Here is a 112,780-nt window from a genome sequence, read left to right as displayed (position 1 = left end):
GTAGCTCCAGCTGGACTGAGCGGGAACTTCAGAGCTTGAAAACTGAAGCTACAACTTGTCACGTAGCAGTGGTAGCTTCAAGACCACTGAAGAGGTTACATTAGCTTCCCTTTTAAAACCGGTTCAATACTATCAAGCTCCAGCCAGAGAACACCAAATTTACTGCAAAATGAAAGAAAAGAGCATTTCTGCAAAGTTTCAAGAAAACTCAAATTATTTTATTCACAAAAGCATAAGTCAATAAAAATATAGATATCCTGATCAGTTTTACAGACCATGTTCATTTCTTCTCTCCTTTACTGACAGGCAAAGCAATGTGGAAAAAAATAGTAACAAGCATTTACATCACAAACCATTATTAACACAGATTCATGTATATGAGCAAAGGTTTTAATTTTTTGCATCTAATTATAAATACAAAAAAAAAATTTACAGATCCAACAAAACAATCCAAGAAAAACAGCGCTCTTTTCTTCCTTTGCTTCTGTGCCGTACTGTTTTCAGTGACAGAAAGAGTCTGTGCTGTCTCATTGGCATTTAACAAATAGCTTTTGGTTTTAACTCAAATTTAGCATGAGCTCGCTGCACTGCTTAAAGTTGTTGGTTTTGTTTTATTGAATTTCAATCTCCTTTGTAGATCAAAGTAGGATGTTTCTGCTAGATTACTCAAGTGATGCCAAACACTACTACTAATAGCATCAGGAAGCTCGTTTTATTTTAATTACGGAGCACCCCCCACAAAAACAAACTGAAGATATTCTTGTTCAAATCAACCTTTTCCCAGCTTAGTGTTCACTCAGGAAGCTAGAGCCAAATCTCTCTTTTGTTGATGTAAGTTCTCCCTAGAAATAAAAAGCAAGTTTTGTGAAATGTACACAGGCATGGCTCCTAGGGCCATGATGGAAAAGGGGATTAACTAACAAGACAAACTATTCCTGTGTTTTTGTTTTGTTTTTAATATCCAGCTAGCAGGACTAAATGAGCATCCAGAAAAATTCTTGATGAGATAAATAAACCAAATGCTAAACTTTTCCATTCTTTTATTCCTCTTCTATGCCTTTTAACTGTGGAGAGACGAAGGACGTGTACTCTTCCGTTATAAATATAAACCTTGACAACAAAAAGTTTTTTAAAAGTTTGCAAATTTCCTTTTCTTTGAAAAAGCAAACAGAAAATGCTGCCTTTTTTCAGAGTACTGATCTAGGAGGACAAAGCGGTGAAGTACGGAAATTGCCCATATGGAAGGGTTGTCTTGCACAGGAAATAACTCCAAGACCATACTGAGTACTGCCATAATTCTGATGATCAGTGATGTTTCAGGTTAGTTGCACGCAAAGTGCTTCCTGTCTCTGCCCACCTAAACTCTGTGAGCATCACAACCGGGAAGGAGTTTGCTCTTGTTTTTAAGAAACAGAAAATGAGTTTCCACGCATAAACAATTCCTGCTCTGTGAGAGCTATGAGAGATCGTTTAGACCACTTAGCTCCTCAGGACACAACCATCTACACCTCTATTATTTCTCATACTCTTGCTCCTTATTAAAATATCCAGCAATAAATCACTGGAAAGCAGGGGCCCATACTTCACCCTGACAATGCAAAAACAGCTGACAGGCAGAACTGAGAACACTTGTTGCCAAAGGAAAGTCCTACCCTCTTCTTCTTGCAGTCTGAATACTGGAAGTGATAGAACGTCGCAGCACAGATTTCCAACTGACTAAATGCAGAATGAAATCTCCAGGCTACAGCTCCACTGACCTGTGTCAGAATTTTGTACTTAATGTACAGAATATACAAAACAAGATCAATGAGTACCAGTTTCTGAAGAAATAAACAGTATTTTCAGTGAACTCAAATTCTCTAATGAAGTTTTCTACCACTGTGTGTGCGATTCTTGCAATTAGATGACTACTGCTACCTGCAAACCACTCTTCCTCCAGCCTACCCTCTGTCTAGAGCTTGTATTCACAGTGACAGACAGGAATAGTGTGCACTGTCTCCTTTTACAAAAGCAGAAAGCATTTCTTACCAGTCATGCATATGTGGCTTGACCCCAGAACAATCTCTGAATATGAGTATTTAATAAATTTTAATTTAATTATACAAAATACAAATACGACACTACCAATATAGCAAAGAATGAAATTGAAAAATAATTTCAAAATATTTAAACCATTAGGTTATAAAATAAATAATGCTTTCTAAGAGAAGTGTCCAGGTTTCCTAATTGAGAGGAGGCAGTTCCACTATTACTGGTCTCATTTTCAACCTCTTTACAAGTTCCATAATTTATGTAGAAAAATATACAAGAAAAGAATTTGGGGATAAAGAATAGGTTGGGTATGTAATATTTAACATAAATAAAAAGCCTAAAGCAAAACCAAAAAGAAAACCAATCATTTTATTTCTGTACATCAAGACTACAAATAGCATTTTAACACTTCATTTATTACCCAAATTAAGAAATTATACATTTATATGGTTACTAGTAAACATCTTAAAATCACTCCGTTTCCCCACATTTAAAGGATATTGCTGGTTACTGCTTCTTAAATATGAAATCCAACAGTTTTCAGTAACAGCACTTTTTTTTTTTTTTTGCATAAGTGATGAATACAAATCTGATTGTAAATGTTGATGATTTAAAATATAAAACTAAAGTTCAGAGGGATGCCGTTATGAACCTTACAGTTTGAACTATAATCCCATATTTGAATTGACTGCAGTTTGTGCATGAATACCCAGCGATGTGCCTACCACTAGGGGATCATTTCCTTCCATACGAAACCACTTTTTTCCCCAGATATCCAATCTTCCAATTCCATTAAGCAGCATATTCCCACCTACTTGTCTTAGCAGAAATTCTGCAGGCAGGTGGATATAAAAGCTGTTTAATCACAAAAAAATAATGAATTTGACTAGTGTCTACAACACAGGTATGGCATTTAGGATGGAAAGAAATGATAGGGAAAAGGAATGTGAATACCACAGGCTTCAAATATAAAAGATAAAGCCTGATAACTTTGGTTCAAATGATTTTAATCGCTGTTACATGTTCCAAAGTGATGACTTTTGCATGTGCTATCTATGCAACAGGAGTCCGATATATTAAAAAAAAAAAATGTGTACAGGCACAAAAGACAGAAATGGAGCAGACAAAACATGGATAGTCAGATCCATTTACGACAGTGTTCAAGTGATAATGATGCAGCCAAAGGTTGAACTTAAAATAAAATAAGCCTGTGCATCTGATTTCTCTGGAAAGCACAAAAAATATCCTAAGCATTTATCTCAGTGCCTACCGTCTTGAGGGAAGGTAGTATGGAACAAAATCAGTCATACCTTAATTGCAACAACTCTGGTTTGTAAACAATTCTATAACGTAAGTCAAGATGATAGGTTACCAGTAATGAGCATTTTTATCCTCTCAGTTGTGGGCTATCTGCAAACATCTGCTTTGCTTTCATTTGAAAGATTAATTACAGGATGTTAGCCCTGTCTCATCCCAATGTGCTGCACGGTACACAACTTTATTGCCAGTTTGGGAAATTATTTATACTTGAACAGCACAAAGCCAAAGCTTCATCTTTGGTTAATTTCACTGAGATGTCACTGTTTCTTCAACGTGCTCCTTCTTTGCATAAACACAGAACAACCACACTGCAAACAGCATTCAGTATTTTGAATCATAAAGCAGTGTCAATGTAATATTAATGAAAGCTAACTAACAAACTGTGTTTAAAAATGAAACCTATTTGAGGGCATTTGATAAGACATAAGAGCTGCAGAAATTCGGACAGAATTCCCTTAAAACTGCTTGGGTATGGGTGCTGCTTATCGAGTAGGCACTGGTTCGTTCCTCTGCAGACCATCCAAGTAAGCACCAGTTTGACTCAGCTTAGTTCAAATCCAGCAGCACATTCAATGGCATAGAGGAGCTTGCTTCGCATAAGATTTTCATCGTAAAACTCGGGAAGCTTCAGCAAGTTCATGCAGGTACTGGCAGTCGGTAGCCGGTCTAGATCAGATCCTCCATTGTGAATGCAAAATGCAGGATATAACTCCTGAAAAACACAAGAGGAAAAAAAGCACATCAAAAAAAAATAAATACAGGCCCAAGTCTAACCCCTAACAGCTGACTTTTTTTTTTCCCCTCTTTTCCTTTCATTCTTCGTGATCCCAAAAGCCCTTTTGAATCAGGTAGAACTTCCCTCTCTATCCCATCCCCATCAAAATCGTCCTTGCAAAATACAAAGCCATTTATGCGGTTCTAAGGAAAAAGAAATAATTTGTTATTATTTGTGCACTCTATCTCCAAATATATGATGCTACAAAAAAGTGAAATACAAAACGCAAAGAGTAGAACTGCAGCATGCAGAAAATCCTAGTTGTATTTGGGAGAAAGAAACAAAGGATTCCCAACTGTAGGCTCTTCTTCCAAAGCCTCCCATATGCACATGGATCCCGTTTCTTCTGTAGGAACAGGAGAATGAGGAGTTCCTGTTACACTGAAGTTTTGTACCAGTGAAGTAGATGCTGAACACAGGGAACTAAGACCACAAGCAGCAATGGAAGAGGATGTTCTGTCATGTTTGAGTACCGTATAACTTTTGTTAGTGTGGAATGACATGATTTCTTCTGAGAATTGTACCGCCCCCCACCAGCAGGGAAGAGACTGTTTCTGTACACACAAAAATCCCAACAAACCGATTTTTGCTCTAGCTAATGAAGTGACGTGCCGTGACAGTTACAACGTTCTTCTAGTGACATTTAAAAGTATTCCAATTTTATGAACGAATACTACATGAGCGTTTACTTGTCCTGTTGGAGTGATATTCTGAGGAGAAGAGGATAACTGACTGACCAGACTGTAAGCAGAAATTTGATGAAGTTACATCACCACGTAAGTTCCTTTCTCTGACATCCAAAAAAAAAAATAAAAAAAAATCCTCAACAAACCATGACCAAACATGCCCTTTCAGTGTTTTCCTTCTAGAGCTTTAGTTTGTTGGCATTCCCCAGATGTATAAGTTCTTCATACAGGTAAGTATCAGGCCTTCCTTTTACTTCACACCTCACTACACACCACAGTATATTATCATTTTCTTTGTTAAATTCAATTGTCTGATACTATCCATGACTCAAGTTAAAGGCTCTTCTTGCCCTAAACAGATTTGTCTAAATTGATCTTTCAAGAAGCCTAAAATTTATAAATTCTAAGGCAAGCACTACTAATGACATCAGTAGATCTGTTTATGCGTTAGATTATGGAAGTATTTACACTAGGGTGGTCTAGAACTCTCAATCAAGAGGTACTTCATGTTCTTTTAATAAAGAACTACCTGTATTTAAAGCAATTCTACTATTTCTTCATAATTATAAAACCATTCAGGTGTCACTGGGATGATTCAGATGTGCACAACGACTCTAATAACAGAATCTTGTCAAACCCTGCTTATTCTCATGATGCGATAACCATGGATCTGAGGAACAGGCTTTTGTCTGTTGTATGTAATTTCATATGTAACATTTTGTTTCAATAAATGGTATTTGTTTTTTTTTTCTGGAAAAGTCCATAGCAAAAAAAAAAAATATATATGTATATATATGTAACTTCTAAGCACTGCTTCTGCTGGCAACGAAGTATTCATTTTATCAAACGCTCGCCTGAGGTAAAGCAGTTCTGATTTCAGAAACTGGAAAAAAAAAATCCCAGCTCCAAAGGCAGAAGGTCAATGAGATTCTAAGTTAAATTATTGTTCAAATGGAGGCCTTAAAAAGTATTTCATGGCTAAAATGCTGCATTTTTAGTGTACCTTTCAAAATGCTAATTGAATTCCTCTACTTTAGCTTTAAAAATGGAAAAATTAAGTTCTGAATTGAAATGTCATGCCAAGGGCACCAGTTGTTGCATAATTAAATACCGTACAGCGGGAAGCTGCAATAGTTTGGAAGTGAAAAGTATCATACATTTATTACCTGACCTGATTGGAGCTTAACAATTTTCAACCGTGCTTTAATGATTTTTTCTGTAATAATCACATTTATTAAACTTATTAAACTTTAATTAGCTTTAGCAAATGTTATTTTGAGTCTGAAACTGGCAGTAAGAGTTCCAAATTTTTAAAGGATGTAAAGCTAGACTGTGCTACCTGTAAGGTAGGAATGTCAAAGACATTCCCTCCTCTGGGCTGTCCAGTCTGGAGAAAAGGAGTCCTAGAGTCCCTAGGCTTCCTAGAGAGGTGGTTGGTGCCCCAAGCCTGTCAGTGATCCAGATGCACCTGGATAATGGCCTTAATAAATCTTTATTAAGCTTTATCTTTTGGTTAGCCCTGAAGAGGCCAGACACTTGGACATGAAGGTATCTGAAGGCCAATTCCAACTGAACCATTCCATTCTGTTTTAAATTAACATGCACTAGATTTAAGAACAGGCAAAGATTCCACAAAGTACAGCATGCAAAACTCCAAAGCTCTCAACATCACATTGTCATAGGCTACCAAGAGATTACTGCTCGTGATGATACCAATTACCTGTTTCCTTTTCAGTCAAATATTGGCCACCATTTCCTGGCAACCCCCTGGTTTATAGGTAAATCCATTTGAATAAAAATACTTCGGTAATCCACATACGCAAATTACAAGATGACCTGCGTGGCAAGCACCGTGGAAGTAATTAACCTAACTCCTGCTCAGTGCTGCCCAGCAAAGCAGCAGTAATGCCTCTTCACTCTGTTTTCTGTTACCAAGACTTGCATGTGGCTATGCTTGCAAGCCCCTTTTACAGTTGCTTAAAAAAAAAAAAAAAAAAATACCAATTTTTCAGCATTATAGCAATAACTATTTCACCTCCATTTTTTCCTAGCCAAATATCTTGAAGCCAGTTTGTCACCTCTCCCACATACAAACTTACAACTTTCCACGCTTTTGTTACATCCAGTTTTCAACGTGTCACTGTCAGCATTAATATTTTTCCTCCTCCATCTCTTCCAACATCATGCTAGCCACCTCAGAGCCTCTCCTGCTCCTCCCTTCCAAGTAGGGTGACAACATTTCTAGACTTGTCTTTACTTTGTTCCCACACAACCGTTTCCCAGTTCTCCCTTCACTACATGATTGCTGTGCTCTGTTCTATCCATCTTGGTCCCATCTCTCAGTTTTCTAATTTTCCTTCCCACTGCCCTGTAGAATCCTGTTTGTTGCTAATGAGACCGTGCAGTGATAAACTCTCCAGGTTCACAGAAGGAAGAGAAATACTTGTAGGATTTTAAATAACCAGTCACACAAATGAACCAACAAATACCCTAGATGCATTGCTTCTGACAAATCACCACCTGAACGCACTCACTCCTCTCCTAGGTGGCTATGAAAGAGCTGAAGAGTGCAGGTGCTGAAGCTGCCTGGCACACTGCCTATCCACGTGCTGGCAGCACTGCGCAGAACTCACTGCAGCAGCCGAAGGGATTAAGTGGAGGCTGAGACTGCACAGCGGGTTACAGGACTGTACCCAAACAAGGCTGAAATGATCACACCACGACGGTGCTGCATACCTGTACCAGCTAGTAAAGACACAGCAAAACAAATGAAAGGCCTGAAGGAGACGAATGTCAAGTGCAATGCACAAAGGGACAGAGGGAAGTCAAGGGCAAAGGGCCTTGCCTCCTTGCCCTATGTGGCACTGAAAACGCCTCCACTTTGAAATCACCCTGCAGCCTAAAACCAGCTGTTTAAGCCACCACAAGTACTCTTTGGTTACCCCTAGCAACTGCTCCACATGCTGCTGTACGATAACACACGGAGGCTTTTATCTATTTCAGATCATTCAAGCAGCAGAGTGTCTGCAATGGAGACCATTGATTTTCAATATTGGAACATCTTGTCTGTTTTCCAGAGGAAAACTGTGCTGATGAAAAAAGATAAATCATCAAGAGTCTGAAAATTCTAGAATGGATTTTGTTTAATTCGGTAAGAGAAAAATGGAGGTACTACAAACATCTCAGATACGTGTTTTGTTTTTCACACCTGACATCTTTTATCACGTGCCATCTCCAGCATAGGAAGGGCCTGATTCACAGATCTGAAAAAATCTTCTGGCAGTTGCCTTTCAAGTATTTTTAAAATTCTGATTTTAAGAGAAGAAAAAATGAGAATGAACTCCAAATACATTCCAAATATATTGTTTGGAATATTCCAAATATATTGTTTACACTTCCAGACTATTGTGCACATCTGAAGTCCTTGTTCCTATATAAAGTGTTAGTATCTGTCTCCCTGAGAAAACATACACACACACCACTGGGTAATAGAGTAAGTGTGGTATTTTACAAAACAGCTTTAGCACTTATACAAAACTTGCATTGGTTTCTTATGGGTTCATCTACTTATTTCACCTAATAAGTGTAGACAATTACCACTATCCACTGCTAATTAAGTATCATATCACAGTACCTTACCACGTGAAAAGTTACTAAGTACATATATTCCAACTTTATTTAGCAACTGTAAGATGGCAGCAAAACAAAACAGCTCAACATATCCTTACTTCGAAACAATTATGTGAAGCAATGTCTGTATTTATGTTCTCAGTAAACCCAGCTTAAAATTAGATTTATTAAATAGTACAACAGTAAATACACTGTTGACCACTGCACTAAAGGTGATGGTACTAAGCAATTTATTCTTTTATTTCCTTTTATTTTTATTTCCTTTTATTTTCTTTACTTGTTTTAATTTCAAAATACATCTTTACTGTGCCTCATCCTCTCTTTAGTTTTATCAGCAATGGACAGGTTTTCTTCACACTTTAGCTTCCCTGTGAACAAAAAACTCTAAAGATAGCAGAAAAATATTTAAATACAAAGGGTAATGAGCCATGATCTTATAAGGAGGTAAATGGTAATTAGAAGGATGCACAATAAATTGCCAGCCTCAAATGCTTAATTTCAGTGGTTGAATTTAATATTTTTTATAACCTAAACCATCTTTTGCCTGATTTTGACAACATTATTCTTAACTCAACCTGTTCCTCGAAACTGGTGGCAATACTGCTCCTGTACAGGAATACGAAATGAGAGAAAGGACCTTCCACAACAAAGAGTAAGAGCTTTAGCCATTGCTTTTTTAGGCCCACTAAATTTTACAGTTAGAATACAAAACAATAAAACAATGCAATGAAATATTTTTATTCATTATATCCAAGTGCAAGCATTTAAACTGTATCTGTAGTCAGGAAGTTACATTATTCTCTAATTTTAAATTCCTACCGAAAAAAGGGGCTTGTATCATAAGCTGTAACATAGACAGAAACTTGCCAAGAAGTCAGGACATACCTTAAACCCCAGCAGAGGTGGCCGAGAGCAGCTTGTTACAAACTTGAGAAGTTTGCGTTTCTCTTCGTCAGTGAAGCTTTCTACAACTCTCCAAAATATTTTAATTACAGGATGGTCTGCTGTGTAGCCACCTGTAATAAAATTAAAATCATTTATAGATTGAACAGTTTTACGCAAGAAATAAACTCCTCAGAAAACCTAGCATACAATTTTGAAAGCTTGGGGAAAATATTGACGCCAAAAGGTTTATATTGCTAACCCCTCTCATTTACAGATCTCTTTGATCACTTTGAGTTTCTCATTTGTTGTATACCCATGGCTATTATGTCTCTCAGCTCCTTAACTGCAGTTTCCTTCACTGAAATCTACTTATTTTTTATTAATTTTTTTTAGTTTAGCATTTCACTAGTAAGTTTGGGTTCCTGTCTTTAACTAAAGTAATTTTCAAAATCTGCAAGATTCAGGATGTTATTTAATGCATCAACTTACCTACCTTACCTTGAAGTAAGCTAGGATGTGGACTCAGGATAACAGTAGCTACTTTTTAGTATTTTTAAAATTTAGCATTTTATGATAAATGCAGAGAAGAATGAAGATACATTGCATGTCTCACAAGGAAAAAGTATGAGTTCAGGCTGCCTTAGAAATGGTCTGGATGTGTTAACAGAGGCAACCATCCCAAAGCCATTTGGGATGGCTTTATAGACAGGGCAACCAGACACAATCACTGACTTACACCCATTTTGTACCAAGATGCTCAGATGTCTGGAGCACCTCTGCTATGGAGACAGGCCAAGGGATTGTTTAGCATGGAGAGGAGAAGGCTCCAGGCAGACCTCACAGCAGCCTGCCAGGGCTGGGGAGGGACTCTGTATCAGGGGTGTAGAGATAGAACAAAGCTTTAAACTAAAATAGGGTAGATTTATATTAGATATCAGGAAGAAATTCTTCATGTTGAGGGCAGTGAGGCCCTGGCCCAGGCTGCCCAGAGGAGCTGTGGCTGCCCCATCCCTGGCAGTGCCCAAGGCCAGGCTGGATGGGGCTGGGGGTAGCCTGGGCTGCTGGGAGGGGGCCCTGCCTGTGGCAGGGGAGGAGGAATTACTTGAGCTTTATTTAAGGTCCCTGCCAACCCAAACTGTTCTACGATTCTATGAGTCAGTAAAGGAATTACATGCCCTCTAATTACCTGGCTTGAAACATAGATATAAGCTTGCAAATAAAATAAACTGCATACCTATGGCTCCCAGTATTCATAAGAACAGATCCTACAACTTATATAAAAAAAAAAAAAAAAAAAGACTGGTGCAGGAATAAATAAATTTTCTTATTATCCTAGCTTTTTAAAATATAATTACAATATACTCACCTGAATAATTTGTGAAAGATTTAAGGTCATCCAAACTAATAGGAACCTGGGCACCAGAAATCAGAACCTAATAGTGAAGGAAATTAAACAAATGTATTAGAGGGGAAAAAATGCTGCTTGAAACAAATGTTTTCTGCAGTTTTAAGCATAAGTACCTGTATTTCCTGTTGATCAAACATTCGAAGCCATTCAAGGTTCACAACGTTGGCCAGTCCCTGACGGAAAGCGAGGCAATGCTGTCGGATTTGTTTGTTCAGTCTGTAGTCTGCCACCAGGTGGATGTACGCTATTCGGTTAGCGCTGGTAACAGGAATATCTTTTCCACCTGGCTTCAGCTCAACCACCTGTAAAGATAACAAGGCTTCATCTTCTTGGAAAACTTTAATTCTGTGTAACTGGAAAAATTGAACTGCAAAACATTCTGGGAAGTTATTTAAATATCTGAAGTTTGCTGGAATATACTCCAGAATATTCACCTGAGAAGTTATTACAAGTTATAAAGGCAGTTATTTTCTCTTTATTTATAAGAGCACATTGTGTGGCATTCAGTTGTCAGACTTAGGTCTGCAGCTGCAATCCAGCCATCCACCAGCTGCACTGATGGCACCAAGGGTCCTGAGCAAGCACAGCACCCGTACACGGCAGCCTCCTTCCATCTGAATTAGGAAAGCTCTGCTTCACCGGCTGGGCTTTTCCATTTAACTTTCGGTGGTAATGAATTCTGCAGAACCACATTATGGCAAAAGCAATGCCCACAAAGCCAAAATAAGAGTTTGATACAAGCCTAATTTACAGAACAGGTAAGAATTCACAGTTCCTACTGCTGAAAAGACAAGTTGTACACGTTCAGTACTTCCAACAAAAAACAACCAACCAACCCCAAACCTTGCTTTTCTGCTGAGAGATCTGAAGATACCTTAGCATGGAAGATTTTTTAAAGAAAAAAGCATAAACATACTGTAATTGCATTAAGATATAAACCAGGATTGATGGTAAATATTCTTAAAATACTAAGACCTTTGCATATTCTACTCTTTACCACAGGAGGATAGTTTTGCTGAATAGCAGCCCAATCTTAATGAACCGGTGAAGGACTAACACGATTAAAAATCTGAAAAGCTGAGATGCAGCCACCTTCTGAATCCTTCAGAAAAAAAAAAAAAAAAACAAAAAAAAAAAACCACAGTTTACTTTTCTACCCTCTAGACACTGGGATTTTTATTTATTTTTACAACTGAGCACTTCAGTCTGGGCTAATAATCTGTCTTTAGAGCACAGTTAAACGCATGAATAGTTTCTTTTGCAATAGGCTACCCAACAACATGAGCTTTTTCAGTAGTAAGAAACATACAAATTGTTAAGATGATAAAAAATGGCTACACTTTTGAGCATGCAGGCTTTTACTGATTCATAGGTTTTTAAGGCCGAAAGAGAACATTAAGATCTGTGAATATGACCTCCCAGCCAACACAGGCCAGTGAATTCTATCCAGAGATTCCTGTATTTAACTCAATAAATCCAGAGATGAGTTACAGCACTTTTTTTTTTTTTTTTTTTTTTTTTTTTTAGAGAAACAGGCAATCCCAGTGTGGAAACTCAGTGTGATGAAGTATTTACCACTCTCCTTGGTAAGCTAGAACAACTGGAATTACAATGGCTATTAAAAAAATATCTTCCTTCCCACCGTAATCCTTCAACGGTAAGCTTTGTGATTTTGTTAAGCCTACAATTAAACAAGCCCTCAACTACACCACACCATTTCTGTGCATGGGTAGTACCAGCCGTGTTTATGTCCTACTCCCTGAAGGGCCAAGTGAAACAAAGGTGTCACTCTGGCTGACACTTTCATGCCCTGGCACCCCACAAGACACACATTACTTTGCTTCCCTTTGAGCAAGGTCCTTCAACAAGAACCACAGCCACCCTAGAGAGTACAGGGCAGGACCCAAAGCCCCTGCCTGACCTGAGGGTGTTTTTCCTGGTGAAGTCCACAAGGAGTATTAATAAATCATGGGACTGAAGCTGTTTGATGAGATGAGACTTCTGTGTTGCTACGCTTTCTCTTCTGCTACTGCAAATAGCCAACCTGTACAGAAATCTGCCATGTCTCACCCTGCAGCTCTACTGTCATAGTTTTTACCACTGTCACTGGAAAATCAGTCAAGATTTCATTCACCTAATCGTTAGAAACTTTCTCATTTCCATTTTGAACCCAGTAGGGTAAAGCTTGCTCATTCTCATTGTTCTGAGTTCAGTATTGCCCTGTAGCTCACGCAGCTCTTCACCTTCCTCAGTCACACCCAGGATGTGTTACCTAAGCGCAGCAACTTCATTGATCTTCCAAGAGTCTTCTTTGCTGAACTGAGGTCAGCCAGGCTCCTGTAATCTCTTATAAAATACCCTTTTATGTACCCTAAATAAGATCAGAAAGTTCTCTCTTCCTGTTTAAATTCCTCTCCTCCTCAGTGTTACAGGATGAGCGCTACCGATGCTATGCCAGACAAAGCTCACACCAACACAAGTGTAACTTGCAACCTTCCTTGCAGGTCAGCAAATAGAGAGAGATCACAGATAAACTTATGCTCATGTTACAATAGCAGCATCTTCACAATGGATTAAGGAAAAGCTGTATTAAACGTCTAAGAAAGCTGCTTTCTCTCCCTACAATGTTCATGCCGGATATCTAAGACAAAGTATGTACTCTTTTTGACCACTGTTTTTAGAAAACAGGATAAAATATAAACACAGAAAAAAAAAAAAGAAAAAAAAAAACTTATTTTAAGCGGCAAACCAACCAACCTTGGTTTCTGATCCAGTAACGCTTCTGTAGCTCCCCTTCCTACCCTCAACCCTGTACTGCCACAATTTGTACTGCAGGATGCAGTTAACCGCATTTCCTGGGGTTTGCCTGGGATCTAACCATTGATTTCCAGAGTCTATCAATGTGAGGTTTATTCTACCACCATACCACTGTTTTGTCAAAGTAACATCATAGTCAAAGACAAAAAGAATTTGTGTAGCTGCAGTAACTACTGTACTATGGCACAAAGCTAAGAAGGGTATTATACAGGGGACAGAAAATGGTAAAGGTAGGGTTAGCAATAAAACTACAGCAAATGAAGATGCAATTCACTTTTCACTCACTTATTATGTCCATAATGGTTTAGAGAGTCTGTGGTAGACTCTCTATGTGGTAGACCATTCAATTTTAAGTCAGGCACATCTGTCATAAGATTTCATGTTCAGAAAGGGCACAACACAACATACTCTGTCTTAAAAGACTGGCTTTTAAGATCAGCTTGCATTTTGCTTTTATACATCCAACTTCTGCCACTAGATGGTGCAAAACAGTAACACAAGTGGTACAGGATGGGAGAGAAACTTCCCAAAGCAGGAATACTTGTGTCATCACCTTATGTTCTCTTCTGTAGAGCTAAGTTAAGAAAAAGAGTAAATGTCATTTTAATTTGGTTCATTATCAAAATCATGTATTTTAAAATGAATTAAGTGATATTTAGATCACGTGTTATTTAGATCAGTATTCAGATCATTCAGACAATACCACAGATTCTATTCCAAACTCACGCAGCATGTCTTAGAATGAAGGAAAAGTATCAACATGAAATACCATTTAAAAAAAAAAAGTCTGCAAGAAAAGAAACATGGATAGAGGAATTGCATCAGATTTCTGACCGAAGCATAGATACACCTCTAAGTACTATCAAACAAAATTCTTAAGCACTTAAAATTTTCTTGGGTACAAATTCAGTTACATGCTCCTGCAAGCACATACTCCTAGCAACTGCACACAGCTTATATAAAGATAATAAAATATATCTCTGGTTTCTGCATGGTCACAGTTTGCATGAATAGTTCAGACAAGTTACATCCACTACTTAGAGCATTAGAATAATACAGAAATAAATAAAAAAAGAGAAAACGGTAGAAAAATGTTACTGAAGACGAATGGTTTCAGGAGATTCATCTTCTGGCTTACTGATAATTCTCTGTTACACAAAATTGCTTTGTAATGTGATCAGAAGCAGAAAATAGCAACTCTCTCCTGGCAGACAAACTTAATGCTTACACAGACCTGGCGGTGACTGGCTTCCCAAGCTAATGAAGAAAAAGGGAACTCTTAGAGGGTGAAGTGGGAAATACTTCAGGAAAGAATAAGGGACCTGTCAGCCAGGCATTCTGGAGTATGAAGTATTTTTGTATCTGAATATTAAGACAAATATCCCTTGCAATTTCAAATAGCATTCTTTTAGGCAAAGTTAACTCTTACAAGCTTGTTTTTTTAGGAGAATGAAATTTCTCTGTTCTTTTTGACTCCAATCTTTTAAGTATCTCCCCTGTATCTTTTCCCCATTCTGAAAATATACAGATGAAGGTTTTCTTTCTTTCTGGCATCTGCCTTCCAGATGTAGGGGCAGGAGTTCCAGGTAGGAGATTGCATTTGAATGCCTACAAATGCATTTGCCGTAAGTGTTATAAATCTGCCTGAGAAGCATCAGCCTCATCTTAAATATTTTGCTTTTGAAAGACCTCCAAAATCACTCACCTAAGCCACTGTTTCTGAGTAATGAAACTTTCAGAATTATTTCAAAAGACATCAAAATTTTATCTCAAGGAAATTAAAAGCCAAAGAGCTCTCCTTTAACTAGTCAATGTATCTTCAGTAACAAATAGAATTTACATCTGTTTTAAAAAAAAAAAAAATGTCCTGACACCTATTTCTGTATTATTTGGATTTCAAAGAAACTGCTGCTTTGTATATTAAGTGTTGCTCTGTACATTTGTATTTAAGCCCTTTATGCATAGGGTCTTCTAATCATATCAAGGCTGTTTTGATCCATGCAACCTCTAGAATCAGTGCCTGAGAAACTTTCTGAAGCACAGAATCTAACGTTTTTGAAGGAAGAGTAACAGATTTGAAACTTCCTCTCTTCCCTTGGACCAACACCAAACTCACCTTCCTCGTTTTAAAAAATGAAAGGGCAGGGGTGGAAGGAGGCCTGAAATAGAGGTATTTTCTTGTTATTAACCTTACTATAAGCATTTTATAACGATTTTATCATTATCTAATCTACAAGATAGAAAGAAAAATTAAAATCAATACACACGGCTACTTGAAGGCAACTCTAACCATCGGCTGAAATTCTTTCTGAGACTTTTTACTAGCTGCCATTTTATGCAGTAGATCTAACAGCTGTAATCTAGGCTGGTATCGTGGCATTTAGATGGTTCTTCATCAAAAGCTAAAGCTATTTGGGTTTGGAAGGTAAGGTTGATGGCAGAGCTCCCCTAATTAGCAGGTCTAATGTGCAAATTATTAAGTACCTTTTTCAACTTCTGGTGAATGCACTTTGACAATAGTTTAATGGGATCTAAAAGCACATTACAGGATTGGAATCAATACGCTGATAATAGAATTTCTACCTCCTACTAGTAACAGAGGCAATCGAGCCCCTTCTGAATGTGTCTTTCATTGCAGATAATGCTTCTGTGCCACAACTGCTCGATGGACACTGTCAGGAGGATAGCTATTTACAATGATAGATTTATGATGCATTTATTGGGCACTAATTTATTAGACACTAAAGTGGTTGTTTAGCTGAAAACTAGAGATAATGTACGCTCACCATAAGGAGTGCAAATTAAGCTCTTTTCCCAAAGTGAATTAGCCTTACCTTGACACAATTAATTAGTACGCAATGGTTACAGGAGCCAAATACCAGATTAACTGTATTTATCCATAGGAGGTTTATTAAGGTATCTAAATTAAATATAAGTTACTTGTTGCATTAACCCACAGAAGACAGTGAAAAGAACCAATTAGCTGCATTGAACTACACTACAATGCAGTCTCATTAAAAGACAGTTTATACTCCAAGAGAACAGTGCTCTCTCTCAAAGTATAAACATCAACATAGCATCAGAATATTTAATTTATCCCACATTTCATTTAGTTACTCAGAAGTTCACAATTATATTTAATCTTCCTTTTAAAGCTAAGCCAAATAATTAAAAATCAAGTCTTCGTAATACATAGCCCTCAGAGAAATTTAACGAACACACCAGACCTCTTGGCACGAACACACTTCTTATGCTTATGTAGCAGCAGGTAGTGCAGGCAACATCTCTGTCTCGGATCTCTTTGCATGTTATTTCTGAGATATTTCTCTTTTCTGTCTGCTTCTGCCTTACTTGCTAAGGATGGTTCTAACTTGCTTGCATGGTTGATTTTTTTGAGTAGACATGTAGAATGGAAACTACAACCTCTCCAGAAAGTATTTACTAATTCTCATTTTTAATTAGAAACTAAATCATATTTGTGTTAACTGTGAGCAACAAGACTTTTCTCTGCCCCAGCAAGTCCTAGTTTATACGGGCAACTGCCATCTCGTGTGCTTTGCAACCCAATAACCAAACGCACCTATAGCACAGAAACCGATTCCAGAGTCAGTCACTTAGAGCACACGCTATGATAAAGCACTGGCTCTGTAACTAAGAATGTACTTTCTGACGCATCCATTTCACATGCCATTGTTTCAAGATTGTTTTTCTAAAAACAGTGCAATTCAGAAGTTTTCATGTAGTGAGTCCAACCCAAGAAAAAAATGGCATATGTTGAACATTTAACGTGAAACATTACTTATATCCAAACTGCTGACTCTCCCCTTCAGAATGATTCAAAAACCCAGAATATGAGGGTAATATAAAATTGCAGTACAACTAAGGCTTTGGATCTTCCAAAATGAAAGGAAATGAGTGACAGAAAAGAAAGTCTGAGCTTCATGCAGTGGAAATAAGTCTTGGACAGCAAACTCGTTCTGATTTAAGTAGCAGAAGAAGAACTCAGGTAACAGTTTGCAGGGCTAGATGCCGCATCTCGGTGGTGCTGCTGGTTCTGTGCAGGTGTGCCTGAGCCAACCCACCCTGGCCAACACACCACCTGAACGGGACTGGATACCCACTGTTAGTCTTGATTTCTTCCACGAGAAATAAGGCCTGAATCAGGATGCTGCTGCATGTCACAGTGTGGTCAGGTGTACTTTTTGACCCAATTATTAATTAAATACCATTAGCACGTACAAGCAGGTCATGAGTACACAATTTTAACTCCTCAAAAATGAAAGATGAAGCCTGACAAAAGACTGAAGACATTATCTCTATTACCACAGAGGCATATTTTTCAAGCGCTGATGACATTAATTTTTTACTATGAGCATAAGTGAGCGTTAGCTTTCACAACAGAGCAAATAAAAGCATTAATCAAACTGCATAATGCAACTGCGCTAAAAACTCATACTTAAGGACCTAAATAACCCATCTTTACAATTACTGAACACCCATTTTTTCCCATCTGACTCATCAGGTGGTTCAGCCCTCAGAAAAAATGAAAATGGGATTATTATTTTATTTTTTTTTTTAACATTTTTAACATTTAACATTTCAGGCCCTCTTATTTGAATAGAGTAGTAACAGCTGAAGGCAACAGCCCTTATCTCACAACAACGGGTCACTATTTTTTTAAAACCATTCAGATTTCTAATTCTGACTCCAAACTCAGGCAGATCTTCTATAGTTTATGCATTATCTCATTTCTGCAATTACTTGAAATGGAATCAAAGAAATAATATGAAATATTTTGTTCAAGAAGTAATCTCAGTCAACATCAATTTTTATGTAGCAATGTTAGAAAATCATCACAACAATGTATTAGTTAAATTACCAGGCCTTTATGACATCTTCAGAAGTAGTTTTTAAATACAAGATTAGTTATTTTTTATTTCAAATAATGAGTCAGAATCCCCATCGATGCCTCACAACACACAGCACTTACAGCAGTTGTTCCTTATCACTTTCAAATTCAAAAATAAAGTAGCAGGGATATTAATGATTTGTCAGCCATACATAAAAGAAAAAAAAAAAGCTGAAGCTGTTCGTACCTGGGCTTCCCCGAGATCATTGTTTACCACAGTGAAATTTAATCCAAGTTCTTCCACATCCCCTTCGTAGCTCTTGAGAAAAAGCAAGTTCTTGTACATTTCTGGATCTAATGAAGCTAAATGATGAATGTCAACATCAGCACTTGTCCCCAGTAACTTAGAGAGGAAAAAACTAGCAAACGGCAACTCCACCAGCATATTTTCATAAAGAGCCTGAAAAACAAAGCAATTAAAAGCACATTAGATTTTACTGTGGTATTTGCAAGAACTCAAAGTTATCATGTATTTCCCAGATTTTTTATAACCACTCCTTTATTTGGTGCCTGAATAGGATCTTCTGGTATGGCAACAGCCCAGATATTGCATTCAAAAAAGCTTCAGCTGAATTTTGGAGTTGGGATACTTTCACGAAATACCAAGCTCCAAAATTTTACAAATTAATCATGTGGTGATTTAAAAGGTAAGGTCACAGCCTGTTGTATCATTAATCTTCTTGTCCAAAGTATCACACCAAACAGGAAGAACATCAAGTATATAAATCATTCACAAGAAAAATAAAGTTTAAAAAAAAAAAAAAACAATTCAATGCATCAAGAATGTCTTAAGAGTTATCATCTCCATTACATTCAACTATTTGGTTCTTCACAAGCAGTTTTTTTTGATTTATGTCAATTGCTACATGTAAAACAAATACAGGCGAACCCTGAAATATAACTACGTAAAACCAGGACAATTTAAATTAATCCAAGCTATTTGTCTTGCATGTTATACAGAATCATTGCCCTGTATTTTGGTGCATGGTACATTACTCTTGTTTACTTCTAAAATTAATCAAAACTAATTAAGTAAATGAAAAAGACAGCTAAATTCTGCTTAGTGGCATCATCAAAAGAACATCCTGATTTCCAAGCCGAGAGCTTATCACTTAGGACTGCATCATACGTCCAATTCTTCCTATGCCTGTCAAATTACTGCTGAAATCAAAAGTGGGCCTGAATTTCCAGTATTCATAAAAGAAAACCGTGTTGTTTTGTTTTGTTTTACTATAAGCTTAAAACTTCCTCAAGAGTTGTCAAAAACGCAGAAACCCCGAGCAATACCACTTTCAGCTGATTTAATGTATGCATTACATTTCAATATAACACAAACAACTTGGCATATTTTTCACATAATCATTAACAACTTCTTGTTGATTAGAAGAAAAAGATATCTAGGAAAGCTTTCAAAGAGGTAGAGATGGAAACTTTAAAGCTAGAGAGAGGAAGCATGACAACATTAGAGAAAGTTAATGTGAATAAAGGAAAAATGAGAGACCTTCCCCTTCAAAAAAATCCCTGAAATATGCTGTCTACTCACAGCCTTTGCTATTGTCCAATCTGTTTGCTGCATCAGCACCTCTGACAATGACAATCAAATCTTCACAGTACCATTAATATCACTGCCAGGCTAATCACAAAAAGCATCATCAACACAACATCGCTGTTTGTTCTCTTTATGAGCTGTTTTGGCATTACTTAATTCCTCCATAATCTGCTGCAAACTCAAAGAAAAAGTGCAACACAATGACCAAAAAAGAAAAAAAAATAAAAAAAAGAATAAACGTAGCTGTAATCACTCAGTGATATTCCAACAAAGGCTTCAAGAAAAATATACACAATTCCTTAAACTTCTGAAAGAACATTTCTATGAGGTGAGTTAGACCTTGCAGAAAGAATTGAGAATAACGAGTTCAAAGCCAAAGGGTGCATTATATTTAGAGCTATATGATTTATTCAAGGTGTAGAAGTCGAAATCCTCATTTGTATAGTTGACTTTAAAAGCAAACTAGAGGGATAAATCATTAATTTGCAATGTATAAGGTCAGTGTTTGCTGTTCCTGCATTAGTAACAATAAAGCTATTGTAATTCCTTAAATATATCAAAGCTACCCGAATTTAAAATGGAATTCCATCTATGACTCATAAAATGTAAATGCAGAGGTGTAATTTTTTACACAAGGCAGGTTTAAGCCTTTAGAGCATTTAATATACAAGGACTAATAAATGATAGCACTAAAAACTATGATCGCATCAGCTAAATGGATTATAAATTAAATTTCCATAATGTATGCAACCGAAATACAAATGTGGACATAAATCAAGGTATTTTCTAAACACAGGTTAATTACACAAATTCAAAACCTGTCTGTTTTTTATGCAAAATAATCCACTTAGCATTTTTCAAACTGGTCTTAAGTCTCAGCCACTTGCAACACTTGATCCTAGAAGCCTATCAATAATCCCTTGTCAGGAAAAAACAGCAATAGGTATATTGAAGAAACTTGTATGTTATTTTTCAAGTGTCTGTCTTTTATGAGTGTTTATTGCTAGAAATTGTGCCAAAATGATTTGAAATAAAAAGGATTAATTATAGTAGAAGCTTTTTAATATAAGTGAGTGCAGCTGCAATGCAATTAATGCAAATTGTGACGCTATCAGGAAAATAAATGCGAACAACATCACTGGCTATTTCTGTTTGCTGCCAAATAACTTCAGTAATTTACTACATTAAGAATCAATAAAAAAATAATGCTTTTCAAATGCATCACTATTAATCTTCAGGTGGTTCCAAAGAGAACATTTATAACTTCATCTAAAAACTATATAAGGCATTTTTAAATAAACTAAATTGGGCAACTTGAAAATATCTTTAATTACTACCACCCCTCTTAGCTAAGGGAGTGCAATATTGGAAACAAATCATTTTTGGAAACAGGACAAAGAGCAGTGTTTTAATTACTATAAAAGTCAGGCTAATCTAATGAAGTTTAATTAAAAAAAAACTCACTAAAACCGTGGTAAATGGAATTATGACAAACTTTTTTTTTTCTCTCCCCAAAGAGGTAACTTACACTATGACAGCCCCAGCACTGCGCAGAGCTGCTGAGATGTGCCCTGTACAACGGAGTGGCTGAATGAACTGAAACATTATCTGTCAGTTGGAATCTAACTTCCCAGCATGAAGTGATCCACCTACTTGCTGCTGCCACAAGATGTGATTCCTCACATTCCTGCCATCAGGAATCAGCTGATTCACCTGGGTTTGACTGCACCTTTCCTGGTCCTTCTGCAAGTGGGCATGATGTGAAGGTTTGCTTCCTGTCAGCTCAGAACTAGATCCAGCTCACAGCAATGGATGAAACCAGACCAAACAGCAGAGCATCTGTTTCGATGGCAGCACGACCACACAGCAGCCAGCTGCCTACGGGCTCTACCACCCTGCTGGGTACTTCTGGCACTGCAGCTAGCCCAATGCCCCTAAAGGGGAGATTGCCCCCTTCTCCTTTAGTGACCTGTTCTGGGGAGCTCTAAGCTACCCAATTGAGTTTCCAACCCATTCAGCTCTCTCAACTGACCCTTCTGCAACATCACCATCCCAGAGGCACGAGCCCAGTGTGAGAGGCAGCTGGGGAAACACGACCACCTCTTATGGAGGTAGCCAGCTGTCGGGCTGACTTAGCTCCAGCATGAAGCTGCGCCCTTATAACATACTTACCCAGCACTGCTCTCCCCACAGAAGCAGTCCTTTTCTTCCCCAGCAGCCAACAAATGACATAGCTGATGGAAGAAACTGGCTTACTCATGGAGGGAGGTGACTTTGTTTGACTGTAAGTTCCTGTTCATACACTGCTTTAAGAGATCAAAGCCAGCAAGTTTAACCAACATCTATTTTTAAGCTAATCTTTTAGCAAATTTCAAGTGCTCTCACCCCTTGAAAAAGTTTCCTTTAACTCTTACAGTCATCACGCATGGGATCAGTGCCATTCTATGATGGATTCTGTGAGTTCTTGTTCCCAGCTTTCCTTTCTAACCAGCCCTTTTTTGATTTTTTTTTTTTTTTATTTTTTTATTTTTTTTAAATCTTGCCGTCCCATAAACTGCAGCTGACTACATAAAGAGAAAAATCCAGACAGGAAGCCATAAAGGGAACAACTGCTGGTCAAATATGACAGCAGATTTTGTTTCTAAGGGCTTGGAATATTCGCATTCCACTTTCATAAAGGTGAAACTCGCACATGGGAGCTTGTGGTAAGAAGCAGAGACAAGGCTGTATTCTGGGCCGCATCAAAAGAAGCGCAAATATCAGGGCAGGGAGGGGACTGTACCCCCTCTGCTCTGCTCCTGTGAGACCCCACCTGGAGCCCTGTGCTCAGCTCTGGGGCCCCCAGCACCAGAAGGACAGGGACCTGTTGGGGTGGGTCCAGAGGAAGCCACAAGGATGCTCAAAGGGCTGGAGCAGCTCTGCTGTGAAGACAGACTGAGAGAGTTGAGGTTGTTCAGCCTAGAGAGGAGAAGGCTCCGGGGAGACCTTACAGAAGCCTTCTGATATCAAAAGGCGGCTACAGGAGAACTGGGGAAGGACTCTGTGTCACGGAGTGTGGTGACAGAACAAGAGGGAATGACTTTAAACTAAAAGAGGGTAGGTTTAAACTAGATATTTGGAAGAAATTCTTTACTGAGGGCAGTGAGGCCCTGGCCCAGGCTGCCCAGAGGAGCTGTGGCTGCCCCATCCCTGGCAGTGCCCAAGGCCAGGCTGGATGGGGCTGGGGGCAGCCTGGGCTGCTGGGAGGGGGCCCTGCCCATGGCAGGGGGTGGGATTAGGCAGGCTTTAAGGTCCCAGCCAACCCCCAACACACTACATGATTCTACGTCCCTAACAAGAGCAATTGCACAAGCAACGCAGTGCTCCTAGGTGACACATTCCCTGCTGCTAAAAGGCAGTGTCTGCTGAAAGGGCCAACCTGGATTTCCCAGCACTCATTTTTATTCACAGAGGCTAGGGATGCTCTTTAGGCAAAGTTATGACATCTCTAGGTAACCATTAAAATAACTTAAAAGCTTCCGAAACAAAAGGTTTTCAAATCTGCCTGTTTTTAGCAACATTTTTATATGATTTTATTTATTTCTTTTATAAAATTCTATAAAACTTTTATTTTATATTTATATACTCTTCACCCCATATTTTCCCCACTTTCTCTAGATGCCTCACTAGTTTTTTTTGTCTGTTTTTGTTTAAACTGAATAGCTTAAAGAAGGTTTCTCCTGGTTAAATGGAAGAAGTAGTTTTTAGTTAAAGGAACTTCACGTGCTCTCTTTCCTCTCTGTGTGGAGTCCAATAGAAGACACCAGATTAAAAACCAAACAAAATAACAAAGCCTCCTGTGGTCAGTAGGTTTTGACTTCATACACAAACCACACATTCTGCAGGCTGTTGGTTCTCTTTTAAATAATAATAGCTCATTACAATAAAGCATCTAAATAGTGCCTCGCTCAATTAAAACTGATTGCAACATGGGCCAGCTACAAAACCCTTGATGCCATTCAGCAACACAGATCAGAACTCAGTAATCTAAACTGAAAAATAACTCCATTCAGATACCTAAACATATCCTGAATGCGTTCATTAACCATCTGCGGTCTGGGGGAACAGGGATGGTTAAGGCAAGCAGCTTTGAGCACACAAACGTGCAGTTAGCAGCTTTATGTTATGGAAGAAAGATCTCAGCTGGAAGGACAGCTGCACGCACTACCTGGTAAGACAGGGAGCAAAATGAAACGTGCAGTCCTTGGGGCAAGTAGGACTTCATCTTGTTTTCAACAGGAATAACATCTGACTGGGACGGTGGCAGCTCCCGCAGTTATGGCCTAAGCACTGCGTGGTCACAAGGTGCTGTTCAGGGATGTCTCAAAGGTTTAAGAAAGGGCTCTTCAAAAGGAAAAGAACTTGCCTCTTGTTTTAGAAGTGGACGAATTTCAACTAGTCATTTCTGACAGATGTGAAGACAAATTCGCATTATACAGCAGAGGTTACACAAGCATTACAAGATGCTTAATAAGGTTGCTATTGTGTAAACAACTTCACAGACGAACCAACTAAACCTTCCCACGTGAGAGGCAGCTTTATTGCCTTTACTTACGCTTTCAGATCTATATTTAGTTCTCTCATTTATTATTTCAACTACATTCTTTCTTAAGAAAACTAATTAGTCATTGTTCCTACCTTCCATTAATCTTTCACAGCTCAGAACCGTATATTAAAACCTAAACAATGCTAAAGTCATATCATTAGAAAGATATAGGGGTAACAGGTTGAGGCAGTAAATGACTGGGCTTAAATTCAGTTATTTCCCTAATCAGCCCCCAAGACCGTAACCCCTTCTATTTCAGTCATTTTCAACAGTTACTATTAAATAATACTTAGCACTTACTGAGTGCAATAGATCTTCAAAGCTATACAGAACCATTAATAAAAATGATAGAAAAATAGCAAAACCATTAGAACTTCCTTCTACCACATTATTTATATTCTAGATATATTTCACCTTACTCAAAAACCCTTTGAGGCCACCAGGGCCTTTTCTACTCTAATGAGAAAGATAAAATGAAAAATATGTTACATGAAAATTAACATACACCTGCAGTTTAGAAGCACTTTCAAAGCCAGCGTATAGTAGTTTGAAGATAAAGTAACGTCTTATGGATAATGTGCTTTAAATTGAGCAAAATCAAATTGATATCTTTCCTAACAGCAATATGGGAAATAAAATTAATTAAATCAAATGCATGTCACAGAGCAGTATGACTACTACAGGGTAGCTTTAAGTCATTTTCTCTGTTCTCTGAGCTCTACAATTGAACCATTTGTATCCTATTAGTAATGGATAATCTGGCACAATATCTCCCCTACATGACTCTGAAAACACACATTGCAGTTCTTACTCAAATACAGGATGCCTTTTCTGTTTTTAAAAAAGTAGAAGACCAAAATTCTACAGCTAGATGCATATAGTTAGGCTTCTGAGAGAGCTCTGTTCACATCCCTTGCAGCAGTGCTAACACCCTCACCTTTTAAAGCATTTTTTCGGAAGCAACTAAAGCCACGTGTAAATTGGTATTACTTTTGATTTCTCACTCGCTGGGAATCTGAAGTTGGGTAAGTCCAAGTCATAGAAGCTCCAGTGATTTGGGGTAACAAAGATTCAGATGCAAGTCAGCCTGTCAAATTTGCTGTAGTCAGTGTAAATATTCAGAATTGATTACAGGCATTAGATAAGCAGACAGCAAACTCATGATTGACTCATGAGCACATTACCATAAAAAAGTAGGGATACATTTCCAAAAACACTACTGGAGTGTATCAAGCATGCTACAATAGACACATATAGAAGTATCAAGCACCCAAATCACAGAATTTCTAGGTTGGAAGAAACCTCAAGATCATCGAGTCCAACCTCTGACCTAACGCTAACAATCCCCACTAAACCATATCCCTAAGCTCTACATCTAAACGTCTTTTGAAGACCTCCAGGGATGGTGACTCCACCACTTCCCTGGGCAGCCTGTTCCAGTGCCTCACAACCCTTTCAATGAAGAAGTTCTTCCTAACATTTAACCTAAAACTCCCCTGGCTCAACTTAAGCCCATTCCCCCTCGTCCTGTCACCAGGCACGTGGGAGAACAGGCCAACCCCCACCTCGCTACAGCCTCCCTTGAGGTACCTATAGAGAGCGATAAGGTCGCCCCTGAGCCTCCTCTTCTCCAGGCTGAACAAGCCCAGCTCCCTCAGCCGCTCCTCGTAGGAGCCTTGGAAATGCTGGTAATGCTTGGAAATGCTGGTACTTGCATAAAACCATAATTGCATCAGACTGTTTTTTACAGGACCAGTTACCTGTATAATTTATACCATGTACACGATACAAACTGCTATCAGTATCATTTGGGAGTTTCTGAGGGGTGCGAGAAGGAAGGGTTATGGTTATAGGTACCTGGGTAACTGACAATTATCATACACTACTGAAGTTCTGTGTCTCAATTTTAAACACAATTTAATAAGAATTGAACATAGGAGGAAGCCAAATCCTCCATATTTAAATTCTAATCTCCTAAAACACTTGCTACTATGCAACTAACCTCTGGATATGCCTCTAGGATAAATCTGTACTGTAACAGCAGCGGAACTCATCATTTTTAAAGAGAGCTCAAATAGAATAATTTCAGTAAGTATTCCAAACCTAATTGATTTAAATGGACATAGGTGTTCCCAACTGTGAAAAAAGATCAGGATACCATTACCACACACTCTAGCTGTTTATTTATTCCCTGTCTAGGAACCTGATTTAGAGGCAATAAAATGCAATCAGTACACAAACCAGAAGCAGGAATCATCTGCTAATGGAACTTTTAATTGAGGAGTGACCACTGACATGAGGTAATTCTTTCCATGCAGAACTCCTTGCAGAGACCTCTATGCACTTTATCACAGTAAACAATCACTAACATATGCATTAAAGAAAATTTAAATACATTATGACCCAATAAATATCACAATCAATCAATACACACTTTTCCTTCCTGAAGATTTAGAGTTAAATACTGCATTTCAGTAGTCTTTTAGCGCTAGACATATATTTACAAGGCTAGTACTAACATAGCTATCTGTAATCAGAAGATAATCGTTATGTTAAATTAACAAGTACACAAAGGAATTGTCAGGCTGACAACAGTGCAGAAAACACACTCAGAATAGCTTAAATCGACATTCGTAAGGAAATAACTTCCAGAATGTATTAACTTTACTCTTGCAATTTTATTTCTGCACTATAAATGCATACTTAAAAGAGCAAGCAGCTTCCCATGGTAAACTCCTGTTTTGAGCATTTGAGATGATTCAGAATTTTTGGAGCCTAATGATCAGCTTGCTTTTAAGCAAAATGCTGAGTCCACAAAATCATTTGCAGGGTGACTGAAATGAATCAAACAAAAAGTTCTGTACAAATTACTTCCTTCTTTATATCATTATCACTAATTCCATACCTACATTCCTCGATACTAGTAGTATAAATTGTGGCTGCAGCACAAATCAATTAGAGTGGACTGATTTAAGCCAAGCCAAAGCAGATCTTAATTAAATGGACAATAAGCAAAGGGAGGCGTAGACTAAAATAAGAAAAAAAAAAAAAAGAACAGGGAAACAAAAACAAAACAGCTAGAGAAAACGAGGAAGAGTAACAGTGCAATGCCTGATGCACCATCCTACCAAGTATTTAAATCTATGATACCCAGTTCTTCTCAGTGTAGTTTTCTTGCTTTTGTTTCTCCACATACTTTTAGTTTGAAAAGGACACAAATATGTTATTGGAAACATTTGCTTGGATGTTTCAGCTCTGTACATAGATTTGAGAGTTTAGGATCTGATCTAGATCTGGCAGTGAAAAGGCTCCCATTGATTCAATCTATTTTAGACAAGGGCTCAGGATGATTAAGAACTACTTTAGTTTTTCTGCAAAATGGATACTGTAGACACCAGTAATCTTCAAATTGTACATTCTATCCAGGAAGAATATTTTGCATAACAAATGAAATAATCACAGATCTATTCAAAGTTGAGAACTGTAACCCCTGGCACACACATACAGAAAAATAATCTAATAAATGATTAACATTCCACATTCAGGTTCTGCCGTTAAATAATTAAATTTGTTTGAACTAATTTTACCCTAAGTTTTTAAGTAATTAATTTTACTAAGATACATTTTATAGCATTTTCAATCGTGTGATTGTAATAACACATAGGTATATGCACAGAACAGTCCATTGTATCTTAAATCAGTATAACAAGTCACAAAAAGTCAGAAATAAACAACTCTACCATTCATCAGTGTAATATCCATCAGGCCACACAACTTACTGACCTTCCATATAACATGCTAAAACTTGAAAACTTTTTTTTTTTTAGTCCCTCATGCTTCTTGTACTATCACAGTTCTTTATTCAGTTCCACAAAGTAAGGACTGTGCTCAACACAACAGCAACAACCTACCACCACATTTTGTTCTTTATGCTACCTTCCCAAACATTTAAGGCAAAGGCTAACTTTTGACAACATAGTTCTAAACCTTGTCAGAAGTCCATTTCAAGGACTACAGATTGTATTGCTTCGGAAAAGAGATTTAATATTATATTTCAAAGGTAGTACATATATTCATCAGCAGCATGAACGCATCACTCACTAGTGCTCTTCAACAGAGAAGAAAACTGGAGATGGCTGGATTCACATAACCGATGGCATCGAGTGTGTTAAACAAAAATCTCTAGTGTCAGAAAGATATTTTCCTAAAGGAGCAAAGACATTCATTGGAGAACATGAACTTGTTGGTTCTTGCAGCCATTATGTCCAGAAGGAAGAAGAGGAAACCATGGAAGTGATCACTCTGATCTTTCTACCGACTTCCTGACTTATTCTGATGTAATGCTATTCCTATGTAATGCTAATACATCATGAAACACAGACAATTCTTACGATGTGAAATGTAAGCTGGGATAGGAGCAAGACAATACTGTATATCAAACTGAGCTTAGGTCTGAACACACTGAAGTTCAGACTGCAATTCTGCATCTGCCACTGTTTTCCTGATCACTGCTTCTATTGAAATGGTTGACCAGTGCTTCCCCCTTTCTGGATTTTCAGCAGATATTCAAAACTCAGCCAGGAGAAAATCCTTCCTTCAGATTCTCAGGTGTTGTTTCCAAACTTCCCTTCTCCGGCCATGCTGCTACAAGCTTGGGCTGCCTGCCAACAAAACTTCAGCCTTCTAGTGAGCCAAGCCCACTGCGCTGCCAGAGCTGCAGCAGCAAAGCCTGCATGAGGAAAGGTTTTTGGTGCTGACATAACTACTGCCTGTGGAAAGGCAGCGAGCCAGGCCAGGTGCTGACCACAGCCCAGTGCTACCTAGGGTACAAACAAAAGAACTGCCATGTCCCATCCACACCCCTGGGACTCTCTACATGGGAGAAGTCCTCGCTTTCCAGAAAGGACAAGCAGAATTTGGGCCCAGAACACCTCTGTCTGAACATCCCTGACTGCCCATGACACCTCTCAGGGTTCATAAAGTCACTCCTGTCCTTTCAGCAAGGGAAACTAAAGTTTCAAACCCCTCCGGTGGAGGAGGACTGCTATGTGAGGTGTGCGTGGTAAGCTGAGCTTTTACATTTAAGAAAGAGGAAATAACTTAAAAGGCACCGATGTTAAAATAATATTTACATTACAGAGCAAAGTCATTCAAAGTTGAGAAATGTAAACTTTGCAATTGTTTGATTAGCTGTTGTTTAAGCAAACTCATTTCTTTCGATTTTTTAAGAATGGCTTCAGACAACAGAGGTGATTACACGATCACGTGGCATTATCTTTACGAGACCTTTTGCTCATTCAGCGATCAGTAAAAGTTGCATGGACAGGCTCGCAGTTTGTAATGTATTCAGTTCCATTTCTTCTCTAATTACAAAAATACAACCTAAGCAGTTAGTAATTCAGCAAGGGTTAAAGTAATTTTTAGATGCACCATTTTCATATGCACAATTTTTAAATATTCCAATGCTGGTCAACTCACGTAGAAGATGCCAAGCTGTTAGAAACTTCCCCATGAGAAGAAATGCCGAATTACCTGCAAGTCTATGGTACTGAAAATTAAATGCACTTGGATATTAGTATGAAGTGGTTACCAAGAGACAGAGAAATTATTGTATTTTAATGTATTTGTTTTCTGGTAACATTGAAACTTCTTGAATTTTTGGTGGCAGCACTCTTTACACACTGGTTTCCACAAATAAGAAATTGCTGCGGATGCCTGATTGCTTCCTTTGCATTCTATCTATTTTGTTTACAAAGGGGCTTTTAATAGCCTATACTGCTCTCAAATAACCCTGTGCAAAGCACAAAATGGGCACATTTTTGAAAACGGGTGAGTGAGTATTCAATAACTTAACCAAGACCACAATACTGACAGGTTTTGAATCGTATGGTCGTGCCTTATCTTTCTGTTTAATTCATCAAGCTTCTACATACACCACTAAAAAGGTGTCTGCGCACCTGGGCAAGGGTAATTATTAAATAACGCTGTCAGTTCTTACCTTATGTAAACATTCTGCAAATACAAAAACAATTTATGCCTTCAAAATGTTAAATAATAGATCCTCTGATTTTAAAATGACAAAACCAAAACTGTACTTGAAGCACTCTACAAGAGATAAAATACATTTTGCAACTTCTGTCTTTATGCTAAGATTTGAAAATCAATTACAGAAGAAAATTGTTACTTTGGCAGAGGAAACTAAAGACTCAGAACTCAGCCCTCCCCTGTTCCTAAATAAACCCCAAACATTTTTGGAGTGATGCAATTTCTCTATGACACCACAGCAGCAGTCACTTCCCTACTCCAAAAACCTATAAATACAGAAAAAAATGAAACCTTGAATATGTAAAATTGATTATAATCACAAACTTCTATTATATTAGTACTGAATACATTTTCCATTAAGAGCAGGAGTATTCTTCAAAGATAAATTTGTAGAAATGACTGATTTGGAATTTTCATTATTTTACAAGACTGGCTGTTGTAACAGAATGCATTAACACGGAATTTGCCTACAAAGTGGCAGTTCAATCTAAATCTGGCAGCCATAAAAAACAGGGATCTGTCTCAGATTTGTCAACATCCTCTTAAACTGCTTCCAGCTAGTTTAAAATAAGGACGTCCGACTGTATGTTAAATCTCTCAGCAAGTCAACAAAACGTTATGTTCCAGAATACGTAATGCAGCTAAATAAGACTATGTTTTAAATATGCTCCATTTTACATAGCTGAATAGCCATCAATACTTTTTTTTTTTTTTTTTTTTCTGAAATGGAACTTGTATTCCAAACTTTGCTTCAAAACTATTAGGTTTAAAAAATAGTTTCAAGGACTTGAGAAGAAACATCCTTAATTCTTAATTGACCATAAACAAACAAACAGAATGTAATAAATGTTTAACAGTTTATTAAAAAAAAAAAATCTAATTCAAGAGGGGACTATTAGTAATTGAATGTCCATAACAGCTAAAGAGCAAGCACTAAAACTTCAGAAAGATGTAATACGTATGAAAAACCAAGCAGAATTAGCGGAGCAATTTTTAAAAGGCTCATAAATATTGTAGATGCTCATAGCAAATTTTAAATGCTGCAAGAACTGTACCTCATACAACAAGAAACTGTTTGGTTCTGTAATCAATTTCAGAGATCACAAATTTTGAAAATCTAACTCTAATCAAACTCCAAAATGTCCCATATTAAAAGCACCATAAACAGAGCAGTGCTATAGGCTTCAAGAAACTTAACTGTAAGTAAGAGGATAAACAGAGACAGACATACACACACTTCACTCAAATGGTAGTTAGGGTATGTCAGTTCCTCTACACTCCAAACTTACTGAAATGAATGAGAAGTTTGGGTAAGATCTAGAAATAATTCAGATCCAACATCTGATGGTTATTTTTCCTCGTCTAGAAAAATCACTATGTATGCCATCTACCCCCATCTAAAAACATTTACTGAATAATTTCAGTAGTATAATAGCTTTATATTATACAACACATTTTTTTTTTTTTTTTTTTTTTTTTTTTTTTACCTTTCCAAGCATTCTTCCAAGAAAGTAGTAATGTCGGGCGTAAGAGTCTCCAACAAGCATCTGTGCAGCAGGGTTGGGATAAAGAAGTCCCTCATTGGTGGTTTTAAAAAATCCCTGGTTAGGGTTAAATCCCGATTTAAGCAGTTCATTCAAAAATTCTCTGAAAATTCCACCACCATCAATACCAGCTTCATCAAGACCATGTGCATTAAGCAAGTGAACACGAATGCGCTTTTTTAGGTCAGGTTCTGCAGAGGAAGGAGAAAGAGAGACTCAAATGTAACTGTCTACTTGAATTTAACTTGGATAAAAGCACATGTAACTATGGACTCAAAACATACCTATGCTAATTGTATATAAAAATATTAAACTAGTAAATAGCACTGTTGGAAAAAATCTATTACTGGCTTGAATTTTGGGATATTCAGCATGTAAAGCTCATTTTGCACAAGGGGTCCTGTTGTGAGAGACCTCAAAGGATACGATTGGAAAGATGCTAGTAGAGGGAAGAAAAATCTTACAAAATATGTTAATAAGCCCAAGATTTATTTGAAAATTCTATTTATAAAACATTAATGCAAGGTTCACCTTTCTTCTGTCTGAAGGACCATCAGTAAGCACTACATTCTCTTAAAGGGGCTGACTGTTGAGCAACACCTTAAATAATTCTCTTTGACATGCAGATAAATATTCAGCCCTTTCTTTGGGTTACTGTCCTGCCTGCTCTCTGAAATAACTGCTTGCCCCTGGAAGGAGCAACGTGAGCACCAACGGCAAGGCTGGGGAGCTCATGGTCCTTAGCCAGCAAGCATCAAGATGTTAGCTCCACTCCTCTTGTGAAAATCTCTTCTTAAATTCCAGCTGCCATCTATAATTTCTCTATTGGAAATACGAAGTTATTTGAGGATGTGGAGGCATCAGCAAGACAGGCAAAAGATGTGTTCTGAGCATTATTTTTTTTTCTCCTAAGTCACTGAAAATTCTCTCAGAATTATTCTCACAGAAGTCCCAGAGCAAGCAATGTTCAGTCCTTGAATTATACACAGACCTGGGAAAATGGTCCTTTTTGCTCACTTCACTGAAGGCTTCCAAAGACCAAAAACACAGCTTTTATCTCAAACCTTCCATTGACTACACTTGCTTCCTGGCAAAGCAACCAATACCGAAGGAGGATCAATAAAGCCTTCTACTGCTTGATTCCACATACAACAAATGCATATGCTATGGATGGACAGCTAATGTCCACGAAAATCTGCAACACCTTGTAGCAACAGCATCTCCCCAGAACCACCTAGTGTCTTGCCTGCACTCTCCCACTAGTGATTGCCTCTGGATCTACCAGGAATTTTCCAGTCTTTCCACAGGTTACAAACTGAGCTGGATTTTAAAAATTACGTATTAGTTCTTTGCTGAAGTGAACTGCTCTGCTGCACAGAAATTCTGCTGGCTGGAAATACAGGATAGCCATTTTTAGATATAGGCATTGCAAAAGGTTCAGAATCTCATCACCATTCACAGCAAGACAACAGAGTATGACTGCACTGGCAAGAGAGAGTCTCAAGTAAACAGGCATTCCCTACCTGGAGACCTATGAGATTAGCCACTGACGTTAAAACTCTTTTATATCAAAGTGTTTTATACATTTAAATATTGTGGGTTTTGGAGCCTGATGAAGAAAATCAATTGTCTGCTCCTCCATGTACTGAGGACCAGATTTATACCAAGAAAATTAGCCCTAAAACAAATTCACGTACCAAAACAGGTGAACAGCTAGAGAAAGACACCCCCCCCCCCCCCAAGTTAGTGCAATCTCGGAACAAAAGATTTTAGTTTTATAACCCATACAGCCACAATGCAACCGAACCATTATCTGTGGTCCACTAGGGGCTATTATGGAATGTCCTGAAAATTCCAGTACAGAAAAGGAAAAAAAAGGAAGAAAGGAAAAAGAAATGCTTGCACATTATTAAGCATATGACAACCAACCAAATGAAAACACAAACCCACAAGAAACAGACCAGTGTATTTCTGCTACTGCAAAATAGTTTTCTTCATGATCTCAGTTAAAGTATTGTGAGGAACAAACTTCGAACAGCTCTTTTCTCAGTGCCAACAGAGAAACTGGATGCCTCTTCGAACAATGTCCTGTGCTCCCTCCTAATCAATTCTAGAACCTCACCTATTGCGTGATCCATCTCCCAGATCGATTTTAATCAACTCGTTCTACATAGTCTTAAAATTGCACCCCTTGCAATTTTCAAGAATTTCTTTTCTGTCTCCCACATGGTGCCTGACCTATTCCAGAACTAATATTATTTGAAAAAATTATAGTCCCAGAACACCAGCTTTTTAAAAGAAGTCTAATGAAAACTTCTAATGAAGTTTTGATTGATACTAAACAGCACTAGGGAATACTATATATAAATGTGTATGTGCATACATACACACATGCACTAATACAGAAGTCTTCAGATTTCAGTGGCAAACTACCACTATGGCTTCTTTGTACCTGTAAACAGTAAAAATACACCCCAGGTACTGGATTCTGGTTTTGTCTTTCCTGAACTCACCAGGTTTCTAGAAGTACTTTTTTTCTGTATTTTTTCAGTCTCTCAAGGGCTGTCTGACCTTCCAGAATTCTGACTATTCTCTCTGACCTACATTACCTGTGACCATGCAATACATCCAAGCATCTAGGCTGTCTGACTGCAGATTAAGTCAGGAAAACATGCATTCTAAAACTGCTTTCATAGTTTAGTAAGACCACATTAAATATGATGATTACTTCATAGAAAACGTGTTTCTCAATTAAAGCTACCTTCTTATAAACAATAGCTTGGCTTGCCTGTCACTTGACCTTGTATCATTCAAAAGCTTCGACTGCAGCTTCTGAATTGTATTTTTATACACTTACTAGGTATGGTGTATAAAAACAGGGATGGTGTGGGACAACATAGCAGAGCAGGCTCGATTTCTTCTGTTTTTAATTACAATTAATCTCTCTGTTTTGAAGAGACCATTTATTGAATCATACTAAACTCATTATGATGAAACTTTTCAGAACCAATAAAGAGACTGAACTGAATGAATTGCACATGTAATTTCCAGATGATTATCCAGTGCCATCTTCCTGATTAGCCTTTAAAATTTTCCAAAACCAGAAGAATTCAATTTAAATTTAATTTAAATCTTTGATAGATTAGTCTAAAAATATCTCTTTTGTGTAGTTATAGCTTTAAACTGAGGTATTTAAATACAAAATTCTCTTTAGAAATAAAATATTATCTTTAACTGTACCAGAACAAAGGAAACTAAGAATAAAACACAATTTTATACAAACCCAGAAAGCCAATTCCTTTTCTTCCTCCTCTCTAAACTATGTAGTTCTCCAGGAGGAACTTATGTGGCATAGCAGGTGAGATTCAGACAGTAAACCTCAAGTATTTGAGGAATAATCTTTCACATGCAAAAATACCATGTAATTAACAATGACTGTATTTTGGATGGCTCTACATACAATGGAATTTTGGCTTCCAGTGTGGCCATTCTCACACAAATTCACACCCAGGTATGATTTAAATCAACATGGTAAAATATATACTGCCACATATTGCTACTATTAAGTGGGCTGCATAGTCCTTGTATCAGCCACAGCATACCTAGCAAATCCTGCGCAGCACAGACGTTTTGCTGACACTGACAAAAAAAAGCGTTATTAGATAATATCTAATTTAACTATATAGATGAATATATAATTTACAGCTGAAGATAAGTGAAAAAGAAAAGCCCCACAAAAGTAGGCCTGAACTAAGGAAAGGTGTCTTAAAGATAACAGGACTGATGGTCAAAAAGATTATAATTACTTTGTGAAAACAAGGAGGTGTTTTTTTGTTTGTTTGTTTTAGCTTCATAAGGACTTTCATACCCAAGAGCTGACATGCTTGTTACATATTTGCTTACTTTCATTGGATGTTAATATACGGTGAGAATGATTAAATGTGTTAAAAGTTCTGATAACTTCAGTTTGAACCTACCATTCTCAGGAGAAAGTTTATCATAAGCATCTTCATAAATATAATTTCTCCTGATGGTGACGTTAATTCCATCCAAAAACGGCCCATCTCCTTGAACCTCTTGTTTATCAGCATAGATCAGTCTTTGAAAAATCTGTTAAAAAGAGCAAAGAGAGAAATCAAGTCACTGTTCAGATGTAAATATTCAATAAAACATGGTTACTGACTACTATTAGTGTCCTTTGAGTTGCTTTTGGGCACTCACTTTAAAGTGATTTTTACGCTTTGTCATTGAGCTCCAGAAACATGACACAGAGCCATGTCCCAGTGGAGGGGAGGAGAGGGGACAGACATGCAAAAACTCGTTCATTCTAGGATACCATTCTTACTTCTTTCTACATAGAGGCCCATCTACAGACATTGTGTCATTCCAGTTTCCTGTCCCTAACTTTCAGAGTTCTGAAACACGAAGTATTCAAAAAAAAAGTCACAAGAGTATTTTGAACACACAGAGGCAATTCTCAGTACTAGCAAGCAATTGTTCATTTTGTATCTCTCAAGAACATTCCCAGTAGTAAGACAGAGGTGTCAGTATAAAATAATATAGCAGGTAGCGCTGCCTGAGCATCACACCAACTAAAGAAAAATAATGCCAGCTGAAGTACAAATTGAATTTCACACTGCCCCTTCGCAAGCCTCACAACAGTAACCTTTTAAGAGCTCACCTGAAGAGTAACTGTAACTGTGTTTCTATACCAAGACGTAGCATGGCTTTTTTCCCCTATAAGTAACAAATGCTCAACACGCCCCCATTATAGTGAGTAAGTGTATGTTTACTATGTCCTCTCTTGCATCTTTCCCATATTCAATAAATACTTTAGTACATTTTCTAAAAGATATTATTTCCCAATAATATAAGAGCCTTCCTAGTTAAGAAACAAATAAATTTAATTTATTAAGATTCTCCACAGATGCTTCTGTGCATACACACACAAATCATGAAAGAGAAAAATCTGACAACAGCAGACAAAGCTAGCGTAGACTAGCATAGAGCCTCCAATCTCTTATTTGCATGGACAACTGTAGCTAGTGGAAAAGATGCTTTCCTAGTAGGAGAGCGACTCCAACCAGAAGGATTAGTGTAGACAATGCCAGACTTCCCTAAGGTGTGCAGCAAAAAGCCAAGAGAAAACAGCCATAAGCTGCAGGAAAAGAAACGCTGAATAGATGCGAAGAAAAAAATAAAATCAGAATGAGAGTGGTTAAGCACCAGAAAAGGTTACACAGACTATGAAATCACGATCTTTGATTCTGAGCGTCCTGATCGACCTTTGAAGCTATTCCTGTCTGAGGATGGAGGTGGACTAGAGCACCTCCACAGGTCCTGACCTAAATTTTTCTACAGTTTTATCACATCAAGACATAACCACTGACACAGTCCTTTTACAAACAAGGCATGAAAATATGCTCACCACCATTCTCTTTCCTGAAGCACGGCTGGATATGGTTTATTAACTACTGCTACGTAATACTAGATGGAAAGCGTTTGGGGGATCTCAGAGCAAAATTTGCCTTGACAGAGTCTGGACTCTTAAATGATCCAGTGTTCATGCATATACAAGTCCTGAAAGTAAGAACCCTGATGCATAACTGAAGCATTCGCAATGCCTTAAGAGTAACAGATGGAAAGTAAGCAATGCTGACTGAAGTACACACCATAACATCATCATTTTCAAGCTGACAACAGGATGGGTTATGGAACTGACAGTGAAGTACACTGAAAACTGTCTGAACAACTGCACCTAAAGGGTTACAATCAGTGGCACAAAGTCCAGCTGGAGGCAAATCCCTAGTGGTATATCCCCATAAGTGGTGTAACCCATGATAAAATTCAAGTTACTGCTTCCCATGCAGAATCAAGATATTTGATGTAGTTTGCATTCATCGCTATATACAGGTAAGGATCCAACTGAGAGCTGCACACCAACGGGCTGAAAGGCCAAAGGGAAAAACATCGCCTGGGGTGAGTAGGGTGGAGAGCCTACCATGACACTGGACCAAGTAATTGCCTTTGAGAGTATCTAATATTTGGCAATTTGAAGTAAAAATCCTACAAAGAAGTTTTTTTTTAAAAAAAAAAAGAAAAAGAAAAGGTCACATGGAGCAACTGACACTGAAACAGCACTGAGCTGCATCACCAGGCCTGTTAGAAGTGATGACAACTGGAAAGAGGGGAATTATCTCCCTCCCTTACTGAAAGTTGTTTTTAAGAGCAGCGTGGGACTCCAAAGCCATGTTGTCTCCCACTACTACACAAGAAGGACCACACTTATTCCAAAAAGCAGTTTAAGATGATCTCGTCTTTGACGTAGACCAGGAATATAAAAGCTCAGTCTGTACCTTTGTTCTTCTCTGCAAACTCTCATCTAGTTTTTATGATTAAAACGATGTTAACCTTCAAAATTAAAAGCCAAGTTTCAGCTTTTGTGATAAAGCAAAACAGGTTTTATGAATTCCAGAAATTTAAAATATGTACATCTTAACACAGCTTTAAGATGCCCAGAGGTTGTAGCCAGTTGATACACAGGCCCCTGCTTCAGGTCACTTCCAATTGTTTCGCTGTAATCCTTGTGCAGTGTTGCCATATGGTGTTAAGATTTTTGTGGGAACAGCTGTTTCACAGTAACCTGAAAAAAACCAGTCCTTTTCTATCAAACCTACCATTGCCTTTTTGACAGATACTGATGTACTTTCCCTACGGAGCTGTTCTTCATTCCCTTGATGGTGTCTTGTAATTTAATGTTTCCAAGACAGTTCACTGAGTGATTTTTAAGTAATACTTTTAACAACAAAAACAGTTCAAAAATGCTATAGGTTTTTAAAAATATATAATGCAAATTGAAATAGCTGATAGAACTAACAATTACATATTCAAAACCTAGAAAATATTCAAAACCAAGTACATACAGTACATGAATCTCAAAAGTTTTAAACTACATACCCCCTTAAGTTCAGCTATGAACATAAAAATTTAATCTCTAGGCATTATTTTCCTAAAATGGACATCCATTACCTCATTCTGAGTAAATTCATCCACTACATAAAAGTCTCCAGTCTTGACCTTGCAATCTGTTTCCTACAGCTAAACCAGTTAGAGCTCGGCTTACCACAAGAGGGAGCAATCACGTAGATCAGTCGGGACTGAAGTTTATTATAAACACAGTACTGCTCTCCTACCTTGGAATTTGTGCTTCTAATTTTAATGAATTTTTTTTAAATGGCAATATAAGTAGGAAAAAACAGGAAAGTAATCTAACTTGACATATTCAGTCACTACACAAACGCTGTAGAAAAACACTATGGTGTATCATATCCTTTTGTAGAGAAACAATCCATTTTCTACTTATTTAAGTGCTCTTAGTACACTTATTGGGGGGAAAAAATGAAAAATACAACTGAACATAAAATTAGAAATTAGGTACCTTTACTCTTTCTTCAAAGGGAACTACAAAAGGTAGCTCTGTCAGAATTGCAAGTTGTCGTTCTTCAGATACAGAAAGAGGTGCTGGTTCCAAACCCACTTAAAATAGAAATGAAAATTTTAAAAATTTTGGAAACAACAACATTTTTTTTTTTTTAAATTCAAGTGACTCAATTTATCTTGTGTAAAAATACAGACATTAAAATAGTTTACTTACTAAACAGTAACCCAAAGCCTTACCTTTCTTTAAATGTTAGTTTCTACACACAACCTGAAATAAGCAGTCTAAACACATTGAAAACAAAATGCGTTTAAAAATAAAGTACTCCTGCATTTTTAAGTTTCTTCAAAAGAAGAAAGTTATTTTCTTATTTGAAAAATTAAAATGTCAGTAATAAGAAAAAATACATCACAGAAGACAATTATGAAGTAAGTCATTATTATTTTCATCACAGGAATACGTAATATTCCCATCTCAGTGATCAAAAAAGTTTAAAAGTACAGCACTTTGAACTACACCGCTTTCAACTAGAGCATCTACTTCTAATCAAACCCCTTTTAAAAATTCAGGATTAAACCAAATGTAGTGAAACCAACAGAAAAACAGCATTTATTTCAATGGGTTTTCTCTCCTAACAGCAAGGCTACAGTAATCATGTTAAGTCCTAGTGACTACTGAAATACTGAAGAGAACATCAAGAAATTCTATAATCTGCTCAAGAAGAAAAGATTAGAAAAGAACTCAAGAAGCCCCAGCTACAGACAGACACAACTGTCACCATGCAGCTACTCTGAACCCCCTTATACACCCATACGCCTTAGAGTGATGCACAGCAGAGGTAACAATCCTGCTCTAACCTCATGGGAAGAACCTCAGTTGCTGAGCACCTGTGAGTGTAAATTAATTGCAGCCCAAAAAATGCTTACCAACTAGATACTGTGATTAACACCTACCTAACTTCAGTCCTACAGAGGGACGGGGGAGGTAACTCTAGCTTGTTTCACTTTCATCTTTAGTAACCATCTCTTTTAAAACTAAAAAAAACCCACAAACTCTCAGAGCCTGGACTATTTACAGACTATATCACAAAACTGAGGTAACTGCTTCCTGTCAGTGCTCTTTTGTATAGGTTATACTCACAGTTTCAGTTTTTCCTTTGGCTCCTATACCTGTGGTGCCCAGCTTCTTGCTGCCCTTCTGCTATTGGGCATTTCACTATTCATTAATTACATGTTTTGTTGGGGGTTTTGTTTGTTGTTTATTCTGCTTGTTTTCTTGTTTGTCTTTTTTTTTTTTTTTTTCTTACACTCCTCAAAGCACTTTAAGCAGGGATATTTTAAGCACCAATTTAACATGACATGACCCAAGCACACCACTATACTTGATGTATATTCATTTGGGGCAGGTTCCAACATTGCAAGCCTTTGGAATCTCTGATAAAATGCTTATCTGTGATTACCCTGAGTTTACTTAGTAAACATTTTTAATTAAAGTCAATGTATTCTGCCTATTAAGCTAAGGGTTAAAAGCATTTTAAATAAAAAGTGCATGTACAGCAAAGGTAAACTACTACATGACTTTGACAGTTCAATTATTCCAGTCAATTAGTCAATTTTATCTGCATTTCTCCATCACAGCTTCTTTCTTTGAAAAGAAATATGGGATGGAGCCATCAACAGAGGGCATTTAGAACTCAGTCTGCCATTTAAGTAAATGAAAAAGCACAAATAAACATGGCCATATGTGATTCAGCAGTACTTTCACGCTAATTGGCTTTAACCCAGATGGAGTCAAGAGGGCTCACACAAGTCACGTGCATGTTGTTACCTGCTTGTTTTCACACATTCATGTTTTTTTTTAGCCTGATTTCTTATCAAAGAAGGTTTATATGAACGTGGTGTCATCTTTTCTCACCATCTTCCTTCCAGCACACCTTCTGAACTAACAGCTGAATTTTTAGTTTGACAGAGGAATAGAGGATTCAAAAATATTCCCTTTTGCAGTAGTTTGCAACTGGGTGGAGAATAGAAATTCCTTTAGTGACCAGATTACAGAAACAGCAAGGAAAGATCAGTTTTTAATCATCTCTGCTCAATATGTCAATTTGTCTGCTTGACAGCCAGGAAAATTGGCATACGTAGCTCCACATAAAGCCACAGCCCACGTGCTCCTCATCCACCAACCGCCCAAACCAATAATGGAATGGAGGGAACTGATGCTATTATGGGAAGGGAGATGAGGGAGAGGCTTGGGGTACTGTATGTTTGAAGGGAAGGAGACAAGCAGACTAATAGCATGGACAGACTCTGGGAGCAATAAACGTGGAACAGGTCTGACACGGGGGAGCTGCAGACGGAGGATGCCAAGAGTAGAGCTGTTCAGAGGCATGTAGGTCAATGGAAGAAGCTGGTGTTACTGCTATAGGTTCTGCATGAGATAGAGGATACAAGCCTATAGAAGCTAGGCAATACTTTAAAAGAAAGTACAGGTTTCCAGAACTTTTTTCTAAAACACTTGCTTTTAAAATTTTAGATTTTCAGTCGTTTACAACAGGATATTTCCAAAGAGAGAAACTAAGCTGAAAAATCTTGACAAACCCATTGTTACCATATTAGTCTAGTTACTGGATTATCAAAATAAACTTAAGCCTTTCTAACTATTCACATAACATTTATCATTAACAAAAGTCACTGGGTTTCAGCCTTGGACAAAGCTGTTAACAATCCTGCAGAGCTCTACAGCAGCACTCAAAGGCTACAGTCTTCTGTAAATGATCCACCATATCTAGCTGCAATACTCAGGCAGATGACATCATCTTGAAGCACAGTATGTACGGACTCTCACAGACGAACCATTTTGCTGCTTTAAGGCCCCATTTTTAACTCTTTCTAAAATCTTCACAAGTATTAGTGATTTAATGGTTTACCTGAGTATAGCAAGGTAAAATTCTAAAATAGTGAAGATACAATGGTCTGAAAAGCAGAAACAGGCCATCCACACGAGAACACACACTGATGCAGTTAAACCAGTCTATGTTTTCCCTTATAGCTAAGTTGGTCCAGCTCTCTCGTGTTTCTTTAGAAGTTCCATAGTCTAGGTATTTTGAGTTATTCAAGGGAATAATTTTCTGCCTTATCCAGTTAGAGGCAATGCTTATAAACAGTAATTAATGTCCTTAATACTTATGGTACCAGTCTGTTTGTTATAGCTCAATAAACAAGTTTCTTCATAGTTTACAAGAAAAACAAACATTTTATGTATTACACAACCTTATGCATTTTGTATCTTACGCAACTGCCTTTTATACATATTCATACATATATTTTTAATCACCTATCATTTGCACACCTTACTAATATATGCACAAATGCAAGCAAAAAACAGTGGAAACTCCAGGAAAGCTGTTATACAATAAAAATTCTAAAGACACAAATATATACAAATAAAGTTATGAAAGATTGCTTTGCTTCTGGCTAACACTTTAATACAAAACGTTCAGCTGAACTCTATCAAAGGTAGATTTTCTTTGCGTAAGACAAGCTTATTTTAACTTAGCGAAGCAAACAGACTGGTAGCATCTTACCATCCAAAGTCGATTGCAATGGTCCTATTCTTCCCATTCTTCTGACTCTCCATACATGTCTAGCAGATGGCACATAGAGCTGCGTAACCTAATAGTAACATTATTTTACAGTTAAACATTATCTAATTACATTTTAAGTATATACATGAATTGTCACGTCCAAGAGTGTATCTGAATCCTTAAGTATCTTCAATTCTAATCCTTCCTCCTTATACATGTACCTTAAAGCTGAGCTGTAAAATTAATGACAACCTAATGTAACATCCATGTATCATTTAAAAATACCATCAAATGTCACTTGAAATTCTGCTAGTTAAGATACTACAGAAACCAAGTTTCACATCTTGATATTTGAAATAAATTCTCTTTACTTTAAACTGAGAATCAGAATAGCATTGCTGTTTCCTAACCCTAAAAGCTACAAAGAACTGTCACACAGAGAAACAGCAATCTTGAACACAAGGCAAGAAAATAAGCTGTCATCAACATGGAACAGAAGAGTCTATTGCTAACTGTTCCAGTGCAAAACTTCTAACAGTTAAGACATCTAATATTTCATGGTAGTTTACCTGAGGTAAAACCATCTTAAGATACAAGTTTTCAGTGATTCAAAGTGGGTCCTTACACCCTTACACGTTCACATGAGCATTTTCTTTCGCATGCATAAGAACCTCTTTTTTTTTTTTTTTTTTTAAATAAAAAAGGTCAAACAATGCCATTTTGTTCAAAAACTTTTAGGAACATGAAGTAATTTCTATGTGAATTAAGTACAACAATGCTATTGAATTTTATTTTAGAAGACAATTCTGAGGTATGCTTTCCTCTAGAAAATAATTATTTTATTCCTACTTTGAGAAATGCTTAAAATAACTGGAAAATAAAATGAATCTAGATGCTACATTATTTTCAATTCTCCTTTGTTATAAATGGAGATTAATTACAATGATGCACTGTAGAGCATGTTCTATTTCATGGAATAACAACGTGATTTAATGTAGAAGTTGCGTAACAGATTCGAGACTTCTGCATTCCAGACAAATGCAGCATTACCCCATGTTTGAAACCACATGAAATCTGTGCAACTTCAATGCCACTGATATTGTTAGGAATCAAGAGCTTTACCATTTAAACTTCAGCACCAGTAACGCTACGTGAAAAACAGTATTAATACACTTACCTTATCTGCTTTGATGTTTTCTTGCTCTGAGAGCCAGTGATTTGGTGGACAGAAATTTCGCCTTGTATCTCTAGCTTTCAACATTTTCACCAAGTTTGTGATGACCTAGGTGTAAGAAACACACGCATCCAATAAACATTTAGTGAATGAAATTCTATAAATCAGAAACTAACCAAAAATCTTTCAGTGATGTATGAAATCAATACTTATCCTTCACTAAGTTGTAAGAGCTTCCTTTTATACTTAAATACTTCAGAATACCTTAGAATATGAGTAAGTAATTGTGGTTCACTAGTAAGCCATCCAAAAAAAATGGCTCTTTAAAGTCTCATCATAAATTTTAAGACCTAGGACTTGGTAATCCTAGGACTACCCTTCAAAATTATATGCCATTGCCATTTTAGGGAAGTTTAACACATCATTATCAACGTTAAATTCCATCTTTAAAGGAAGTAGCATGAGACCAAGTTATTTAACACTTTTTTTTTTTTTTTTTTTGCATATATAGATTTTTGTTTCGGAAACTTAAACGCATGAATAAATGTACGTTTAGAAGACACAGGTATGTACCTATTCTTTACTATATCTCATTCCAAAACATATTCTGCAAAGTATGACAAATTTGTAAGTTTTATTTGTCCACACGGAAAAGGATTCTTGTATTTCTGTGCACCATTTTTCAAGGAAAATGATCCACAGAAGAACAGAACTTCTGCTTACCATCTCAAGACAACAAAGATCATATACCACGAGACAAAGATGAACCACACCACACAAGACAAATCTTACAGATCAACTAATAAACAACGGTAGGTACCCTTTAGACATGCAAGGTGATTCTGCCTATAGTTAATAAACTTAAATAACTAGCCAGCAAACAAATGCTGATGGTTTTAAAGGCAAGGCTCTACGTTGTTGAATCCTTTGTACTGACCCCATTTTCAAGCTGAGTAAAGGAAAGATCATCTCATCTTGAAGGAGACACCAATTTATCAAGTAAAGCATCCCTTCAAGATTGTCTCAATTAGAACAGCTCCTAGCTTGACTAGCTCAGCTGTTTATACCGTACAGATCTGTATTCAGCTAAACCCTACCCTAAGATTCTTTAGGGATCCAATCTTAAGGGATCCAATGTACCAGATTCATAATTAAAGATGCTCCTGAGAAGCACCTATGCCAAGCCTGCTGGAGAACAGATTACAAAATGACCACTTCCAGAAAAAAAAAAAAAAAAAAAGTAGATATTCTTCCAGTAGTCAGCATAAGAACCATAAAAAGTTTCTACAGTGTTAAAAATAGACGTGGTGTGGCTGGTTGTAATTTTCATTTAATGTATATACTGTGTTATAAGTAAAGCCCTTTATGGTGTTGAAGTCAGTAAAAGCCCCTTTCCAACAGCAAGTTTAAGCGTTTACCCAAAAGCCATCTACTGAAGGGGTTTAACAAATTTTTGCTTATCAGCATAGTATATGATGTTTACACCCTTGTACCACCCAACCACAAACAAGTACATTAGCTTAAGCCACTATTAAACCACTAAGTTTAAGTCATTTTTTATTCACGAGGAGCTCTAATGATGAAAGAATTCTGTCATTATAATAATCAAAGTCAGAAAATGAGAAAACAATAGGAATTTAGCTTATATACATCTGCATAACGAAATTAAGCTACAGGGAAAGTGCTTATCATGGCCACTGGGGTGACTTGGCAATCTTAGTATTTTTCTTGGTAATTACCTCCAATCCAGAAAAGAAAAAAAAAAAATCAAACTAACAACTACTCCATCACAAACACAACTGTCACACTTGGTTGCGTGCTTTCTCCCCGAAACAGGTTCAATATATATTCAATACAGAATCAACTTAGTCAAACAGTAAATAAAACAAAATTAAGTGGGATCAATACAACTTTAAATCAACAGCCTTAAAGAAATTATCTCTGTTACGAAGAACAGCAATCTGTTTACTAACTTAGAGTTAGAGCACTTGAAAAATGAATAGAAGCAAAGCCTACTCTGTAGTAACCTTGCTAAAAACCAGCCTTAATAGGCAGGTGTCAAGAGTAACAAAGAGTTTAATGGGCTTTCTGAAGGAATCTGTCTAGATACTACACAAAACACCTTTTAAGAACCAGTTAGTTGTGAATAAAAGAACACAGAAGAATGCTATTAAGAGAGCTGTCTGATTACACAGGAATTTTCATCACCTTGCCCATATAAAATCCAATGCAGGTGAGATGAGTCACTGAAACTCTATGGTCCTATTGCAACTATACTAGTAAAAAGAAGGGGGTGGGGAGGTGGAATTATCTGGATGAAGAGCCTGCTAACAAAGTGTTTTTACAAGCAGAGAAAGAAACCTTAATGAAGATGAATCAAATTAGGTGAGATTGCGAGTGTTCTGAGTGCACATTTATTCTGTAGATGTAACTCCGATCTAAACTCGGAATTTGTTTGCAGAATTTTAAAAGTATATATGTAAAAAAAACACACTTAAGTAAGTAACATTACAATAGTAATTTCTCTCAAATAAAGCCCCAAGTGCAATTAGCCCCCAAAATTGTAGTTCCAAGAAAAAATGACAACTTAATTTAATAGGATTAATACAAGATTCTGATATAAATCTTCTTTGACAAAACCTGTTTTCATGTTCTCAGAAATTGAGTCCTTCTGCAGAATTTGTGACAGTTGACTACAAGTCATATTACACCAGCCATTCTGCTGAACACTCTTCATATGTAAATCCTACCATTTCAAAGACAGCCAAGCTGTGAGCAAATAGCATGTAACTGTCAGCAGTCACTCTTCTCAGGTTTGCCCTTACACTACGGCAGGAATGCATTTCATTAGACTCAGGAGCATGGAAAACATGCAAAACAAGTGTGAGAAATTAAAGCACAGATGATAGAGAAGGAATGTGCTTTTTTTTTTTTTTTTACTCTGTAGGCATTTTGCAAAAGCTTTGGGAAGGACATCTCAAACACCTGATGTAATGTAAGAAAAAAATATTTCCTACTTCAACAACTTAAATTTATGATGAACTACTACAGTTTTGTTTTTATTTTTTTTTTTTTTTTTTTTTTTTTTAAGAAGATATTGCTGCCTGCTCCCTGACAAGAAGCTATTTGGAAGTTGCCCTCCAGAGCAGAAGTCTTCAAGATGAAGTAAACTTTCGTTGTATTGAACTTGTATTTGAAATGATACCTTTCTGAAGAAGTAAAGAGAAGCGTTATTACTTGGAAATATGTGTAGTGGAAATGTAAGAATATAATATAAAAATTACTTGGAAACTTGTGTAGTCCAAGTTTAGATGAGTTTAATACCTGCTAAAGTGGGCCAGAATAACTTGGGATTTTACAGCTTGCTGAAAGAGCAATATGATCAAATTCATGGGAAATATAAGAAGCTAATAAAAGGATTAAATAAGACAAACTATGTAGAATAAATAGAAGATGGCATGTTATAAATTGAATACATAGAAACCCCCCTAGTATGCTGTTCTTCTCACAGAAATAGACATATTGGGGTTTTCACTTGTGACCTTTAAATTGAAAGTTTATTTGGCAATTTAAAGACAAGTAATTAAATTAAATCGTGCAAACATATATTAGATCAATCTGTGCAAATTACAGATTCAGTGGTGCATTAGGACTGTATTCAATGCAATCAAAACATTATCAGTTACTCTCACTGCTATTAATGCTTATGCTCATAAGTGAAATGTGTTGTAAAATCAGACAGAATAGGCTGGATAGAGGCTATCTTAGACTTGTAGAATGAATAAGCATTCCTTAATTAGCCCATCAGGTTAAGTGCAAGCCTTAATGGGCCTTTCCTAAAGTCTAGCATGACATCTTTCTCCAAACATGGCCAAGAAGAAAGTTCCATTAGCAATATTAATACAAGCTTAGTTGATCATTTTCATTCAATTAACTTCTTTCAATTAAATAGATAGCTTGACAAAAGCAGTGATAAAAGACCTGAAGGGACAGCTGATGACTCGAACTGAACATTAGTGTGCGAGAGGTCGCCAGTATTAAACGGACTGTAAATCTACCATTCAATTTGGAAAATGCATTTCTTCTGCTCCCACTTCTTTAATGAGCAATTTTAGCTGACTAGATATGTTTGCTGCAGAATTTTCATGACAAGTCAAGCACTCCTTTTTTTCGGCAACAGTTATATTAGGTCTTTTTCCTGCCAACATTTTCAGCTTCTCTTAACTCATGTCTTAGGATGCCACGGACAAACTAGCAGAAACACATTGGTAGATATCCAGAAATGATGTACATTAAGTTTCAATTTGCTAAGCCAAATTCGCTGTCTCCTTAGTGTTCCAGCAAGCTCAAAAGGAGTACCACCACCGTATTCTATTAAAACCAACAAAACCAGTGCAGGCTAGTAACAATTTCATGAAGCCTCTAACACTGAAGTACCAGAGTCATCATATAATTCAACTAGAATTGCACACCTATGTAGTGTTTTATAGGCACATACTTAAGGATCTTGCTGAACAGGATTTGAAGTTTAAATATATTCTATATAGTAACTTTTTTTTTTTAAATAAACACATTGAACAGGAAAATTAAATTAAGACATTAAAAATTTAAATAATTTGTTACAGTTATCAGAATTACTCAAAGTTTAGCGTATACGCTAAAAATCAACCTTCCCAAATCCACATTCCTGATAGCAACTGTCATAAGAGTGTAATCAGGAAAACTGAACTGTACCCAGTCTCATATATACAGCGTAAATCTGAAAATTTCATCTGTTTTGAAAATTGACTCAACTTACCTTGAATAACTGAATCCATCTTTTTTGTTCCGTCTGTATACATTGCTGCATTTCTGTATTTTTTGTTACTCCAACACTTCTAAATGCTGCAATATATTCCTCGCGAACTTCTGGTTTTGTTTCTGGATAAGCCAACTTTATGATTCCTAAGCACGCATCTCGAAGGCAGCGTGATAATATTACAAGCTCTTCTAGTGTAAAAGGCATCATTGATGATTGTCTTTGACCTACAACTACATAAAGTACAAATTTAAGTCTCCTTCAATGACTAATTCTTAATTTTGTTATTAAAAAAAGACTGATTTCACTGGAACTCATATTCACACAAAATCTACAGCAGAGGAAAAACATCACACAGAACAAGCACACATTTATAAAGGCAATCAAGCCTTGTAACTGTTTACAGACATAGTGATTTTATTGACAATATTTTCTTACTCTCTTTTGTGACTCCTGCTATGTTAAATGTTTGAATTAGTCTACATATTCAGCCCACAAGATCTTCATTCTTCACTATCTCATTAAAAGTGATCATGATTAAGAACTTCCATATCAGACCCTGCAAAGCTATGGTTCCCATGGTGCAGACCATTTTTTCACTTTTTTTCCTAAAAGCAATCATCATGAAAGAACCAGATGACAGCTGAGTGCTCAGGGGACTATCAGCAAGTCAGCCCAGAAAAGCCTTCCCCACAGATGTCAGCAAATCATTGCCCAGGGAACCCTAAAGCTGTAAATTCCAGATGCTAAGCAGTTCCCAGCAAATTGATATGGCAGCAGCACATTTGTTCTAGAATTGCCATGTTACTGGCACATGGTGAACCTCTATCTTGTATGAAAAGCAGAAGTGGACAGCCTCGCTTCTTAGCAGAGGATCACCCAGAACAAACTGGATTGCATGGATTTAGTTCTCGAAGTCTGATAGTTCCTCATTTTAAATAACCTTACACACACACAGTAAAAAACATTTCACAAAGCACTGCTATCTAGTATGCTTGAAACTCTTACCTTCTATAGGATCACCAAAAAATTCATTATCATGAATAGAAATTAGTGAATGACTAAATAAAGAACTAAAAAGGTAGAAGAGAGGGATAATTCGACTAGAGTCTTCTAAAGACATTGGAGAGCCTCTTGAAATCACCTGAAGTAGTGGCACCATAGACCTTAAAATATAAAATGCAAAATTAAGAGACTGTTAATTTAACACTTAAAAAATACACATTAGCTTCAGCATTCTAGTAAAAATATTCACTAACAGTTCCTAAAACAAAGTAAGGGCTGCTGTCTCAGTTTAATAATTACTATAGACCTTTCCTGCAAAATAAGGCTCATGTCACTATAGTATTTCAGTGTCTTGAAATACATCAAGTTTAGTGTTAACATAGACTGCAGATACTTTCTGGTTTAGAACAGAAACAAAGCAAAACCAGGTTAAGTAACCTACATCCTCACATGGAAGAAATCTGTAGGTTTAATTCCTCAGTTCATGGGAACATGACTCTGCCACCATCACTTTCTGGACTAGTTAAGTATATGTGATAAAACTGACATACTTGGGAGCTAAGCATTTATTATACTGACTGATGCTAGTAAGCACTCCAAGATCTACAAAATATCCGTCTTAATTTAAATCAAGATTTATTTACCTTTAGTTTTTTTTACAACCATCCAATTCCTAAGATTTTGCTTAGTTTTACAAAATCATAGAACCTCTGAGGTCAATGAAGTAGGAGCTAAGTAAACATTACAGCTTTGTTTTCAATCATTTTGCAGAGTGCCATCACACCACAAATCGTTTCATTCTCTCTCTACTAGATATTCTGTTTTAACAAACACTCAGTTTCAGAAGTGGTATAATACATACCCTGTAATCATTCGTGTCGTCATTGAAGATATCAAATACCAAAGATGCCTCAGGAATCTGGCATTAAAGGCTAAACTATAAAGAAGCCTGAAAGAGGAAGTTCAAATAAATCGTGTCTGCCAAAATAGCATATTCACAAAACACAATGCTTCTATAAGAACTTTTCTGTCAAGCATTTCTCAAACATTAACAATTCGCATTTTTAAGAGGGGGTTCTTATTCTAATCAAATCTGATGAAAGCCCCAAGGCTGAAAAACAAGCATATAATCCTTGTACCTAACACACAGTTCTCATTAACTCAGCAACAAACCATATGATACGGACCCAAATTCGCTGTGTACCACAAAATTAAACACACATTAAATAAATACAACACAGTTATTTTTCTGGGAATTTTTGAAATGCTACTATGGAGAACTACATTACCTAATAAGGAGGTCACTTCTGTGGTTTATCTGACATTAAGATACACAGAAAAATTGCTAAAAGTAGATTAAAACACCTTAAAATTGATACTAGAAGCAATTATAGAAGTAACTACATAACAATAAATGTGCATATGCACAAATCAGTTCATACAGGATTGACTTTAACCATCCTATTTCAGACATGATTTGGGATGACAAACTTTTTATAGAAATAGACAATAAAGAGCTTCTTAGAATCAAAATATGTCTGTTTTATCCCCTGTTGGAAGCAAGATTGATAACAAACATCATTTGAAACATTTACTGTCTTCTAGAGAACCAAACAGGACATGACCTATTAAACTATCATTTTCCTGATATTGAAGAACCATATTCAGTTATCTATCCTAAGTGCTACTTTCCAAGGTCTCCTAATCACTATTAGACTAAGTAGATATTCAGGTCCATGCTGTCTCTCAGAGGTCAACAGCTCCATAATATCAAAATTTCTCATGATCAGGCACACAGGAGGTAGGAGGCTAGGGAGCAGGGAGGATGGACAAGAAGGGTTGTCTGAGAAAACATGATTTATTACAGACCACATGGATAAATTAACTATCACCAGATGGCAAAAGGAAAGGAATTTTCATTAAAATTCACATTTCATTATGGAAAAAAGTAAAATACTCAGCAAACACTTAAACATTTGAAAACAGTTTAAGCAACAATTCATTTAAAGATATTAAAACAAAAAACCTACACACCCACACACAAACAAATTTTGCATAGTGTCACATGCCTCTAGGTCTCCACTTAGTGGACCCATTTAAGCCCTGTAGGCTCTTTTTGCTGCCTTCTCTAAAGTACAGCCTCTCTCATGCATCCTCACAGCTAGTCCCTTCTTCAGGCTCTCATTCCATACACATCCACCAAGCCAGCTGTGCTAGGATAAAGGAGCACTGGTAAAAGGCAGAACTCTCCACCCAACAGAAAGGTACAGGGAGTCCCACATAGAACAGGAGCATGCAGAAGGAAAAATAAAAGACAAGGAACAAGCTTTGCAGTGCATTTTTGCTGACATACCACTCCTCTTGTTTCAAAACCTTCAGATTTTAATTCCTTGCATGTAATATATAGAGCAGTACCTTTAAAAAGGAACTGGGAGCCTCACACTACAGAAGTTGCATGCCAATGAACATTACTAAACCTGAGTCTAATTTTACACAACTGCAGCTAACATTAATTTTACAATAAAACATTACCTTTAATTAAGTCCTACTTTAAGTATGCAGAAGTTTTTTTTTGAAAAAAGTCAACTGAATTTGACCAGTGAGAATTTAACTTCCTTCTAGATTCACATTATTTTGACATTTGGGTAGAAATTGTACATTATCACGTAAGGAAGGGCTGGTTATATCAAGATAATTTAGAAAAGAACAGATTTATATCCTAACGTTTAAATATCTGAATAATAGCTTAGATACCTTGGTTTCTGGGATGAAAAATTTCTTCACTGACCTTCAGTTTTCAGCTTCATATTTGAAATAAAAAGTAATTTGGCACAGTGCCACTAAGTCTCAGAGGGCTTCCAAGTAAAAACTTGTTAATTTTACAATCATCCCTGGAAATTATGTAATAGTTTCAGCAGAAATGAACAAACATTATGGACACTGAACCCATAATAATGTAATTCGTTTTTTCATTCTAGCAATATTCAGCAATAATGAAGGGAAAAAAGGACAAACCTTAAGAGCTTGTAATAATAACCTTTGACTAAGTTTTACCCATTTTTATTCCGTACTGGTGATTCAGGCAGCCAACTGTAGCAGCTGCTACATTTTGTGGCGTAATTCCAGAAATACTGACTGCATTCAACTTCCATGTTTCCCCTCCCTGAATATCAGGTTAAATACACCATGCAAAGATGGGAGGCTGTGTGATAACATCTTCTATTTAGTCAATACAAAATACCTATGAAATATGAAGCAGATGAATTCATCAATTCTAAAGTTTCCATACTGTTACCAGAAAATAAACATGAAACTGTCCCAAGCATAGAAATTGGCTTTCAAAATCAAAGGTAACAACTGTATGAAACTAAATGAATAAACAATGCAAGGATGGCTCTGAGAAGTCGTATCTTTGCAAAGGCTGGAGAAATTGCAGCTGTGCCAAAAAAAAAAAAGTTACAATACTTTTGACTTCAGGTGAAAAAAAAATAATCCACAACTTTTAGAGATCAACTGAACTTAATGTAAAGCTTGAGTGTCCATACAGTCTTGATCACTTTTTTCTTTAAAGGAACAAGAAGTACTATCAACTGAAGGGAAAAAAAAATTATCTTTTTGTTTACATTTTTATACTCTTTAACTCAGGGGTTCATTTTCATTAATTTGTACTATCCTAAAAACAAAGCAAGGAGATAAAAGTTTAAATACTGAGTTTTTACTCCTCCCATCTTCTTGTTCTGTGTTTCCTTGAAAATCTTACTTATCACTGGAGTTTGGAAGAGGAATAATTTTTCAACTAACAAAAAGGATAAATTCTTCTTATGGAAGTGGAAAAATGAACATTGTCAGCTCAGGCTACAAGACTGTTAAATTCACTGCAGAGATTTCTGTTAAATATCTGTTTTAAACATACTAAATTAAATTATATGCTCCTAAAAGTATGAACAGCCATTTACTTAGAACCTTGTTTCTCTCCATAGGTATCTCATTGTTCACAAAGGCCACATGATTTATGTGTACTTGCCAGAAAGGTATTTTGGGCACCTCCGTTTTTTTAAAAAAGTGTCAAATTCCTCCTGTGCAATGGGACAGATTAAATGACCCATTAAGCTTAATTTAGCTGAGGCACCACTACAAGTTAATTAGTTAACGGCAAGATTTTCAGTGGAGGCCATAAATTGGGCCCAGTTTCCCACTGAGACCATTTAAGTTAATGAAGAGGATACAACAGATCGAGAGGAGCTTGGCGGGCTGATAAAGGTCACTGTTGCAGGGGCAGAGGCTTTTGACACCTCAGGGCTGCAAGGCGTCGCAGGTGAGGGATGGCACGCACAGCCACCCTTTGGTGAGCTGCACCTCCACCGCTCTGCAAGCTGCTTTATGCTTCTGCCTCTCTGCGTGTCACACCAAGAACACGGAGGAAAGCTTAGAAAATGTAAAAGCTTCATATGCTACGATCATGGTTTAAGAAAAATGCAAGCCTAAGAAAATTCCCTAAAGAATTATTGCAATGGCCTTATAAACAGCCTTCTTCAGCACACACGTGAAGACAGGCTGCTCGTGTTACACTAGAACAGCAGTTTGCTAAATAATTGCCAACCGCAGGTTAAACCACAGGTTAAGATTAGCTGTGTTACCTAAATTAAACCGTGCTAATGTACGGTCCCTATTAAACAGCTAAACTAAGATTAACGATCACTGTGGGCCACCAAGCAGATGGCCGATAACTACCAAGTGCCAAAGCGAGCACAGTTCACGTTGCTGGTTACTATTAAGCCCTAATGATAACCAAAAGTCTATGGGATTAAATTATCTTCCCCAAGTATTTTGCAGAATCAGAATTTACTAGTTATTTCAAGTACAGCTTTAATGAATAGAAGTCTTGGGAATCTCTTCAAAATGGTGATGAGAGCTATACTATAAAATTCAAGATTTTTTAAGAAAACATTTTATTCAGTAACATGTATCAGCTTTAAACTTTATAGAGATGAAAGCCCTGCCCCTCTGAAGAGGAATACAATTCCCAATGACTGCATTGAAATCACAATTTTATTCTACACCTCCCATCTGGATTCCTGAACAGCAGCTACTGCTCAGTTTCTCTAGCTTTGTGGCCTTTTTTTTTTTATTGAGCTCGCTTGCTTCTTTCCAGAACACATTCAGAATTTACTGATAATCTCCTAATGAGGACTCAAAGCAATGCTTTTTTCATAATCCAACTTTGTTGATGCACAGCAACTTAAGAATGCTAAATTAAAAGTTTTTAGTAACACTATTTTAATACACCACTAGCTTATGGAAAAAATAATAATAATTTCAGTCTGAAATAAATATTCTACTTATCATCAGTCCCACTGGAGCAGGTATAAAGGTAGCAGGTTAAACACAAACAACTTGCTAACTCTCGTAAATGTGAACACTCTTGCATCTACATATCATTCAGAAGGAAAACATGAGCAGTAAATACTATTTATTTTTGAGGTGGCTGTAGTATAAGTTTCAGTTCAGTTTGGGGACGTTTTTTCACACACAAAAAAAAAAGAGGACACCACAGACAAAAATGCATAGATGAGACTCACAAGACACCTGCATAGAGAATATACTGAAAAAAACAAAAAAGCAGTGTTTAAAGAAGTCCTAAAGTAGATGGCACAGAGCACAGCACAAACAAAGCACCACCAAAAAAAAAAAAAAAAAAAAAGAAAAAAAAAGCTTTGTTTACCATTTCTGCAAGATGAACCAAAAAGAACATTCAGAGTTACTGAAATACCCAAGATCAAGGAACTATTTTGCCTTACCTAAAGCAACATAACTAATAGAAGCTGTTATCATTTAAGTAAATATCAAAAGAGCAGAGAACATCCTCTCTGATAAACTCAAGTACACAGAATAATTTTAGAGTGGGGAGGAAAAAAGGACTGACAGTCTGACTTGAACACACACACACGGTCTCCAGAGTAAGGAACTTCAGAGACTTGCTTTTTCAATTCAAACTATACTGTACTCTTGGGTATCTTGTTCTGGTCTTTCTTGGTGTCTGTTCTAAAACCCAAGAAACCACCTGAACTAATGCAGTGACACCAATGTTCCTGACAGCAATTAACATCAGCATCATCCCTAAAAATCACTCAGATATACTGAGGAGCCGCAAGAAGAAAAAGCATTCAGCCTTAATGAAGAAACTCTGAGTTTCTCATCTTTTTTGAAGCAGGTAAAAATTCTCAAATACGGCTTTTCAGAGGAAACAGATGCCATACTCATATAAGTAAACTTCTGGGTGACTTCTTTACTCATTGAGGATCCTTTCCACACAGTTCAGCAGCAAACCTCTAGTCAAAGCAGCAATGCATGTAAATGCAGTAATTACTATCCAAGGCAATGTACGTCTTGCAACAATAAAGCAGCCATACTAATTCAACTGCTGCTATGATCTTCAGGTCTCACATCCTGCTCTAACGCAATTAGTCTACAAAGAACTAATTACCCTAATCGAGCAATCACAGTTTCACTGACATCTTACTTCCTCTAACAGCTATAAACACCACTGGGTGAAGATAGCACCAAATTAGTTTTCTGTATCACTGTTTACAATGCAGTTTGAGTTGATTATGTTTACAACATTCCCTAAATACTTAGTTTACTACCAGCAACTACGTACTTACACAGAACTACTCGTACCACAATAGTTTTAATACTTATGGGTCTTTGATGATAAAAGGGTCAAAAATCTTCCACTGTTAGTAACAGCTGTGTTTTGTAGCCTTTATAAAAGAACAAGCTGTTTACTTCCACTTTAGGTTCCAGAGCCCTTCCCAACAACAATTTTCAATAGGTAGGAATAGCAAGGGAAATGCTGGTTATATACTGAGAATAAAGCAGTTTTTTGTGCTCAGCTAGCTAGAGTGGACTGTCTAATCTGTATCGCTCAAAGTTTTAAAAACAAGCTAGACAAACTTCTACTAGAGTGACACTTAACGCTGCCTCTGAGCAAGAAGATGGAAAAACTACTGCTCGAGAATCTTTCCAATCCTATTTGCATGTGATTTTCTGATCACAATCACTATCCATTCAGTAGTATTTTATCATCGTGTTGGGGACTAACTTATTGGCAACTCACCAAGCAAACCAGGGGTTTACACTTTCAAATTCAGTGATCAGTCCATAAGGAGTACAATGAACAGAAAGAAAAATAAATCAGAGAATGAATCCAAGAATGAATTCACTCTTTGGTTTATCTGGAATTCTTACTTAAATTCTGAAATTCTTCTTTATTTCAGCTGATCATTAAAGAACTCGGGGAAAAAAAAAATACAGTGTATCTAAATGAGTCAAGTTTATCCAGTAAAAACAATTTTACATCTGTACTACAGTTTAACATCACTTATTTATACTTGCCTGACTTTTGGCACCATCATTCGGTGTTGCACCATTAGCGTGTGGCAGATTGATGCCATCAAGGTAAAGACCTCTTCACTAGCTGAATCTCTCCAAACCATATTCAACAGGGTATTTGTCTGCTGCTTTGTGTCCAATTTCTTTAGACATTCCTCAGTTATGTACTGAATTGATATTCTCCCATCACCCTACAAACATATCAAAGAAAAATGTGAAGTATTTTTAAAGATTAAGCATTCCCCTTTAAAAAACATATATACTTCAGAATTTTACTCGAATATGAAGATTTATTGTATGATAATACAACACGAGCATATCTGTATATCCTAGTAGTGTTCTTGAAAGTATCATACCTACGAGCCAATTTAAATCCCTAGGAGGCAAGTGTTGGATTGGAGTGTCAATCTTTTCACTCAAACCAGTGGAAAAGATTCCCTTTAATGTAAGCATGCTCTTCAACACTCAGATACAATAAAGCAAGATCCTTTACTGGCATAAAATATTCAAATAGTCATCTCTTCCCCACTGACATCATCCAGCATTGGACATGAAATACAGAAAAGGATGGCTAGAGTAAGTTCCTTTACAAACAGTATTTTCATAAAATCCATGGGTTAACAAACTTCTGGCTGACTAATACACACATTAAGCTAGTAAAAAGAAGTATGCAAAGAGAAATCCTGTCTCCTTTTTTTTTTTCTTCTTTGTGTTTGTTTTGTTTTTTAACCTCCTTTCTCTATCCAATCCAACGCAGCAAACCATACTCTGGCTCAATGAAGTATAAAAGTTATTCAAGTTCTTTTGTTGTTTCTGTTTTTTGTTTGGTTCTTTCTTTGTTTCAAGTAAGATGGACATTCATGAAAATATGGCAAAAAATTAAAGACCCACAAAAAAAACACAGAAAAGAGAAAAAATACACTACAACAAGTAGTATTACATATTGAAGTTTCCTCAGAGCAAACAAAGTCATCCACACAGATGTTTGTTTTTCCTTATTTCGTTTTGATGAACCCTAAACATGGTGTATTACACACACTCCACAAGAAAAGACTTCACACTGCATTCATCCTCTGAATGTCAGTATATATTGGGAAATTATATAAAGGCCATCAATTGGTGAATTTAGATCTCTCCAACTCTGGTTGTTCAAAGCCTTGATCTGAGCATTAGGAAATTAGAGTTAGCATGGGTTCATTTTACTAATGAATATTTTACAATATTTTTAAACTACAGTGAAGAGTCATATTTATGCTACTCTCTATCATTATTATAGAAAGTAGGTATTTGGGCTTTGAAAGAAGTGCATATATTTCAAAGCAGAGCTAATTCTACAGGGTAAATACCATGGCTGAACATAATTTTCTTATTTCCATAAGAAAAAATGAGAAAGGTCATATTGGCATGTTTCATGATATCTTAGTGTCACCACTAGGATAAAGAATGAGAGGAATACAGTCTCCATAAAATACAAAATTAAGACAGGTCAGCTGAAACTTTAAAAAAACAGAAAACAAGCTCTATCCTTCAGAAGCCACACTGCCTGTACTAGAAGATTTCTTATTATTTTCTTATTATGTTAAAAAAAATGCAAAAACCTTTATTAATTATTATTAATTTTATTTGATTACTGTGAGCAACCATCTACTTTTAAGAAATAAACATGCTTCCTGCTACAGCTAACTGGAAGAATACTGGACTTAGAGTGATCATGTTTTTGCCTGTAGTTACTACTACTATAAACCAATCTAATTGAAGGAAATTCAGTACTGCTTACTGGTGTAGTTGTCATTTTGCTGATCTCTTCATCCTCATCTTCAGAATCACTGGTTGCATCCTGGCAATTTGTACCAGCACTAGACACAGGCAGCTGAGAGAGGAAAGTCTGGAGTACCCTCAAATATACAAGTAGTCCTTCCTCTGAAAGGGATCCTATACCGAATATATTGAAATAAAACATAGTTAGCCAGACCATGCTATATTATAATTTACTTGAATACCTGACCAAAACCACATGATGCTAAAGCCTAACAATTAATGGCATATTTTGCTAAAAAGGGTAAAAATGGCTAATAAATAAAGCAGATGTCTCAAACGCTTGTATCCACAAACTTTTTTTTTTTTTTTTTTGCTAAGCAACAAACTATGTTATGGAAATACGTAACACACTAACTCAAATATGAAAAAACAATGAATAGGCCATTTAGCTTTCTCACCCAAATACGTTTCTCCGACTGTTAACACAAAGTAAAAAAGCCATGGGGCTCGATCACTTTTTCTCAAGCATCCATTTTCTGCTAATAATAGTGCATTCAGAAACAGTTCGTAAGGGAAAACGGTCTGCACATCAGCAAGCGCTGGAATGATGAAGTGGAATATCTGATCTGTAAAAGGTGCTGCCACAAACTCCTCTGTGAAGGCTGCAAAAATCTGTTGCCTAAAATGAAGAAAAGATGTCTTCATAGAAAGCACAGGCAGTATGTCTTACAAGTACGTTGCAGTATGTCGTACAAGTACATCCACGGAATGACTGATCAATTTTGCAAGTTTGAACACATTCATCAAGAAGACTGCAAAGAGACATTCCATAAATTCTGTACCAGTAAACTGAATTTCTCAGGTTTCTCAAAAAGGCACTTCCTATTACATCCTTTCCTGATGATCTTATATGTAATTTTAGCCTTTAAACTTCCAATGAACTCATGGAAAACTACTCTGAAATTAAATTTGTCACTTACCTTGAAATAAAAAATTAACAAAAAATTCCTGTTTTTTTTTCCCTAAAAATATAAGATAAAAAATACTGTAACAAAAAACATCACACGCAATACAGACAGTTTCATTTTAGTTCTGTCTTTCCATATACCTGACTCTTTTTTTTTTCCCACTTGCCTTTGGCTGTATCTTTATTCTCAAATACATTTTGCACACTTGCCTTCCTATATAAATCATTACTAGTGCAAATAAATCACATTGCAAGAAAAGCTAGACACTTATAAACTGTGAAACTTTGACAGTAAAAAGTATGAGAATAGCTGGTATTATTCTTACTTACCTTGCACCTTCTGGACAGGAGCTATACGTAAAGTGCAATGGTTTCAGAACATTCTCCAGAAGTATTTTTGCAATAGGGACTCGAGAAACATCTGAATACTCAATACTCGATGGAAGCTTATTGTTAATTAACAAATAAAGCGACCTGTAGTAGCCTGAAAAAAAAAAAAAAAAGTAGTGTTTTTAAAATACGGTATTACTTGTTTTCTTTATGAAACAACATATACTTAGCATTTATAACTTTAAGGAATTCATTGCTATGGAAAGTGTTATAAGACATTTTTCAAGAGTCCAAAAGTCACATTCACATAACTAAAAGGAGGTATGAGCAATATCTTTGAAAACATCTCTGAATAAAATCATAGATAACCACATTCAGAGTCAGTTTGACTTTCAAAAACCAACCAATTCTGCTGGTAAAGTTTAAAGTGATTGATTTATTTTTTATTTTAAAACAATGACCAAACCATGGCATCTTACAGCTAAGAATCTTGTTGCCAGAATATCTCAATTCTGCAAACATCTTGCTTTAGGAGACTGAAGGAAACAATTACCGTTCCAAAACAGGAATCTCTCAGACAGTAATAAAATGTATTACCACCCAAGCTATAAAGATTTATACAGAGGGTAATCAGTCTTGCTGTCAGAAATCTGTTTTTGTCTCACTACAGTACAAATGGAATCACGTGACTTCATTCTTCTTAATCCAACTTCCTCTTGTTCAATGAACTCCTAAATTAAGACAAGTTCCACTACTACAGGAACCACCATACATAAGTGGTATTTCTTTTTCTCATTCACAGACTGAGTTCCCTTTGTCTGGGACTGTCTACCTTGACATATAATGCAACAAATGGAAGTCCCGTAAGGAATGACTTAGCAATGCTGGTAAAGTGCATATGGAAGACAAATTATATGCAAAATCATATATTAATAAAAGCTATCTACCTGATTCTTTGCAACTTAACCATCCTAAATAATGACTTACGATAATGATAAAAAAGACTGTACATTGGCATTTGCACACAAATGATTCTGTTTTAGTGATAAACGATTAAAAAGCTGAATTTTTTTTTTTTACTAAAATTTATCATTTAATATATTGGTAAACCCTCGTATCAGTTGTAAGAATGGAATATTATACTAAAAGAACAAATATAAAAGTATTTGGAAAGATACTGTTAATACAGTAAACAATAAGATAAACACAAGTACTTCTGTAGTACTAATTATGCCTACACAATTAAAATAAAAGTGCTACAGTCAAAGTCACTTTTTGTCCATAGTAACTTCAATGTGTAGTAGTTGTACACACCCTTAGTAACAGGATAAGATAGCCTTGTCCTACTGAATATATTTTAAAGCCTACAAATACAGAATTATTACAAAAATTAATTAACAAATTGGAAAGTGCACTTTTTATATTTAATACCAATGAAGATGCTTATTTTATACTGGTTTCGTAATTTCTACCAGTCTTGCAAATGCAAACAACATCAGAAAAGCAAATAACTTTTTTCACACATCCCCAGAGTAATAAAGTTTTTTCAAGACAAAAAATAATTTAGGTGATAACGACACAATTCATTAACTTCCAGTATGTTTGCACAGGTGTAACTGATTGCCACTCAGCAAACAGTTTTGCAGATGATGCCACAAAGGAAATAAAAGCTGGGTCATCACCTCTTTGCTAAAGTGTCTCTATCTAGTGTTAGCAGGATGAAAAATCAATGCCAATGTACTATAATTATCATTAGCAGTTACAGAGAACACTACTGTAAAAGAATACACAAGGTTTACATAACTAACACTCAGAGCTGCTAGGAAGCGTCTGCACATGTGAATCCCAAACATACACGCATGCAAGCAGCTACCAGAATAAAGTTTTGTTAGGTAATATCCATCCTCAAACTCAAACAATGGAATATTGAATTTATAAATAGAAAGTCCAAAGAAATCAACCAGTAATTTCTCAAGCAACGATCCCATTACAAGCGATATATCCACTTAACGTATGGGTTAGTAAATGCAGCATTTGATTTATTAATTACGTTTTGCCTTTACCACAACATGGTCTCCAGGTATTACACATTCTCTTCAATTCCAGATCATTTCTGAGAACTTCTAGTTCCTAGCTACTCACCTTTTTGAATCATGTAGTGCAAAATTTGTTCAATTAGTGATGTCACGTAGCTGACATCTTGTAAAGCAGGCAAATACGTATTCTCAGATGAAAATACCTCAAGCATTCTCATAGGAAGTGCAACATTCAGACTGTCATCATTGCAATTTTGCAACAGCCTATGAATGAAATGAAATTGAAATTATTTACCAAGAGATTTCTCTTATTTCACCACAGAGACTTGCACATTGATTGGCAAATAAACCTACAGAAACTTTTTAAATTCATCTTAAAGTAACTTATCTCTACTTGGTTTCCAAGTCTTTTCAATAATTGCATCTTTTTCTTGCATTGTTACAATAATAATTCCTGATTTCACAGTTTCTATGCATATTGTGCTTTCTTTAAATTCTATAAAATTCTTTATTTCAGTGGCTTGAAAGTTTGGAAGTCTGCTGCACTGACTGGAAGCACAGATGTTGGAACATGTCCAACAAAACATGTTGGAAAAACATGTGTTACTACCCATATTAAAAATGAAGTCAGGAAAGCCCCAGAGCAGTATGGGCTGGGAAACAACACAGGGAAACATCGTATGTTTAACTGAAGCAGCATGCCTTTGATTACAGACTTAAGTATTAAAAATACAACCATCCCCAACCTTTTAGCAAATTGCTTATGGAACAACTACCAGTAACCACAGAAATGGTGATGATTCAGAGACTGTTTAGAATTACAACGATTTGTTACAGTGAGGTACATACAGGCATGCTTACCCTAACAATGCCCTTTCTCTCCTAGCCATCTACAAATACAGGATGTAACAGTAAAAATGATTTTGATACCACAGCCAAGACATTTCACTAAATGGAATAAAGATACTCTGACCAGAAGAACTTTTTGGCAGATGTAACTGTCATCAAGCTACTTTTTTCTTTTGTTAAGGTGTTATATACTTTCACGTTTTTCATTAACATATCATCAAAAGTTAGAACTTCTCATGAATGTTAAAAACAAAAATAAGAAATATTTTTAAAAATAAAGAAAGGGCACTCTAAATAATATTAGTCTCAAAGTAGAACATCCAAAGCATATCCCTGAATAATAATTTAACTCTGATGGTAACTTCCAATCACTGTCAGTCCCCAAGAAAACCTTCTGGTTCCAACAAAAATTTATAATGATACTGATACACGCAACACTTGAGAATACACTTAAGTCTATCAATAGGCAGAGCAGCCCTTAAACACATGCTGCATATGAACCTGAGAGTCGATGGACTTCAAGAACATTGTTTTTAAACAGGAAAAAGTATCACTTTAATGGTCTGCATATATGGTTAACATAAACCTCTCCTTAAGTAAATTTACTTGTAGTACTTCACTTGCTGCAAAAAAGGAAGAAACAAGTGTCCAGTGTAATTCCTGAAAACTTTTTAGACAGTAGCATATAGAAAAAAAAAATTACCTGCAACACAGCCCCAACAGTCTTTTTATTTGGAATAAGCACGTAAGTCTGTCTGGACTATCCAATTGCTTAACAAACTGAGAACTCTGTTTAATTAAATTCTGACACATCCATATCTGGGAAAAGATACACACAAGTTTACTGTTTATTACAATTAACTGTGTTTTTTATTCCAACATACAACTGTATTTCAGTCCTGTTGTATCAAGCATAGAAGCAGTATATATATATATATATATATATATATATATATATATATATATATATATATATGCTACATACATATACATATAGATATATCTACATTCCTTATAATTACAAGGATAATTACAATTACAAATCGCTATTATAATAATTACATTATTATAATAGCGATTTGTTAAACAACATAAAACACAACTTATTATTAAACTCCCAAGAGTAACACTGAAATATATTTACAACTAACTCTTGCAACAAGTTTCTCTGTTAAGAAAAACACCTTAGAAATTACCAGACAGGTAGGAGAAAAAAGTTGTTAAAAAATGTAACTAATTTATTGAATTGTGGATTACACGGGAGGATTCTTCATGACCCAGACTGCGTATGTGTGCATGTGTACACAAATATAAAATCTAATTTTAAGTTATTCTGTCTAAATAAAGAACAACAAAAGTTGGGATGCTGATGTTTTACAGGCCAACAAAATACAGAACTTCTAAATGAATTTACTGAAGTAGTCAAAGCTGTTTCTGCATCCCTTCTAAACCTTCCAAGTGAAATAATATTTTAAAAGTATATGAAAAAAGTCTACTACCAATCAAAATCTTTAACAGTACTCACCAGACGCTTAGAATCCTCATTCTGTCTATAGAAAAAGAGTAGCTGACGAACTAAAAGGGTCAAATCAGCTCCATTAGCGGTGGAAAATGTTCCTCCAGACTGGGCCAAGTTAGCACAGCGATCAAATTCACTTCTTTGGATAGAGTACTTTGAAACAAAATGACATTAATATATCAATAATGGTTATGAAGTTATATAGGGATGCAAAGCTTTAAAAAACTGATTTCAGTTTCCTATCCTAAGAGGTAGCAAAGTAATTAAGTGCATGCAGCACATATTCATTAACAGATCAAAGCATACACACAGAAGCACAGTCAAAGCCATGTTTGCCTTCTGTAATTCAAAGGTACACCTGGCAACGAATTTTTTACTTTTCAAGTAAAGAACATTACATCAAATATTTTCAACTAGTTTACTCAATAAATATTAGCAAATTTAAACAGAATAATCAATCCAGCAAAAAGAATCTTTTGACTCAGGCTACCACCTTAGCCTCACACACATGCATACACACAAAGCTTCACTGGCATGTGAAAGCTGCAAGTGTGTAAGTGTTTTCATACACACTGTAAACACAAAAAATCTGAAGTCATCTGTCATAAAAGTGCTCTGCATTCATCTACTAAGAAGATGAGGTTCATTGGAAGATATGAAGAAGAAAACTTGTGTTCTGTTAGGTCACAAAATACTCAAAAACCAAAGATCTCTCAATGAATTATTTATTTATTTATTTATTTATTTTTTACTAGAAAGCCTCTCTTCCAGCAAAACTGTTTTGCATCTTTCTCAATAAATAAATGAATACTTACTTGATGTTTTCTGTCTCTGTACCCCCTTACAAATGACTGGATTATTATTGCATTTTTCAGCCTCCGCCTTTCTTCCTGAAAAAAGGAAAAGAAAAAAAAGAATAAATCAATCAAAAATCAGCACTAGAACCAACTCAATTTTCTACACTTTTATCAGATTTATTTGTATTCACAACAAAATTTAATGAAAATTAAGCACTGAAGTTCAGCAGTCAACACATACACTGGGGAGAAAGTTTTGTCTGGCTTTAAGTTTGCACTATGTCATACAAAATAATTTTTAATACTCAGTAAGTACATAATACTATTCAAAAAACACATTTAATTTTTATTAGACAAAGTCTTAATACTACAATGTTGAAGCAATGACCAAATTCAATAATACTACTCATCTTTCTGCACAGAGCAGCTGACCTTGAAGTCCCACTTACTCATTTCCATTCAAGTAATATACCAGCATTAAGAGCCTGGTACAGTTTGGATGTAGGGAAAAAAATAACAACAAAAAATAACAGAATAAATAACAGAAAAAAAGTTATTTGGTGAGAATACTGCTGTCAGAAGGAAAATTAAGCTTAATGCCTAACTGCACTTTATGGTATAAGAATTCCTGCTCGCTCCTTCAAACAAGTCATATGAAGTACATAACTTTATGAAGTCTTCCTCATTAGCTAGAAAGACTAGTTAAAATCATCCCTTTAAGATGACTCACTTTGAGGAACTGAAAGCCAGTTTGCTTCATGTACTATTGAAAGAGCACACCACGTATCTCCTGACAACACCCCCAGTGTATCCAATCACAATAAAAATCTACGGGAAGTGGCTACTGTAATTAGGTTTCTAACAATGTCCATTTAGTTTCTTAGAAGATGAAAAGGGAAGCGAATAAATACTTGCTCATCAAACCTAACACTACAAAGCAGTTGGTGAACTTTCCAAAACACTTTAATTAAACTTATAAACTCAAAACCCTTGACTTCTCATTTTATTGGGAAAAAAAAAAAGACATCCAAATTTTATGGACAAGAACTTGAACAGAACTGACCAGAGAAACACCAAGATCCATTTCTGAATTACCATCCAATGTCTATTTTACTTTTCCTGGAAACCTCAGTTCCCCAGTCAACTAATCTGAATAAGCTTGAAAGAGCCTGTTACCTCCAGAGCCTGAACCAAAGATTAAAATTTGATACGCCAGAGGATATTCTTCCTCTCTGAAGTTTCTAACAGAGACAATACAAAGTATGGGGGAAAGCAGGAGAGAGTTTCAGTTACAGACAGGCTGTCTCTTCATAACCATAATGTAATGCTTGACTAAAAGATAGACACCTTCTCATTTTCTCTAGTCACAGGCTTTGTCCTAGCACACAGAACTGTGATTTAGTGACCCAGTGTTTAAGGTCACTGCTAAGGTTCTGCTACAGACGTTTTTTTTAAAGCCACAACTACCTTTATTATCAGAAGAGTCATCCTTTAAAAATAATAACAGTAATAATAATCTCTTCTCTGCACAAACTCTTCATTCATTTTGTGAGTGACTGGTATGTGCCAAAGATGACCGTATGTGTACGCATACATGTATGTACACATACAGATACATGGCACTGCATCGCCTTTGCACCAGACAGAACTGAACAACTGAATGGGTTATTTTGATAGTTGGCAAAATGGTTTTGAAGCACAACAATCTTTTTGCACTTGTTAAGGTCTCAGTGATCGTAAGTGTGATTTGTAACAGCATTTTTAAATAACTGGAAAAATCCTAGCAATTTTGTACTTAAACTTGGTCCATATTTGTACATCTAGGTTGGAGAGAAAAAAGCAGTAATTGTCTGCAGAAAAGGATGAGCCCCCACAGAACCTGTCTTTAATCTAGCAAGGGTCAAACATCTTGAAAGGGGTAAACATTCTGTTTTCCTGATTAGCATGAAAACTAGACAGTTATATTTTTAAAATCATTTCTTAAGACCAGAAATGATTTCTCCTCATACCAGAAAAGGAAAGAAAGATAAAATGAATGTATTCACTTCCATGCAATAGTACTAAATTGTTTTTAGATTGCCACCTATCACTGAATCACAGAACAGCCCGGGTTGGAAGGGGCAAATTCACTAAGGTGTTACGTTTCAAAACTGCTACTTTTCCTTTCAGTGTGTATTTCCTCCTTTGCTTTGTTCCAGACTGAATTATCTATGCTAGTAACATACATCACAAGTCAGTATTAAGATTTCCTAGACTCACACATCAGCCTCACAATTGCCTCTCAATTATTTGCTGATTTCAAAGCACTTTATGATGCATTCAAACCCTTTACAGATCTGAGACGCAAACTGGGGACGTGGTTTATGGAAGGTCATCCTGGAAACCACAGCCAAAACAGGTGTAGAAGGCAGTCTGCCAAGACCAATTCATACTAACAGATTATGGGCATGGCAAAGACACACAATTTACTAACCAAACACCTAGCTTTTCTCAACAAAGATTAGATAAACGAGCATCATAATAAAAGGAAAAATTCCCTTCGCACCCAGTGCATACTTAATTACCTTCTTTTGAGATGAAAATCGCTTCTGGGAAGAACCATAAAAGCAGCCAGTTTTGTCACTTCTAGTATATTGGAAGACTACATAGTACTCACAAACTGAAACAAAGCATTCCTGAACTAAGTACAACTGCAGTGGAATAAAGTACTTTGGGCTGCAAATGTTATCACATCAAAGAAAAATCCAGTGCGCATGCAAATGCTTACAGTCTACTTTACCTCTCGTTTTCGCCTTTCTTCCTGAGTGCGATGCAGGAGAGAAGCCTTTTCCTCCTAAAAAGCAAAAAGAAAGACACTATTACACCTTCATCCAAACACGATTTAAAATTGTTCATGATATTTAATCTACAGATTTGGGGAACAAAAGTTGACTGTTAACCATTTTCTGCACACAGCCTCCCAGAAGCCTGGTGACAGAGGTTACGTAAAAAGGGACAGGCAGGCAATAGCCAAACGGACTGTCCAGGTTTGTGTTCTCAGCATCCCAATAACCTAGGCAAACAAAATTCATTTACAAATGGGGAAGCTGAAGCATCCTAGGGTCCCAATCCCACCAGGTACTTCTAAATGTTTAGCATTTTCCCTGCTCAGAGTGTAAACTATTGGCCCAGGTATGCACAGCAAGTTGTGGCACGCTCGAGGTAATCCCACACTGTTCCGAAGCTCTACGCTTTGTCTAACCTGCAAAAAGCGTTAAACACGTATTTACTTCTTTTCTCATAACTTGTCCAGAAAGGTTGTCAAAATAGACTCATATAATAAATGTGATGTGTTTTTTTTCTTTAAAAACGTTGAACTCTACATGAAGTTAAAGCTACAAGCTGAAACTTTCAGGAGAACGCTCTCTCCAACAAAGGAAAAGAAAACACAACTGAAGTATTCACGAAGCCTCTGAAGGACACCACCAGTACAAGAGCAAACCTGTGCATTAGCTTTTAAGCCACAACCTTAGATTTGTGCACATAAGTTACAAAATACAAACAATGTTTTATTTGCAAGAATCTCTTATGGGGTGGATCTGTGTTGTTTCCTGTGAAATACACAAAATAATTCTTTTTGGATGCAGGGTTTTCAGCTCCCGCTGTACAAAGTAACATTTGAAAGTACCCTGGCACCTTCCTAAGTCCAGTCTAAGACCATATATTTTAGGAAACTACTTTTTTTTTTCCTTCTACTACAAAAATAATAACTTGCATTTTCTTATGGCATTCTTAGTCTAGAGAAGTTAAGAAATAATATACCCCCAAGCTGAGGATGTATTGCATCTAAATACATAAAAATAAAGCTAAATTTGGCAACAAGTGTTTTAAAAATATTTAACCACTTCTAAAACAACTGCACTGCAATATTTCCTGTGCCTATAGGCAGATAGAAGAACTGAAGGCAAAGCTCTGCACTGCTTTTCTCAAGACACAAAGGAAGTAAGGAGGTCACGATTCTCCAAATTTCTTAGGATAGAAAATACTTTAGCACAGAGCACCAAGGAGAAGAAAAAACATAGATGCAACAGAAGAATTTCAAACTAGATTTGTATTTCACATCATTTACTGGAGCAAGCACAAAGTAAAAAATCCCACAAGAAGGTTAACCATCTTTTCCTCTAAAAACAGTATTTTACAGCCAAAGAGACCACTAAATACAGCTACTGCCCTCTAAATACAAGTTTTTTTCCAGGCGTTAAACACAGTGAAAACAAGTTGTACCAAAATCCGTATATAAGACAACACATTTCAAGCAACAGGAAAGGGGTTGGATCTGCCTGGAAACAAGTTTCTGCCATCACTCAAAAAGAAGACTAAATAATGTTCTAAACTAAGAAATACCCAAGAGACAACCTAAAATGTCAAGGCTTTTTTTTATATAGATTACTTCTTTTCCAACAGCAGATGCCCAATACATTGTACAAGTTAGTAAAACGTTGCTAGAAATGTTTAGTAATTATCTCAGTGACACTTCTTCAGCAGTCCTGGAGCCCTTCATCCCGCAGGCAGAGGCAGTTGAGAGCATTTCTGATTAGAAGCAATGGTGCTAAGTTTCTCCTTCCGATTCAGAGCCCATTAACAACAACAAAAAGCAACAAAACACAAAGAAAATAAAAGACAATTTACAACATGAGTGGAGAAGGGAATGATATGAAAAAGAGACGAACACAATAAATGCAAGTGATTGATAGAAAAAGGTAAATAAATGGCATGGGAGCTTACCAGAATCAAATAACCTAATGTATTTGGGTACAGAGAGATATAAGAGGGCAGCCACCCCTCACTTAGTGTATCACCAGCTGTGTACTGGGATCTTACTGAAGTGACCACTTCTTAAATTAATCCACTTCAAAAAGAACACACTACAAATTCTAGTCGATGTCACAAACTTGCTTTGAGTATTTGAAAGATAAACACCATCTTGTTAAATTAGGTATAAGAGAGGAACTGCCTTAAGACAACAAACAAAATATTCAGGTAAGTATCACCTAACGTAAAAGAAATGATTACAGGTCAAATAATTCTGTTCTTGTGCAGGTGGCACACAAAGAGAACAGAAACAAAGGAATGCAATCATAAGTATGGCCAAAGACTGTATTCAAATTCAGCGCAAGAAATGCATTTTAAACAATGATATCTCCTTGAGAGCTACTTGTGTATTCAACACAATTCCAATACCTCATTTCAGAAACTAAGAAAAAACAGTATAAATATGCAATCAAGAAGAAACCTGCTGGGGGAAAGAGATGACAGGAACTATGAAATTATTTTCTTCACCTACAAATGGGATTCTATCAAACTTCTTAAAGACAGCTTACTGCAGATTCATCTCCGAAATCTTCCCTGTCTAGACTCTCAATAAACAGACTGGTGAAAAAGAGCTGAACTCAGTAGCTCTGCATAACCCAGAAGACGCCCAGTCTCTGTGGCTGGTTGTCAACACCACAGATCTGCAGCCCCGCTACTGGAAGTGCTGCACATCTGACAGCTCCCACCTATACGGGGGACACAACTGCTGCCAGCTGCGGAACAGCGTTACACCACCTCTTGTCCTAGCCCCTGCCACAGCTATGGACAGCATGAGACCATGTTACAGTAGCTTCCATAGATTACACCCAGCTCACTCCTACTCCCCCCCCTCTTTGCCTCACCTCTGTGCTGATCGAGCTATCCACTTTCCAGCTAGAGGGGCTGATGTTCTCCTTTTGGGTACAGAAGGCAGGTATCAATCCTACTCATTAAGGTAGGCAGCCAGGGAAAAAAGCATCAGCTTGTCTTCCTACCTCCAACCCTAGCTCAAAAGAAGGAGAAAGCCATTCACCCATAACTCCCAACACCGCCTATTTTTTGGTCTTCCTTCCTCCAGAAGCTTGGCCTCCGAAGCCCAGAACACACCGTCTGCTTGTTTCATGCAATGTTTTCTGTATTAACAGACCCTTTTCTGCCTGCTCCTTCCTCCACTGGTCTTTCTGCAGTAAAGACAACCAACCTCAAGCCCAAGGATACAACCTGCACTGTGAGAAGTTTTCTTCACCAGGTATGTGAGGCACGACACAAACAAGAAAGCAAAGAAACAGCAAAACACACCATGACATTACGGATAATGACTCAACGAGTAAGATAGAAGGGGAAAGAGGTGAAAAGAAGGAAGCAGATGGAAGACAGCAAACAAAGTCTGTAACAGTCATCAAAAAAATATAAAGGAATATTTAAAATGTTAAATTATACATCAGGATAAAGCTGGTATGTAGTGCAAAGTTCAAAGCTGTACCACTGCTGATGATGAGCTGAGGAGAAGAGCAGCATCCGACAGCCTAACGATGTAAACATCAGTACTTCAATTCACATTAAATACATAAGAAAAATCACATTGGAAATTAGGACTGCTTTCTTGACCTAATTTTGTCGAAATATACTGTTTTCCTGCAAACGTATGCTTACACAACTTCCAGTGTTAAAACACCCAGAAAAAAGACTGAATAACAGAAAATATATGAATTATGCTCCTTTTTGTCCTGCATTTTTACATGCAATTGTTTCTAAACTTTCAGCACTCTTGGCTCAAAAATCGGGTCAGAAAAAAGAAAAACAAAAAACCTTTTTTTCCCCAAAATATATTCCTAGGATTTGTTGAGTCTTAAAAACTGAAATTGAACACTCCTGGACAGCCATGTTAATCAAGGCATCTTAACTCCATGCTAGTAAATTTGAAAATTTGTGAGGTGCAAACATGAAAGTAAGCAATTGTTTTCAGGTACTGTTTAAATAGTGAACCCATTATTTAAAAACAACAACAACACACTTTGAAAGCATAAAGAAAAATGTTAACAATTGAAATACTGTTAATAAACAGTTGAGATTGCTTTGTAAAATATAGGTGATTATTTAGTAAGTTAAAAATGCTATTCTATCTAGCATTAAAATAGACCTTACAAGGCAAGACTTCTAAGGAATTTTTATGGGGAAAAAAAAAAAAGCACTTCATCTTTTAATATACAAAAGACAGGTACTTCTTTCCTTAAAATAAGGGTTGTGACATTTCAGTCAAATTTAGTTTGAACCACATAACCAAAGTAAATAAGGTGACCTAAGCAATTTAGAGAAGAAAATTCCTTTCAACACAAGTGCTTGGTAAATTGATAAGTCCAGCTAATAAAAGGAAGATTTTGTAGCATCTATTTATAGCGAATAAATGTGGACACTGGGCAGACATCCCTCTCCAAAGTGGTTCTCAGCAGCTTTTCTAATTCCCAGTACTATTTTAGACAAGATAAACTCCACATCAATTGGCTTTTCTGAGCATTAAAAGAAGTTAGTATTTTAAAGGCACGCAGTGTCTTGAACTGACCCTGGACAATTTGAATTCCATCAAACATACAGCTCTACTAGCCTGAGTAAAACACTACCAGGAGCTTGAAAAAATCTGCTATAAAACAGTTTGTGACTCTTTACATCTCTGAATATTTAAGTCGTGATTAAGGAAGATGGTACAGAAAGCCATCTTCCAGAAGGAGATGCTTGAAAATACTTAAAATATGCCCCACAGAAGTGGCATTTGTCCAAGGAAAGTCTGGGCTCACTGAAATCAATGTGCTTACAAGAAAACATCTCAGCATTTTGGCTCAAATTTTACCTTAGGACTCAGAGAGCATCTGGAACCACCTCCACCACGGCAGCCACAAAGCCACATGCAGTAGAACCCGGATTTAGTGGAGGCTCGAGAGAGCAAATGAAATGCAAACAGGTTGCTTTTTAAGTTTACACCCACTTTGTCTGTAGGATGGTTGTTAAGACGTGTATTTCATATGACATTGCAGTTTTGAGTCACTTTTAATCTTCTCAGAAAGAAGCAGAAAAAATAGACCTGTAAATTCAAAACATATTTCTGCTTTTGAGATAACACTGCAAAACTGAAAACAACAGTGTAATCACTGCTGTCAGCTAACTACAGCTCTATCATGTGTAGCTTCCTTTCAAATGAGGATGCTTAGTATTATTGAGAGGAAAAAGAATCATCTAGTATGCATACATTATATAGTTTCCTATTGACACTTCAGCTGAAGTGGGGGAAGGAACACTGAGGAATGTAATGCTTAATGTTATGCTACTAATTTAAGAAAGTGCATCAGTAACTACTGAAATCAAATACAAACACACTTTAATAATCAAAGAACTTCGAGTTACAAAGACAACCATGTTAAGGAAAATTAAGGGGACTTAATCTACAGAGTCATCATTACTGGCTCATTAGTAATTTTCCACGTGTTTCCACAAGATAAAACAAAAGAAACAAGGAGACACTCACTGGTACTGGTTTCACTTTCTCTTTAATCAGTGTTAACTCATCTGTGTTAAAAAGTCTTCCTCTCCAGGAATTTCTAAAGCCATCTCATTTTGCACTGTAATTAAAAATACTTTATTTTAAACTGTGCTGGGATTTATAAAAGCATATTTTTACAGATTTCAGATGGCACAGTAAATTTGACTTAATATTATTTTAGCCATTTTTCCTGTTAAAGGCTTACAAGAAGTCATTAATTCATTTAACAACCTAAATGAATGCTGCAGCACTACAGAGCCCCTTGTACACCCCAGCACAGCCGTGGGGGTACCCCTACACATTATGCTCTCAAGGACTGGTGCCTCATATTTTTTCTTATAATTGGCAAAATTAGTAAAGGATCAACAGGTCTGACCTGACCAAATCAGGCTGAAGGGCTAATGGTATTTCTGCACTATGCCACCAGGAGTCCACCTTCATGACAGAATGAGCGAGGCCCACGAGCAGCCACCAGAAGGGACAGTGACAACGATGCCAGGGCTGTGCCACGCTCACCCCTCTCCTGCCTCAGCCTGAAGGCCGAATCACATCAGCTCTCTGCTCCAGCAGAAAGCTCACCCTATAGCACCCTAAAAAAGCCTAGATTGGATTAGATCAGTGAGCTAACATCAGTCACTGCTTGCAATACAGGCAACGAACTATGAGCTGGGAACCACCACCCAGGTGCAGAAGCATCAGTTTTGGTCCACTGTACCGTGAGGGAATTGGGCTAGCTCAGTCTGAACGGCACCCAAACCAGCTCCTCAATTCATCTATTTTCTTGCCCGCCACACCACAGGAATTCTGCAACCACAGCCTCTTGGCCAACAATAAATGTTCTGTACAAAACATCCACCAATTATCAAGATGTTTGCATATGGAACCCCAACATGAGGCAAGTGTTTTGGAGGCTACCTTACTTAAGTATTTTTAGAAGGTTTTACCAGTTGTAATAAAAACTAAACCTGAAAATAACTTACCAAGAGCCTCGAAAAGCAGGGAATCATGTTTTGAAGGTGACAATAATCACTCCCCAAAGTTAAAAATAGTAGTTTCAACAACAGCTTACTACTTTGTAAATAAGTAAAACACAGAAATAGTACCTATACCCTCACACAAACACACAACTAATGCAAATAATCCACGTGAATCAGCAGATTTGTGAAAGTACACAGAGGGAGCAGTCCAAATGCTGACATTACCATCTACTATCTTTTATACTTACTTAAAATGTCGTATTTAAATGCTACGGTATTTTGAAAGGAACAGTCCATGGAACAGTTATTTTGATAAAATTAATTCTGAAATCCAGGACTTAGTAAGTTAGACAAAGACTGTTTTTGTTTGTTTGTTTGTTTTTGTTTTCAAAAAAAGTTCAGCTGGATTTAAGTGCTACACCATCCACAATCCAGACCACCACAATGAACGTAAGATGCCCACAGTGTAAACACAAACTGAAGCTGTCTGCTCTTATACTTCAAAAATACCATAAAACTTAGTGGTGAGAAAGTACGTCAGATTCAGTACCTTCGGTTAGGAAAGCTACCGGTAACATGAAATGTATGTTTAAATTACATCTCATCATCCATTTTTTAAAAGGCCTGCTTTTTTACACATTGGGTATAGTGAAGTGGGTTCTCTTTCAAGTCTGAGAACCTAAACAAATTCCTCTTTTCAAACTCATACATCTATCAACTCTAATCTGCCTTAAGTCTTTATAAATTTATGAACATGTCAGTTTGGATTGTAAGTTTTCTAACTGCCACAATTAATGACATGACAAGTCCCGTTTTAGACAGGACTGTATTTCTGTAGTTGTATCCATCCTGATAGGACTTCCTAAATAAAGTTAACAGTCAGAAGGCCCAAGGAGATCTAGGCACATCTCCACTACAAACATAAGCAGCAAAGTCATTTGGGGTAGCAGTATGTGTGACCCATGACAGACAAGGTTCTTGTTTGTGGCTGTGGTCACACTGGCAAAACCACTCTTGCACTGGTCACGTTTGCAGAAGGTTTCTGATGTGGTCGTAGCCACTTCAGGATGACCTCGCTAGCACAGTGAGCGCTGACTGGCTGCTCAAACTGGAGTCTCCGCTTTTATACCAAGCAGGTGTCACTTACGTAGCTGTACAGGTACAACAAAATTTGGGAAACTTCCCCGCATCAGGCAGAAGATAATTCCTAGCATTAAGCACCCTGCAAACAGATTCCAATGTTATTTTTGAGTTGTTTTATTCCACCAAAGGAATCAAAACAGGCAGTATTCAGCATCCAGCTAACTAACGGAGCGTCGCAGAAGAGTGGAGCTTCAACCAAGAACTGTAGCTTTGTAAAAAGATACCACCTGGGGAGGTGAGAGGAGAATGGGAAAGTTTAAAAAAGAAGTTTCTTAATCCATGCATACAAAATGCTGAAAAGAAACATTTCACAATTCAGCCTCCAGTAAAACTGAAGCCTAATGAGTACGAAACACAATCACAAGAAGCCTGTGACAAGAGATGGTGAGAAGTCTCGAAACCCACACAAACACCTACCACACCAAACTCTGTGGTACTGCGTTTACATAAAAGTTGAGGTAAACTGTGTTTTGAAATCCCAAGTATTGCAGATTTTCTGAGAATTAGCAACTATTCCAAGGGCTTTTTACGATGTCCATAATCAGAATGGCCAGAACTGTGACTAACTCATTTGCATTGATACAGCACAAGCACTTCAGTGGAGCAATGGGAAATCCTGAAATCTGTGGGCCAGTCAGTACAAATCTGATCGTGAAATATTATCTTTGAATTGGCTAGAGTGAAGCCCTGTGCATCAGTCTCAACTTCCTTTATCTCACAACATTTGTGCTGCTAAATTTATACCTGCATAAGGTTAATAAATTGGTCCCGTATCATTAAAAATGTATAACCACAGAAAATTCTGCTGAATTTTCATTAAGGTCTTAGTAAGTGTAACAGAAGATTTGAGTCTGTTGTTTACTTCTAGAGAAGGAAACGTGTTCTGTAAGTACCACTGTTAGCAAGTTGATGCCAAAAGTTACAATACCTAAAGCATATTGTCAAGGACCAGGACTTGTTCTGCCAATTCCTACTTCAACTGCACAATATTTATATTTTCGACCCATGTAATGCCACTGTATGCAGTCTTATGAACACAAGCATCTTAGTATAAGCATATGATTCAGATGAAAAGTTAGGTGGTTTAATGCAGCCCTGTTACACCCTTTATTTAATAAAATACGTAAAAGACACCGAAAAGGAAAGTTTACTGTCATTTTAACATCAAACACTGAAGTATTTTGGTTACCTTCCAAACTTACTGACAAACCTTAAAAGTTTCAGAGAACTGAACTTGCTTACAGTGTACAATAACAAAAACCTGAGATGTACTTTTATTCCTGTTAAGATTCAAAGGTAAGAATGAAAATAGCAATTGGCTTTACACGCAATAACGTTGAATAACATGAGGAAGCAGTGTTTTAGCAGTGCACTGAAGTGTCCCTTACGAATCAGGCCACTTCTGAAAACACTCTGCCCTTTCTCTTGCTCCTCATGCTCTCCTGTGCTTGGCTAAGCGTCTGACTACCCCGTCCAATCAGCAAGACCTAAATAAACCATTTCACTCCAACAAGACCTAAAAGAACTGCTTCCATCAATAAACGCCAGGAGATTCAACAGCCTGCTAGAGCGGGCAATTAACCGCTGCTCACAAGCTGCCTGAACGTAAACTTGGAGGAGAAAAACTAGAGCTGTGTGTGTGACCTGCCAACCTGCCCTCGGTGGGTTTGAAGCCCCCCAATGATACGCGTTGCTGTAGGGCCGGGTGAGGCCATTCCCCACCAGCAACCTGGGGGTCAGGCCCAGGAAATTCCCCTCGTAGGGATGCTTCAGGGGTCTCTGGGTCTTTCCCCTGCTCACCTCAGGAGCCCTCCGGCGAGGGGAGCTGCTCGGAGGTGTCCCCCAGCCAAAAAAGCTGGCTTGGAGAGGGGGCGACCTCAGGAGACATTTCCTCGTCCCCCAGGTCCCAGCCTGCGTGGGGCCTGATTTCGGCAAGAATGGTGACAGATAAATAGAGGCAAGGAGACAGAAGATCAATGCATCGTGGGGAGAGGAGGCTTTCTCCTCCCTGGGAAGCCTTAGTCATAGCTGCTCCCATTTTTTGAAGGCCCAGCGGTAGGAAAAAATAAATAAATAAATAAAATAAATAAATCCCGGTAACGCCGAAAGGGGGGCGAGAAAAACCGAGGCACAGACATAAACACGGAGACAGACAGGCGGCGTCTCTTACCTTCCTACTCGCTCCTCCGAGGGACACCTTGGGCCTTGTTTTGAAATCCCCTTCAAAGCTGAACATGTTTACAGCTTATCCCATCGAGAGCGCAGCCCGGCCCCCCCCCCGAGCTGACACCGCCAAGGGGGCACCGGGGGCGAGCCGAGGGGCTGCCGGCCCCGGGGAGGGACAAGTCCCCAAAAAGGGACAACCCCCCGGGCTGGCACAAACCCCCCCAGGCAGGGACAGGCCCCCCAAAAAGGGCCGAGCCCCCGGGGAGGGCCGGGCACCCCACAGCCCGCCCGCCCCCCTCACGGCTCCCCGGTTCCCCCCCCCCCAACCTCCCTCCCTCCCTTCCTTCCCTTCCCCGCCCCGCGGCCTTCGTTTCCCCGCTCGCCCCCCTTTCTGACCGGCGGCTACGGCTGGGTGGAGTGGGAGGGATGAGGAGGAGAAGGAGGAGGAGGAGGAGGGAGCGGAGGAGGAGGAGGAGGGGGCTGGCGGGGCTGCTTCACTTGCACTGGGGGAGCAGCCGGCTGTGGAGACAAGATGGCGGCCGCCCGCAGCCTCACAGGCGCGCTCCCGCCGCGGGGCCGCGCGCGCCGCCCCTCAGCCCCGCCGCGGCCGCGCTTCAGCCGCGCCTCAGCCGGCTGCCTGGGGCCTGCGCCGCGGTTAAAGGCTGCACTGGGCGTGGGATGGGGGCTAAAAGATCGATGTTTTGTTTGTAGTGTGAATGTTTATTTGTTTCTGTGGGGTATGGTAGTCGTTAGCCCGTGAGGTGGGGTTGTGAACGCTGTACCGGCGCTCAAACCCACCTGAGGAGCACCCCTGTGGGGTCACACTGCAAGGAATGGGAAGAGAAAACGGCTGTAAAGTGGCATCAGCAGAGCTGAAGGGTGAAACTGCACCTGAGGCTCTGTAATCTTACATTTCTTAGCCCGATCACTGTTTTTCAACACTCCGACTGCGTCATTTCAGCCACAGAGGTGACATGGCTGAAAGCGGTAACCAAAAGCATTTATTCACACTGCGGCTATGAGGTGCTAAATAAATATATGTGCTCAAATAAAGATGTGTGCTCAAATCCAGCTTTCGTTTCCTTTGGTGGAGATGTGGTTGGGCCCGTACTCATGAATTCTCACACCACTGTATCACAAGAAGCAGGTGGCAGAAGATGGTGCATGTGGGAGCTGGTTGGTGCCGAAAATACAGTGTTGTGTCTATTCCCAAGCTGAGGGACAAGTGGAATGTTTGTTGAAATTTCTTTGAAGTTATATGATTCAGAAGCATCTAGATTTTAATATTTTATTATTACATTTTTTTATAAGGGAAAAGTGCTTGGCAAGGCTGACTATTAGTCCTGCATCTCCTGAGATAACATAGTTTCAGTATGAGCAAGCTATAAGTACTGTAAGTCCTATAAGTACTGTTTACGGATGAAGGTGAGGTTTAGGGCATTGTGAAATACCACGTCCAGTGTTGGTTCACAATTTCAACACGTTGCATTTCTGATGTAATATAACACCATTGGTGTACAGTTTGGCTCCAAGAAAACGGAGTACTCTACATTGGAGGGATAGAAAGATTTTTTTCCATGGCTGACAGCATTCTTTTCAAGAGGACTTCAGCCCCAGTAAACTTGGTAAATCTCATTCAGAAAACCAGAGAAATAATCTAGGTGTCTGTAGCAGTTAATTCACTGATTTTCATTAGTGCAGAAGCAAACTGGAAAGTCCTAAGTTCATGCCAAAGTATTATCTGTAGCAAAGCCAATTTAGGGATTACCTCCTGTCAGAAGCCAAACAAATGTGAAACTGCACACACAGAGCAGGGTTTCTATAAAGCAGGTCTTCATACAGGACCAATACACGTTTGGCAGGAGTCTGTCGCAGTGTCAGAAAGACACAAGATCCTCCCCTGACCTAGGCTGTTCCCTGCTGAAGAGATGATCAGTGAATGACATGGGCCTGACTGATGAATCTTTGAGACATCTTAGTGATTTGCATGTGCCCCTAGAGGCCACTGTAGGTATAATTTTATTAAATGAAGATAACTTATATAACAGAATAAACTGAATGTTTGTATTTTGAATACAGTGAATTCATGGAAGCATAGAAGAAACTGTAAATGTGTTTTCTCTTTATTTTTAGTACAAAATATACAAAATATGCATTTGTATCACAGGGGAGAAGACATACAAGATTCAAAAAACTCACTGTCATGTAGTCAAGAAGTCAGAGTGGTGGCTGGTTTGATATTCTCAGGAAGCAACAAGAGCAGAGTTTCTCCATGATGGAAAACGAGTGGGCACAGGGGGTGATCCAAGGTAGGGCTGTGTCCTCCCCAACCAGGACACAACCCCACAAGATTCAAACACAGTGGCCAGAGCCCAGCAATGGTTACAGAGCTCCAGACATGGTGAGGGATGAGCCCAGAGTGTCCAGCCACAAGCAGCAGGAGATGGAAGGTATGTCCAAAGTTCATCCAAGCGACAGGAATGGAAACAGCTCTCCTGAGCTGTTCCTGGACTGATGAGTGAGTGGGGGTTCCCCTAAAGCTGGTCAGGACAATTAAGTCCTATTAGTGCATTCAGAGCCCTGATAAACATATGCCTAAGGATCAGGGAATACTGCTCTTGTATGGATGCCTGTGTTAACTCCCACCTGCCTCCCCTGCTGCAATGAAGTTAGCTCCATATGCAGTTTCCCATCTTTCTCATCTCCTTTCACATTGCACATTTCAGGAGGCTTTTTGTTTTCTCCTAATCACAGTTCTCTGCCCTTTGATTGTTTCTTTTGCCCTTTGCCAGCATATACTCACATTGCTGCCAGCTACAACTGGAATGCAGAAAACCAGTTGTTCACCAGACTGCAAACCATTAAAAAGAATCAATTTTGAACTTCCACTTTTTTCCTTTCAATTCAACACTCAAAAATTTCTTCACTACCCTAAGCCAATATCAATCTTTTCTACCCTTATTTGATATCAGGTATGTAAGGCTATTCCATCTGGATATGTGAGAATCGCAGATGACAAGTGTTCAATTCACAAGAAAATTCTTTTTTTTTTTTTTTTTCATTGTTGTAGGACTTACCTCCCTCACCATGTTCTAAGAAAAGAATCAGTATCTGTAAGTATATATGTACATACAAAATTTCTCTAAATACATATATCTCTATATATTGCTCTAGAACACCTTTGACACATATGTATTGAATATCATTTGGGTAAACCAATGCAAGTTCAACAACATGCCTAGCTTCTTACAACAGTAATATATTTTCTTTTAGCATCCAATTTATATATGTGTTGCTGCCTGCTAAATGATTTTTTCTACCCTGCCTGCACTGAACACATGTAACATCTGACACACTTCATTTTTATGGCAGCTACATATACGTATACATGCATATACATATGTATAGTAGATATATATATATGAAGATTATTAGTTATTCTGCCACAGTCTTTTTTTTTTCTTGACTAAAAAAATCACTTTGCATTTTTTACCATTTGTCCATATACCCAATATACTGGCTAGTTTTGATACTGTTGCTATGACTCCATCCAGGCTGATATGTTTCTTCAGGAGTAGTGACCAAAACAGGGCCCCTCTTTTCCCTATCTTTTTTCCAAAGAGTTTTACCTGAACTATTAGTAAATTTGCAATACATATGACAGAAACATAGTTTTGACAAGAAACCATATGAACTGTGAATCTCACACTTGGACATCTAAGCACTACTTTGTTGGAGCTGGGATGCCAAAGGACCATACCAAAAGTGAAATATTTTTGTTTACTTTTGCTATCAGCTTGAAGCAAAGTGTAAGTTAATAATAGCAAAAACATTCATTACCTTTATTTCCACAGAGGCATATAGCAGCACAGATAAGGACACTGCTTATCGCACACAATCCAGCTGATGAGATGTTTAATTAAGGTTACCCAACATGCTTCTGTGATGTCTGAACTGCATGGCAGTTTTCTAAACTTGCGCCACTGAGTTTTTTGCAATGATAAAAATAGGATTGCGCCATGTGCTACCATCCTTGCTGTGGCTGAAGTTAACCACTGCTCGGTAACAGCTGAATGAACAGGAGCATTTCCATAGCTCCCATGTCCTGTATGTCCCTGGAGGGTGGATGTTCTCTAGGCAGAAATCTTCTGTAGTTTTGCAATTAAAATCCACATCATAACATACATACAGTGACCCAATCTCAGCATGTTTCATATCTCCTCTGGGATGTCATGTAGGTTTGGTAGTCTGTATTGCTTTTTGTTTGCAAATGGGGGACAGAGAGAGAGACATTGAAGAACTCTGTGCCTGAGCAGAAGTAAGATTAGTTCTGTCATTGGCATGGAGTGAGGGTAAGTTTTCAGAGGCTATGAAAATAATTTATTTTTCTTTTAAGTGAGTGGCATAGAAATGAAAACAGCAACACACACAAGATGGTCACATTTGTAGACAATAAGGGCAAAGTGTAATTGAGTCCACATCAGAGTGAAATTTGTTTATAGATTCTCCCATGGGCTGGAGAGAATCATGGGCCTGGAAATAGGACAGGAAAAATTTCGTGCTACATATCTAACTATTCTAAGATCATAGCTTCCTGTGCTCCCTGGTCTTCTTTTTCCTTTTTCACTGTGCATGACTTGGAGCAAAGCCATCTTCTAAAAGTAGTTTGTTGACACCTTGATACTGAGCAGAAGAAAACCAGGAATTAAGATTTAATGGGCAGCAATAATGAAAAGAAAAGAGAACTCCTTCCCAACAGTTATGAAGATCTTCAGTTTATGGTTTGCTGGGTGCTAAGGATAGCATTACTGAGGTGACATGAACTTTTAAAATTACGGAGCTACTGGTAACTTACTGTAAGTAGAGGCACACTCTGTCTCTGTCAGGGAGAGATTTTATAGTTTTTATAAACTCTTCACTTATTTAAAAAAAAAGTAGTATTAAAAACCAAATGTTATACACGCTGTTTGTACCTTTTGAATGAGCACCATTTTTCATCTACAATAGTTTTTTACAGTCAGACTAATCCCCAAACAATTTAACTTCTGATGCATTGTCCTTCTGGCTCCATTCTGTGTATTTATTCCTGTTGGTGGTATAATCCTTATTTAGACAGGATAAGCAATCAAGAGTATATTTGGCAGTTGCTCAGCATTGTGGGATATGATGGCCAAATTGTCACCATCTTACCATTACTTTCCATTCCCTGTGCAATTATAATAAAGTGTCCTAAACTTTTATGCTGACTTGGTGAACTCAGATGAAAATCTAAGATGCACTGACAGCACCTCGTTATGTGCTATATTTCTTTCCAAGATGCAGAAACGTTCCAAAATGCAGAAATATTTTTACAAGAGTGCATAATAAATGAAGAGTAAATAAGTTAAAAATTCTTTAATTTACAAGAGATGAGTCTTGAAATTAGTCCAAATGTTTTGATAGGCCAATATCTGATTTCTAGAAATACTTTAATAAGGTTTGCTACTCATAAGGACTGATGGTGGGATGTAATTTTATTTTATTTTTTAATTTATTTACTGTGGGTAAAACACTGAAAATTAAATCTATTCTATCAGAGAAGATACTGGCAGGACTGTAAGGTAAAAAGCACTTCACTTAAGCACTTCCTTTAGTTAAACCTGAGTGCCAACAGACACTGCCAAGGAATGAAGACATTTTATTTAAAATTACACTGGCAAGAGACCATCAAATTATCCTTAACATTTTCATTAAATTGAGATACAGATATAGTTAGGGTAGTAAATCTTTTCGATACAAGGAGTTTATTCCTGAGCCAAGGCCAGATTCAGCAGTAATTGTAGGAACTATTAAGACCTAAAACCTCATCTACATTACCAAAACAATTGTTCAAGGCTTTAGCCCAGTTTTGAAAAATGGACCGGATCCATCCTGTACTACAAAACTAATCAGACCGGTGAACTACAATGATCCATTTGGATTCCAGTCCGGGGTGAGCATTTCATGTCTCGTTGGCTTGATTCAAGATTTGGGGGTTTCCATTAGAAATCCCTGAATATCTCTAGGTTGTCTGCAGTTCATGCTCCCAAGGCTCTAAAACAATCAAAGCATTGGTACCTTTCATAATGCTGACACCTTATTCCTTTACAGGAATGTCTAGCTGAAGATAATAAGGAACCTTACATCCGTCGTTTCTAAAATGAAAAAAAATAAAATAAATAAATAAAAAGTTATTACCCTATGGTCTCAGCTCTGTTATAAGATATACATAACAAAATTTCCCCCCAGAGCTTCCTACATTTGATTCACAGCCTTTGATTGAACAAGATAATTTATTTTAGGTATCCAGTCTTCTAAGGAGTGTAGGGATAAGGGCTTATTATAGTTTTATAGCTATAATTGAGAGCTGTTATTATGTTACTTGGCAAGTGTTAGTTAACCATAAATCCTAGTTTGTTTTCTGGATTTAAAAATTGTAAACATACTTAATTCCAATACTAGCACTGCAAAGATATTCGGCTAAATAATAAAGTAAAGATTAGGATGGTCTTTCCCAAGTCTGCCTAAAAACTTAAGTATCAATTTATTTTAATAGGAATGGAGTGTCCGTGATCCTTAAATGTCTTTGAAAGCCCAATTACCAAGAATAATTACCATCAAGTGAGCAGAAATATAACTTCATACTTACCTTTGTTATCTTTGGCTCACCTTTAATGTACCTGGAAGCTTTCCCTATATATAAGCATTATAAAAATTGCCGTTCTAAGCAAATTCCAACACGCTGATTTTATGCTGACAGAAACATGTGTGCTATGGGCCAGTACATCTCTAACTGTTGTTAAAACATGTTCCACTTCATTTCCTATTTAAATTGGTTGGAGTACTTTCACCCTCCCTTGGTGCCCGTGTAAACAAGAGCCTTATCAAAGTCAAATCTTTCTTGTGGTTTGAGGAAAACCAGACCAGATTATTTCTTTGGTTTAGCTTACCTGAACTTCTTTGTGATACACATTTATATGTGCATATATATATGGATATTTGTATATGTATGTATATATGGAAGCATTTTCTTGCAAAGTGTTCCAGAAGAAGAATTTCAAGAGGTCCTTCATGACAAATAAAGCACCAATGATTTTTTATGGTTTTATATGTCTAAAAAAGAAGATCTCAGTACAACCTAACCTATGTTCGTTAAGTATGAACGAACACTCAGATGGGTTGCTCAGGGTACAGGCTCTTGTAAGAGTGAAAAACAAGTAAGAAAACATAAGCCAACATCATGATAAGTCAGAAGATGATGAGATAATTATGAGGTGGAAGTGAACTTCAGAACCTACTGGAAACATAGAAATTGAAGGTAGCTGATAAGGTCATATTGTGAAGACTCATCCAAAAATTATTCAAAGGGCATAAATTACAATCTTTTAGACAATAATTAGGGGAAAACAAGGGAGAAAAGAAAAGAGAAACCAATTAAGATAACTAAGAGGAAACAATAGTGTTTTGATATTTTAAATGATTCTGAACAATTTAGTACAGCTGCCCTCTGCAGTTCTAGAATATTCTTCTGACTTAGCTTTGTGCATCATTCAAGTTATTCAGATTAATTTTCTGCATGGGTGTATTAGCTCAGTCCTAAACAAGGTGTATAGGTTCCTTTATAAACTTAGATTTTGCACCATTGAGATCCACAAATTTAGCTTACCAGAGGTTGAGTTTACACTGCCTTAGAATAAAGTTCCTGGCTTTTACTTTTACCTACACAAATATTTCACTGAGTGAGATCAGTGTGATCGATTTTTTTTCTGTCTGAGTATTAGGCTTCTAGTCTAACCTCTTCATCTCAGCCTCTCAACAGAGGCACTCCTGTCCTCTTCCAACCTCCTTCCTTAGACTGAGTTCAGCTGATCCCTCACTGGGTAGGAGTGTTCACTGACTGCCGGTTGAGATGGGCGTAGGTGCTTACCGTGTGCGGGTTGATGTTAGCCAGGATGAACTCACCCTCCTCATGACTAAGACATGCCACACAACACTCATCCAAGAAGGAGGAGCTGTGACGCTTGGGCACTTCTAAGCAGACTTTGAGACCTAACTGACAAATGAGCAATAAAATTGTTTGGGATTATTCTTAGTGTCACACAAGTGTTTTGAGAAAAGAGCCAGAGGCTGCTGAGTAATTCCTGCTTTATTCAGGACTCCTCAGTGCAAGGAAGACATTGAAATACAGGAGCAAACGTGTCGGAGGAGCAACAGGATGATGAGGGGCTGGACCATAAGATACAACGAGAGGCGGAAAGAGTTGGGTTTGTTCAGCCTTGAGCTGAAGGAAAGACCTTACTGCTCTTTGTAACTAAATATATTAACTCTAAATAATGGCAGGGGGTAGGGAAGGTGGAGCCAGACTCCTCAGGGAGTTTTGCACAGCTTGAGGACAAGGCTTGCAAGGAGGGAAATTCTCACTAGCTATTAGGAAGCAATTTTTCTGGTAGGGGTGGTCAATCACTGGAACGGGACCCAGACACCTTGTGACCCCTCCATCCTTGCTGACATCCAGACCTTCACTGCCCAAGGTGTTGAGCAATCCGTTGCCCCTGCTTTGAGCAGGGGGGTTGAATTAACCCCACAGGTACCTTCCAACCTCAGTTTTTTTCTGGGTCTGTGGTTCAGTTCACCTCACTAGATAGTGACAGCGTGGCCATTGACATCTAAGCTGGTTGTCCTGGGTTCCCTTTGCCATCAGTGTTGTGACTCATCAATATTGACTTTAAGATGAGATGCACCAGTCCATGCTCAGTATTATTGCTCAAGTGCTGAGATCTTTTTGATGACAAAAGAAGTCTTCTAAGCCACAAGGACTTAGTCATATCAGTCCTTCACTCTTTGCCTCACATTCCCATTTGTAAAGCAGAGATACTCCCACCTCAGTATTTCTTTTTCTGTAGTAACACATTTGTGAATATCTGAGTATCGCTCGGAGACCATGATGTTGGCTGCTATATATGGAAATAGAAAAAAGAAATAAAGTTTCCAGATGATGACAGCGCTGTGGCTGCCTCTTCCCCTAAGCAATGCCAACAATAATTAAAAAAAAAGCCTTTTATCTTCAAATGTATTTCAGAGCCAGTCCGCAGTGAGAAGAGCTTCTTAACATATGAACTTTCAGATGGCTGGGTTGAAGAAAATATGGAGCTTTCCTTTAAACAATTAGAGCCCATTTTGCTAATCAATTTTTGTCAGGCTCCTCGAAACATTTTTCACGATCAGATTCCAAACTGTCTTGAACAGCATGAACTAGCGACCTTTTATCAGTCCAGTTTGGGGCACTCTGATACATCCCTGCTCAAATTAAATAAATCACAAACCTTAATTAACAAAGACTGGCATGACTGCAAAAGCAATGAATTTGTGCGCTATCTGAGAGATCACAAGCGTGCAGTAGTTACAATTAATGGATTTAATTTTAAACGCCAGGGCTCCTGCATGAAAGTGCCTGAGAAGTCCATCCTGGCATTCTTATTGCTCTTTAATTATAATTGATGTACCTGGGAAAGATGTCAGCAGTGTACATTTTAATACAGGTGATAGTCTCCCTTAAGAGCTCATAGTCCTTGCTTGAAACAGTCAATGATATGCAACAAGGTTTTGATGAAATCCAAATTTATTAGGGTTATTAAAAGTCATTAATTATTTGGCACTGTAGAGATGTAATCTGGTACTATTTTTTTAATGGACAGCTTTATATATTTAAGTTTGAGAAGTGAGGTTTATTTTTAGTTTAAAATATTTCCGTCCCTCTTGGCCCCCTTCTGCCATTCCTGTTTCTTTCAGATTTCTCTCTCCTTTTTATTTTTCCTCCTCAGGCTGAAGTCTTATCTTTCAAACAGCTATTTCCAGCTATTTTCCATGTTTTATCCAACATCAAGAAAGGTCTTCACTGCTCCACTATCACTGTTCTTGTGAGAAGCAGCTCCCAAGAGGTTCAACCAGCAGTGAAGAGTCAAGCCTAAAAAATCAAGCCAGCTAACATCAGCAAAAGATAAATCCGTCTTCTGTTAAATGGCATCGAGTCCACTGGCATCGTTTGGGGTGTCAAGCTTAATCTGGACGTAAGTGGCCTGAGAATTAAATATTTTCTTTGTCCCACCATCCCAGAGGCAGCCCGGCAAGTGGGGCTGACAGCAGGGACAGGCAGTCAAGACCTGGCAGGACACCAGCTCTGCTCTCACTGCCCACTTGCCTGTGCCATCTGGAGAACAAGGGCAGCAGCTCCTGCCTCTGCAGGAGGGCACGGGGCATAAAAAGTGGCAGCAACAAAGAAGGAGGTGGACAATGCCAAAAGAAGACGGCATTTCCCCAACCTGTGTGTCCCAAGAGGAACGTGGTGAGGTCAGGTCTGCTGGGATCTGTGACCTTCTTCTCCGAGCTGGTTGGACCATGCTGCCCTCATCCCAAGGGCATCAGATCTCCCTGCAGGACAAGATTAAAAGAAGTATTCGCACTCTAGCTGACTCTCATAATTACAGCACAAACCTAATGATAACTAGTGATTCTCTTAATGCCTCAACTTCTGCCGTTATTAAACTGGAGGAAAACTCCAGCAATCAGTTAAAGAGGAAAATTAATTTTCTAGTTACAGAGACTGGGAATGGGACATAGGTGAGTCCTGAAGGCTCATAAAAAACAAAAGGCAATTAAAAAGAATCTCATATGGATTTTGTCATTTACTTTATGAAAGGTTTGTCATTGACTTTAATGCAGTCAGAATTTTCTTGATTCCTTTTAAAAAAGTGTATTTCTTAAGGATGCATCATGATTATTGGGGCCTGATTCATCATTTTAAAATATTTAGGGTTGGCAATGCAGTATTTTATGGAACTATGTAACTCACTGGTATTACTATTTGGTAATTTTTGTGTATTGTGCATCACCGGAACACAAGCCTTTCTTTTAAAAATTAGACAATGAAAATTGAAGAACTGAAATAGTGTATGAACTATGTTTTGTATTAATTATACCTATCATCAGTTCCATTTTCTGTGCTTATGAGTTACAGCTACTGAAGCCAGTATCAGCGATTAATGGTGAAGAATCGACCACAAATACTTTTTAACTGAGACATGGAAACTTGCCTGCAAGTTTTACTTGCTTTGCATTATCTGGTACCATTGTCTTAAGCAAATAGATGTTGTGAGAGATATGAACACTGGTTTGGCCTCTTGTGTAATGCAGGACATGGAATTTGATCCAGTTCTTCTGCAGTGATCCATACACTCTCAATGTATGACTTGAAGAGGCACCCTGCATCATGCACACAAGTTCCCTGCTAGCACAGACTCCATATGTATAACCCTTTGCACAAATTTATAGAGCCCCAGCCTAACAAAATTGGGCTTTATGAAATAGAAACTGACGGGTTTATCCTTCAGGAATTTGGCCGATCCCTCTTTGAGTCTGTTTATCCCTTTGGCCTCTGCAACGTTGTCCAAGAGCAGAATGCTGGTGCTGCATGCCTGTAAAAAAATGCTGCCTTCTGTTTGCTTTAAATTTTTTACTTCAGTATTTATTGGTGGTTCCCCAGCATCCAGAACCTTCCCCTTTTCCTGATTATTCCCTTTAGAAGCTGTTGCAGAATCTGACTGATACAGAGACTAAACCCCCTTTTTTTTAATTTCTAGCCTAACTCCTGGCCAGTTTATATCCATTTGCTCTTGCACCAGCGTTGGCCTCTTTCTTATCCGGTGGAGTGTTTATATACAAACAAAATCTTCATTCTGCCCAGTCCAGTTTTGCTAGGCTGAGCAAGCTCTGCTGGGTTAGGTGGCATTTCCAGAAACAGGCTGAGTCAATTCAGCTGCCTCGTGCCATCGAAAGGGGCAAGGGTCTCCTACTCCCTCTCCCGCCCATGTGTTTGTTTCCTGTGCAGTCTTGTCTTCTCTTTTCTTGTATCTCCATAATGTTGTGGTCTCATAGTAATCCTGATCTTCCTTTTCCTCAGACATTTTTGGTTGATGAGTTCCATTCACAGCAAAAGTTTCTCTTAGTTTTGGACCCCAGTACTTTCAGATATTGGATACTTTCTGAAGGATATTCAGGTTCATTTCCATATTGACAGTGCCTTTCAGCTTCTTACTATCAGCAAATTCCCATGTGTGTCCAAGTCATTAACAGAAATATTATACAGGACAGGTCCAAGGCTGGACAAGCCCTAGAGAACATCTCTGGTGACCCTTCAGCTTAAATGGTTTCTGCTTGACAGAAGTATCACTTTATCAACTAAAGAAGGATTACAGTCACTTCATGGAAATTGTGATGCAAAGCAGCCAGCTTATGCCAGACAGTTTGACTTGGATTTTTTTCCTCACCATCCAAAGTAGCTTAAACCTAAACGAGAAGAAAATTGAAAGAGGAAAAAGTAAAAGATATACAAGCTAAATATTGTTGATTTCAGTGATCCTCTTGTTGTTTTTGTTTGCTCATATTAAGCTTTTAAATGGGATTTGTTTCTAATGTGGATTATATTTGGAAGTCTTCCTGAAAACTGTATATTTTAAAGCTAACTTTAAGTGTTTCAGAGATTGACTCATGCATCCAATGCCTTTAGTGTTTGCAGCTGGTGATAACGTTTTTCTGGTGACTATACCAGAGGATTTTAGGAAGTTTCTTATTATCCCTTCCCTCCACTTTAATTAGTTTTAAATTATGAAGTTGTGGCATGTTTAGCATGGCTGGGAGTCACCAGATAGTATATCACAGATTATCTTTGAATATTTATTTATCTGACTTTAGAGACAGAACAACAAGATCTTGAATATTTGCTTCTTGTTAGTTGCGGTGAAGAGTTTTTTTAGAAACTGTAGTGATAAAGTTCAGTTTTTCATCTTGACTCACTGAGCTGACTTATTTCTTAGATAAAGCTCCTATCCTCAGGAGCCACACAAGCAAACAAAACACCATCTGAAGCAAAAAAATATGAAATGTGTTTGTTGGCCTCGCACTGTCCACTATCTAGGACACGAGACTGAAAGGAGAACTAAATTTTACAGATATGTTTAACTTTTGAACTCAAGAAAAACTGTTTTCTTAGTTTCAGTCTGTTGCTGCTAGAATGACAGTTTTACAGGGCAATCTCTTGCTGTACTTAATATGCTTGCAATATGTCACTGCTGATCATTAATTTACTAAATAAAGTGTCTCTGGTAACAATTTCCCAAGACATGACATCTTTTGTAGATTATACTTTGGTTTTAAGAATGTTAACCTCAAGAAGGCCAATAACAAGGCCTGATTTTCCATAGCATAACCTTGGTATCTATAATATGTATATATATATATATATAGCTGAGTGAATACAGTGAAAATATAATTATATTCAAAGAGCAATTATTGCTGTACTTGCATTAACCTTGCAAGTCTTATGCTTAAAATGTCTATGTAATGTATTTAACCTTGCATTTGTTAATGAAATATGATGAGCAAATCTCCGTACAAAGCGTGTGAGACAATCGGGGAATCTTTACTACCTAGTGCTCATATAGCACTCATCATCAGGTGCCATAACATGAAAGCAAGAAAGATGGCTGCAAAAACATACAGTGTAACAGGGAAGGAAAAACAAAGCCAAAGAGACAGGAAAATGTCGAGAACTGAAGTTATTTTTATCATGGTAGTTTATCCAGAGTCTTGTCAAGATTGTACCTATATTGTTTTTAAAGCACTAATGCCAAGTTAACCATGCTTTTCATGGTTTGGGTCTAATAGATAAAAGAGAGGATGACAACTGAAAGTATTTCTTACCTTGAAGAGATAAGGTAGGGAGACCTTATCAAGAAGCATGCTCAAGATCACATGGGAAAGCAGTAGCAGAGATGGCAGACTTCAGTGTGAATTATTTTTAATGGTTGTACCTGATGACGTTGAAGGTCTTTTCCAACCTAAATGACTCTATGATTCTATGACTTCTGTCCTCTTTCCTATGAATCAGTTGGGCTCCAAAGGTTTCCTTTAGCATGGACATTTGACCTGTATGACAGAAAATGCTGTTGTTACATTTGTGGTAGATTTATCTTTTGTTCTCATTCCAATATTCCGTAGCATGACTTCATGAATCCCACATTGATTTTATTTGTCAACATTTTCCTTTTCATTGTTAACCCACAATCCCCCCAAATTGCTCAGATTACTGATGTTCAAGTGACCAAGTGACAAATAATTCTGCAATTAGAAGGAAAGAGACAGTTGATGTTATCACTGAAATGTAATTTCTAGTCACGGTCCAGTCCACACAGAGAAAATTTTGACCTGATAATGCATTGAACTCAGGTTGAATAATTTACCCAGAGGTGCTGATTAAGCCTGGTCCGTGCTCATTTCTTAACACAGCATCTAGGTAATATGAACCAGGACTAGCTCTATTCAACCAGGGCCTTCTCACACTTTCTTTGTGAGCCCAAAAAGAAATGTTCTCCCATGCTCACAAGGAATGAAGTTATTGAGCAGGTCAGCTTTTACCAGTGCTGTGAATTATAAACCTTGGCCTTGAAAAGCTTTGTCAGACAAATTAATAAATGTGGAACAATATGGACACAATTGGAATGTTATTTCATAGAGTAATTCAATTCAAGTGAAGCTAGCTCTACAGAAGAAATCTAAAGGAAGATAAATTGTGTTACCTCTGTAGTGATGACACTGCTAAAGCTAGATTAATTCATAGGAGTTAATGGACATCGACCTTTCCTAATAACAGACCATAATTGGCAAATGTGATATTTTCCAGCATCTAGAAAGTTCATATTTAATATTTGAGCATTAAAACTGCATGAGATTGTTTGGCTATTTAAATTTTGCATCATTGCTGGACAGTTAGTAGCCATCTTGCACCAGAAAAAGAAAATCCAAGACTTGTCATGTTATTCATCATATGGATTTAGTTTCTATGAAAAGAAGACAAACAATTTTGGAGGCAAAGTTTAACATGAAACCATCCAAATGTCTCCATTGAATATTTCATTGGAATATACCTCTGAAGAAGGAATTTAGGTATTTTTGTACTACAAAAATGTTGACTAGAGTAGGTTTTCTGAAAATTTACAAGTGCATTTTTTGAGTAGCTTATACAATATAAGAAAATCAGTATGAATCTTTTTTTGGAGGTTCATTGTTTTTATTGTTAGTAATTATTTTTTTTTGGTCACATTTGTCCCATACTGAAGCCTCCATATAAAAAGCAGTGTTGCAAAATGTTAAAAATACAAAATTTTGGAAGCTTACTGATGTGAAATATGACTAGGAGACTGTAGCAAAACAAAGACAGAAAGTACATTCCAATTGTATGAATCTGCTAGTGTAACATCTCTTATTCCTTAGATTTGTTCATTTTTGCTTTTAAATTAGGTTTGTAGCAATAGCTGTATACTATTTTTAAATCTTGGCAATATAAAAATCTTTTAAATTTGGGAAAAAATTGAAGGTTAATTTTTTTTTGCTTTGCCTCTGCATTGTTCAAGTCATTGTGAATGCTTTCACTTAATGTTCCAATTATGATTATTTTAAAAGAAACATTGTCTAGTGTGACAAATGGATCCAATCACAAATGGACTTAAAATTTGGATGACTAATGGATCTGATGACAAATACTTAAAAGGCAGTCCAGCACTTTGGGTTTCACTGACATCTGCATTTAAAATAGGAATGAAATTATTTTCTAATAATTGAATAATAAGATGTCTCTGTCCCAAACTCTTACTCATAGGAAACTGAATCCATTAGCTGAAAATGTTAGATAAAGTCATTACATTATGTTCTAACCATTTTTAAAGCAGTTCCTTTGGAAAAATATATTGGCAAATAAAGTTCTTATTTGGATCTGTCTAACAGCAGAGTTTCTAAAGTCTACATGTATAGGTTGAAAAATGAGCCATTTGTAGATTATTCTAAAATCTAAGACATGGTCTATTTTAAGGTTTACTAATGTGTAAATGTTGGCTTTAGTAGAGTTACCACAGTTTTATATTGCGGAGCTTACTATATAACACTCTTCCCAAAATATATCTAATGTAAAATACTTTTCAAATTAGTTTGTCATAAAGTGTTTTTCGCAGCAAATATTGCATCACAGAATTGATTTTGTATTAATTACTTCTGATGACGCATAAGCTATGCACTGTATTTCTCCAGGACAAGTCACCCAGAGAACAGCAGAGATAACATTTTATCAGGGGAGTAACTTCAGCTCTGCCAGTTGAGTGATTCAGCATTTCTCAGACTGAGTTATAAACTTATCTCCTGCAGGGTGAGAGCCTCTTGGCTGAAGAAGCCTCTTGCTAAGGCTCCATCACTGCAGCCTGAGCCCCCACCTTGCCTTTTGTCCTCTCCCTGTGCCTTTCTGCTGGCTCCTAGAGCAAATGTTTCTGTGGGAATCTCAGCCTTCAGTTGCAGCTCAAGCAGCTCTAGACAAAAGCCTGAAATGTATATCAACAAGAACATTTGTGAGCTAGCAATCAGAAGCACTCAATTACTTATGGATTTTGTTATCATTTTTAAGTCATACGCGGTCTTGCAAGAGATTTTGCAGGGTCATCCATCATCAGGGTAGGTGTCCCTGCCCATGACAAGGGGGTCGGAATTGGATGATCTGTAAGGTCCCTTCCAACCCAAACCATTCTGTGATTCTATGATTTCAATGTCTTCCTTCATTCCCATGTGTGGGGTATTTTCCCACAGTGCTTAAATCCCATCTTTTCAGATTCAGTGCACTGACCTGGTGGAGCAGCCTGGGGCTGTGGTAAAGATGCTCAGCCCCAGGTATGAAGGCCAGAACACCAGGAGAAATGGATTTGACCCCACATAATGAAAGCCAAGGAAATCCATCAGCAATCCCACAGCAATTCCACACCTTCCTGTGAATGATCACAGACTCTATGGTACTGGGAGGCTGGTGCCAAAAGTTCACAAAGGCCTTCCATGGCTGCTCCCATTTAAGCCATTTTAGATGTATACAATCTCTTGCTATTGTACAAATCATTCTATGGATATAAGCATTGCAAATATCATACATGCATATACAGAATAAAGGAAGAAATGTGATAAGGCAGTCTGGATATGGTCCAGGAATTACTCCTTTACAGAACAAAAATGACTTGAATATTTTTCTTTTAAATTGGACTCGTATCATTTTTTAATTTTTTTTAAACGATATTCAAGAAAGGCCTAAAATCTGTTGTATTTATGCATTTGGGGCTTCAGGACATTTTTTTTATTATTATTTTTTAGACTTTGCTAACTCCTGCCTGGACCAGAAATCCATGGTGCCTTGCAGCTAGTGAATGAACAGAACACAAGAGACAAAAGACTGACAGCTGTGAATTGGGATTATCAATCAGATGGCTTCCGCAGGACTTATTTCTGACAACCATTTCATTTCAGTCAGTGACATTTGGGATGGTGGATGTCAGCTCTCTCTTTTGGAGGCACAGTACTCCCACCCCTACAGCCGCAGTCAGAGAAATCACAGCATGCACCTTCCAAGTAATCCAGCCCCACCTAGGAAAAATAGAAATGACCAAGGCACAAAATATCTGCTTATTTTAAGGCAATAATTAAGAAGAAGAATCCCTTCGGTTAAGAAACAAGATGAAGTCTTCAGGTGTTCTTTATAAAGACCTGTAGTAAAAGACACAAGAGGCATTTCATGTTGCTTTTAGAGCACAAGATGGAGCACCTGAGTGTCTGAAAGCAGAAGAAACCCCAAAGAAATTATAGAGGTCAATTTAACAACCAAGTCAGTTGTGATTAATACTCCATACTGTTAGACTTTCTAATCCTCATAGAGGAAACTTCATGTGACACAAATGTCTGATGAAAGATGGCCATCAGATGGAGTTTCCTCCTCCTCGCCTATAGGTTTTACATGGAGAAGATTAAATTGGCTAGCTTCACAGCTTTATTTCCTCTTAAGCTCATTGCTCCGATCACTCAGTCACTGCCCCCATTTGCTAGTATTAGAGCTAGGAAATTCCCCACAAAAGCAAACAAGAACGACATGAGAGGTCTCACAAAGCTCTTTCCTCCAAAACAAACAAATAAACAAACAAACCCTTAATAAAGATACTTTTTAAAAGTATTGAATGCATTCATCACCAATTCAAAGACATAGAAGAACAATAGTGTAGTACCGATACTCATCCATTGCCTTCTGCCACCGTAGTGCTGACCTGCAGGAGCAGGTTTACACCTCTCCAATGCACTTGCTTTCCAGTCAATGCCTGCACTTGTACACCACAAAGGAACAATGTGGGGCTTTTCCTAGCATGGGAAGGAGGCATTCTGGCCTTCCAGCCCCTTGGGTATCCATAGAATGAGAAACCTTCTGTCCTTCAAGGGTTTGTGTCCCCAACACTTGCATTCTCACTCCCCAGGATGGCAACACATATACTGAAAAATGCATGCAGCTAAATTCACACCCACAGGCATTTTATTATTTACTGAGAAAAGCCTGTGCTAAGAGCTGTGCCCTTCCACTGATCTCCTGCCTCACCAGTGCTTCCCTCCAAAATCCTGAAGAACTCAACTGCTCTGTATTGTCCCTGGGGCCATGGGAATATGCAAGGAGGCAAAAGGAGGCAAAAGGAATGATGTTGCTCGTGCTGTTTCCGATACTCCCGATGTCTTCCTAGATGTCTTGGATACCTTTACTCAATTTTGTGCTAAAACACAAGTTTTTGGCTTTGCAAACTCTTACTTTCAAGCAATAGAACCACTTACAATGTAATACTGTCAAATGCAATAATGCTTACAGGTTAAGCTTTACAATATCTAAAATCGTGGCTTCAGTGACCTGGTGGTCTGGATTTATTTTTTTCTCAGTTTCCCCCAGATCACATCTGGTACAGTTTCAACATTTTTTCATCTGCAAACTACATGTGGAATGAGAATGATAATAAAGTTGCAGCTACAAAACTTGGGTTGATAATGAATAAAACAGAACAGAATCCAAGGATCCCGGATGGAAAGCATTGTGACTTTGTTAGCTGAGTTTTTATACTGACTTAGTTCCCAAAAGTTTAGAAGTTGGGCCTCAGCTTAATCCAGCAGGATTTAGGTCTTTTATTATTTTTACTTCATTTTTGTAGGATTTTACAACATGAAGCTGCCACTCAAGTTTCTCAGCAGTTTGGATAACTCACACAGGAAGGGTGAGCTGCATTTTGTCTGCCAGAAAACATCCCCAATTCCCCTGACTTCAAAGAAGGCAGGGCTGGCTCCCGATGGTCTGTTTTGCTTCTCTGTCAGAAAACTCTGTTTTTCACAAGGTTAAAATACTGCTTTACAAATTCTGTTTGCACATGATGATAGTATAAGAGGGTTGGGATCTCTAGTCAGGCTGAGCGGTGTTCAGCCTAGAGAAGACATGAGGACACTGCCATCCTAATCCTGGGACCATGAGGCTGTTCTTCATTAGTCCCATCTGCCTGTGGCCCCCAGGATTTATGGCTCACCATAAGGGTGGGATTTTGGCTATATCCCTTTCCTTAGGAATGGGTACAAGGGTCAGGGAAAAGCTCAATTCCAGGATCCTTGCAATGCTGAATTACTAGAAAATAATTACATAAAGTATAAATTTAAATGTCCCCTCTCCTTAAAACTCCCATTTGTTTTGATGCCTGATGAAAAATTGTCAATAATTCCAACTGCATTCCTGAAACTGATGACTATTGTGTTGTTTCCTTGGGGCTCTTTTTTTCTGTCCTTTCTGACCCGTCCCTATTCTCCTTCACCTCTCAGACTTAGAAGTGCTTTGTCTTGGGTTTGTATAACTCTTAGCACATTGGGACCCAACACAGGCAATAAATAGTATTGCAACAACTAAAATTAGAGGCCAGTGTCCAGTACTGCCAGGGAAAAACAGCAGGTTTTTCCATTCAAGGCATTCCTGAGAGAAACCAAAATCAAGATCCTTTTCCTTTCTTGGCAATGAGTCAGTGATGTGACTATCAAGTAGAGATTCTAGGAGCAACAAAGATTATGATATGAATGCAGTTTAATCAGTCATTTTACAACAGCAACAGTGGCAATTAGAAGTGTTTTAGTACTTTCAGGTCAAGCTTAAAAATGAAAGAATTTATTGCTGCTGATTTAGAGATTAACATTGTGCCAATTAATCAATTACTCAGTATAAAGAATTGACAATTCATTGACATTCTTCTTCCAGGCTGGCAAACTACTATTTTGTAGTTGAGGATTTAAATGTATCTGTATATGTGCACGTATATGTACATGTACTTGTATATGTATATCTGAAGCTAGAGCAACAACTGTTTCAGAAGAAAAGCAGCCGGGAGGGTATAGGGAAAACAAAAATTACATTGAGAACCCTGGCAGTTTTCATCAACCTCTGTAGCGACAGAGTTATTTCAAAATGAAAAAATAGATAGGGCATTTGATTATTGCATAAAATATACTCTGAAGCAAACATCCTGGTCTGCTGTATAAAGGCAGCCTAGGAATCACATCATCTCAGCCCTGCTTCCGCTGCTGCGTTTGTTAATGAGTTGTCTGTAGGCGTTTGGGGAGAGTGGAATGAATGAGTAAAATAACAGGGCAATTTACCTTTAACTTTCCCCTTGGGCTTGTCCATACTACATTTCTTGTCTCAAATAAAACCAACCTGCATGTTAAGTCTAGGTTCCAAAAATAACGATTCCCACCTGATGCCCTGTTTGGATGCTGGAGGTCAAAATCATCTGGAGAACTGTTTCTGGCTTATACGAAAGCAGAGTCAAGCTTTGAACAGTGCACCCAGACCAGTGTTTGAACAAATTCTGAAACAACTAGCACCAAAGGAGTTCCACAGCCATGAAACCTGTGTGAGATGCCAATCTGTCCTGAGCCTCTGGTGTGATTCCCACCTAACCCCAGAGGGAGAGAGATTATTGTTTCCAGGGTGCTGAGAAACCTTTGTATTGTGGGCTGGTGGACTCATTCTGGCTTCTGTACTCAGGAGATGATGTTTCAGGAGATAAATCATCTAAATCAAAGTGATGTGGTTACTATGGCTACTTAGCACTGTGCTACTCAACCACAAGAGTATACATAAGGTATATTTGTATCTGTGCATATTTGCAGGGAGAAAAAAGACAAAGAAAGTCAAAGGCCCAAATCCCCTTTGATATCAGTATTCACACACCCACTGGAATTGTATAAATGCAATGTACCCATTTTTTGTTATTTGAATCAAATCTACAAGTAGGAGATGGAAGAGCAGAAGAGGGCTTTTGCATTTAAATAACTTGTTAATGTCTGGAAACCAAAACAGTCACAGAACAGCAATAAAGTAGCTTTTCAAATGTTGCTGGAGGATGTCCATAAAGAGGATATAATGAAAAGGACTGTCCAAATGTGCACGGATAATATAGTTAATGTATTACTTTTATTATTTTATCATCTTTCATTAATTGCTGGCAACTTTCCTACAGGAGTTGGTTCCATGAGAAGGGCTTTTAGTCAAATGTCCTAAATGAAACAACCACTTAGAACCCAAGAACAAGGTTGAAACAAGGTTCACCTGGCTTCTCTAAATCACACTGGAAGAGGGAGAGCAAAATACTACAGTGGTTTTATTTTGGGGCATCCTAATGTTAGGACTGAACCATACTCCGCTGAACGATGCCCCCAGAGTATAGCTGTGTCTGTATTGTGGACCAGGCCTGAGAGTGTTAAAAATTATTTCTATTCAGCTTGCTGACTGTTAGTTCAGCTGGACTTGGGCTTTGACCATCTTTACTTAATTCAGAAAAAAAAAAAAAAAAACCTGCAATATACGCTGGCCAAGCAGACTGCAACATTTTTCACTCTTGCTAGCCAAACAGCCCAGCCAACACTTAGGCACCAAGCAGGCTTGGACTCACACCTCCAGGGAGTCCTGGGCTCCATTTTGAAGAAGCAAGAATAAGGCCCGGCCAGTGCAAATATTTCTCCTGAGCATTGGCTAATGAATGTCAGATGGTTCTTGCAGACACCCTGTGAGCACTTTAGCAGGACAGGAGAAGCACTACAGAGGCAATGTCTTAGAGTAGAGATTGCTGTAACAACAGGCCAAAAGGGTCCCCAAGTGAAGCAATAGGCAACAAAGACTGGGACCTACAACAGCAGATGTTCATCAAGGTCACTTTTCTTTATCTCCTGCTCACTCAACTAAGCCAGCAGAAATCTTCTGTACAGGAATGCCCATTTGGAGCCAACTCCAAGGGGTGGGGAGGATAGATAGCATTTGGAAAGGCCTAGTGAAGGCCTAGTGCTGTGAAGTTCCAAAATATGGGCACTTCAGAAATGTAATCCAAGGAAGGGGACATGTCGTCCTGCTCTAAGCTCTGGTCCAAGTCCAGTGAAGTCTACAGAATGTGCCTACTCCATCTCAAAGGGTGTTGAATCAAATCCTTCATGCAGGAGGGTCAGGAAAACTGGTTATGCTCTCCAGTCAGGACCTCCTGAATGCTTCCTAATTTACGTTACATGTTCTAGAAGAGTAGGGCAACCTACACTTTTCCCTTCTGAAGCTGCAGTGACCATAGTTACATATCACCCTACCATCCACTTGAGAATATTTGTCTCTTCTCCCATAACCTTCAATCCGCAATTACGCTCCCAAGCCCAATAGTCACCCCATCTGCTTTGCTAGAGAAAAGTAATGAACCTGACCGTGTCAGGGATATGGAAGTCAACAATCACATGCAGATGTCATCACTTTTGATTGACTCATTTTTATTAAAACTCAGAGTCGGATATGATATTTCCCAGAATTCAACACAGCTACTTCCTTAATCGTGAGGTATCAATTTTATGTTCCCACTGCAATCCTTTGCCATTCTTCTGAAGCAAAAACTTGCACTTGTCTCTTTTCCAGCTACCAAACATTCAGCTCACCTCAAAAATATAAAACAGAAAGGATATTCTTAAATTTATGGAGAAAATATCTAGAGAGAAACCCATTTGTTGATACTGAAGTAGGCACCAAAGAGACAACTGAGCGAATGTGAAGAAGCCAGAAACAAAAGCGGATTTTTTTTTTTTTTTTTTTGCAAGAACAAATTTTCCAAAAATCCTGCGCTTTTGACCTTTAGACCACAATGACTGATTTTAATGAAATTGCTCCCAGGTTGCTTAACTACAGTTGGGGGAAGAATGAATGCATATGTCTTCACTTAATATTAATTTCTAACACTGTGAGTGAGCCTAAAGGGCTGCTTCACTCCAAGCAGCGTGTACCGAAGGAAAGGGCAATTTTTGCCTCTAACACAGTGTATGTTGCTGCATTTAGTTAATCACTAATTAAACTACACTTAGTTAACAGGATTTAACTATACCTAGTTAAACTGATACAATGTTTAAAACATATGGAAGTCTTGATTATACTGGTTGGGTCTGCACCAGTTTGTAACCTTCTGGTTTGGGTCTGTTTGCATCCCTTCATGCTTGGTGAGTTTGGTGAGAGCTCAGGATTCACCAAAACTGAGCAGAAGCCTTTCAAATTATTTGCCAGAAGCAAATTCTAGTTCTAGCTGGAACCAGAATTCCAGTTCTAGCTGGAATTTTTGGTCAGAGGAAAAAAAAAATAATAATAATTTCAGGACTCATCTGCCTCACGAAGAAAGGGACTGGGCATCTCATGCCTCACACTAATGTCCAAATCATGCAGCACTTTGGCTTGGTGTCTGGACATGTTTGAGTAAGGAACTTTGTGCATATGGATTCCTGTATGGGATTGTTTGTTTACTTGGATCTCTTCTTCATCCTGCTTGAGAAGTGTCAAGTAAAGATGAACAGAACTGTTAGTTTTGGCAAATGTTAACAGCTGCCAGCTTTGATATTTAACGGGTCTGTGGGGAAGACGTAGTGCTTTCCCTTGCTCTCTTCTGGTTATGCTTGCATGAGTACTTTCTGACAGTTCCTTAAACCCTGCCCAGCCCTGGTACATCCATTCCCTGTCTTGTTTTGGGAAGGCTCTTTTGATATGAACCTAGATCCCAAGGACCCAAACCTGTGAATGTAGGAAAGTATCATTGCATGTGCCTTCAAACATCATTTTCTCACTTGTCCTGCCCCAAAACACACTTGGGCTTTCTGATATCTTATGTCAGAGGTAAATGCTACTCATAAATAGCTGCAAAGGCAATTGCAGTTTCACCTGAGGTAGAATTAGGACCATTAGGTGAGTTAATTTCATCAGATCCAACCCAAACCCATAGAAACATAAGAATATGTAACTGAAATTCTTCAAAGCATGAAGTTAGCATTAATCCACAGATAGGAAAAACAAGATACAGAGCAGCCATGAGATTTGCCTGTTATTGAACCAGTCACAGATAGCTTTCACCTTGCTTACCTGCAGGCAGGAAAAAAGTTTGAAAGCAGTTTCTTTCTAAACAAATATAGCTCTTTTATTTTTTTATTCTTTTGCAAGATCATTCACAAATTACCTGGGAGCTCTTAGCAGTCACTAAGTAGTTGGGTGAGCAAGATCCAGCACATACTCAAATTATTTTTCAGGGAGTATTTGCTCTTCTTGCCATGGCGATCTTCCTGCCGATTGACTGGCAGGCAGAAAGCTGAGCATAAGGAACATGATGATTCCCAGAGAAGGTCTTTCCCATTAACAAAAATGAGGTCTCCCATTAGCAAAGATTCACTATCATGTGGCGACTCAGAACAAGGGCAGAGAACACAATCCACAGACACAAACCATACACTGACCTGGCCCTCAAATGAAAATTTGAGACAAATTGAGACAAAATGAAAAGGAGACAGGGACACACCTGGATCAAGCAGCTTCTGGGAATCTTCATGATGGTTCCCATATATTGAGGTATTACCAAATATTGGGCACTGGATCACACATTCTCCTTTTATTATCTGCCTTCTGTTAGGTGCTCATCAGGCACTTTGTTATGTGTTACTTGCTTAATCCATAACCTAGCCACATGTTTGTGATCAATTTTTGTTTTTTGTTTTTTTTTTCATCACAGATGCACTCCCAATTAGCTCCTCATTGCCACTTGCACAAAGTTGCTGGCAGGTTGCTAGTGTAGCATTAGTGGCATAGAAAACTCTCAGCCAGCTCTTGATAAACTGCCTCTGGGTTGACTGCAGATCACAGAAAATAGGGTGGTTGAGAAGCTCTGATCTGAGCCCGGGACAAGCTGAACACACTTAAGCTATCTCTGGATGCTGCGTTTCCAACCCTGACTGTTTTCAGACTTCCATAGTTTTAATTTAACCTACATCCATGCTACAAAACTACTTTCCATTAAGTACAACAGGAGCTTTTTGCTTGCTTACATGTCATTTATTTGCTGGGGGATGAGTTAGGGACGTGCCTGTGAAAAGGAGGAATTTTCTGAACACATAAAGAATATTCTTTTTTCCATCCAGTAAAAAAAAGATTCCTTAGGTTATTGAGGTCAGTGACACACTCTGATTCCTCTTCCTCATCCATAGCAGCACCTTCCATTATTAATCAGACAGAACTGGAGATTTTCCACGTCGTCCTTTCAACTTGATGAGTAGGAGTGTGCAAACATCCTTCTCTAGGGATTTGATTTCAAAGCTCTTGCAAATATTTCTTTCGTGCATACTTTCACTCATTGCCAACTATTTTCTCCTTTTCTCAGCCATTCCCAGTTCAAAGTTCCCACTTTCAGCTTCTGCCTTTTTCCAGTGATCCCTGTGGTCCCAGAGTCAGTTCAGTGATCCTCCTGCCATGACTTTTCCCCAGTAAGAGAGGCTCCTTCCCACTCCAACTTTTTGCTGACTTTATTGCTTTCTTTCTGAGGAGTTTAATAGTTTTGGGGTTTGATGATTTTTTGCCCTTCTTGCCAAAATCAAAACCATTTAAATGCTCGCCTTGCCTCCCACAGTGGAAAGAACCTAGCATGTTAAAGAGTGGGTTTGGGAGTTCAAAACCCAGGCAATAGGAGGTTGCCAAAGCTTTAAAGTCATTCATCTCCAAAACGGAGGGAAAAGCAATTCTGTCATGACCTGTATTTTATTATCCATCTCATATTTGCACGCCAGGAGGACAGAAGGGACGTTTTCTCTCTCTTGGATTGGCCAGAATAACCTACAGCACTTTTTAAAATCAATTATATTATTTAGCAGGTTTTCAGCAGTTCAGCCTGGAACTGCTGTCAGATCGTAGGCAGCAGCGTAGTCAGAGACCTTGAGAAGCCCTTGGGTCCAGCCCAAGTGCAATCAAAAATACCTGTTTAATCTCTGATTGATCTTTCACTAGCCTAATCTACTAAAAATGATTTTGCTATGTTAGACTTCAAGCCCCTCCTGCTTCTGTAGGCATCCCTTCATGCTTTGCAGGCTGCCCAGGCAGAAGCAGTGACCTGCCCCAGCACAACACACTCTGATCTGATTTCCATTCTGTTCACCACTTTCCAAAATTCTGACTTCACTATAAACCTGGTGTAGGAAGTCTCTTGTTAACACTTTGGTTTCCTTTTGTGAAAATAAAATATACAAATATATATGTATATATATATTTAGTGTTACATAGTCATGTTCCCCCATGTTTTTTTTCAGTACCAGAGGGTTCTGAATGGATAGGGCTACTCTTAACTATTTTTTTTAAATCTTTTTTTTTTTTTTTTTTTTTCAACTGGAGCAGACAATTTTGCAGAATCTGAAAGACTGCACAGGCCAGGAAGTTAGAAAGTTCAAAAGACGTGCTTTCTGAAAAGCTCAGTAAGCCTCTCCATCACTGTAAAACTGCAGGTTGAACACAGGCTTTGCTTTGCTCCTGCACAGGATGCCTGCAAGCAGATCCCCTTCATAGGGGGCAGCTACAAAAGCTGACCATGGGTTTAAGAAAAGGGCTGACCTTAGCGATTTCTTGACCCCTTTTTCTTGTGAGTGGGAAGGAGATAGATAACATACCAGAGAGTAAAGATGCCTTACCTAGGAGGGCTGTCAGTCCCAGCTAAATGAGTGAATTGCTTCAGAGTGAATGATTCAGCCCTAGAAAGTGAAAAACACCTACTTATAAAGGAGTAAAAACACCTAGTAAAAACACCTATTTATAAAGGTGTTTATTTTTATAATTTAAATTAAATTTAAATTTATATTTATTTTGGCTCCCCTAAACAACGCTGCATCAGAGCCTTGGGTGGCCATTCTTTTTTTACGGCTCTTTGTGCCAGGTTTCAAAGTCCTGTGTTTAGTGCAATAGGTTGACCCAATTCCACTACTGAACGGCAGCAAAGATGTAAATCTCAGCAGTGCCACTAAGGGAAACTGTCCAGCTCCAGCAAAGCTGTCCCCATCAGCAGCCCCATCTCTCTCCGTCCTACAGAGGTGGCTGCTGCTGATGTGATGGGGCATTTAGCGGTAGGTGACTGTTCCACCTTACCCACCTACACAACAGAGAATTTGCTTGGGAGTTGACTTAGTTAGCAAGCCCAAAATATATCCAGATATCCACCGGTGCCTGTTTGTTTACAAAATTGTCATTGTCTTACAGCCGGGAGTTCTGATAAAGGTTAATTACTTAGATAAATTGAAATATCTATGTTCATTTACAAATGGACATAAAATGAAGTCTCAATTATTATAATTTATTTACACTGTCAACTTAGATGAAAGCATATTCAAAAATATTGCTGAAAGCTGGGGCCCTGGGGCCTGATCCTTCAAAGCCTTAACTGCGACAGTAGCTCTTGCTCCCATGGGGCAGCATTTCAGTCAAGCAAATAATGACAGATAACTTTTGTTTGGTGAAGAAACAAAAGCGATGTTATTTAAGAATAACGTGTGCAAATAATTCCTTCTTTGCCCAAAAGTCACACACATTTGATTGGGAAAGTCAGGAGCATTTTTGTGCTACAGTAAATTCATAGCAAATATAAATAGACACTTCCATATATTTATTGCTCCAGAGAGACTTGTAGATGGATTTCACCTCACTTACCATACCACAAGCAAATTATGTTGAAATCCTTCCAAGATCTGAGATGATATGTTTATAAATTCTCCTTGTTGAACTCTTGGCCCCAAGTAACTTTATTATAATAAAACATTTAGGTGTTTATTTTATTTTTTTAATGCATTCTGTTTACTGTGAGAGAAATGGCAGTGGTCTGTAATTTCACATTCATCGGCTAAATTTTATGCTGCAAAACAAGCATAAAGCATAAATGCATCAAATAATAAAATAACACCCCAGTGTATCAGATATGTAATGAATTTCTGCATGTGCTGTTGTTTTCATTATGCTGATTTACAGCCATTTTAATGTACACAGTCTTCTTAAACAACTTAGAGTTGATTGTTCTGGAACTAGACTGCGATTCAAGACAAAATACTGGACGCTTGCCATCTTTTAGGGAGGTTATCAAAAACCCTCTGGGGGCAAACAATCATGGATTAAAGAGCTTAGGTTATTCAGCATAACAATGACGTTCTGTGCACTGAACCCAAATGCAAAATATGTTGGAAGCAAAACCAACACCACTGGAGCTGGAGACAGGCAAGCAGCAAGGGACCACGATGTACATGTGCATGTCAGTGTTTTGCAAATCACACATCAACCCTGAAATCTTCATTCAGGAACTCCTGGTGTGTTCCTGGTAACTTTGCCTGAGCATATACTTCTAAGTTCACAGTGCAATTCTAGCAGTTCTGTGCATTATTTTTGTTCTTGTGCAATATTGGCAAGGTCCCTTCCAACAGCGGCACTCTCTTTGGTACGTGCAGGTAGGACTCCCTGCTGACTGTCTGTCATGGCACATCTGTCTGACAGTTGTGCCAGCTCTGTGCCCCCAGACCTGTCTGTGCTCAGCACCTCGGGAACGTCTGGGTGCCAGTTTTCAAGAGGTGGGTGCCAGTTTCCAAGTCATGGGGATGCTTCTTAACATGTTATTCAGGGATTCTTCTCCCTGATCGAAGCGAATTTGTCATAACTGTGATTAAAGCAGATTTACCATCTTAGTGGCAAGGCTGGGGAAGCCAGGTATGAAGCAACTGGAAAACAGCCCAGGGCAAAGCCCACAAAAACTTGTGAACCTCACAACCACCATGGATTTCTCCATTAAGGGGCTCTGCCTTTTCTTCGCTGCATCACTGTCGCAGACACGCTGTCATGTAGTTCCTCTCCATGTTGTAGTTCCTCTCCATATCTCCTCCTGTTTTGTCAGGATGTCTCTGAACAACAGCCACCAAAACTGCCTGAAAAAGAGCAACAACACCTCTGGTTGATGCCTGGATCTGTCTGTTCCTGCTCAGCTCCCTCTGCTGCCTTGTACTACATGGTGCTCCGTGTCCCCTGCACTCACCAGAGCAGCCCCAGGAGCTGCAAAAGGATAAATGCCTGTGGTGACTGTACCAGGAGGTAAAGCAATTCCAGCACCCAGCTTTGCTGCCAGAAATGTGGTTGGAATTACTGCAGCTGTTATCTCCTTTAATCTTATCTCTCTTACAGGCTCTCTCACCAGCTTCCCAGTGAGTGGTAAGGACTGTAGTAACATCAATTACACATCCATTAGCATTACCAATATCACTTTTCATGCAGCATTATCGAGATACGGATGTAGAAAATGCCAATATTTTCTTTCCCCGCACTACGTTAATCAAGCTGTATGTCGCCACATGCCCGCTCGTGGCAGAGGCTGTGGTATTTGTGCTGATTTAACATTTACAAGCCGCCAGCCTGCCCAGGCGCTGTGCTCCTCACAAACACGTGTGAAAGGCTAATGGGCTCAACTGAAAAATGTGTCTGACTCCAGTAATCTTACAAACACTTGAAACACATTAGGGTACTCACACTGCTTTGTGGACATGAGGCCTGATCCCATTCACCACCAAACTGGTGGTAAAATTCCCGCAGCCTTCCCTGAGGCCCAGCTCTGCTGGGTGGGCTGAAGGCCTACCTTGTTGGGGAGGTGTTTCCAGAACAGCAGCACTTGCAGCAGGGCTTATTCCACCCCTGCTTGTCGGGCAGGAGCTTGGGGTACATGCAAGCTGCCTCATAGATACTTAAAATTAGGTAGGACTCATCCTTCTTTCCTTTTTTTACATACCACGATGCCCTTCCAGCTTCAAGCCTGGACCCAATGTTGACTTCACCATCAGCTTCTCCTTCCCACCAGCATCACCTTGCCCACTCCCACCCCCAGCTCTCCACTCACCACAAGCAACAGCCATCCCCTTCAGCCCCATGTCCCCACACTGTCCCCAGAGTGCCACCCTCCTCTTCCTTCACCTCTCCCTGCTGCACACAGAAGGCTCAGAAAAGCAGAAGCCATGTGCTGTCCTTCTACCTCTTCATATGCTGCCATGTTGCCTTTATGGACATCTCTTGCCCATCCTTGTCAGCTTTCAGGCCAGGACTATGGTGTAGGCACGTATTTGCTTAGCACCAAACGCAGCAGGGCCCTGATCCATTGCCCTGACCCATCAGCTACCCCAGCAGCTGCTACTGCTGCTGACAGAGGTTGTAACTGAGCTAGGCCATTAGCCTTTTGTTTTCCTTTAATGAGAGAGTAATTTCTGTTGACATTGCTTGGTCTAAGTGTTGGTATCCCAGTATCGTCCTCATTTCACACTTATTTCACACAGTCCTGACACGATAACAATGTCCACTTAATCTTGCATGGAAATTCCCTTTCAGTGTCCATTGGTCTCCCCTGATTTATGCGGACACTGCTTTCTTGTGTCACTATGAACTGCTCTCCATAGATTTTCCGTGTCATTGATTTGCCATCACCTCCACAATCCAATACAATTTTCCTCCACTTGCATTTGATATTCTCGTGTTGACACCGAAGACCTGCATCACTAATATTGTATTAACATCATTCTGACATGGGAACAAATCCTCGCGCTAATAACATTTACTGATAATAACATCACCATAATGCAGTTACCAGTAATTTGTTTCCGTAGGATTCAGTCTTTGGACTTGACATCCAGACATCCTCTCCGAAGCATTTTTGTTGAGCACCCCCTGCAATGCAGTGCTCTATCTGAATGAGTAGCAAAAACTGCAATACTAATAAATACCAATAATTTGATAGACTAGATCTTCAAACATGTTTACAAGCAAATGTTTCGGTCTCCCAATAACCTACACAAAAAATAAACTTCCCATTCCATACCAGAATAAGCCTGGAGGGTTTCTCAAGACCACTTTATGAAAAACTAGCAGAGGATCCTTGGAGTAAGCAATAGCCCAAGGGCTATGTCAGCTCTATGAGAGACCCCAAGTTCTTCCTCTCTTCTACCTGACCCAGACAGGCTCCAGATGGCTGCCCTGACCTGCTGGTCATTCCCCATGAAAGGACCTCATTTTTGTTACAGCCAGAAATTCTGGCTCAAACCCTAGCAATCTCTCTCAACAGAATTTAATCAGTACTGATATGTTCCCATGAAAAGTTTCAGTTTCAATAAATCAGCATTTTCCAAGAAAAAAAAAAAAAGGCATCTAGTTGGAAAACTCCCAGCCCACTCAGATCTCTGCTATCAGCTACAGAAAGTCAATATTATTCTCCATCATCAGGACCGCCTCTACACTTTTTTAAGAAAGAGAAACTAAGGTCCCAATAAAGGGTACGCTTTTTGCTTTTTTTTTTTTTTTTTTTTCCCTCAGTATTTCCTGAGTGATTAAAGACCCCGGGAATTTCATAGGACCAGTGCTCCAAAGTCACGTGTAAGCTTTCAAAAATGCCGCCCCAAATCCATCATTCTGAAACCTGATTTTTAAAGCCTGAGGTTAAAAACACAGTAAAAGCTAAATGAAACCTGGTTGAGGACCACACAACAAGAACATACTGTCCAAACAGTAATAAGAAGAGAAAGTTTTGAGCCCTTCTAGCTAAGGTGTGGGTCAAGAAGTAAATCCAGGCCCTTCTGTAAGGCATGCTGGTGAAGACAGCTCTTTTTCCCCTGCCATGGAGCATCTCGTTTGCCAAACCTATATGAACTGCCCGAAGCCACAGCTGGGGCCAGCACCTGGTGCCTCAGGTGTCTCTTAGCAAGCTCTGCCTCGAGAAGGCTCCTTCAGGCTCTGCCAGCAGCAGCTAAGGATGAAACGGCTCCACTGTATTTCCCATTAACAGCAGACCCAACATATCCCAGTACTTCCAGTAGCAAACCTTCCATATTTGTAGCTGACACAGAAATCTGGGGGAAAACTAAAGGATTTACTGAGCTATCCCTGGCTGCTGCTCTGCTCACAGAGGCAAACAAAGTATTCACCAGAGAGCTTTAGGAAAACTCAGTATTAAATTGTCATTTTGTCAATAAAATGTCATTTCATCAATAGAATATCCAGGTGGCCCGAATGTTTCTGCATAATTAATTCTCCTGGTGCATTAAGGAATGTTGTACACAATATTAATCAAAAAGCACTGTCAATATAAGGACCATATATAAACCCTGCTAAAAAACAACAAACCTGTTTGAAAGCTAAGCTTTCTTTTTTTTTTCTCTCTCTCTTTTTTTTTTTTTTTTCCCAAAATGACCCTTCAATCTAAGGGAGATGTGGATGCTGCTATCAAAAATGCAATTAAGAAAATAGCACGGTGGTCCCTGGAACCAAGAGGGCAACTGAAATTTTTGCAAGCATTTTGTTTAGGTCCCCAACCCTTTTCCTTATCAGCAGGGCTTTGCTGGGACCTGGACTTGAACTGTAGCTTCTGATACATTAGAATCACTGAGAGCAGAGCCTGGGAGAAAGAAGAATTTGTGGTTCTCTGAAAATCCTATGATTTGGGCTTTTGTGTTCGCTCTGAATAAAATAATAAAAATAAAAAGCAAAATGTCATAAAACTTTCTGAGAAACTCTGCATTTGGAAATATTTCACCAAGGCAAACAAAAGCATTTTCTCTCGGTTTGGATTGAAATCTTTGACCAAGGTGATTTTTTTCTAAAGTCACTTGCAGTGAAAAGAGAGCATTGCAGCCCAGGACTGTCAAAAATTCCCCTGCGAGCCCCAGTGAGCGCTGTTAATTCTCGCAGGGCTCTGCCGCTGCCCGCTCCCTGCCGAAAAAGCCCCTCGCCCACATGTCCCCTTCCCAACCTGCCCCCTGCCCTTCCTCATCCTCCCCATCCCTAGCCCCAGCCCCTGAGGCTTTAGCATCTCTCTGCTCTCCGCAGGGGAGGCACAAAAGCAGCCGCAGGGAGGGAAGGAGCATCCTTGGATCCTGAGCAAAGGCGGACACGGGGAAATGGAGCTGGGGATGCTGCGGAGCTCACGGGGGAGCCGCTTTGGAAAGTTTTATGATTTGGCCAAAGGCTGGGTTTGTGGGATCGATGACAGGAGGTGTGCCCCCGTGCCAGGGGGACCTGATCCAGCCCCAGCTGCGGCTGTAAATCAGCTCAGTGGGTGTGCGAACACCCTCCCTGGGAAGCTTCAAGGCAGGCGAGACGGTGCCGCTGGTTAGCTCTTAACCTCTTGCTTGGAAATGGCTCAGCCCTTTGGGGAAAAAAAAAAAAAAAAAAAAAAAGAATAAATTACAAAAAAAATCAGGCAGATATTTTAGCTCAGGCATTTCAGCCCCCATTCACTTTTGGTGGAATCAGAAACCAGGAAAGCCAGAAGGGATATTTTAGGCATATTTGTTTGCAAACAGCAGTGGCAGCCCTGCCAGCAGCAGCGGTTATTCAGGCAGGGCGAATACTGCCTCCCGCTCCCTCCTTAGAGGGACGCCGTGGCACAAGGCTGAAGGGAACGAAGCAGCAGGATCTACTGGAAATATTTTGATTTTTGTCCTCATGTATCAGAGGAATGTCACAAAACTTGCAGTCGTTTTATTTGCTCGAATCATTCTAGCAATCAGCAGATCTGCATCACCAAAGCAAGTCAGTTCTGAGCCTAAAACGAAGCAATCAGTTCTGAAGTGAATAATATGAACTTTAAATGATTTTCTAGCCTTCTATTTATCAAGATTACTTTCTACAAAATTTTCATCAGAGATATTACTAAATTCCATTACCTTCTTGTGATTATCTCCTACCCTTAACATAGGAAAATTGATGCTACAATGTTTTCTCTCCCCAGAAAATCAGAGGTGCCACAACAAGTTGCCATATTCTGCACAAATAAGCCACTAAAGCAAAGAATCCACTCAGACTTATCTATTTTATTTGTATTTTATATTTTCAGTGTGTCTGCATTTTAAATGTATTTTAATGTAAAGGTTAATGGAGTTTTAATAAAGGGCAGATGGCTACTCTAATTGCAGAACACCCAGCATACTCTTTTAAAAACCTCTTTAGCTGGCTAGACAGATATTAATAATTCTGAATGCCATTAGAAAAAGCAGAGGTTT

The 112,780-nt window shown here is 38.1% G+C and overlaps 1 protein-coding gene across 1 annotated transcript; it reads right to left on the bottom strand.

Annotated features, from left to right (window-relative positions):
- Positions 1-2,380: 2,380 nt before the first annotated feature.
- On the bottom strand, positions 2,381-78,746 carry UBE3C (ubiquitin protein ligase E3C). The gene is made up of 23 exons (XM_032183446.1): positions 78,483-78,746; positions 68,610-68,663; positions 65,849-65,923; positions 65,040-65,186; positions 64,218-64,333; positions 62,772-62,929; positions 60,630-60,783; positions 59,791-60,011; positions 59,352-59,506; positions 57,578-57,765; positions 51,045-51,131; positions 50,186-50,343; positions 49,178-49,410; positions 44,383-44,487; positions 43,206-43,293; positions 39,623-39,720; positions 36,162-36,294; positions 32,128-32,375; positions 18,649-18,861; positions 10,849-11,037; positions 10,694-10,760; positions 9,328-9,458; positions 2,381-4,063 (listed from the first exon to the last, which is right to left on the bottom strand). The coding sequence occupies exons 1-23, from the start codon at positions 78,546-78,548 to the stop codon at positions 3,893-3,895; spliced, it is 3,255 nt and encodes a 1,084-aa protein (XP_032039337.1). The 5' UTR covers positions 78,549-78,746; the 3' UTR covers positions 2,381-3,892.
- Between the last annotated feature and the right edge of the window lie 34,034 nt (positions 78,747-112,780).

Source organism: Aythya fuligula, chromosome 2, assembly GCF_009819795.1.
Source record: "Aythya fuligula isolate bAytFul2 chromosome 2, bAytFul2.pri, whole genome shotgun sequence".
Classification (NCBI taxonomy): domain Eukaryota; kingdom Metazoa; phylum Chordata; class Aves; order Anseriformes; family Anatidae; genus Aythya; species Aythya fuligula.
The sequence above is the reverse complement of the archived record's forward strand: the minus strand, read 5'-3'. Positions and strand labels throughout refer to the sequence as shown.

Excerpts from the sequence above, each read along its gene's own strand:
- UBE3C (XM_032183446.1), bottom strand. The coding sequence starts at position 78,548 with ATGTTCAGCTTTGAAGGGGATTTCAAAACAAGGCCCAAGGTGTCCCTC. Across the intron at positions 50,344-51,044 it reads ACGACACGAATGATTACAGG|GTCTATGGTGCCACTACTTC; the intron begins GTATGTATTATA and ends TTATATTTTAAG. Across the intron at positions 10,761-10,848 it reads TTGATCAACAGGAAATACAG|GTTCTGATTTCTGGTGCCCA; the intron begins GTACTTATGCTT and ends CTTCACTATTAG.